General features: G+C 39.9%; 1 protein-coding gene and 1 long non-coding RNA gene across 3 annotated transcripts; one reads left to right on the top strand and one right to left on the bottom strand.

Annotated features, from left to right (window-relative positions):
• Positions 1 to 565: 565 nt before the first annotated feature.
• On the top strand, positions 566 to 17,532 carry LOC128124738 (uncharacterized). Of its 2 annotated transcripts, none has more exons than XR_008222952.1 (3): positions 566 to 1,009; positions 1,307 to 3,954; positions 7,365 to 17,532. It is a non-coding gene; the product is annotated as an uncharacterized LOC128124738 (long non-coding RNA). The 2 variants fall into 2 exon arrangements; XR_008222951.1 differs by having other exon boundaries at positions 7,362 to 17,532.
• A 1,716-nt stretch (positions 17,533 to 19,248) lies between these two features.
• Positions 19,249 to 110,360, bottom strand: Acer3 (alkaline ceramidase 3). The gene is made up of 11 exons (XM_052761349.1): positions 110,176 to 110,360; positions 75,262 to 75,372; positions 70,275 to 70,327; positions 68,300 to 68,352; positions 64,530 to 64,611; positions 57,193 to 57,228; positions 48,049 to 48,107; positions 30,053 to 30,154; positions 27,263 to 27,367; positions 20,367 to 20,412; positions 19,249 to 19,684 (listed from the first exon to the last, which is right to left on the bottom strand). Exons 1-11 carry the CDS (start codon positions 110,276 to 110,278, stop codon positions 19,631 to 19,633), a joined length of 804 nt encoding a protein of 267 aa, XP_052617309.1. The 5' UTR covers positions 110,279 to 110,360; the 3' UTR covers positions 19,249 to 19,630.
• Between the last annotated feature and the right edge of the window lie 11,536 nt (positions 110,361 to 121,896).

Genomic DNA, 121,896 nt, shown 5'->3' with positions numbered 1-121,896 from the left:
TGGGGAACTGAAAGAGCCTGGCTCTGGCTTTCACACTCATAACAAGTGGAGTCTTGAAGAAGTGCTTGCAGTCTTGCCCGCTATGGGTGAAGATACCTCTCCTATGAGGAGACGCTGGGCAATTTATCCCAGTGACCAGTTGTGGGGGTACTGAAATGAACATTCAAAAACCTCCTCTAAAAGCCCACAGGCATGCTGCTCTGTTCTAAATCTGACTTTGATGCTACAGAATCTGAGTCTTACGAATTTAATAACCTTGTCACAAAGGATGCGCCTCTGTGCTTATATGTATTTTATGCAGAATAATAATCAACTGAACAGTACAAAAATAAAGTGGTATGAAATAAATGCATTCTTTAGAAGTGGTCCCTCTGCCGGGCGGTGGTGGCACACGCCTTTAATCCCAGCACTCGGGAGGCAGAGCCAGGCGGATCTCTGTGAGTTCGAGGCCAGCCTGGACTACCAAGTGAGTTCCAGGAAAGGCGCAAAGCTACACAGAGAAACCCTGTCTTGAAAAACCAAAAAAAAAAAAAAAAAAAAAAAAGAAGTGGTCCCTCATGTCAGGTGCAAGTAAATATAGTCAGAAATCAAAATTTTAAAGCAAAATACAGTTTCCCAAATTGCTTTGGAACTCTTTAGCTTTATTCCCTTCTAAGAGAGGAAGGGGACTAAGGCATAGAAAGACACATGATAAAACCAATGGTAGAGGAAGAGGGGAAACCCTTCCAACTATAGGCTACACATAACAAAACAGCATGTACAAAAAAGCCCTGTGGCCTCCTATTGCCAGAGAAGGTAAAAGCTTTGTGAATGTCCCACAAAGGACTGGACCTCGGACTTTCCCCAGTTCCCAAGGAGGGGGCACACTCCTATTCTGGGAACTTATCTTTCTTTTAATAAAAGGTTTCTATTTCTACTAACTATGTGTCCTTGGTGCAATTCCAGGACAGAGAACCTGGAAATCCCATGGGTGCCATCTGGACTCTGATTTATGCTTATAACACTTTTGGTAAGCACCAGCTAGGAATACAAATACACGCATACACACATATGTATTCTCTTAAGAACTTTAACTCAGGGGCTGGAGAGATGACTCAGCAGTGAATGCTTGCTGCTCTTCCCGAACCCAGCAGTTCCCAGCACCAACAGCCTGTAACTCCAGCTCCAGGAGATCCAATGCCCTCTTCTGGCCTTTGTGGGGACCCACCCCTATACACATGGCATACTCCCCCATAAAAACTAAACAAACAAAACTTTAAGTTAAAGAAGCACAAAATGCTTTCCAACTTCTTTTTTCCTTACCAAGCTTCATCCTGGAATCTATTCCTGTCTTCCATTCCTCCTGCTTTCGCTCTCCCCGGTGTCCCGGCCAGCGGGATCTTCAGCAGAGACCCTAGAAGCGGGAATGGCGAATGAAAGGGACAAGAGACACAAAGAATTGACAGCAAGACAGTATTCTGATCAAGCTGCAAAATTTTATTTTTCTCAGGTGGGTTTTATAGTAAGCAGACCAGGAAACTTTCTTTGGGAAAAGATCAGGGGACTGTTGAGTTGCCAAGCAACCCAACCAAGCAACCTAACCACAAAACATTGTTACTAATGGCCAGTGTAGCAGAAAGATAAGGAAATGTTAAGTTATTTTCTAATAACTCAAGACTTGTCCAGGCATGTCAAAAGTTTCTGGTTAGTGGCTAAATACTGGACAACAGAAACTTAACTCAGGCAGGCAATATGGCATGGCTCTTAAAATTGTCCTCGGCATCTCCTCCCTTTATTTTATTTTGTGAGGGAGTGTGCCCACCTGAACGGTGGTGGACCTTAACTGGCTGGGGGAGACATTGACCTGACTCCTCCTAGAGCCACTGCGGGCTTGAGGAAAAGGGTACCTTTTGGGGAGGAGAGGGCTTAGGCATTTTGGTGCCTCTAGATACCAACCTCTACACAAGTCAGGTTTGTCTCTCAGGGAATCTGAACCAAGGGCTATTAAATCAGCCTTCCCCTGCAGGGCTTGGCCTTGCACCCAGCGGCGTCCATACCGGCTGATGCCAATAAGCAGAGGTTCGGACTTTATGCTGCTCCTAAAGGAGAAGAGGACTGAGAAATATCATGGGGATCACATCCTCAATCCAGCATTTCAAGTCGATGGTAATGAACCTGTATAGGTTTTGATGCCAGGGAGTCTATTTGTTTTTTGATGAATTGAATTAGCCTGCCAATTATAAAGGGACCCAAAGTTACAAATAGCAAAAGGCTAACTAATGGTCCTGCAAGAGGCATTAAAAGGGAGAACATGGATGATCTCCACCAATCATCTGCCGCAGCAGAGAATTACTGCTTATGTAGCTCTAGGCTAAGTTTATGTAGCTTGTTTATCTGGGTTTCTACCATTCCAGACTCATTAATATAATAACATTCTTCCCTCAGAAAAAGGCATATCCCACCCTTTTCTGCTGTCAGCAGGTCCAAGGCTTGTTGATTTTGTAGGGCAACCTGTGCAAGAGAGGTTAACTGCCTCTGGAGGGAGGATAAGGATGCTGAAGAAGCCTCAATTGCTACCTGAAGTTGCTTGGATAGGTGAGCTGTTGTTATGAAGGAATGACCCAGAACTCCTCCTGCCAAGCCTGCAGAGACCAGAGAGGTGGCAAGGGAAATTCCGGTCACAAGGGGCAAGAAGACAGCTCTTTTTTGCTTGGGCTGGGGGGTGTCCCATCCCAAGAACTCCGCAGGGATCCTGAGCATAAGTTGTGGGACCAGAGTGACAGGTAAGCAGAGCATGTCCTGTGGGATAGGGATGGTCAAATTTTTTGATTGAGTGCCACTGCACCAAAAGAAACATCCAGGGAGGGAAAAGGATGATTGGGTAATACGGTCTGGTTGCAAAAGGGAAGGGAAACACTAGAAAAGCAAAAATCAAACTTAGAGCGGCCTGGGTCAAGAAACAAGGGTACTTCAGGGATGAGGTGGAAGTCATGGGAATTATCAGTGGTGGTGATAAGGACCTGAGGCAGGGGTACTGCTATCAGGGGAGTAAGTCCTAAGGCTCCACATAGGAAGCATGATGAGAGATTCCCAATGCCAGTGTCATTAAATTTTTTTCTTGTATAAGGATATTATGATGGACCGTAGATTGTACTTGTACATAAGAGCGCCAAATGTAAAGTTAGGCCATGTGGCCGTTCAGGCCATGTACATGGCTCCTTCTACTGGACTAGTCCATTGTAAGTCCCACAGTCCCAAACCACTAGGGAATATCTTGTAGATGTCTTATAAAATTTAGGGCCGTTCCATTCTCTCCCAATTACCTGTCCCTTAGCAGGAGGAATGGCATCATGAATTTTGCAGTAAGAATAGGGACATCCTACACTTTTCTTCTTCAAATAAGTTTTGCAATTGTGAACAGTTTGATAAAAAAAAAAAAAAAAAACAGATAGCAGGAGCCACCTTGCCGGGGGAATTATGGAAATCAGTAAAGTTGAGTAAAATGGGATTCTGACATCCTTGCAAGGGGCAATCAGTGGTAGCCAATAGGTGACCAAAGGTCTGTGTTTTAGCATAATTAGTATAATTTTCAGTCAAATAAAAGCGCCATGCAAATGAGGATGTGTCGACCGGTCTCTGGTCTTGATAAGAAGGTACAGGCAGCAGCAAGATCCAGAATATCCAGGGAAATTCTCCCAGTTTTTTCTTCATCAGCATCTGTAAAGAAGGAGAAGGGAAGGGAAACAATCTCAGGGGCTATCCTTTTCCCTGGGTGATTGGTTAGAGCTGACTTGTTTAACTAATCTCTCGGGGAGCCAATGAGGGCCTCCCTCTGTTTGGTCATAGATGCATGCTGACCCTCGACCCCAGATCCACTGTGCAGTTAAGGGGTCTCACCACATGACCAGTGCTTGGTGGCTTTGAGTTTGTGGAGGCCAAAAGCGATCCGCTGCAGACCTTTCATTCTTGTCCAAGGTAAGGAAATTAAGGACAAAAAGTGCATGATGTAAAAGATTTCGGGGGTTGCCTCGTGTATCATACAGGCTTTCCTTCTTTAATTTATGAAGCATGGATTTTAGAGTCTGATGAGCACATTCAACGATGCCCTGGCCCTGGGGGTTGTAAGGAATACCAGTGACATTCTTAATCTGAAGTTGTTGGCAAAAAGATTGAAAATTTTTTCCAGTATATCCTGGGCCATTATCAGTTTTTATAACTTTAGGCTTTCCTAGGATGGAAAAGCATTGTAAAATATGGGAAATAACATTTTTGGAGGCCTCTCCGGCCTGGTGAGAGGCAAATACAAAACTGCTAAAGGTATCAACTGTAACATGTATGTATTTAAGTTTGTCAAATTCAATTAAATGAGTAACATCCATTTGCCAGATTTCATTGGGAACCAAGCCCCGGGGGTTAACTGCCAGATGTTGAACCGGGAGGGAGACAGCACAGTCAGTGCAATTTTTAACAATTTCTCGGACCTGTTCTTGGGTAAGCTTAAACAACAAACGAAGGGAATGAGCATTTAAATGGTGAAGAGAGTGTGCTTGGGCAGCCTGAGAAAGGGATCTTGCAAGAACAGGAAAAACTAATTGTGTGGTGGCATCAGCCAATGCATTTCCTTCAGATAGAGGACGAGGCAATTTTAAATGGGCCCGTAGATGGCCAATGAAAAAGGGGCACTGTCTAGCCATAATCAAGGAGCACAGCTGAAGAAAAAGTGGAGCTGCATTGGTAGAGGGTTTAATAAAGGGAACAGTTTCCAATAAGGGAACAGAATCGGCAACATAAGCACTACCAGTATACAAATTCAAGGGCTGAGAATGAAATAATTGAAAAACTTGAATGACTGCATAAAGTTCAACAAGCTGTGCTGAGGAATATGGGGAGAGGCAGAAGGTAGCCTTTCTATCCACAACATAGGCGGCAATCCCATTGGCTGAGCCATCTGTAAATATCAGGGGAGCCTCCCTTATAGGTTGTGAGGCAGTTAATTTAGGGAAAACAAAGGGATGGATTCTGGCAAACTGTAACAAGAGGATCACTAAGATAATGGTTACAATAGTACCAAGGAAGGACGAGCAGGCGATGGGCCATTCATCATTTGTTTGAAGCAGCCAATCTAATCGTTCTCACGTATAGGGGACAACTATGGAGTCAGGAGCTTTTCCAAAGTATTGGCGACTTGTTTCTCTGCCCTTAATAATTAGCTTGGCCATTAAAGATGGATAAGTGGCCAGGACCTTTGAGCGAGAGATGGGTAGGTAGACCCAGAGTAGGGGATTCCCTCTTTTTTCTTCTCTGATGGTTATTTGTTTCCAGAAGACTAGACATGGGGGGTTCAGGAATATTAATACTGACAGAATGACAGAAAGAAGGTGGACAAGGAGGACTCTTTTAGGGCTTTTTCTCCCTCCTTAATTAATTTTTGAACATCAGGGGGATGATTATAAGTTTTTTAAGACATCATTAATTAAATTCCAGTAGGAAAAGTTTTGAACGGGGACCTTTTCAGGACCAAAGGTCTGGTAAAAATCATTTAAACAGTCACCAACCTGTCTCCAGCGCTTCTCATCTATGGTTCCTTCTTGGGGAAACCAAGGACAGACATCTCCAATATAGTCAAGAATTTTTTTTAAGTCTTTCTTTTTAACCCTAGTTCTTCATGTCTTGAGAGACTGTTTCAGTCCCAAAATAAACAAATCCTGTTTACTAAATGCTTGTCCCATGGTAAACTTATCTTGCATCGTCACGTTACAATTCCTTCGGATCTGTCTCACGGCCGGGAATTTCTGCGCGCGATCACTGGAGCAGTCTTCCACGGTGGTCCAACTCTTAGGCAGGCTTGCCCTGGTGTGTGATGACGTTCATCACTCCTCCACATCCTAGAGCCTCACGCTGGGCGCCAGTTGTCCCGGCCAGCGGGATCTTCAGCAGAGACCCTAGAAGGGGGAATGGCAAATGAAAGGGACAAGAGACACAAAGAATTGACAGCAAGACAGTATTCTGATCAAGCTGCAAAATTTTATTTTTCTCAGGTGGGTTTTATAGTAAGCAGACCAGGAAACTTTCTTTGGGAAAAGATCAGGGGACTGTTGAGTTGCCAAGCAACCCAACCAAGCAACCTAACCACAAAACATTGTTACTAATGGCCAGTGTAGCAGAAAGATAAGGAAATGTTAAGTTATTTTCTAATAACTCAAGACTTGTCCAGGCATGTCAAAAGTTTCTGGTTAGTGGCTCAATACTGGACAACAGAAACTTAACTCAGGCAGGCAATATGGCATGGCTCTTCAAACTGTCCTCCGCACAACTGTCCTCCCGGAGCGGTTGGATGGGATGGGCAAGCTCCCAACCAGAAGGCACCAGCTCCAATTTATCCCTTTCCCCTTCTTCCCTGTAGGTGGCTTATGACGGCTGTGGTGGTTCCCACCCCCACCCCCTCCCACCCCCCCACCCCCTTCACATATTTGAATGCTTAGTCGTCCCGGAGTGGCACTAATTGAAAGTATTAAGAAGTGAGGCCTCGCAGAGGAAGTGTGTCATTGGGGATGGGCTTGGAGGTTCCAAAAGCCCAAGCCAGACCCAGCGGCTCTCTGGTCCTGCTGCCTTTGGATCTGGATGTAAAACTCCATCATTAGGATAATGGGCTAAACCTCTGAAACTGTAAAAAAGCTTTAATTAAATGCTCAATTTTTTTTTAAAAGATTTATTTATTTATTATGTATACAGTATTCTGCCTGCATGTGTCCCTGCAGGCCAGAAGAGGGCACCAGATCTCATCGCAAGTGGTGGTGAGCCACCATGTGGTTGCTGGGAATTGAACTCAGGACCTCTGGAAGAGCAGTTGGTGCTCTTAACCACTGAGCCATCTCTCCAGCCCATAAATGCTCAATTTTTTAAAAGTTAATTAAACTTATTGATTTTACATCCTAACCATAGTTTTCCCTGCCTTCTTTCCTCCCATTCCCTCTCCCAAACTCCCCTCTGTCCCCTACCCACAATCCTTTCCCCCTCCATTTCTGTTCAGAAAGGGGTAAGCCTCCCATGGATATCAACAAAACATGACATATCAAGTTGCAGTTGGATGAAGCACCTCTCCTTGTATTAAGGCTGGACAAAGCAATCCAGTATGAAGAATAGGTTCCCAAAAGCCAGCCAAAGTGTTAGGGACAGGCCCTGCTCCCACTGAGTCCTACAAGTAGACAAAGCTACACAACTGTCACATATGTGTAGAGGGTCTAGGTCAGTCCCATGCAGGCTCCCTGGTTGTCAATTCAGACTCTGTGAGCTTCTATGAGCCCAGGTTAGTTGGTTCTGTGGGTTTTCTTGTGATGTCCTTGACCCTTATGGTTCATATAATCCTTCCTCCCTCTCTTCAGCAGGACTCCCCGAGCTTGACCTAATGTTTGGCTATGGGTCTGCATCTGTTTCCATCAGTTACTGGATGAAGCCTCTCTGATGACAATTGGGGTAGGCACCAATTTATGAATATAGCAGAATATCATTAGGCATCATTACATTGATATTTTTTCCCCTCTAATCATGTTTGGTTCTCTCATAGGTCTTTGGGCCATCCAGACTCTGGGTCCTGGCACCCAGGCTGTGTCAGGGATGGACTCACTCTTGTGGCATGGGTCTCAGGCTGGACCAGTCATTGGTTGGCCACTCCTACAATCTTTGTGCCACCCTTTCCCCAGCACATTCCATAGGCAGGACAGACTGTAGGTCCAAGGTTATGCGGCTGGGTTGGTGTTTCAATCCTTCCACTGGAAGTCTTGCTTAGTCACAGGAGATGGCCAGTTCAGGCTGTGTATCTGCTATTGCTAGGAGTCTTAGCTGGGGTCCTCCTTGTAGATTCCCGGGAGTTTCCCTTGCACCAGGGTTCTACCTGCCCTGGAAATGCTCCCCCGAACCGTCTCTTTCAGTACTCCCCCTCCATCCACTGCTCAACCTGACCCCTCATGTTCCCATCCCCGGCTGCCCCCAGTCCACCCACAAGATCTCTTCTATTTCCCCTTCTCAAGGAGATCCGTGGATCCCCCCCTTGAGCCCTCCTTGTTACCTAGACTCTGTGTCTGTGGATTGTAGCATAATTCTCCTTTATTTTATAGCTAATATTCACTTATGAGTGAGTACATACCATGTTTGTCTTTCTGGGTCTGGGTTACCTCACTCAGGATGATTTTTTTCTAGTTCCATCCATTTGCCTGCAAATTTCATGACATCAATGTTTTTAACAGCTGAATAATACTCTATTGTGTAAATGTACCACATTTTCTTTATCCATTCTTCAGTTGAGGGACATCTAGGTTATTTCCAGGTTCTGGGTATTATGAATAATAAAGCTGCTATGAACATAGTTGAGCAAGTGTCCTTGTGGTAAAAATCAGTAGCCCTCTTATATACAAAAAATAAATGGGCTGCTGAGAAAGAAACCAGGGAAAAAAGGCCTTTCACAATAGCCAGAGAAAATAGAAAATATCTTGGGGTAACTCTAACCAAGCAAGTGAAAGACCTGTATGACAAGTCTTTGAAGAAAGAAATTGGAGAAGATATCAGAAGATGGAAAGATGTCTTAGTTATGGTTTCTATTGTTGTGAAGAGACACCATGATCACAGCAATCCTTATAAAGGAAAAAAACATTTGCAGAGGTTTAGTCCATTATCATCATGGTGTGACATGGTGGTGTGCAGGTAGACATGATGCTGGAGAAGTGTCCTACATCTTGGCTTGCAGGCAACAGGAAGTGGTCTAAGACACTGGGTGGTATCTGGAGCATATATGAGACCTCAAAGCCTGACTCCACAGTGATACACTTCCTTCAATAAGATCACATTACTCCAACAGGCCATACCTCCTAATAGTGCCACTCCTTTTGGGGTCATTTTCTTTCAAACAACCACATTCTACTCCCTGGCTCCCAAAGGTGTATAGCCATATCATAATGCAAAAATGTATTCAGTTCAACTTCAAAAGTGCCCATAGTCTGTAACAGTCTCAAACTTATTTCAAAGTCTAAAGTTCAAAGTCTCTTCTAAGATCCATGCAATCACTTAACTGAAATCCCCTGTTGCAAGTCGCAGGAAAATGTAATGGAATTCAGCTACTATCCCAAAAGCTACTACTTGGAAAGGTCAAGGACTTTTCCGAAGGTCAAGCCATGGCTTAAGAAGTCTTGGTGATATTTTAGCTTGTATATATATGCTAAACATATATATAAGCTAAACATATATGCATATATATATATGTTAGCTGATTCTTGCAATGATTTCTTTGTATGCTATGTATGCTTCCAAGAACTCATAACAGTGTATTTTATCTGAAATACCTATCAAGCATCCCAGGCCAAATGATCTCCTGAATAAAGGCAAATTAAGCTCGGACCCTCCTTTCTGATACAGCCTTAGTGGTATTTATACTAACATTATAGACTCCTAACATTTACCTAACCACCTCTAGGAATGTAGTTTGAGCACATAAAATCCCTTTTTCTGATATATTAACTGATTTTAGCTCTTAGTTGACCTCCTCCTTTACCACTCCCCTTTTGGGTTGTAAAAGAAAGCCTGACATCACTGCCTGAGGAAAACTCTTGTCTGCCTTTATGACCCTGTAAGAATTCAAGCCTGGGACTGGAGATATGGCTCAGCGATTAAGGGCACTGGCTGCTCTTCCCAAGGTCCTGAGTTCAATTCCTAGCAACCACATGGTGGCTCACAGCCATCTGTAATGAGATCTGGCACCCACTTCTGGCCAGCAGGCATACATGCAGACAGAACACTGTATACATAATAAATAAATAAATCTTTAAAAACAAAAAAAGAATTCAAGCCTGGTGATCTTGCTTGAGCTAGAGCACTGCTATTGCATGGGTATTTAACTGTAAACCTCAGAGACTGAGGGAGGATTTTGACTGGAGAACTAGATGGAGAACTAGAAGAATGAGATGGAAGATGAAGAAGAGCCAGATGGGTAAGAATGAGATGGGTAAAAATGAGATGGGTAAGAATGAGATGGGGCAGAACTAAGATGAGAGAATTAAGATAGAACTTAGAGGGAACAGCAGATAAATGTAGAGAGAAATTAGGCAAGAAAGGAGCTAGGAATGATAACAGAACTGAAGTTGTGTTGATAGGATTTTATGCCAGAGGAATAAAGTAGATGGACTAAGAGCTCGGTGTACTTAGATTCTTTTCCTGAAAATAATTCACGCCATTTGTAACTTCTCTTCTGGGCCCCTGGGAAGAAAACTATTAAGGTTGGTCCTTAACAATATTTGAGACCTAGTGGCTGTAGCTGAGGATATACCCTGTCAGGACCCTAAGGGAAGGCCAATATAGATGCCTAAATGCTAACAACTAGTATGGCCCATTAAGCAGTACTTAAAACATTCCACTGCTTTCCTAACCCAAAGTACCAAAATCCAAATTCCTCCAAACAAAAGCATGGCCAGGCCTATCACACAATACCACAGTGCCTGATATCAACTTCTGTTTTAGTTAGGGTTTCTATTGCTGTGAAGAGACACCATGACCACAGTAAACCTTATAAGGGAAAAAGTTAACTGGGGTGGCTCACATTTACAAAGGTTTAGTCCATTATCGTTATGGTGCAACATGGTGATATGCAGGCAGACATGTTGCTGGAGAAATAGCTGAATGTCCTATATCTTGACTTACAGGCAGCAGGAAGTGGTCTAAGACACTGGGTGGTGTCTTGAGCATATATGAGACCTCAAAGCCCACTTCCACAATGACACACTTCCTTCAATGAGACCATACCTACTCCAACAAGGACACACCTCCTAATAGTGCCACTCCCTTTGGGGGTCATTTTCTTTCAACTCACCACAAAAGATCTTCCATGCTCATGGATAGGTAGAATTAACATATTAAAAATGGCCATGTTGCCAAAAGCAATATACATATTTAATGCAATCCTCATTAAAATCCCAACACAATTCTTTACAGACCGGGAAATTCTTTACAGAACAATACTCAACTTCATATGGAGAAACAAAAAACTCAGAATAGTTAAAACAATCCTGTACAATGAAAGAACTTCCGGAGGTATCACCATCCCTGATTTCAAGTTGTACTGCAGTGTTATGGTAATAAAAACAGCATGGTATTGGCATAAAAAGAGAGAGGTGAATCAATGGAATCCAACTGAAGATCCAAATGTAAAGCCACACACCTATAGACGCCTGATTTTTTACAAAGAAGCCAAAATTATATGATGGAAAAAAGAAAGCATCTTGAACAATGGTGCTGGCATAACGAGATGTTGGCATGTAGGAGATTACAAATAGATCTATATCTATCACTCTGCACAAAACTCAAGTCCAAGAGGATAAAAGACCTCAACATAAAAACAGTTACATTAAACCTGATAGAAGAGAAAGTGGGAAATAACCTTGAACACATTGGTATTGGAGACAACTTCCTGAATAGAACACCAGTAGCACAGACACTAAGATAGACAATAAATGCAAACTCATGAAACTGAAAAGCTTCTGTAAGGCCTTTAAAGGATACTGTCAATAGGACAAAATGGCAGCCTACAGAATAGGAAAAAAAAAATCTTCACCAACCCCACATCCAACAGAGGGCTGATTTCTAAAATATATAAAGAACTCAAGAAACTAGACATCAAAACAAAGAAACAAATAATCCAATTAAAAATGGGGTACACATCTAAATAGAAGAATCTCAATTGACAGGGAAACACTTAAAGAAATGTTCAACATCCTTAGCCACCAGGGAAATGCAAATCAAAATGACTCTGAGAGTCTATCTTACACCTGTCAGAATGGCTAAAACACAAATGACAGCTCATGCTGGAAAGGATGTGGAGTAAGGGGAACAATCCTCTATTGCTGGTGGAAGTGCAAATTTGTACAGCCACTTTGGAAATCAATATGGCAGCTTCTCAGAAAATTGGGAATTGATCTACCTCAAGACCCAGCTGTACCACTCTTGGGCATGTACCCAATGTGCTCAATCATAAATGCTTCATTTTTCTAAGAGTTGCCAGGTTATGGTGTCTCTTCACAGCAATAGAACACTGACTAAGACAGTGCCCTACGTCCACAGACCAAGGAGCTCACACTAGAGGCTGCCAAGGGAATCCTATATGTAAGACTGGGAAAGTTGGGGAGCTGCCTGCTGCCCACAAGCACAAAGAGGATGGCTATATGGGACAAGGACTTGTTATGTGGACTAACCAGGGTAGCACTGGCCACATAGAACTATTATAAAAACAGGAAAGGTTCACTCAGTACCCACAAAAGACTTGACCTAGTGGTGTGCATCCCTCCTAGGCTAACAGTCATGTGGGCTCCAGGTGAACAGGGCCTGGGGCAGATGGGAGGCCATCCCTCAGCAGAGCCTAGCTGTGATCAGGTACATTTCCATGGCAATGAGTCACAACTGATTTCAGGAAAGGCCCATGGGAAAAGTGATTGGGTGGGGTGTTCTGCCTTGGGCTCTGACAGCGTAGACATTTATCTACCCAACATTAACTACTCCCCTATCCTCAAAGTTGAACTTGCCAAATCCTGGGCCAGAGGAGCAGAGACCTCCTCCTGTGCTCTTTTGGCAACCTGCACTTCCGTCTTGGGGATCCCCTTGCTGTGGTTCCACAATGACATTCCCCGGTGGGCCAAGCCACCTCTCCTATGGCATAGCCATTCTCAAATGCCAACACCTCATCCCCTGCTCATAGGATGGACTGAAAGCAGAAAGAACTGTTGCCACTGTACCTGGGCATACAGGGCTGCTGGGCCCAAGTCATGGGGTACGGATAGAAGATGAAGAGGTTACTTTGAAATCTATTATGGCATGTTTGATCATGTTGAGATTTATTGTAGTGGTATTTGCTCCACCCATGACTTTGGGCTATAGGGTCCGAAGGAGGCAGTGCATCTTATACGTGACCTCTTAAAAAGAAAAGGGTCATGAGCCCCTTCTCCCTGCTGCCTGCTGCCTGATGTGATCTAACTGCCAGGTGGATTCGCTCCCAGTCAGATCAGAAGACTTCAGCTGTCTACTCCGTTCTATATTCCTGAGTGTATTTCCTCAATTTACCTTAAAAAATTTCCCCAATACTTAACCAGACTCCCATAGATTTGTTGCATTATCTAAGAAGAGAGATGGCTCAGTGGTTAAGAGCACTAATGTCCCAGAGAACCCAAGTTCAATACCCAGGCCATCTGGTGTCTGATCCTACCAGGATTTAAAAAAAAAAAAAAAAAAAGACCCACGTGACCATGCCTCCTTCCAGCCTTATAGCCCCAGGTAATGGGGAGAGTAAATACCACTACAATTTGTGTTTAAGTTTAAACTTGGTCATCTTTCCCAATATGCCAGTTAAAGACTTCAATAGTGAGGAGTATTTTTTTAACCTTTTATTTAGTGTGTATGTGTATGTTATGACACAAGTGGAGGTCTGAGAACAACTTGCAGGAGTCGGTTCTCTCCACTACACGGGTCCCAAGGATCAAACTCAGGTCATCAGGCTTAGCAACATGTGCCTTAACATGCTATGTCATCTCACAAGCCCAAAACAAGAGATTTAAACATGGTCAGGCTGGGAAAAATGAATGGTCCCCAAAGAACCTTTTGCATACTGGCATGAGCTTTAAACTTAAATAAAAGTGAAGAGATAACATTATCTGACTGGTTGTTTTCTCAATTATGGTTCTACAAGATGGTTCAAGAAGTTCCTGTTGCTTGAGGAGATGGATCTCTGTAACACATCTGGCAAGCCACCAGCCAGGAGGCGAGAATATCAGATTCCCTGAAACTGGAGTTACAGCAGTTGGAGCTGCCTGGTGTGGGTGCTGGGAAGGAAACCTGGGTCCTCTGCAAGAACAAGCGCTCTTAACTATCAAACCCTCTCTAGCCCCATGATACAAGATTTTCTTTGTTGTTACTATAAAAACTTTATGAAATTTACCAAGGGAATACAGCATTTGGAGCAATCTGAATCTGTTCCTAGGCCATTGCCACTCGTTTGGATCCATGTTTGAGGTCAGATCTGTGTTGTTGCTATGTGTGTGAGTTGCTGGGAACTGAACTTAGGGCTTCATACATGCATGATGGGTAAGCACTCTACCCACTGAACTGTTTTCTCAGCCCCGTCAACAACTTTTGGCACCTAAACATGATGCTCTAAGGATGAACCCCTTTCACCAGAAGAGAAGCCTGGACAGGTGTCAGGTACCAGAATGTGCCCACTATGCTCAACCACTTAGTGTCACCTCCTCAGGTAGATGCTGGCAAGCTTTTTCAGGGACTTGGACTTGCTTGGTTTGGGCCACAGTCCACTGATTTCTTCTGAGCTGGTGAACAGTCAGCAGTATGGTGTCCACTGTGTTTTTTTCAGTGCGTGTGGCTTCAGAACATTTGGTTTAATTTGTTTTTAGAATGTTTGGTTGCTAATTTGTTAGCATTCAGCCTCTTGTCTCTTTGCCACCACTTTAGTGTCTAATTTATGGAAGAATATTTGAATAGTTGTCATTTGGTTCCCTAGATGGTTTTGTTTGGTAACTGTATAAATTCAAGTTATAAATATTTTAAAACTGGATAAATATAACTAGAGATAATTTGATTTTATGCTTCTTAAAATGGGGAATATTTGATTTCACACACCCCCCCAAATTTGAAGACATGGACAACGATTAAAGATTACAAATGGACAGCATACTTTAATTGAAATTTTATTTTATTTTTGGGTTTTCAAGACAGGGTTTCCTCTGTGTAGCCTTGGCTGTCCTGGAATTCACTCTGTAGACCAGGCTGGTCTCGAACTTACAGAGATCCACCTGCCTCTGCCTCTTGAGAGCTGGGATTAAAGGCATGTGCCACCACTACCAGGTCTAACTGAAAATTTAAAACATCTAAAGAAAAAACTGAAATTTTAATATATAATTAATAAGAGTTTTAAAACTACATCTAAGATAAAGAAATGTTTAAATGAGTAAGAAATTAATAAAAGGTTTAATAAAGATAAACTCTAAAAAAAAGGCTTTGTTTTCTGCACTGACTTTTTTCTCCTCTTTACCTTCAAACAGAACAAAATTTTCTAGCAAAGAAAAGAACTGTTAGTCTATTTTAGGATAAAACCTAAAGAGAAAAGAGATCCCATTCTAAAAATCCCCTGTTGTGAAGGTGACCCTCTGTTAATTAACTCTTAAACAAGTAAGGAAAATAAACTAATCCTACCTAACAGCTTTACTTTGGAACTTTCTCCTCTCGTTAAACCCTTCTTACATCTCAAAGAGGTAGAGTTTTAATTCTGTATGAGTTCTTCTTGCTGGGTGTAACCTATTCTAATTGTGTCATGTCTGTTCATGGTAATTGTTTTCATGTCATCTTTGTCATTTTGCATTCTGAGAAAGAACTTAGTGATGAAAGTCTGTGACCATTTCATTTATACATACAAAAACTTTGTTGTGTGCTTCTCTTAGCATGCCTAATTTTGCTTTTAAGATTTATGTGTACAAGTGTTTTGTCTGTATGTACGTATGTATGTGCCACACATGTATGCCTCAGAGGTCAGAAGAGGGCATTGGATCCCATGGACCTAGAGTTATGAATGGTCATGTGCTACTTTTGGGTGCCGGAAATTGAACTCAGGTTTTCTGCAAGTGCAACAAGTCCTCTTAATTGCTAAGCTATCACTCCAGCCTCATTACCATTACATTAAAACATGTAAGAAAACATGAATGTGTGAGAGATATATTAAAAGGCCTGATAAATACATACTGCCTTATAATAAATGTAGGTATTCTTAACTCTCTGAAACTTAATGGTATTTTTTTTGCCTATCAAATGTTTTATGAAACCTTAAACTGCTACTTGTGTATATAAAATGAACAGCATTCATTGGCATCACAACATGAAAGCTCCACTAAGCCATTAAATTTTACACTGGATACATAGATTTTTAATAAGGATTTTCTTCTGAAACCGGTTCTGGAAAAGATTAAAATTTTATTTCATTTTTTTTAAAGTCAAGGGTAACAAAAATAAAACAGCATCCAAATGATTTATGTTGATCCCATTCTCCGGATGCTGTGTTAAGAATTCTTCTGTTGGGCTGATCCCTTTTATAAGACTGCTCTTAGTGTACAAGTGATGGACGTAAGATTTCTGGAACGGTTGAGATACATCTAGAATGATGGATATGTTTGCCGAAGATCTTTAAGTTGAACTTCCTTTCCATAGTGAAAATTATAGGAGTTACAATACCATCAAGCAGTAACATTAGACTGGGTATACTTACTCTGTATGTAATAAAAAGGACATATTAAGTCTTACCAAAAAAGGAAAGTCTCCCTTATTTTGGTGACAACTCTGCATTGCTAAAATTGTATTTCTCTGGAGATCCTGGACAGAGATAATATACTGTATCTGACAGGGTATTAAAGCTGGTTAAAGAAGGGCACTAGATGTTTGGAGACAAGATACAGCCTGTAGAGGTCATTGTAAGGGAGTGGCACCCGTGTCCATAAGACCCAAGTCTCTGCAGCTTCAAGAACACAAGGACCCTACACCTATAAGCTATTAAAAGGCTGAAGGACTTAAAGATCTCTTCAGACAACAAACAGGATGCTTTAACTTCTTAAAGGCAAAGATAAACTCTACTATAAATCTGTCAGTAATTATAACCTTGTTTTGGTTTTTTTCATTCTTTTTCTTTTGGCACTGTTGGTACTCAATGGTTACAACTCTATACTATCTTCCCCTTAACATGTTCTACTACTGGATTTTTTCCTTAAAATTGTTCTGTTGTATTTTGCCATGATCTTAATGCATAACCATCGGTTGGGATTTTTTTGTTTGTATATATGGTTTTATTTGTTTGTTTGTTAATTTGTTTTAGCAGTCTAAAGGACCATATCCAGAACAATTGCACAGCTTTTGGTTTTCTTGACTCTGGTCCTTTATGGGGCCACTGGTTGGCATAATCATATTATTCTTGCATTGACAACTTGTTTAAGATTTATTTAAGTGTATGGATGTTTTGCTTGCAGATATGGATGTGTATCACATGTGTGTCTGGTGCATACAGATGCCAAAAGAGGTCGTTAAATCCTTAGGAACTGCAATTATGGATGGTTGTGAGCTGCCATGTGGGTGCTGAGAATCAGACCCAGGTCCCCTGCAAGAGCAATTAGTGCTCTTAACTGCTAAACCATTTCTCCAGTCCAAATTCTTGCATTTTTTTTTTGATCCTGTAAAATCTGTGTCTTCTAGGATATGACAGTTTCAAACTTAACTCATTATGATATAGGGATTCAAGTCAACTCCCACAACAAAAACTCCAAAGCCTCCTCTCCAACCAATAGATACAACAGGAAGAGAGCTTTGTAGTCTCTCTTTGGCAAGGACTACACTCCTCATCAGCAAGGAAATTGTACAAAATAGATTATCATCCTCAGAAAGATTTTTTTTTTTTTTTTTGGTTTTTCGAGACAGGGTTTCTCTGTGTAGATTTGCACCTTTCCTGGATCTCGCTCTGTAGACCAGGCTGGCCTCGAACTCACAGAGATCCGCCTGGCTCTGCCTCCCAAGTGCTGGGATTAAAGGCGTACGCCACCACCGCCCGGCCTCAGGAAGATTTTTAAGAGCACAGCTCTGAGAATGGAGTAAAGTGAGGTAGGCGAATAGGAAGTTCTAGAGGCAAACAAATAAAAAACAATCCCAAAGGAATACTGGAAACCCCTCCAACTGAGGTCTATGCATAACAAAACAGCATGCTTTTAAAAAAAAGCCCTACCTTCTCTAATTGCCAGAAAAGATGGAGGCTATGTAAATGTGCTATAAAAGATAGAGACTCTCTTGGCCAAGGGCCTTTTGGTCTTAGAACTTTCTTTGCCAGTCTTTGGGCCCACTCCCATTCTGGGGAATATTTATCTTTTTTCCTAGTAAAAGATCTCTATTTCCATCACTACCCATGTGTCTCTGGTCCAACTCTTGTTCTAGAACACAGGAACCTGGGCATCTTAGTAGGGTGCACTCTGGACTCTGACCCATGCCAACAGTGAAAGTACAACTGAGGTTCTCTTAGATTTATGTTTTGGCATGTCTTGCTTTTATAAAAGGTGTGTTTGTTTAATGGCCATCTGGGAAACATTTTTGGTTCTAAAAATGTAGCAAGACTACCTAATGAACCAAACACTGTTTTGTTTTTGTTTTTGAGACACAGTTTCACTATGTATCCCTGTTTGGCCTGGAACTATGTAGACCAGGCTGGCCTTAAATGCACAGAGCTCTGCCTACCTCTGCCTTTTGAATGCTGGGATTAAAGGTGTGCATTATCACTCTGCCAGGCTAAGGTTAGTTAATGAATATTGAAAAAATGGGAAAGTTGTTTGTTTTTAATCAGTTTTGCATGAGAAAAAACCCCCTACTTTTCTTTTGAAGCCACATCTCAGGATGCAATCAACAGATATATGATCCTTCATTTACTGTTTGTGACAATCAATTCAATTTCTTATACACTCAAATCCAAATTAGAACTATCTGCCTCACAATGAGATTTTACTGCTATTACTTAGTTTTCTAAGTTCTAGATGCTGTAAAAGTTACAAGTCAGTACTGTTTCAACACTTGTATTTCTTCTCCTCAAAAAATTAAGGAGCAAATATTTTAATAAGCCTTATGCAAAACAGTTCTGACCATTTTACTGGTAGTTAACCTGACATATGTGTCTGGGTACAGCCATGACTTCTCTGAGAACTGGAAAATACTATATAATGCAAAAAGTAAAAAATGTACAACTTTCCCAAATAACTTCACTTAAACTATGCTGGCATACAGAATATGGGTAGGCCAGACCACCAGTTAAATTTGCTAGACACAAAAATAATAATAACTTGAAGATTAAAGAAAGCAAAACAGACTTTAACTGGTGAAAGGGACTACATTGCACATGTGCTTCTGGAAGAGCTTCTGGAGGGATGATAGATGGCCCACCCCTTTGACTGGCTGTGGCCCACAGAGTCCGAGACAAATTATTGGAGGTGACAACAGAGCCCAGTCACTGGTAGGTCAGGGTTTGCTTACAGCACTCCAGCTAGCACCAAGGCAGATAGTAAGGAGCTACCTAGAATCCCACGGCCAGGTCTTTTTTTTTTCTTTTTAAATAATGGAAAACCATCTGTGAGGTTAACATAATAATATAAATCAAAGCTGACACAGCTAAGTGCTGGCTCAGAGTCAACCATCTGGATATGGGATTGTGCTAGTCCTTAATGACTTTGTTCAATATTTAATCAAAAATTAAGAAAGGTATAATTAACATGCAACTCTTGTAAAAAAAAAAAGAAAATAAAAAATATTAATTTTTCCATGGATGACCAGCACAAACTGTTAATCTGTTAAGAAAAGCCCAACTTTCCCACCATTCCAGAATATAAATATACACCCCATCTGTTTCTCTGTAAGCATCTTAGGTCGAGGACAAATGAGATAAAGCCAGGAGCTGACCACCCAACAGACTGATTGCTCATTCTCTGTGTGGCTGAGTCACTCATTTCTTGTGATGGGCATGGCATCTTTGAATGTGCAAGTCTTTGGGACCTTCTTGACCATCTTGGCAGAACGACAATGGGTGCTTTTTGTTTTCTTGCTGGAATCAGTGTTTCCTCTGAGGTTCAAACATGACCACTGGCCAGATCCCAAAGAGAAACTGTGGAAACAAGTGAGGACAAAATGAGAGAAAAGATTATTCTATGCCTGAAAAGAAAGGAGATTTACAATCCCTGGGGGTCTGGACTGTAACCTGTGTTAGGTTTGTTAGTATGAGCGGCCTGAGCATAGCAAGGGCCTTGCATCCGATCTCAAAAACAACCTTTACTTAATTTATTTAAATATATTAAGTATCTACTTTGTCAACGTGGAAGTAGGCGTTTAATCTGTTAACTCCTAAAGACATCTTTTGGGGGGATTTGTGCGCACATGCACATATGCGAATGCAGTGCTTGTGGAAGTCGGAGAGGGCACTGGATCCCTTAGAGCTGGAATCAGAGGTGGCTGTGAGGCTCCTGACGTGGGTGCTGGGAATGGAACTTGGGTCCTTTGAAAGAACAGGACATGCTTTTAACTGCTGAGCCATCTCCCTAGCCCCTTAATCTTCAATTCTTCCAATAATGCTGTAATGTTGCTATTAACAGCTCCATTCTGTTGAAGTAACTCAGGTTTAAAGAAGAGATTTGTCTAAGCTCACATATAGTGGATGGATAATGAACACTTCAGAATTCATGTCTGTTGTTCCAAAGTCTGTGCTGCTCCTCATAGCTCCCTGTTGTCTTTTACATCCATGTGATCTTCTCAAGACCACCACCACCCTGCCCTTTACAACACAGACTTACCTTCACTTTTGGCCTGCATTTCAGGTAAAGTGTTCTTGTATATAAACTGAAAGGAAAGTAGAAAAATAAATTTCTTAGACAAATCAACTCATAGACTGTAATTTCAGGATGTTTGTAGTTTAGGACCAAGCATCATCACATGATGTCCCATGTGGTTGGTATCATAACTCTATCTTTGCAAATGCAGCTCTATCATTAATTAAATAAACCTATGAGAAACCCAGAGAGGTAACAGTTTCTTTGGTGTCTGTCTTTAAAGTGAGTCACTGCTGGAAGTGAGATTAGATCAGTAAAGCAGTACATATAGCAAACATTGCTGAATTTTTCCCTGAAAGTCATGAGGTTGTCTATAATACACAACATAGTGTTATGTACACTACACTATTTAAATGTATTTGAATAGTAACAAATATATCATGACAACATATACAAAACCTAATTTTCTAGTATTTCAAACAAGAATGTAAAGGTCAAAAGAACCTCATTAAGTTTATAAAATTTAATATGGCTATGCTATATTTTCCTGTACTAAAGCTGGAACTGCAGGGAATGGCAGTTCAGAAGTTACCTGGACATTTGCTAGCTGTAAGACTTTGAATTTGTTAATTGCTGATTGTGGTGATGTATTGTGTCTCCCACTATATTGTGCACCATAATAAAGTTTATCTGAGGATCGGAGGAAAAAGCCAGTATAGTAAACATAGAGGTCAGGCAATGTTAGCACACGCCTTTAATCCTATCACTCTGAGAAACAGAGATCCATCTGGATCTCTGTGAGTTCAAGTCCACACGGGGAACAGAGCCAGGTGTGGTGGCACATGCCTTAAATTCCAACACTAGTTAACCATAAAGGTCTGGAGGTCTGTACAGACAGACAGGAAGTACCTGGGCAGACAGAGGAAGTGAGATGCAGAACAGAAAGGCATATAAGCGTGGGCATACAGGAAGTAGCTCTCTTTGGCTGAGGATCTCCAAGTGGTAAGATCGTGGCTGGCTTCTTTCTGCTTTTCTGATCTCTTGTTTTTAACCCCAATATCTGGCTCTGGTTTTTTGTTTGTTTGTTTGTTTTTTATTAGTAAGACTGTTTAGCACTTTGTCTTACAGCTGATATTTTTAAGTATTTCTCCAACAAAAAAACCTAAACAACTGCTTTTAGTGGAAAGTTTATTAGCACAATTTAGGCTGACAATAATGCAAAAGTAGTTTTTCACTGGACGCAGTGGCACTTGCTTGTAATCCTAGTACTCAGTAGAGAAAAGCAGGAGGGTCTTGAGTTTGAGGCCAACCTAGGCTACTTAGTAAATTTCAGGCCATCCTAATCTACAAGGTGAGAATACCTGGGGTGGGGAGGGAACAAGTCATATTCAACTTAATTATTTCAACAATCTATTAAGTATTTAACAGAAGAGGAAATTGAGGCTTGGGGCCAAATAAGCAATTTGGCTTTGTCTTCTAGGTAAAACGGCAGACTAGCAGTTGCTTCCGTGTGACCTGGTTAAGAGGAAAAGTCAGTATAAGAAATACACCTTATTCCAAAGAGAGAAAAGCTTTGGAAATTCATACAGGTAGTGATAGATCAGCTGAAAAGTATAGAGAGAAAGAAAGGTAATGTATCAGCCAAGCCAAGAAAATGGAGAATCAATCCCCCCCGCCCAAGCTAACCTGCAACAACCCAAGTGTAGGCCTCATTAACTGAGAATAACCCTGGAGTCTGACTGCTCTGAGCCTGAGGTCAGCAGGTAGGGCAACCTCTGGAACTATCTATTTGCTGTTCACTTGGCATCCACTGCTGAATTCCTCCAGCAGGATGATCAATACTTAGTGTTTGTAAAGTATGAAGTCAGGTCTTCTGCCCATACAGATTTTTGTGCTTTGGTTGCTTCCTTACTCCCCACACACTTGGGAAATCCTCTCTAGCTAGAACATTAGCTACCTCAGAGGTATAATACTGGGAGTCTCCAGAGTACCTGCCCAATTCATGGATTGACTACAAAGCTAAGTGTGGTCAGCTAAGACTCTTGGTTCACAAAGAGGCCACTAAAGTTAAGACAACTCTAGTGAACTTTGGACAGTTGTCCAATATAGGCTCCTCACCAGCAAAAAGCACAGCAAAGATGAGTGTCTACAACTTAGTAGGCCTTGTGTCTGTTATTGACCATCTCCAAGTTTCGAGGGCACAGAAAGAAGCTGTTCCAAGGCTTGCTCTATTTCTCTTTCCTGTTTTTTTTGCCTCTGTGCATCCTCCTTTTTCTTTTCACTTCTCTTTTAGTAGTATTTCTATTTTATTATACATATTTTTAAGAAGCAAGACTTCTATGTTTTTACTCTCTACCCCCTTTTCTTGTTATTTTGAGGCAAGGGCATATGTAGTTCAGGCTGGCCTCCAATTCACTATGTAGATGAAGATGACTTTGAACTCCTGATCCTCCTGCCTCTATCTCCTGGTGCCATCATGCCCAGTTTTATGTGGTGCTGGGGATGGACCCCAAGGCTTTGTGCATGCTAAGCAAGTATCCACCAGGTGAGCTACATTCCTAGATCCTTTTCTTTTCTTTTTTTTTTTTTGCCTGTGTTTCCCTTTTCCATCCTTCCTACTATATTACATATTTTTACTTTACCTTATTTATTTTTTTGCCTTTTTGAGACAGAGTTTCTCTGTGTAAACCTGGAATTTGCTCTGTAGACTAGGCTGGGCTTGAACTCACAGAGATCCGCTTGCCTCTGCCTCCCAAGTGCTGAGATTAAAGGCTTGGATTACTACTGCCTGGTTCACTTTATTTATTTATTTTTTTAAGATTTACATCTTTATTTTTAATCTCCTTTCTTACATTATCTAATTTTGTTTTCAAACTTTGAATAATGGGAACTCTCTTGTTGCTGTTGTTTTGAGATAGTTATTCTCAAACTCACTATGTATAGCTGAGACTGACCTCTGAACTCTTAAAATCCTGCCTCTACTTCTCAAGGACTGGGATTACAGCCATGTGCCACTGTGCTCAGCTTGCTTTTTCTTTTTCTGATCTCTTAATCTTTTTCCATTTTTAAATTTAAAAAAATGCATGGGGGGTATTATGTATATGTGTATACATCTGTGTGTGCCATATGTATGTGGGTGCCTGCAGAGGTCAGAAAAGGGTGTTAGGTTCCTTGGAGTTAAGATAACAGGCAATTGTGAGCTGTCCAATGTGGGTAGATTCTGGGAACCAAACTCAGGTCCTTTGGTAAAGCAGCAAGTGCTCTTAACTGTTGAGCCATCTTTCCAGGCTGTCTAGATCCTTTTTCTTTCCCTTTATAATATTCTTCTCTACTCTTTTTCCTGTTCTTTTATTTAACCATGCTTCTCTTTTATTTCTTTCTGTCTCCTTCCTTTATCTCATTCAGTATTATTTTCATATTTATCCTAAGAAATTTTAATTTTTATTAATTCTTTGAGAATTTTACACAATATTTTGAACATATTCATCATCTCCATTCCATCCTTTGCAATTGTTTAACTTTGTAGCACACTACATTAATTTTACCACTTTCAGTTTTTTTTGGGGGGGGGCGGGGTTTCAAGACAGGATTTCTCTGTGTAGCTTTGGTACCTGTCCTGGATCTCGCTCTGTAGACCAGGCTGGCCTCAAACTCACAGAGATCCTCCTGGCTCTGCCTCCTGAGTGCTGGGATTAAAGGGTTGCACCAACACCCCCACCCCCACCTCCGGCCTGCCACTTTCTGTTTTATGGTCAGTGATATTGTATTGGGCTTTAATCAGTGCTCACTGTATTTAGAGATTTTTTTTCTGGTTTAATACTTTTGCAATTACAGCAGTCTGATTACTCTGTTCTCAGTGCTACTAGGGAACTGAGCCCTCAAGAGCAAGCTGACCAATCAGAATAAAATCAGGCTCATCTTGGTTTAACACATCCTCTTTGGGAGTGTGGGAGTAGTGGTTCGAGACAGGGTCTCTCTGTGCAGACCTGGCTGTCCTGGAACTCACAGAGATCTGCCTGGCTCTGCCTCCTGAGTGCTGGGATTAAAGGCCTGTACCACCACCGGGCCTTGTGCCACACATCTTTAATTCCAGCACTCAGATCTCTGTGAAGCCAGAGGCCAGGAGGTCTACATGGTGAGTTCCGAGCCAATATGCACTACATAGTGAGAATCTGTTTCAACAACAACAATCCCCACCCTCACAAAAAAACAAAATGAAACAAACAACAACAAAACAAACTGGAAAGATATCTAAATAGTCTATCAAATCACAACATAGAAACACAAGAAACATGAAAAAGCAAGACAATGTGATTCCTTCAAAATATAGTTCCCTACCCTCTAAACTTAAAGATGATGGGTAAAATTCTGGATAATTTGCCTTAAGATTGTTACAAATCTTGAAGTGATGAAGCTGTAGTAGGGACTTCAAAGGTGAAAGTACTGACTTTTCATTCTGCTTACAGATGTCCAATGACACCCTAAAGCTAAATAAAAACCTGGCACTCAAAACAGTGGTGGCGCACGCCTTTAATCCCAGCACTCCGAAGGCAGAGCAGGCGGATCTCTGAGTTTGAGGCCAGCCTGGTCTACAGAATGAGTTCCAGGACAGCCAGAAACCTGAAACCTTGTCTCAAAAAACCAAAACAAAAAACCAACAACAAAACCACCCCCTGGCACTTGGCCTTCATTTTGCAAAAACTGTCTCCTTTGCTACCTTAAATTTTGGATCAGATTTTAGCTCAGATATGCTTCGGACATCTCAGTTATTTAAGGATATTCATTTAAAGCTGGTAATGCCACACTGTGAAAGGCTGAAAGAACCAAGGTAAGAGAAACTAAGATATTGCCAAGATTTGCAGACATCACGATCAGTACATTATCAATGGCCATCTTTTTATGACACCCTGTTCCAGACAACCAGACAAGTACCTAGAAGTCTTCAGTCACTTGCCTGAAACCTGAAGGCTTAACTAATTTCATCTGGTCTTTCTGACTTTCTTTTCTCTTAGTCATTCTCTCCAGGATCCCAGAAACAACAGTTGCAATCAATAGGCCTCATCTATAAATAACTTGAATCATCATTTAAAACTAGACAGTTCTGCACAGCCATCTGCAGTTAATGATCAGTAAGACCAAGACTGCTCACCTATGCATATTTTGTGATCCTATTCCCACTTCCGTTCTTTCCCAGTTAAAACCAGAAGCTCTTCAGTACCTCAATGATAGAATTGAAGACATTTGGTTCTGTGGTACTTTCTGGTTTAGATACACTTAATATAGACTATCGCGTCTTTACAAAGATGCTCTATCACACCTGAGTATTCCAATGTACATCCAAAGAGTACTCCACAAAACTAAGGTACCCTCCTAATCCACCATAATACAACACTTCTAAGCAGGTATTAACATTACATTCAAGCTACTGGTTTCCACTTTAACTGTCCCAAGGATTTTCTTTTCTTTGGGCACTAGGTTCTTACCCAGGCACACACATACCAACAGGCTACACCTTAAGAACACATGGTTTTCATTCTGCAGAATGACCTTCAACCTTCACCAACTGTCCCTCAAGACCCAAGTCATGAACTTTTGGTTCAAAGGAAATTTTCTTTTTTCTTTCCTTTTGTTTGTTTCTTTTTTTAATTTGGTTTTGTTTTTTGAGACAGGACAATTCTGGCTGTCCTGGAACTCACTCTGTAGACCACGCTAGCCTTGAACTCAGAGACCTGCCTACCTCTGCCTCCTGAGTGCTGGGAATAAAGCGTGTGCTACCACTGCCTGGCTTCTTTTTTCTATAAATATTCTAGCTTGTTCCCAAGAAGAATCTGAGACTAAATGTGCCACTGGTGAAGAGATCAGCATGCACACATTCACTCATTAAAGAACATTATATCCTGGGGTTGGGAATTTAGCTCAGTGGTAGAGTGCTTGCCTAGCAAGCACAAGGCCCTGGGTTCGGTCCTCAGCTCTGGAAAAGAACAAAAACAAAAACAAAAACAAGAACATTATATCCTGGGTGCTGACTCCATGCCAAGTGTTATTCTGCACATCTGAAAGGTGGCAGTGAATAGGTAAGTCTCTGCTTGGATGAACTCATACTAGTCTGGAGAGGAAAACAAGTAAATACAAACATAACTTATCATAAACACTTTGAAGGGGCTGGAGAGATAGTTCAGGAGTTAAGAGCACCAGTGGCTCAGAATCATCTGTAGCTCCAGTTCCAGAGGACCTGATGGTCTCTTCTGGACTTTGCAGGCACCCAGCACACATATATGGCACACAGAAATATGTGCCGGCAAAACAAAAAAATAAAATAAATACAAAAAATACATGCAGGCAAAGCAAAATAAAAATAAATAAATTAAAAAAAATCAATCAATAAAAAAACCAAATAAATAAATGATTTGAAGAAAGATAAGGCCTAATAAGTGGGAAAAGGATGCTATGGAGGTATGAATGGGTGGGGTGACCAGTGAGAACTTAAGTCCATTTTCGCCAAAAGTGTCTAATCCTGAACAGTCTCAAAGGGAACAAAGTGATAACCAACTTATTTCTGGAAAAAGGGCCTCCTACCCGGAGAAGGTCAGGATTGAAAACTCTAAGATCATACACCACCACACCCTCTTGTTACTCATCAAGACTTTGGTGTAACTGGGCCTCTTGGATACTAGTCAGCTTTGATCCATCTGCTTTTGGAATACACATGATAGAATCCCCAACTACCAGCTGCTTCATGACCCCATGGACACATGACATAAATGTGGGAAGGGCTTTCTTATGATCACCCAGTAGCAAGGGCATTGCTGGAACCCTGACTCTGTTTCCAACATTTTATATTTACACCTTCTTTCTTGAAGTATAAAGTCAAAAAAAGCAAAACTCTTCCAATACTAGGTTAAAAAGCCTTTATTTCCTACCTGAAAAGGATGTGAAGATAAGAACCCAGGCCAGTTAAAATATGCCACCATGCATGAAACTGTGTTGTAACACCTAGGATAGGGGGCGCTCTCTTTCGAAAGTTCCTGTGTGGAGAAGGGGGAAACCACTGTTACAATTGAAGATATACTAGTGCTGACAATGTCACATTTTGAAACATTCTAAAATATGGAAAGGAAATTATTTAATTTCCTTACATTCACTGTATTGTTTTCTAAAAACATGTTGTAGAATAAACAAAATTTCCATAAGTTTCATGAAGAAATGATTCAAACTAATGTAGAAAACAATTATTGACCTCTTACTAATTTTAATGCATATTAATTCATTAAAGGCTTTGAATAGTCTTACCACAGAATCTATCATTTTGTTCCAGGTAGTCACTAATCCATGGAAATTCTTTTTTAGGTAGTACTTGATTAATACTCTGGAACAACTATTTTCTGGAACACACTTTGAGAAACACTAGTCCAGGTAGCTATCTGCTCAGGAAAGAATACACATGCATTTTTTTTCATCTCAGTATACCACTATACAGTCTATAAATTCTCTTAATATCTATGATTTCACATCTACGTGCTTCTTTGAGGAAGCAGTTATTAGCAAAGCTATAAATGGCCTGAACTTAAAATTTGTAGATTAATTTAGCAACCCAAGTCAATCACCTAGGAGTTCAGATGGGTCTCAAATTCTTTTGGTTACAAAGTATATATCATATTAATATTTATTAGAGAAGAATACCAAAGTGGAATGCCAACTTGAGGCCATATGGTAGGTTAGTGGATCACAAAGCTTCACTCTCCTAGGCGTTCTGCTGGATATTTCTAATTCAGAACCATGAATCTAGATCTTAGTTTCTTACTTTCTTCTTTCTACCCTGGCCCTCCAGGGTTTCATGTAGTCTAGACTAGCTTTCGTATCTTAAACCTCCTGCCTAGAGTGCTGGGATTATGGATATACACCACCATATCCAGCTAGATCTTAGTGTGTAAGCAAGGAATGTATTTACTTGTCTACATTTATACAACTTTTTACTATAGGGATCTAAGTAAAGTATATACTGACTTATCTACATTTAAAGTTCTACATTTACATATGCAACCTTTTTTTTTTTTTTTTTTTTTTTTGGTTTTTCGAGACAGGGTTTCTCTGTGTAGCTTTGCGCCTTTCCTGGATCTCGCGCTGTAGACCAGGCTGGCCTCGAACTCACAGAGATCCGCCTGCCTCTGCCTCCCGAGTGCTGGGATTAAAGGCGTGCGCCACCACCGCCCGGCCATATGCAACTTTTTAATACAGGGAATTATAATAGAAAATTTCAAACACATGCAAAGGCATATGCTTGTAATTCTAGCATTTGGGAGATGGAGACAGAAGGATAAAGAATTCAAGATCATTTTTGGTTACTTAGTGATCTCAAGGCCAACCTAGGCTATGTGAGACCCTGTCTCAAAAAAACCAACCCTCTTCAAAAGTAAGCAAAATAATAAATCTAATACCAAACTTCAATAATTATTAAATTATGCTAAATCTGTGTCATCTGAACCTTCATCTATGTCTTTCTCCCACATTACTTTGAGGAAAATTCTAGATATATTTTATCACTAGATATTTCAGTATATGTCACTAGAAAAAACTTCTTTAAAACATAGCTACAATACTGTTTTCACATCTAAAATATTAGTAATAACTCTTTAGTATAAAATTTAATTATTAATCAGGTTTTATTATTATTTATTATATAATGTGTATATAAAATATAATAATATATAATTATTAATCAACATTTCTGTTTATGTCTTCACAGCGAACCAAGATCACAAAAGGCTAATAACATTGTTAACCAATCCTTCCTTACACTCATTGGTTCCTGTGTTTGATGTTGGTGATCCGGTCCAGGGTCTCGTGCATACCAGACAAGTACTCAGCCACCTAGGCTGTACCCTTAGCTTCCATAATACATCTCTTAAGTCTTTTAATATTAGGTTATACCTCCCTCCTTCTCCCCCCTGTAATAAATCTGCTGCAGAGACCAGGCCACTTCTAAGTTTCTAATAGTCTAAACCTTGCTGATTGACACCTTCCTTAGAAAGTTTTACATACATTTCAAATGCTTATTAAAAATCATTCTTGAGGCCGGGCAGTGGTGGCGCACGCCTTTAATCCCAGCACTCGGGAGGCAGAGGCAGGCGGATCTCTGTGAGTTCGAGGCCAGCCTGGGCTACCAAGTGAGTCCCAGGAAAGGCGCAAAGCTACACAGAGAAACCCTGTCTCGAAAAACCAAAAAAAAAAAAAAAAAAAAAAAAAAAATCATTCTTGTTTACTCGATGAAGCAGATTAGGTGATTTTCTCTTCTTTTTTGTTTTTTTTAGAGACATGGTTTCCCTGTGCAATAGTCCTGGCTCTCCTGGAACTCACTTTGTAACCAAGCTGGCCTTGAACTCACAGGGGTCTGACTGCCTCTACCTCCCAGTTGCTGGAATTGAAGGCATGTGTCACCACACCAGCTTAATTAGTTTTCAAAGGCACAGTATATCTGTGATCAACTGTATAGTTTTATGATGCACACATACAAAATAATCCAAAATTATAAAATATTCTGAGGTTTAAACTTTCAGGCAATTTAAATAGGTATTTCCAGAGTTTAATTTTACTCTGCAATACAGTGTCAATATTGGTAAAAATTCATTTCAGGACACTAAAAGGACCTACAAAATTCTCTGCTTAATATAATGCTTCCAAAATTATTTTCTAGGAATGAAAATATATCTTACCTTAGTGAATCACAAAAGATGTTATCTACATTCCACAATAAAAATCCCAATAAAAAGATAGTCAAGGATGTATAACCTAGTCCTCTAAGCCATGGATAAACCCTGTGGAGAAAAGAAAAGTAAAGCAAAAATAACAAATCTTCAAGTCACATCATGATCAGAGGTGAGAACTGGAAGTCATCATATTTAGGAGAAAGAAAAGTCCTCAAGAGAAAGCTGGGCAGTGGTGGCACATTCCTTTAATCCCAGCACTTGGGAGGCAGAGGCAATGGATCTCTGTGAGTCGTTTGAGGCCAGCCTGGTTTACAGCTAGTTCCAAGACAGCTAGGGCTGTTACACAGAGAAACGCTGCCTCAAAAAAACCAAAAAACCAACCAACCAACCAACCAACCAAACAAACAAACAAAAAACCAGTCCTCAGGAGACTAAGAGCAAACCCATTTATTAATTTAATGCCTTTGCCAGTCATGCATTACATACTTTAAAAAGATTTCTTGAGGTGGGTCTTGTTATGTTGTTACTCAGGCTGGTCTCAAATTTCTGAACTCCCACAGTTTTCTTGCTTCAACCTCCCAGGAGCTGGGACTTATAGTAGTTCACCACTATGCCTAGACATCTGCCGAACATTTAGCTATTTAAAGATACTGAGAGAGATAGCCGGGCGGTGGTGGCGCACGCCTTTAATCCCAGCACTCGGGAGGCAGAGGCAGGCGGATCTCTGTGAGTTCGAGGCCAGCCTGGACTACCAAAGTGAGTCCTAGGAAAGGCGCAAAGCTACACAGAGAAACCCTGTCTCGAAAAACCAAAAAAAAAAAAAAAAAAAGATACTGAGAGAATACACTTGCCCAACAATTTTTCAGTGGCATGTAAGAGATGGGAGAACCCATTAACATGGGTTGAATCACATTCTCTGCCAGGCACTGCACACACACACACACACACACACACACACATACACACACACACCCCTAAATCACACAATATACTAAGTTCTTAATGTGTCAGGCACAGTCACACACACACACACACACACACACACACACACCCCTAAATCACATAATATACTAAGTTCTTAATGTGTCAGGCATAGTCTCTCTCTCTCTCTCTCTCTCTCTCTCTCTCACACACACACACACACACACACACACACACACACACACACACACACACACTGCCACCTAACTAAATCACAGAATATACTAAGTTCTTAATGTGTCAGGCATATTTTAAACACTTCAGCAGGAGGCAGTTAACAAGACAAAGCCCTTCTCTCAGGGAACTTATAGTATGGTTGGGGCAGGAAGTGAAAACACTATTAGCTACAGATGTTTTGAAGAAAAGTAAAGTAATTTGGAGGAGATATGGAGGTGTCTGCTTGGGTGGGTAATACCTCGGTCAAATCTGCAAATACACCTATGAGGCAGGTACTCTTTTTATTTCACTGCTCAGGAAGTTGAAGGGTGGTGAATTGCTTAAAATGTAGTAACAGCAGACTATTCACTCTTTATAGATTTAATAAAGTAGACTTTTTTTTGAGACAGGGTCTGATGAGGTAGCCTTGGCTGGCCTCCAGCTAGGTCGGATCAGGCTGACCTTGAACTTTTAATTACCCTCCTGTCTCTGCCTCCAACGTACTAGGACTATAAGCATACACTACCATACTTGGCTTAGAACATACATATTTAAAAAGCACATGCAGGGGCCACAGAGAAGGCTCAATGTTAAAAGCACATACTGGGTTTTGTTCCCAGTACCCATGTTAGGTAGCTCACAACTGCCTGGAATTCTAACATCAGGGGTTCCAACTCCCTCTTCTAGCCTCTGAAGGTATGTCACTCCCATTCACTTTCTTGCACATACTCACATACACACAATTAAGAATAAAATACATTTCAAAAAATGTACATATGAATCCAGGCTTAATGGCTCAGATCTCTAATCTCAGACTTGGGAGGCTGAGTCAGAAAGATGCCATGGTGAGAGGCCACCCTGGGCTATGGAGAGAGAATGTGTCTCAAGAAGACAAAAACAAATGAACAGAAGGCACATCTCTTGAGTCTACCTGTGTATACCACGCAACTACCAGTGTGGTCAAAAACAACATATCCATCACCTCAGAAAGTGAGCCGGGGAGGAGGAGAGAGAGGGAGACTGAGCTGGAGACTGAAAATGGAATCATACTATGTGTTCCCCTTATTTTATGGCTTCTTTCATTTGGTATTAGATTCATCCATTCTGTCATGTATATGAATACATCATTTCTTTTGTTACTAATAGTCCATGGCATGGATACAGAACACTTTGTTTGGCTATCCAAATGTTGATAGACATTTTTGTTTCCTATTTTGACCACTACAAATAAAGCATCTATGAACATTCCTAATTAAGACTGTGTGTTGACTGTGTAAAATTAAGACTGTAAAAAGGAATGGCTTGTTTGTATGAGATGAACGCTTAGCTTTTTAAGACACTGTTCGAGTGTTATCCTTCTCCCCCTTCCCATCTCTTACCCTTCCTTTCCCTTTCTTTCTTGGTCCCGGAATGAAACTAGGAACCCTGACATGTTAGGCAAGTTTGCTAGAATCCCTCAGGCATTGGAGGTAAGCAACGGTACTAACTTAAACTTCTACCATGTATACGTGGTTCTAGTTGTTCTGAATCCAGGCACACCCAGTGTGTCAGTCCCTTTCACTTTAGTCCTCTAGAGTGTAGTGGTATCTCATATTTTTTAATGTGCATTTCCCTCAAAATTAATAAGGAGCATTGTTGTGTATACTTATCTGTCATCCATATATCTTCCTCAGTGTGGTATTTATTGCTTGCATTGTAAGAGTTCCTTATAGATTCTGAATGTAAGTTCTCTGTTGGATATATATGTTGGAGATATTTCCTCCAAGTCTGTGATTTGCCTTTTGTTTTCTGAACACAGTCTCTAGGAACCAAGTTTGTACTTTTTTTCAAGCCAAGTTCTTGCTAAGGTTGTCTAGGATGGCCTTAGCTCAGGGGCTCAAGTTAGCCTCCCACTTCGTTTCTGGCTCATGCCACTGGGTCTGGCAAAAGTTGGTTAATTTTAATTAACTTCATACTTTAATTTATTTTTTCTTTATAGTTTGTGTTCTAATAAATCTTTGCCTAAATTAAAGTTTGCTAAGACTTCTACTAGAAGCTTAAAAATTTTAGTTTTTACATTTAGAGATATGACTCACCTCTGCTGTGTTTTTAGAATGGGCTGAGAATACAGCTCAGGGGTAGAACATTCCCATAGCAGGCACAGAAGGGTGTGTGGCTGATGGCTGTCTTTAACTATAGGACTAGGCATGCTGGCTCACACCTGCAACCCCTGCACCTGGGAGGCTAAGGCAGAAGGGTCATAATTTGAGGTCAGTCTGGGCTAGACACCAAGAGAGACTAATTCAAAAAAGAATTAGTCCAAGGGGTTGAAAAGATGGTCTTTTCACTGGACGGTGGTGGTGCATGCCTTTGAGCCCAGCACTTGGGAGGCAGGGACAGGTGGATGTCTGTGAGTTCGAGGCCAGTCTGGTCTATAGAGCGAGATCCAGGCAGACTCAAAAGCTACAGAGATACCCTGTCTTGGGGGGGGGGGGAATCTTTTCTATTAAGTTACCTTCACATATTTTTATTAACGATCAGGCCAGTATGATGTGTTAGTTTAGTTTATATGTTCTATACACCACCCTTACCAGCTATTGTACAACACCAACTTGACTATAATAGTAGACTAAATCAAGCACTTTAAGTTCTCCTCTGTATCTCTCTTTTTGGTGCTGAACACAGGCCTTTGTGCATGCTAAGCACATACTCTGCCACACCCAGTCCTCTAATAATGCTCTTCTCTTTAAAAACTGTTTCATCTATTCTTGGTCTTTTGTGTCCTGTGTAAATGTCAGAATCAAGTTCTACATTTTTAAATATTTTTTTTATTATTTTAAGTTTATGGGTGTTTTTACTTAATGTATGCATGTGCACCATGTATGTGCCTGGTGCCAGCAGAGTCCAGAAAAAGACACTGGATCCCCTGGAACTGGAGTTACAGAGAGTTGTGAGCCATATATGGACAGTGGGACTTAAACCCAGGTCCTTTGGAAGAGCATCCAGTGCTCTTAACCTCTGTGTCTGGCCCTATTTGTTTGTTTTAAGACAAAGTCTCATAATGCAGTCCCAACTGGTCTGGAATTATCTATTTCCCTCCTTCCTTCCTTCCTTCTTTCCTTCTTTCCTTCCTTTTTTTTTGAGACAGGGTTTCTTTGTGTAGCCTTGACTGTCCTAGAACTAGCTCTGTAGACCAGGCTGGTCTTTCACTCACAAAGATCTGCCTGCCTCTCCCTCCTGAAGGCTGGGAGCACCTGGAATGCTCTATGTGGACCTCACTGGGCCGCTTCCCCAGTGCTGTGATTAAAGGTATTTACCACTATGTCCAGCAAATATCACATTTTTTGCCAATAGCCTGAAAAGATTTTGATTGTGATTATATTTAACCTGCAGACAAACTTGGAAAAATTGACACCTTAATGATTACTGACTTTTCGAACACATAAGGGAGTATATCTATTTATTTAGTTTAGTTTCTCAGCAAAAAGCTGTTGTTTTCAATGCACAGATCTGGCATATGTTGGAACACTGTCCAAAAATGGAGTTGTGTGAGAAGAATTCTGAGTATTTCTGAGGAAACTCCAAGAAAACAAAACAAGGGTCTTAAGACCTCAGTTTCTTCAAAAACACATTGTTCTTGGAATGTGTTTTCGTACCCCTCCCTGGTAGCGGATAGGAGTTGTTTCAGATTATTCATTACAACTGGTTATTGCTATTTGTTTACATGCCTCTATGTAACAACATGTTTTTGCCATGGGTGGCTTGTCCTTGTGATTGGACACTTTACTCTGTGACTCTTCTTAACCCTCAGAGTATAAATTGTCTGATTCTCTGAATAAAGTCAGCTATTGCATGAGACTTTAGTCTGCCTTATTTATCGGTTCCATTCTCCCAGGTCCCACCACCTCTAGTAGAATGGTAAACAGGCACACATTTGTTACTTTTACCCTAAGCATTTGATGTTGTTGTAAACTGTACATTAAAAAATTTTCACTTTCCATTCATTCACCATTAATGCATAAAAATGATTCCCTGCCCCAACCCCTAGGCTAGAAAGATGGCTCAGTAGTCAAGAGCACCTGCTGTTCTTCCAGATGACCCAATTAATTTCCAGCACCCATATCAGGTGGCTAAAAACCACCTTCAACTCTAGTTCCAGGGGAATCCAATACCCTTCTCTGGCCTCCAAGGGCACCTGAACTAATATGCACATACACACGTGTACATATAAATACAAATAAAATAAATCTTAAAAAAGAAATGAATTTTCTTCTGAATTCTGACTAGACTCCTATAATTGATAATTTTCACCCACTTCTACTAGGTCTTTGGGTACATGTTCTGTAATTTCTTTGTACATACTTGTATTATCCTCAAACACCATGTTAAACAGGACTTCCATCAGCACAATTGTGAGTAAAATGGTGATACTATAATAACCTTATTTTTAGATACTACAGGGATTAAAAAAAACACATCTTTGGTGTGTTATATGCTACAGAATTTATAAGCTAAGAAAATTCCTTTTTACTACTAATTAGTAAGGTCTTTTGTTTTTAGATTGTGAACATGTGTTAAATATTATAGGATACTTCTGTAAATCTACAGGTATATAGTTTTTATCTTTTTTTAAAAATATGGTAAATAGTAAGAAGAGATTATTCTAAAAGATTTTGTTGTCTTAGCTGTAAATATTTGCATGTAAATAGTGATTTATTTTTATGTATTTATCTATGTTTTGAGTTTTTTTGAGGCAGGGGCAGCCATGTAACTAAGGGTAGCCCTGGAACTCACAGTAGATGATCTTAAACTCGTGATCCTCCTGTCTTTGCCTACCAAGTGCTGGGATTACAGTTATATGCTGCCATCCCTAGCTCAATGGTGATTTGCTGGACTTAGCAAGGCCAATCTACAGCTCTCAGGAGTACTGCAAAGCAAAATTCTTCAGTGGGGTGAAATGAAAGTCTTTGTTATCCAGGTAGCAGGGCAGGAAGGAGAGAGTAAGAACTTTCATCAACACGTGGTCCATGAATGCTCAATACAGACAAGATTCTGGAGATATACCTATATAGCTCAGGGTACTAGAATACAAAAAGTTCTCAAAATATCTGCGTCTGATGTCATATGGCTTTACATTCAGCCTGCCTGCCTTGTGTAAAGCTATCGTTTAAGAAGATTTTTCTCTTCCCTTTCCCTTGGGAACTGCCTTCAACTCTCTCCTGAGTTAATCCCTATCTTGAATCCCATGCCTTCTTCCTTTTTGTACTGTGAAACAAATTTTCTAATATGAGGGTGTTCCTAACCAACAGTTTATTGAATTTAAATTTCTTCTGAAAACTTTAATATATGAAAACATACTTTTCTCCACATTTTGTTGATAGTTTGGTTTACTATAGAATTCTAGGTTAGAAATTTTCCTTTAGAAATTCAATGGCACTGGTCTACTATCTTCAAATTTCTAATGTGGCCTTTGGACATTCAAAACCCTCTGATTTCTAGTCATGTCTCACAAATATTTCCTAGACTGCTTGTTCCTGTTATTGCCTGATACTTGAATTCATTCTGTCATGCAAGGTGAAGTTCTTGGCTTAGGATGTGGCTTTCCAGGTCAATTTAATGGAGTTAGTAGGAATCTACTTACCTTCTAGTTTTGAAGATTTTACTGAATCTTTTCCTTGTGGCTTTATGCTTTTTTTTTTTTTTTCCAAGACAGGGTTTCTCTGTGTAGCTTTGCACCTTTTCTGGAACTCGCTTTGTAGACCAGGCTGGCCTCAAACTCACAGAAAACCGCCTGCCTCTGCCTACGGAGTGCTGGGATTAAAGGCATGTGCCACCACCGCCCGGCGGCTTTATGCTTTTAAAATAAAGTTTTTTGTTGTAGTTTCAAGGCCAGATGGAAGCAAAATTGATGGTACTTTTAATACTGTATGCTTTAGTATTTCTATCATTCATTTTTCTTCAGGTTTACTCTATCTGATTTCTAATTTGTTGTTGTTTTGAGACAGGGTCTCAGGTGCCCCAGGCTGGCTATGAACTTGCTATGGAGCCAAGGATAACCCTTGACTCCTGATTCACCTCCCAAGTGCAGGGGTTACAGGCAAGTACCACCACATCTGGCCTTTGTTTTCTAATTCTTGAAGTTGAAAGGTTAGTCCATTACTTCTTTTAACTGCCCCCAGCCTATCCTTTCTGAGCTGGCTTCTCACTATGTAGCTTTAGCTGGCCAGGGAACTGCTCCCTGCTGCCTCTGCCTCCCAAGAACATGCATATGCAACCAAGCCTGGCTTCCCTTCTTTTTCCTTTTTGGGAGAGGGTATTGTTAGGTAGCCCAAGATAGATTCAAATTTGTGATCTTCTTGCCTCAGTAGGAAGTATACTTTTGATGGGGGAATGTCTTTTTGTATGCTGTGAAAATATGTTGCTCTGATTGGTTGATAAATAATGCTGATTGGCCAGTAGCCAGGCAGGAAGTATAGGTGGGACAAACAGATAAGGAGTATTCTGGGAAGAGGAAGACTGAGTCAGGAGATGCTAGCCTGCCATCCAGGGAGCAGCACGTAATGGCACACAGGTAAAGGCACAGAACACTTGGCAACATATAGATTAACAAAAATGGGCTGAGTTTAAGTGTAAGAGGTAGTGAGTAGTAAGCCTGAGCTAATGGCTGAGCAGTTTTAAATAATATAAGCCTCTGTGTGTTTACTTGGGTCTGAGTGGTTGCGGGACCAGGAGGGACACAGGAAAACTGCAGTGACAAATGGCGCCCAATGGTTCGAGTTTCCACCTGAAACCTGAGAATACTTAATAAGCAATTCTAAACAGAGCGAAAAACAGGTTCCTGGTTCATGTCTCATGTGCATGGTGAGGCCGCAACATGTGGGCTTGAGCTACTCTATGGCAGGTTCATGGCGTGTGGGCCTGACTTGCAGCATGGCATATTCCAAGCCACGCAGTACGCTGTGTGATGGATATAGCTTTTGCTAGTACAGAAAAAAAAAAAAAAAAAAAAAAAGGTTTCTGGGCTACACGCTGCTTTCATAAAGGCATAGACCCACTGCTTCCCAGAGTCCAATGGTGAGCATGGTTCCCCCAAAGCTGCTGGTAAACGTAGTTCCACCATGTTGGAAAGCTGAGGTGGGCAGAGTCAGCAGCCACAGCTGCCATTTCAGTCCTAGTAATGCTTCAGTTTAAAGCAATAGATTCACAATAAGACAGATTCAGATGGAATAGTTTACAATGTGTGTAAAAATGTACGTAGGCTTGGAATAGAGAGAAAAAGGAATATATGCAGTTATATAAAGAAATAGATAGTTTTAAGAAATAAAGTCTTTAAAGAGACAGTAAAGGTAATATAAAAAATAAGCCATGTAAAGATGGATATTATATAGAGAGTCTGGATTGTGTTGTCTTTGGGATTTTTAACTGCAGAAAGACATTTGATTGTAAAGGCTGCTCAGTTAAACCAATATGTATATTTTAAAGGTATCTTGACTTCACAATTTGGATCTAAGGATATGTTGCTTTGGAAAGGAGGCTCTGCTTTTATTTCCACAGGAAGCAAAAGGCTATGGATTTGTTCCAGGTTAAGATACATCAGGTTTGACCAGCCAAGACCACCTGAAAGGTCTCCGATGACACCATGGCCCAGATTATCCAACATCAAGAATGGTTTCAAGGCAACTGGCTCAGACAATGCAGCCTCACAGACTATTTCAGTCAGGACTTGACCATAATTCTTAATTTTCTCAGGATCCCCATAAGAATACAGTGCCCTTTATCAGCAGGAAATAGCCTAGAAAACTACGCCCACATTCCCAAAAAATAGATCATGGGTGTTTGTCTTTGTTTAGGTTGTTGGTTACAAATTGTTATTGATTATAAATGCAATCTCTTTCTAAAGAAGAAAAGGGGATAGTATAGATATGATAGGAAGAAAAGGTAGATTATTGAACCTACTTTTAAAGAGCAACAACTTGTTTAAAATGTTTTACATTGGTATAGATTTTAGTTTATTGATACAAATTTAAAGTTGACTTTGTTATACTGTATGTATATTTCTACTCTCGTTTAAGATATTATGTTTATGTAACTCATTTAAATTGTAATGGATAATTAAGAAGTACAGATTAATAATTAGTCTTCTATGATAGTCAAACTTATAGTCATGTTAAGTTTTCTAGGTATACATAGGTATAATTCAATCAGGTAGGTAATCTTCAAATACTTCAAAGACCTACAGAACATGGCATTTAAAATGTTTTAAAAACTTAGACTTTCTGGATAATGAGACACATCTGCTCCTGGCAGCACCAGTTACTTAAAAAAAGATGATGGGTATCAAGGACAGTCCATATGGAGTTTATCTTCTTTTTGGCAAAATAGTCATTTGGGCAAGAAACTGTTCTTGCCTGGCCTGCTTGACAAAATGTTGTATCGACTGGATACGCAGGACCCATAGGAAGGTGACCACTGAACTTTGCAAGGCAAAATGGTCCTTCAGATTCCTGCTTTGCAGAGGAGACTGCCAGATATTCTACAGGACACATGGAGAAGTGATTAAAAAACTCAAAGCCTATAGGCTGAAGACAGATGCCCCAACATTGCAGAAGAACTTTGGGTGACTGTCCAGACAGCCAGCTGTCTCTGCCATTCTAGATTTTTGGAAGTTGCTTACAATACTCTTCCTGTTTACTTAGGTAATATAACCTTCTGAGGTCTTTGGTGTAGTTGAAGAATAGATAGTTTTAGTTTTCCTTGGTTATGATAAAAGATAAATTAGATATGAAACTTTAGACTTATATAGGACAGATAAAATATTTTCTTTAATTTTACAAAATACAAATAGACTAGATATTGTAACTGTAATTCTTGCTTGATATATGTAATTTTAATAGGTTAAAGTAAAATTTAGTTTGTTTAGAAAGAAAAGGGGAAGTGATGGGGGAATGTCTTTTTGTATGCTGTGAAAATGTCACTCTGATTGGTTGATAAATAAAGCTGTTTGGCCAATGGTGAGGCAGAATAGTGTTAGGCAGGACATTCTAACTAGAGAGGAGGAAGTTGAAAGGCAGAACAGAGAGGACGCTGCTAGCCACCAATGTGAGAAGCAAGATGTAAAGATACCAGTAAGCCATGAGCCACATGGCAAATTATAGATTTATAAAAATGGGTTAATTTAAGATTAAGATCTAGCTAGCAAGAAGCCTGAGCCAATAGGTCACACAGTTCATAATTAATATAAGCCTCTGTGTGTTCATTTGGGTCTGAGTAGTTGTGAGCCGTGAGGACACAGGAGCTGGGTAGGCACAGGAAAACTTTCAGTTACATACTTTTGCTGGGAGTATATGTGTGTACAACTTCTGCCAGTAGAGAAGAATTTTAGAATTTCATCTCAAGAGTGAGTCTGATCAGCTCCTTTAATACATGCCCTTCATTGTGTAAGTAACCACAGCACACTGAAAGAGATTTGACTACATACTGAAAGAGATTTGATTGAGGTACCATTTCCCAGGAAACTTCTGATGCCATGTACTGGGACTGAGGAAACTACAGACCTTGTTTCCTGAGGCACTTTAAAAAAAAAAAAGATTTATTTATTTATCATATATACAGTGTTCTGCCTGCATGTATCCCAGCAGGCCAGAAGAAGGCACCAGATCTTATTATAGATGGTTGTGAGTTACCATGTGGTGGCTGGGAATTGAACTCGGGACCTCTGGAAGAGCAGCTAGTGCTCTTACCCTCTGAGCGATCTCTCCAGCCCCTCCTGAGGCACTTCTACCTCCACTCTATTCTCTGTCTTTTCTTCCATATTTTGTTGAGGAGGGGAAGGCAGTTCTTGAAAAATCACTTAAATTTCTATCTTCCAAATTGCAGTTAAGTAGATATTCCAGAAAGATGAACAGTAAGTATCCTCTTGTAAATTATCTGCACAGAATTGGGATAGTGGGTACTCCACTTGGTAATGTAGTAATTGGAGTAAATGTGAACTACTAGTATCTTGGACTCTGCCAGCAGGGCACATTTCTTCATAGATTCTCAAAGGAGTTATGTGTATGTGAGTGTGTGCATATATAAAACCTAAAACTTGAGACTGAAAGTTACCATCTTCTTTTACTGGAGGGCAATTGTTTTCAGGATCTAATCTTTCACTAACTATGTATCTTTCTAGTTCTAGTACATGTGACATGGTGATTGTGGACCCCATTACGGTTTCCTAGTGAGATCTGAGCTAGCTTTACCCAGCAGGGCTACATTAGAGGATTGCCTGACCATGGGTGTGGTTACCAGGTGATTGGAAGGGTCTGCACTTGGCTGTGCTAAGGGGGAAGTCTTTTGCTCCACCCCTTGGCATTTCTATAAAAGGCCCTTTATAAAACACAGGAAGGGCCAGTGGATATTGATACCCTGTGTTTCTATTTTTCTCTCCTCTATCTTTCGATCTAAATATTTCTCCCTTCTCCCTCCTCAAGAGTAGCCTGGGGAAAAAATGGGAGCAGGCCTCCCACAGGTGATGTGAAAACAGTTCAAATTATCCGTTTAAAAAATTATTTTATATGTATTTGTGTGTGCATGCATACAGGTGAGTATGATGGAATACATGTGGAGGTCAGAGGCCAACTCACAGGATTTGGTTTTCCTTTTCCACCTTGTTAATCATAAGATTGAACTCAGGTCATCAAGTTTGGCAGCAAGCACCTTTATTCACTGAGCAATCTTTCAAACCCTAAACTAAAAACCGTTTTCTGTTTATTCTGAGGCTCTTGAAACTAAAGATGTTAGTGTGCTAGCATCTTCCAGTGCCTTCAAGCTAACTATTATATAAACACTCGTTTATCTCTGCAGCTTCTTCTTTGGATTTGATGCTTTGGAGTTTTTCTTATGCCCTTTTAAGCTAGCTAGCATTTAAAGTATTGTGTTTTATTCAGAATTTCTCATGTTTTGTTACAGAAGGAATTTTAAGATCTCAGTCATGCTTAAAGACAAAATTTGAGAATTTCTATTTGATATTAAGAACCTTTATACAGAAGCATATTCCTGGGTTCTAGGGATTATCAAGTTAACTACATCTTAAGAAGTTCACAACGGGGACTGGAGAGATGGCTCAGCAGTTAATAGCACTGGTTGCTCTTCCAGAGGTCCTGAGTTCAACTCCCAGCAACCACATGGTGGTTCACAACCATGTATAATGGGATCTGATACCCTCTTCTGGCTTGCACACATACATGCACATGGAGCACTCATACACATAGAATAAATAAATCTTAAAAAAAAAAATAAGAAGCTTACAATGAGCTGGGAGGTGGTGGTGTACTCCTTTAATGCCTTTAATCCCAGCACTCGGGAGCCAGAGGCAGATGATCATTGAGTTCAAGGTCAGCCTGGTCTACAGAGTGAGTTCTAGGATAGCCAAGGCTGTTTGTTACACAGAGAAACCTGTCTTAAAAAAACAAACAACAACCTACAACAACAACAACAACAAAAACTCTCACAATGTAGTCAGGGAAAGTTAAGGGAAATAATGACAATACTAAATGAAATGATCCTAAACAGAAATACAAAAAAGAAGGTATTGCAAAGCAGATAAAAGATGATATTATTTCATAAAAAATTGTTACTAGTAATTATTTAAAAAAATCTTTTCAGCCGGGCGGTGGTGGCGCACGCCTTTAATCCCAGCACTCGGGAGGCAGAGCCAGGTGGATCTCTGTGAGTTCGAGGCCAGCCTGGGCTACCAAGCGAGTCCCAGGAAAGGCGCAAAGCTACACAGAGAAACCCTGTCTCGAAAAACCAAAAAAAAAAAAAAAAAAAAAAAAAAATCTTTTCATTATATGAGGGAGTGGGCAACTGTGTGTGTGTGTGTGTGTGTTGTTGGTACCTTGGCATGTTACTTTTGGAGGTTGGTTCATTCCTTTTAATTGTTGAAAGTTAAAATGTAACATGTGGATTCTGGGGACTGAACTTAGATCATCAGGCTTGGCAGGAAGTGCCTTTACCTGCTTATGAGCCATCTCACCAGCCCATGGGTAAGCCCTTTTTTCAAAGGCATTCGTGTTTCTCAGCATACCTCTATCCTATCAGACTGAAGTTAAACTGAGGAATGTGTTTTATAATTCTTTACATTTCCCTAAGGTGCTCAGTTTACAAACAGAATAAAGTGGGAACTTGTGCTTCTGGAAAGATGGAGTAAACCGAGTTTTTCCTATTCTTTCCACTAAATTCCACAAAATCTTGCATATTAAATGTAATATTAAACAGACATTAGAAGACTTTGGAAGGTAGAGAGAAGAAAGTAGACTAGGCAGGGACTCTGAGACCTGAAAAATGATAGTAGTAAGTTTCCTGTGTTTTCTTTTAAAAATTAGTATTTTAAAAAATTAATATTTTAATTGACACATTACAACAAATTATGATTATATATACTTATGGGATAGATAAATGTTCATGTTCTATGTATACAATGTAGGATGATTAAATCAAGCTAATTAACATCTCTCTCATTTGTTATTTGTGAGTATATATATATATATATATATATATTTATATATGGTAACATATTTGAAATTTACTCTCTTAGCTGTTTTGAAATGCACATTACTAACCATAGTAAACTGTTGCACAACAGACCTGAAAAACTTATTCCTCCTGTCTGACACTGTACCCTTCTACTAACACTTCCCCATTGCCTCACTGTCCCACCCCCAGCCTCTGATAACCACCATTTACTCTAAGAGGTCAGCATTTTCAGTTTCTACATGTAAGAAAGACTGTGTACTATATTTGGTATTTTTTTTAAAACTGATTTTTAAAAATTACATTTATTTATTTATTTATTTATTTATTTATTTATTTATTTATTTATTTAATTTATTTATTAGTGTGGTATGTGTACACAGGTACCATGGGGCCCACATGAAGGGCAACTCACAGGAGTCAGTTCTCTCCTCCCACTATGTGGGTCCCAGGGATGGAACTCAGATTGTCAGTCCTGGTGGCATTCACCGTTACCTGCTAAGCCATCTCACCAGCTCAAGTAGTATTTCTACTTAAACCTGGCTTATTTTACTTAGCAGAATACTCTTTAGGTTCATTCTTTCTTTGTTTGTTTGGTCTTTTGAGACAGGGTTTCTTTGTGTAGCCCTGGATGTCCAGGGCTCTGTAGACCAGGCTGGCCTCGAAGTCACAGAGATCCACCTGCTTCTGTTTCCCAAATGCTGGGATTAGAAGTGTAGACAACTACTGTGTGGCATCAGATGCATTCTTTTGGGCCAGTACACTCTGGACTTGGAAGGGAATTAGCCAGGAGATGAAGTCTAGGCACAGACAGAAAATGTCCCAACAAAACCTACTTTCTCCAGCCAATGAATCATGAAAAGGGCCAGCCTCGAAAGTCAGAACACTTAAAATAATAATCACTTACTATAGTCAGATATCACACACACACACACACACACACACACACACACACACACACACACACACACACACACACAAAAAAAAAACATACACACACAATGTAGTTCCTTCCCCAGGCCATTCAGCAAATTGGGAGTCCAGACTTCCATCCTTATTAGACACCCAGGAAGAAGAGGCAGAAGGATCACAGCCTGGGCAATACAACCAGACTGTCTTGTCTCAATCAACAAAACCAGAAAATACATTTCCCTTTTCTTGAGTTTTTAAAGAAAATGTACAATTGAGGCAAAAATCATAAAGTTATCTGATGTGGTTCTAAACAAGATACATGTTGAATTATTCTCTTCTCCACCCTCAAAATACATTGAATTACTAACCCTAGTACTTCAGAATGTGACTTTATTTTTAACTAGGGTCACTGCTGATATTTCCAATGAGGTTATATTGGAACAGGTCCATATTTCAAGAAGACTGGTGTCCTTACAAGAACATGGCCACATGAAGACACAAGGAGAAGACCACATGACAGCAAAGGCAGAAACTACAAATTAAATAAGGCCAGAATTGCCAGCAAAGCACCAGAAGACAGGCAGCAGTGGAATGGCAAGAAGACCCCTGCAGCTGTACTCACAGCTTCTAGACCTGAGAGGCTATAAATCCCAAAGGTTTTAGGTCACATAGCTCGAAGCACTTTGTTACGACAGTCCCAGAAAGCTAACACAGGCACAAAAAGGGAATAAGGTTTCTAAACTGCACCAGACACTGACATTAGACCTGAGCGGGTTGTATAAACACACTGAGAGCAGACACAGCACCAACACCACAGATATGCTGGAATGGAACTCTAAAAAGTGGCCAGGCTGGGTGGTGGCACACAACTTTAATTCCAGCACTTGGGAGACAGTGGCAGGTAGATCTCTGTGAGTTTGAGACTAGCCTGATCTACATACTGAGTTCCGGACCAGCCAAGGCTATATAGTAAGAGTCCATCTCAAAACAAACAAATAACAACAAAAAAGAAATCTGAAAATCTGACATCAAAATTAAGAACTTTCACTTACTAAAAAGATTCTGGCCGGTGGTGGTGGTGGTACATGCCTTTAATCCTAGTACTCGGGAGGCAGAGATAGGTGGATCTCTGTGAGTTTGAGGCCAGCCTGGTCTACAGAGCAAGATCCAGGACAGGTTCCAAAGCTACACAGAGAAACCAAGTCTCAGGGGGAAAAAAAAGATTCTGGGGGCTGGAAAGATGGCTCAGTGGTTAAGAGCACTGGCTACTCTTCCAGAGGATCAGGTTAAATCCCCAGCACCCAAGTGGTAGCTCATACCTATCTGTAACTCCAGTTCCAGGGCTTCTGCCACCCTCACACAGATGTATATGCAGGCAAAATGCCAATGAACATAAAATAAAAAAATTATATATTTAAAAAAGGTTCTGAAAAGAATATGTAAGACAAAGTCAGATTGTGGGAAAATATTTATAAACTACATGTTTGACAAAAAAATTAGAGTCTTAAAACTTATAAAAGCAAGAAAATTTCCTTGTTAATTCTTGTAAATCCAAGAGAAAATGAGCAAAAGCATGATAGACATTTCACTAAAGAGAACATACTAATGGCAAAAGAAAAAACTTATGAAAATACATTCAACATCATTAACCATTAGGGAAATGCAAATTAAAAGTATAAGAATTAGTATGTACCTTCATACCTTCATGAAATAAAAATTGCTAGTGATGATGCAGAGAAACTGAATCATTCATACATTATGGGCAAAAATATAAAAATGGTAGAACCACTGTGGAAAACATTTCTGCAGTTTTAAGAAAAACTAAACATACAATTACCATACATCCCAGCAATTCCAGTCTGGGGCTTTATTCCAGAGAAAAGAAAACATGTGTTTTCGCAAAAACCTGTACATAGATGTTCACAGCTTTATGACAGCCTCAATCTGAAAGTTACTCAACTGTGGTACATCTATACCATGGAATACTACTCAGCAAGAGAAGTCTACACTATCCAGAGGATTATATTGTGATTCAAAAGAAATCTCTAAGGCTATATGGTTTTACTTATAAAACTTTCCTGAGATGACAAAACTATAAACATAAAAAAGACTATTAATTGCCAGGGATTAAGGAGTAGGAGTTGGAGGCAGGAAGTAGATGAGGTGATAAAGGGACCACACAGGGATCCTTCTGGTGATGTGCCTTGTATCTCAATTATGTCAGTGTCAACTCCTGGCTGTGACACTATATTATACAAGCATTTCTATATTATCTCAAAATAAAAGGTTCATTTTAAAAACAAAAATGGGCAAACCACATGGATTGTACCACTTACTGAGTTGAGCATCCACTGTATGGTTAGGACCTATTTAAAGTAATCTCATTTAATTTTCATAAATTCTGTTTTTGTTTTTTGTTTGTTTGGGTTTTTTTTTTTTTGAGACAGGGTTTCTCTGTGTTGCCTTGGCTGTCTTGGAACTCACTCTGTAGACCAAGCTGGCCTTGAACTCAGAGATCCACTTGCCTCTGCCTCTGAGTGCTAGGATTAAAAATGTGTGCCAGCACTGTCCAATATAAATTTTTATTAAAGACTATGTGTAATTCTTAAATGATCTTTTGTGAAATACCTGGTGGGAGGAGGGGCACAGGATGGAACTGGCCTTATGCCTGCTAGCTAAGTGTTCTAGCTAAGTGTTCTGCTGTTGAACTGCTTTCCTAGCTTGTGAAACATTTAATGATATGACAGCCTTCCTTGAGGTGTTACTTAACCTAGTTAGGCAAGTCTGAGAAACAAAAACATTTTTTATCTTTTTAATTTTAATTTTTGTTTTTGTTTTTGTTTTTTTTTCAAGACAGGGTTTCTCTGTGTAGTTTTGGTGCCTGTCCTGGATCTTGCTCTGTAGCCCAGGCTGGCCTTAAACTTACAGAGATCCACCTGGCTCTGCCTCACGAGTGTTGGGATTAAAGAATGAATTTTATGTATACAAGTCCTCTATCTGCATGTACACCTGCATGCCAGAGAAGGCATCAGATCCCATTATAGAAAGTTGTGAGCCACCATGTGATTGTTGAGAATTTAACTGAGGACCTCTGGAAGAACAGCCAGTACTCTTTAACTGTTGAGCCATCTCTCCAGTCCTACAAAAACATTTTTTGAATGTAGTACTTTTCAAAGTCTTTAACATCCTAATCAATGCTATACATATTCAAGCAGATGTCTCATAAATAGTTTTCTTCAAATTTCTTTAATTTTACAACGCTTCTTTTTATATGATGCACATTAATAAGTCACCTGAAGAACAAGTCTTCCAGACAGCACAAATAAATGCTGGGTTATAGTTTTCTAGCACTATTCTTCTGGAGTTAGGTTTTATTTTATTCCAATTTAGGCTATAGATTTACTGTTATAAGCTTGAGTATATTTTTATCAGAATGTTGATGGCAGACCCAAACTACTTACCATGTGACAATATAAATAGAACGAAGCACTAATGTAAAGACCAACATTCCATACATGACCTGAGTAGGAAAGAAAAAGAAAGTGGTCAATACAACTCTTCCTTCCTATCTCCCCATCCATTCCATCCATCATCTGTCTATCCATCATCCGTCCATCTGTCCACCCATCATCCACCCATCATCCATCCATCCATCTGTCATCCATCCATCCGTCCGTCTGTCTGTCCGTCCGTCCATCCATCCATCCATCCATCCATCCATCCAACCATCTATCCATCCAACCATCCATCTATCTATCTTGTGGTGACAAGGATTGAACCAGAGCCTCATACATACTAGGGAAGTGTTCTGCCACTGAACTACTATATCCTTAACTCCCATTTCTTTTTTTCTTTTTCTTTTATTCCACACAAAGTCTTACCATGTAGACTAGACTGGCCTGGAATTCTGGATCCTCCTGCCTTAGTCTCACATGTGCTAGGACTATAGCTGCGTGCTACTATGTCCGATTTAAAGTCAGCTTTTAAAAAGATGGAAGGCCGGGCGGTGGTGGCGCACGCCTTTAATCCCAGCACTCGGGAGGCAGAGGCAGGCGGATCTCTGTGAGTTCGAGGCCAGCCTGGTCTACAGAGCGAGATCCAGGAAAGGCGCAAAGCTACACAGAGAAACCCTGTCTCGAAAAACCAAAAATAAATAAATAAATAAATAAATAAATAAATAAATAAATAAATAAATAAATAAATAAATAAAAAGATGGAAGAGTCAGGTCAGTGGCACATACTTTCATTACTGAGTATTTCCATTACTCAGGAGGCTAAGGCAGGAGGATCATTAGTTTGAGGGCAGCCTGGACTTATTGCTAGACCCTATCTCAAAGCCAGTCAACCAACACATAACACTGATCTTTCTCATAAGATTCCAAAGTAACTGGACACAAGAGTATCATATAATAATATAGGCTATGAAATAAAAAAATAAAAAATTGTTTTTTTTCTAGCTTTGCCACTAACTAGATGGGATAAAGCAGACCAATCATTTATCCTTTCAAACTCTTGCTCATTTCATTTATAAAGAAAGATGATATTTTAGTATGATACTGGTTAATTCAACTTATATAATATGCATGAACAGACCGACATATTGCATGTGTATATTTATATACAATATGGCATATAGCAGACCAAAATTACTAGTTATCTTTTTCCAAATGTGCTTATCATATCAGCTAACTTACTTAATTAGTAATAAAATGTACAAAAAAGTGTAAAAGAAAAAATTTAACTCAAACTGCTTAGTCTTGTTTTTTCACATTGTTTACACAGTGTGTTTTTACAAAACCTGAGGGTCATGTGAGAAAAGACAAGTCCTGATGTACCACATCTGGGAACCAATCTTTAGTGGACATCTACTCTGTCAGGAAAACTAAGTAACAGGGCTCCTTGAGACAGCAGATGGTCTCTCTGAGATATCAATCACTGATTTGTCAATTTGCTGCTAAAAAGGCTTCACTGGCTTCTTAGGCATTCTTTTTTATCTACTCTTATACATGCTTTTCTTTTTGTTCCTTTGCTTTAAGATATACTGGTGTATGTATTCAATGTGGCAGTTATGTAATTAGGGTATTATCTTATTTTGAAAGACCATCAAATTTGGGCTCCCATTTAGAGATTTCTGGATCACCTTGGACTTAATAGTAAAGGAGAATTGTTATCAGTACTTTCCCTCCTCAGGAAATTAAATCTGTCTAGTCAATACCTTTGGTCTTTATTAACCCTTTCCTTTTAGTTTTATAGCATTACTTATCTCTAGACCTAAGTCAAATATCTTTTAGAAGCTTTTCACCATTTATCATGGGCAGGAATTTACATGTTATTTGACATCTTAATATATAATTTTTAAAATATTCATCTATTTTTATGACTATGCATGGTTGACCTGAATGAACGTGTATTATGTGCATGCCTGGTGTCTGCACAGCTAGAAAAGGGCATCAGATGGCCTGGAACTGGAGTCACAGATAGCTGTGAGCTGCCTTGCGGGTGCTGGGAACTGCCCCCAGTTCTCTGTAAGAGCATCAAGTGTTCTTGACCACTGAACTATCTCTCTAGCCCTACGTAGATTTAGTATCAAATTGTACTATTAAGTTTAATGAATACAACTATTAATGAAAACAACTATATTGTTTTCATATGATACTTATAAAATGATACATTTCCTTGTTTTCAACACTTTAAAATGCTTTTAATTTATTGTAATTGGGTGTGTTTGTGTATGAGAGATGCAGGTGAGTAGGGGTGTCCTTCTATCATAAGACCCAGGACTGAATTCAGTAGTCAAGCTTGCATGACAAGAGTTTTTACCTGCTGAGCCATTTTATAAATCAAGAAATTAAAAGATTAAAGACAGGAAGAAATTTCTGTATGGCTTATCAAGTGTCAAGAAATCGAGACTCTAAGTTTTCAAGCTAGTGAGTTTTTTTAGACAAGATTGCTTTCTCCTTCTTTTTCGGATAATGGATAGTTGTGTCACTCTCAAGAGACCAGACAACTCATTTGTTCCGTTTGTTTCTTCATGGTGCTGGGGATTAAACCCAAGGCCTTGAGCTGCTAGGCAGATATTCTACCACTGAACTCCTACTCGAGCCCCACTAACCATTACTATTAAATTAAGAAACCAGATTCAACAAACGCTGCCATTAGAAGAATGAAAACAGGCTGGGTGTGGTGGCACACATCATAATCCCTACATATGGAAAGCTGAGACAGAAGTATCACATGTTTGAAGACAACTTGAGCTATATAGTGAGACATTCTCTAAAAGACCAAAAGCCAAAAAAGAAAGAGTGAAAACATATGCTACAGAGTAGAATACCTACTTAGTATAGCTGTCACCCAGATTCTGCATATATTTAACATTTTACCACATTATCTCTCTCTGTCTCTCCCTCCTTTCCTCCCTCCCTATTTATTTACAACTAAACATTTAGGTGTATGTTTATCCTAAAAGAGGATATTTTATTATATATCCAAAGTATAAACACAGGGAAGTATAGTAACAGTGGTATGATACTAAATGGCCTTATTTAAAACTTACAGTTGTCTTAATATTTGTAATACGCAAAACTCAAAAAACAAGTAAGCTAGGCATGGTTGTTGATGCCTTTAGTCCCAGCACTCAGGAGGTACAGGCCAGCCTGGTCTACATAGTAAGTTACAGGCCAGCTAGCACTGCATAGTAAGACCCTGTCTCAAACAAAACAAACAAAACATTACACAGGACATGAAAGTTACATTCAGTTACCACACCTCTCAATTGTGCTGGTTTGTTTTTTGTCAACTTGACACAAGCTGGAGTCATCTGGGAAGAGAGAACCTCAAGTGAGAAAATGCCTCTGTCAGATTGGCCTGTAGGCAAATCTGGAGGGCATTTTCTTGATTAAAGATTGATGGGAGAGCCCAGCCTACTGTGGGTGGTGCAACCCTTGGGCAAATGGTCCTGAGTTATATTAAAAAGCAAACTGAGGTTTTCTGTAATGGTCTCCATCTGTTACAAAGAGAAGGTTCCTTGATGAGGGGTGAAGACTACACTTACCTGTGAGTATAAGAACAAATGTTTACAGACTGTTGTTAGGGATTATTCTGTTTTAGTAAAGTAGTGGTTGTTGATTCTCCACCAATAACCACAACCAATCAAAAGGCAGAGCTGTGGAGCCCAGTCCCAATGGGTACATCTACAAAACAATTCCCACAACTAAGGCTCAGGGGATACTGCAGAAGAAGAGATGGAAAGATTGTAAGAGCCAGAAAGTCAGGGAGTTTGCTGTGAGACTGTCTCTCGTAGTAATACCAGAAGCTACACCATAAAGTCTCACCAAATGACTGTCCAAATATGAGCCAAACAGGATGGCACCAATGGGCATGCCAAACTGGATGAAGAAAAGCCCATGAGGCCTCAACCTTATACAAAGAACTATAGGCAACTGAGGGAAGTTGGGAATGAGAGAAGTGGCCTTCCCAAGGAAGAGCATACCAATTGGTTATCCAGTGTCAAATGATCTTGAAAACATATACACAGTTAGCATTATATGGACTGAATAGGTTATATTTAGGAACATATTTATTTACACATATATGCATGCAATAACAATTACTATTTTTTTTAAAGGAGGCCATAAATTTCAAGGAGAGTGGGAGGAGTATATGAAGGGTTTGGAGGGAAGAAAGGATAATTAAATTATAATCTCTCTCTCTTTTTTAATTATCTTTTATTTTTTGAGACAGGGTTTCTCCATGTAGCCCTGGCTGTCTTAGAACTCATTCTCTAGACCAGGCTGGCCCCGAACTCAGAGATCTGCCTGCCTCTGCCTCCTGAGTGCTGGGATTAAAGGTGTGCGCCACCAGTGCCTGCCTTAAATTATAATCTCTTAGGAAAAAAAAAAAAGCAAGCTGAGCAATCCATGAGGAGGAAGCCAAAGAAGTCTTCCACGGTCAGCTTAAGTTCCTACTTCCAGGTTCCTGCTTGAGATCCTGCCTTGACTTCTCTCTACCTGATGGACTGTAAACTGTAGGATGAAATAAATCCTTTCTTTCTCAAGTTTCTTTTGGTCATGTTATTTACTGCAGTAACAGAAGCAAGCTAGGATATTCTCTGAAGTCATTTTATTCCAGACTAGTTCCTCACTCTTTACTTGAGTTTGATGAATTTAGCTTTTGTGGCCCACAGAATCTTGTTACATGGCCTGGGCTGGCTTGACTTTACAATCCTCTTGCCTTAGCCTTCAGAGTTCTGGGATTACAGGCATGTACTCTCTGGCTTATGACTGATATACTTAAAGGTTACAGTCAAGTTACTTGCGGGAATTTCCTTAAGTTTGGGTTTGTTTTATATCTCTTCATGATTTACTAAAATGATGCTGTGTCCTCAGTGAATTATATCAGGAGAAACATGATACCCATTTGATACTTATTACTGGTGAGTCTAAAAATCATTGTAGATTTTTCTAAATATGGCATCTAAACCATGAGTTCATATTAATATTGAGCTCAAATTCTTTTTTAAAATTATTATTGCTCCAAAGTTCTTTCTTTTTTAAAAATTAACTTTATTTATTTATTTATTTAACATCCTGACTGCAGTTTCCCCTCTTCCCCAGGCCCCAAATCCACTCCTTCTGTTTCTGTTCAGAAAGGGGCAGACCTCCCATGGCTATCAACAAAGCATGGCATATCAAACTGCAGTAGGACTAAGCACCTCCCATTGTATTGAGGCTGGCAAGGCAACCCAGTAAGAGGAATATGACCTCGAATTCTTTTTTTTTTTTTTTTTGAATTTATTTTAATTTATTTTGCAATACAATTCAGTTCTACATATCGGTCACGGATTCCCTTGTTCTCCCCCCTCCCGTCCCCCTCACCTTCCCCCCAATGCCCCCCCCCCATTCCCATCTCCTCCAGGGCAAAGCCTTCCCCACAGACTGAGGTCAACCTGGTAGACTCAGTCCAGGTAGGTCTAGTCCCCTCTTCCCAGGCCGAGCCAAACAATCCTGCATAGGCCCCAGGTTTCAAACAGCCAACTCATGCAATGAGCACAAGATCTGGTCCCACTGCCTGGATGCCTCCCAAACAGATCAAGCCAATCAACTGTCTCACCCATTCGGAGGGCCTGATCCAGTGTGGACCCCTCAGCCATTGGTTCATAGTTCATGTGTTTCCATTCATTTGGCTATTTGTCCCTGTGCTTTATCCAACCTTGGTCTCAACAATTCTCACTCATATAAACCCTCCTCATTCTCGTTAATTGGACTCCCAGAGATCCACCCAGGGCCTAGTCATGGATCTCTGCATCCAGATCCCTCAGTAGTTGGATGAGGTTTCTAGCACAACAATTAGGGTGTTTGGCCATCCCATCACCAGAGTAGGTCAGTTCGGGCTGTCTCTCGACCATTGCCGGCAGTCTGTTGTGTGGGTATCTTTGTGGATTTCTGTGGGCCTCTCTAGCACTTTGCTTCTTCCTGTTCTCATGTGGTGACCTCGAATTCTTAAACCTCCTCTTGCCCCAGACTCCTGAGTGCTAGGATTAGAGGTGTGCAGCACCAAATCCAACTATCTCTTTCTATATTTGTAACTTACTCCAACAGTGAGAAATAGCTTATTTGTTCAATTGTTTGAATGTTTATTATAAAGAATAGTGCAAAGGATGCAGATGAGTAATAGAAGGTATGGCTGAAGGCACACAAAATTTCCATGCCCACTCTGAGTATGCTATTGTTCCACTTTCTAGAAGCATTTTTCTTGTGTGTGTGTGTGTGTGTGTGTGTGTGTGTGTGTGTGTGTGTGTGCGCGCACGCATGCGTGCATGTGATTGTGTGGGCACATACTGAGGACACTGAGCTAGCTATCCTGATTTTTAATCTCTGGGCCTAGGGTATACATCACAATGGACATGGATTATTGCTATATGTAGAGAAGACAATATCTCTTACTGGAAAACACATAGCTGTTGCAGTATGGGTAGGTTACATTGATAGTTTGTTAATTTTATTATATAGAACAGATTTGAATAAGCCTTAAAAACACAAAATGGAAAACTGATGGTCATAAAATTATAAATCTTTTTAAATAAAATGGCAATTATATAATGATATCACTGCAAATTACAATAAATAAGAAAGTGATGATGCCCTTTACTGTAGTGTCAATGAGTGTATACGCTTCCAAATGGCCTGAAGAAAAAAGCAAGGCCCCATAAAGAAGTTACAGATTTTATTTCAATAAACAGATTCCAGTTAGATGATTACTGAATTACATTTTAAAAGCTAAAGGAATATTTATTTTCTATATAAGAATTTAAAAGTATATGGAGTCTGACATTCCTAAGATGTCTGCATGTATGTATGTTTGTATGCATATATGTATGCATGTGTGTACATATGTATCTTAACTAGTTTGTTAAAAGAATGGTAGCAGGAGTCATGTATTAGTTACTTTTCTATTGCTGTAGGAAACATTATGACCAAGAAAACTCATAGAAGAAAGGATTTATTTGGGCTTCTGGTTCCAGAGAGTTAGAGTCCATGACGCAGAGTGGAGGCAGCAGGCTTTAAGAATGGTGGCTGGACTACAAGCTGAGGGCTCACATCTCTAACCACAAGCAGAATTCAAAATGGCAACCAAGTCTTTAAACTCTGAAAGCCCATCAGCAATAACATACTTCATCCAACAAGAGAATACTACCTAAACCTCCCAAACAGCACCCTCATCTGGGGACCAAGTATTCAAACATCTGAGCCTGTGGGGAATATTCTCATTCAAACCATAAGTCATATAAATCTAGGTTATGATCCTAGCTCTGCCTCTTAAACACTGTATTTGCTGTCTAGAGGCAACTAATTTCATATCTGAGCTCGTTTCCCTTAAGATATTCATACTAAGCTCATGAACTCTGGACCAATATGCTAGGGAACCTGCATGGGACCAACCTAGGCTCTCCACATATGGATGACAGTTGTGGAACTTGGGTTGTTTGTGGGGTCCCTAGCAGTAGGATCAGAACCTGTACCTGGTGCATGAGCTGGCTTTTTGGAACCTATTCTCCATGCAGGGACACCTCACTCAGCCTTGATGCAGGGGGAGGAGGTTGGTCCTTCCTCAAAGTGATATGACATGCTTTGTTGACTCCCATGGGAAGCCTGCCCCTTTCTGAAAGGAGGAGTGGATGGGGGCGGGGAGGGGAGATAGCCGGGAGGTGGGGGGAGGGAACAGAAAGAGGGGAGGGAGGGGAAACTGTGGTTGGTAAGTAAAATAAATAGAAAAATTAACAAAAAAAAGATATTTATACTAATCCCTAATTTGCAGGGCTGTCAACTGAGAATCAAAGTTTGAAGTTTGTATGGTATCAGGCACAGTACTCCATCAATAACATCCACCTCAAAAAATCCATGAAACATATTAAGGATAAAATATTTGAGGAATTTGCAGTTTAGTCTTTTCTAGATCATAATATTATAAAAACTTTTTCGGACAGAGGATCTAACATAGCCTAACTTGGCCTCAAACTCACTATGGAGGTGAGGCTGGCCTTCAACTCCTGATCCTCCTTCCTCCATCTCCCAAGTACTGACATTACAAGTGTGTGGTACTACATTAGGCTTCATAAAAAGATTTTATGTGTTGAACTCCAGGGTCCCTTGAGCTTCTAAGAATGATACTGTACCTGTATTACTAAATACCAACACCCAGCTAGAGCTGTGCACTGCCTGTCCCAGGTATATTCCTATTACAATGCCTAGCTCCTGTCTACAGCTATGTTTCAAAGTGATCTTTGAATTCAAAGTGATCACAGCACTCAGGCAAGCAGCAGAGGTAGATGGATCTCTATGAGTTGAAGGTCAGCTTGGCCTACACAGAGGTCCAGACCAGCCAGGGCTGTATCCAGCACAGTCATAAAGCCCACTCTAGCCCTGAATTCACTTGTAGCTGAGGATGACCTTGAAGTCCTCCTGCTAAGATCTCTTAAGTATTAGAATGTGTCACCATTCTAGGCCAGTGGTTCTCAACCTGTGGGTTATGATCCCTTTGGGAGTTGAACAACCTTGTCACAGGGGTGGCATATCAGATATCCTGCTTATCAGATATTTACATTACAATTGATAACAGCACTAAAATTACAGTTATGAAGTAGTAATGAAAGAATTGTATGGTTGGTGGTCACCACAGCAGGAAGAACTGTATTAAAGGGTTGCAGCATTAGGAAGGTTGAGAACTAAAGTTCTAGGCTAATAGTAGATTCTTGACATTTTACCATTTTATTTTCAAAAGTTGTATCAGCATATAATTTCCTACAGAAGGGAAACACAGACAACAGGCATGTATTGTTAAACAATTAAATGTTTCATAACTAAAAAAATTTATCAGGCTGGAGAGATGGCTCAGCAGTTAAGGGCACTTCTTGCTCTTGCAGAGGACCCAGGTTTGATTCCAAGAACCCACATGGCAGCCCCAAACCATCGATAACTTCAGTTCCAGGGGATCTGACATTCTCTTCTGACCTTCACAGGCTCCAAGCATGCACATAGTACACAGACATACATACAAGCAAAACACTCATATAAATAACATAAAATAAATAAATCTTAAAAAAAAGTTACCTGATGGAATATAGGCTCTTTTACTTTTAGGTAAATCTGAAAAATATTATTAGAAACATAAGTGAAAGAAGGGATATAAAAACCTATTCCAATTATTCTTCAAATCCCAAACCTTTCTTTCCCCCATGTTATTCCAACCAGATTCCAGTCACATAAAACCAATCAGATAAGGTGGTATGGCACAGGAGGGCTAGCACCTACAGGTAACTTTTTCCCATGCTAGCCCAGCCATGGCAAATGAAATAATTAAATATTTCAATCAGTGGTAGACTATTTCAGCATTGGTCTTTGTGTCACCATCAAGGATGTCAAGAATACAAGGTTATTCAAGAAGGGTCAATAAATTCTGCTGACAGCCCCTATAACAGTAGAAAGAATACTATACTTAGAACCAAATTTCTAGCTCTTCCACTTAATTGCTACAGGCTTTCACCAAGTGTCATTTAACTTAAAAGAATCGATCCTTATCTGAAGAATGGAGAACAGCAGCATGGAGAATTCTAAGCTAAAGTACATGAAAGGATCTAGACATACTAGATTATCAGTAAGTGAAACCATTTAAACAAATTATTTGTATCCATTTCTGCTTCCAAACTATTCACTACCTAGATACACCTCCAGTTACACAAACCCAAGTTTTAGGCTCCAGTGTCTTGTGGCTGTTAAGTTCAATGCCTTTGTAAGATTTAATATGCACATATTGTCTATAGGAGCACAACTTTTAATGACACAGTACACAGGAATCAAAATTCAAATCAACCCTTCAATGACTCTTACACTACCACAAGGAAGTTCAGGTTTCTTAACTTGACATTCAAAGCCTCCCACAGCTCCTGTCTTCCTGCCTGGCCTCACTGCTGTCTTCTCAATCTAATCTCCAAAGAGCACTGTACTTTGAATGCATCACTTTCATGCTTCTGCATCTGAAAATACGTTATTCTTTACTTTGCTCAGAAATCCTCCTCAGGGGCTGGAGAGATGGCTCAGAGGTTAAGAGCACTGCTTGTTCTTCTAAAGGTCCTGAGTTCAATTCCCAGCAACCACATGGTGGCTCACAACCATCTGTAATGAGATCTGGTGCCCTCTTCTGGCCTGCAGGGATATCTGCAGACAGAACACTGTATACATAATAAATAAATAAATAAATCTTAAAAAAAAGAAATCCTCCTCAACTCACAAATACTTTTGAAAATTCAACACAAATTATTCATCCTTGAAGTCTTTTATGATCTCTTTCATTTCCAAGAGAAGCAACTATTCACCATCTACCTATAAGCTGTATGGCAGTGACCTTTCTAATGCTGTGACCCTCTAATACAGCTCCTCATGTTGTGGTGACCTCCAACCATAAAATTCTTTAGTTGCTACTTCATAACTGTAATTTTGCTACTGTTATGAATTGTAATGTAAATATCTAATATGCAGTTTATCAGATAAGTGACCCCTGTGGGAGTCACAACCCACAGGTTGAGAACTGCTACTTTATGGCATTCTACTGGTTTGTTGTGTTCCCCTATAACCTAATCATCTCTTTGCTATCTAGAACTGGGTTTAGACATCTTTATGTCTTCATTTAATATAGTAATCTAATAAAACTTCACATAGTTTTAAAACTTACTTAAAATTTATTTCTGAAATAAGTTTCTTACTATAAAAAGACCACAATTATTTCCTTTAAGTAGTCAAAGGGCTTTGACTGAAAAATTACCTGTAACTCTAAGTTTAATAAGGAGAATGTGTCTTTATTTGTTGTTGTTACTGTTTTTTGTTTTTTTGAGACAGGGTTTCTCTGTGTAGTTTTTGGTGCCTGTCCTGGATCTCGGTCTGTAGCCCAGGCTGGCCTCGAACTCACACAGATCCGTCTGGCTCTGCCTCCTGAGTGCTGGGATTAAAGGCATGCGCCACCACCGTCCTTCAGAGAATGTGTCTTATCTGTGTCTTTATTTCAAAATACTAACTGGAACTCACTATTAGCTTAGGCTGGCTTTGAACTCACAATCCTCCTGCCTCTATGTCCTGAGTGCAGGGATTATAGGTGTGTACCAACAGCACAGGCTTAACAGTATGTCTCTTCAATACTGTTTCCTAGGCCAATAATTATGGAGTCCTTATTATTAATATTATAGTTAGTATAAAAATGTTCTATTTTGCCGGGCGGTGGTGGTGCACACCTTTAATCCCAGCACTCAGGAGGCAGAACTAGGCGGATCTCTGTGAATTCAAGGCCATCCTGGTCTACAGAGGGAAATTCAGGACAGGCACCAAAACTACACAGAGAAACCCTGTCTTGAAAAAAAAAAGTTCTATTTTATATTCATTTTATGGTAAGAAAAACTAAAGCTAAGAGAGAACTATGTAAAAATATTAGATCCAAACTCACATCCAACTAATTCAAAAGCTTGATTTGTTTCTAATTATAACATCTCTTAACTTACAAATGGGTCTAGCCTTGATTTTGATGCCAACTTTCTAGATAACCTTAGTTGGCCAGGCAAGTCACTGACACTCTTGATTTTATTCCCTCCGTTAAAATAATAGCATGACTTCTTTTTACTTCTGAAGTTGCAGGATTCTTTCATTATGAACTCATACAGAGTTTAGGCAAAGGAGTACAGGAACTCAGGAAAATAGTGAATATCCTATTCATCATCTTAACCAGGTGACATCTTCCTTCAGCAGGCTGTTAATCTTAATTTTTCTTAACTATTCAGAGACAACTAATAGTTGTTTTTTGACTTGTATTTATTTATTCATTGTATGCATGTGATAGCATGAGAGTGAAGGTCAGAAGACAACTAACAAGGGTAAATTCTTTCCTTCTATCATGTGGGTTCTGGGAGTTGAACTCAAATTGTTAGGTTTGAAGGCAAGCACCTTTACCTGCTAAGCCATCTTGCCGTTCCTGTTCACTTTTCACTTCTAAAATTTTTGTACTCTGTGACATGAGGCTTTCTTGTCTTTCCTGTATCTCTGATTACTGTTTTAATCTCCTTTGCTGGTTATAGTTTTACATGGTCCTCAAAGGTCTGCATTCCATAGGTTGTATCTTTTTAGTCTTAATGGTATGTTTTACTTTGGCACCAGTTCACCTATCTCCATATTTCTGATACAACCTACACTTCAACCAACTTCCCAAAATTATATCTTTAGTCCAGCCTACCTGTTAAGCCTCCAGTATCATTAATACTGGATACTTCCAAACTCAACTTATCATAAACCAAATTTATTTATTCCTACATCACAGCATAAGCTTACTAATTATCTTTCCTGAAAAAGATGCTCAGAGTTCAATTATTTAATTTCAATTAAAAAGTTTCCTTTTTATTACATAAGAGTGTGTGTGTGTGTGTGTGTGTGTGTGTGTGTGTGTGTGTGTGTGTACATGCACTCATGCCATGGCATGCAGGTGTAAATCAGAGGACACTTTGTAGGAGTCAGCTCTTTTTCTACCATTTAGGTTCCAATTATCAAACTTAGGTTGTTAGGCTTAGCAACGGGACCTTTATCCACTGAACCATTTTGCTGGTCCAGTTTATTATTATTATTTTTAAAGACATAGCCCAGGCTGGTCTTAAACTGATTATAATGTTAAAGATGACCTCAAACTTCTGATCCTCCTGCCTCAACCTTCCTAACTTAGGTTTTGGGAATGCAGACATATACCAACACATTTGGTTTTATTCAGTGCTGAGGATGTAATCTAGGGCTTTCTGTACACCAGGCAAGCACTTTACCAACTGAACTATAACCACAGTCTTATTATTTTATATGTATTTTTATTTTTAATTTTAACTTAATTTTGTTTTGTTTTTCGAGACAGGGTTTCTCTGTGTAGCCCTGGCCATCCTGGAACTCACTCTGTAGACCAGGCTGGCTTCAAACTCAGAGATTTGCCTGTCTCTGTCTCCTGAGTGCTGGGATTAAAGGTTTGTACCACCACTACCCAGCAATTTAATTTTTATATTTTAAGACTCATGTAGTCTGGCCCTGAATTTGCTATGTAGAAAAAATGGCCTTTAACTCATGATCCTTTGGCCTTTGCCTCCTGAGTGCTGGGATTACAGGCGTGTCCCAACATGCTGGCTCCATGTTTTAATTTTAATAGAAGGTCTTGCTGTGTAGTATGTGCTACCCTCAAACTGAGATGTCATGCCTTGGCCTGTGAAGTGCTGGGACTACAGGCATGCACCACCACTTACATGGTTAATAGGCTAACAACCAGGCCCTAAGAAGAAAAGCCATTCCGTACCATTCTGTCTTTGTTCTTCTTCTACCCTCTCTAATCAGTGGGTCATATGTCCCACAGGTTGTATATGTCTGCTGCTTTTCATACCCACAGCTACACTACTTCAATCTTGGTCCCTATTTTACAAAGTATGAAAAATCCCTGTATTTAATCTTCAGACTCTATCTTCTGTAACAGGTAATTTTTCTAAAACTTGTCTGATTATATTTTTTTCTAGTTTATGGATCAATACTAAGAACAAATTTAAACTCTTTTTTTGTTGTTGTTGATTTTTTTTATTCTTTTTTTTTATTTTGCAATACAATTCAGTTCTATATATCAGCCATGGATTCCCTTGTTCTCCCCCCTCCCGCCCCCCCTCACATTCCCCTCAGCCCACCCCCCCCATTCCCACCTCCTCCAGGGCAAAGCCTCCCCCAAGGACTGAGATCAACCTGGTAGACTCAGTCTAGGCAGGTCCAGTCCCCTCCTCCCAGGCCAAGCCAAGCGACCCTGCATAGGCCCCAGGTTTCAAACAGCCAACTCATGCACTGAGCACAGGACCCGGTCCCACTGCCTGGATGCCTCCCAAACAGATCAAGCCAATCAACTGTCTCACCCATTCAGAGGGCCTGATCCAGTTGGTGACCCCTCAGCCATTGGTTCATAGTTCATGTGTTTCCATTCGTTTGGCTATTTGTCCCTGTGCTTTATCCAACCTTGGTCTCAACAATTCTCACTCATATAAACCCTCCTCATTCTCGCTAATTGGACTCCCAGAGCTCCACCCGGGGCCTAGCCATGGATCTCTGCATCCAGATCCCTCAGTCGTTGGATGGGGTTTCTAGCACAACAATTAGGGTGTTTGGCCATCCCATCACCAGAGTAGGTCAGTTCGGGCTGTCTCTCGACCATTGCCAGCAGTCTGTTGTGTGGATATCTTTGTGGATTTCTGTGGGCCTCTCTAGCACTTTGCTTCTTCCTATTCTCATGTGGTCTTCATTTACCATGGTCTCCTATTCCTTGTTCTCCCTCTCTGTTGTTGATCCAGCTGGGATCTCCCGCTCCCCCAAGCTCTCTTTCCCTCGCCCCTCGCCCTTCATTACCCCCACTCCCTCATGAAATTTAAACTCTTAAACATAGCACACATAGGACTTTATCACCTGATATTTTGTTTAACTCACTAGACTCATTTACTACTTTCTCCTACCATAAGCAATCACCTATATAAAATCTCTCTCAATTTTGTACCCATGATAACTTAATTGAACAATCAAGACAAACTATTCAGTAAACATCTGGCACATAGTAAGTAGTTTCTAAAAAACAACAATTCACTATGCTAGTCCGTGTGTATGGGAATACAAAAGACTAAAAATGCTTTACTACACTGTTGCCCAGAGGCCTGAAAAACTCCTGTTCATCAGTTAAAATCTAACCCAAGAGAATCTTCTCTGAAGCTTGCCCTGACCTACTCACATAGTATTTTTTTTGTTCTGCTTTTGCTTCCTCAGACAGTGTTTTGATGTAGCCCAGGACAGCCTCAAGCCATCATGCCTGGTTCAAGCAGTAATCTTTGTTTTTGTTTTCTAAGTTCTAGGCTTAGACCAAAACATTATGTAGCCCAGGCTGGCCTCAAGCCCATGTGTGATCCTCATTAAGCAGTATTTTTTTTTTAATTAAAATTAGGAAGGAAGTAGGGGCATGCTGAGACAAAGTCATACAGCTGAACCTGGCCTAGAATATACTATGTAGCTCAGGATGGTCTCAAACTTCTTATCCTCTTGTTTTAGCCTCCAGGTGTTGGGATAACAAGCACATACCATCATCTTGGCTTCAAGAGTAAATTAAGCCTGGTGGTGGTGGTGGCGCATGTCTTTAATCCCAGCATTTGGGAGGCAGAGCCAGGCAGATCTCTGTGAGTTTGAGGCCAGCCCGGTCTACAGAGTGAGATCCAGGGCAGGCACCAAAACTACACAGAGAAACCCTGTCTCGAAAAAAAAACCAAAAAAAAAAAAAAAGAGTAAATTAAATTTTAAAGCAATTTATTTTTATTATGTTTCAATTATTTGTGTGCATGTGCACACACATGAACATGCCTGTACATGAGTGCAAGTGCTTGAAGGCAACAGATCCCTCTAAAGTTAGAGTAACAGGGGTTTGTAAGTCACCTGATATGGGAACCAAATTGGAGTCTTTTCTAAGACAGGTATGTACTTTAACTACTGAGCCATCCCTCCAGTCCCAAAATTATTTAGTTTTTAAAAATGGTTCATAAAGACAAAAATTACACATATACATGATGTGCTAAATGCACTCACATGGTCTTAATTAATCCTCTTTTTCTCACATCACTATATTACAGGTTTTTACCTTTATTCTTGTAGTCATTATCTTCTGCTACAAGTCTTTGTTCCCATTTAACTTCCCTAGAAAAATGAGTTCCCTCATGGATACCAACTACTTCTTAGTCACTTTTGTATTTCTAGTACCTGACACAGGTTTCCAATTAATATTTTCTTAATTCAAGGTTAACAATGAAAACCCTCACAGTCGGGCCAACATGGAAAGCCTCACTTCTTGTTTTTAACAAATAAAAGGTAGTAAGTTCATCCATGAGAAAAGCAATTTTTCCTGTTGCTACTAACTAAATATTTACTTTTTGACCTTTTCTTCATCTTAAAAAAACACATTAAAGAGTTATTTTGGGGACTGAAGAGATAGCTCATTGTTTAAGAGCACTTGCTCTTCTTGCAGAGGACCCAGATTCAGTTCCCAGCACCTACATGATGGCTTACAACCATCTGAAACTCCAAGGGATCTAATATCTTCTGACCTCTCCAGGTATCAGTCACATAGATGGTACACATACATATAGACAAAACACTCAAACACACACAAAAAAAGTAGAATAAATCTAAAAACTAACTTTTTAAAAGTTTTTTTCAATTAAAAGTAGTTTTTGAAAAGGAAATAAAGGTGCAAAGTCTAAAAATAAGATATTCCAATTGCATAAAAAATTTTCAGTTTGAATAGCTTGACACAAACACTGGAAAATAACTGTTCCAATCTCCTATAAGGCATACCTTGCTGGAGATAAAGTATGACTTACCGTGGTTACTATTAAACTGAATAGAGCTAGGGTAAAAAGCAGATGGTAGTTTATTGAGCTCTTTGTCTTGAAACATTCAAACCTTTAAAATAAGAGAGAAAGAAATTTACTTTATAATGTATAACAGGAACAAACTGAATGCACTTACAACTTGCCCACATGCCTTTGTGATCCAGCACACCTCACTATTTCTACCTCTCACTCTTCGTGTTAGAAACACTGAACTGCACACTGATTACAAGAGGATCAGCAGTAGCCACATAACTTGAGCTGAGACAATGAAGTTCTCTCTCCAAGTATGAAGTTGGGGAGATAACTAAATCAATTAAGTAAAGGGAGTCAAAATATGGTATCAGATAGTCTAAGGCTGATATCTGGAGGCAGCCAAAGTGAATAAACAAGTAAACGAACAAGCAGAGAAATAACCTGAATGAAAAGAAAAATAAAGTAGATAGAAAGACTTGAAGCCATGTGGAGGAAGGACTGAAGAAAGACAGAGGCACAAAGACATTCCTTTGCAGTTCTAGTGAGGCAAGGTTGCACTCCTTTCTATTTGGTTTCCCGGTTTCCTCATGTCCTCACAAAAAGGAAGTTTCTTTAACTCTAGCAGCTTTGTGTATTTGTGTATCTTACAACTAATGATCTCTCTCTGAATGAAACTACTGAGATCACTGTACTGCTAGGCATGGTATCATGCTTTTTATCCAGTATTCAGGACGCTGGGATTGAAGGACAGCCCTGAGCTGCAGAGTGAGAGTCTGTTGAAGCAGGAGGAGGAGAAAAAGGCATTCTATTATAATTATTTTCCTAATGTGTCTCCCCAACTGGAGTGTGAATTCTTTGTGTACAATGATATAATCTTACTCATGGTGATATTTTATTTGTACTGAAATGTGATTTTATTTGTATATTAATAAATAAAGTTGCCTGGGGGTCAGAGCTAATAGCAAGCCTTAGCAGAAGCTGGGCGGTGGTGGGGCACGCCTTTAATCCCAGCTCTTGGGAGGCAGAGCTAAGCGGATCTCTGTGTGTTCAAGGATACAGCCAGCATGGAGACACATGCCTTTAATCTCAATACCAACCATAGAAGACCTGGAGGTCTGTACAGACAGGCAGTGACTAGGAGGTCATGTGGTTGGGTTTACAACCAATGAGAAGGCAGAACAGAAACACTATAAAAAGACAGACACACAGGAAGTAGGTCTCATTCGGAGAGGTAGGACAACAGCGACAGTGAAGGGTAAGGTTTTTAGCTCTTAGCTATTGCTCTGACCTCTTGGCTTTCATCTCTGTATTGGCTCTGTGTTTCTTATTTAATAAGACGGTTGGTTACATCTACACTTACTATTTTTTCAGATAATTACTAGGTTAGTGCCTGATGCACAGGAGATAGTATGGGGGACAGTTGGCCATCAGTAAACACCCAACCTTTGAGGACTAGGTTTTAGAATAGACAGCAGTGCATTCTCAATTACTAACTGCTCATAGAAACTGAACTGCACGCTTACCTCCTTCTCTGTAAAGAAAGGAGACTGGAATGGAAGGTTTCTAAGCTCTCTTTCACCTTTAAATTCTAGGTTTTATGACTCTGAAGATGATACAAATGTGAGGCAGGATCTTACTTTTAAATTATATGACTTTATAATTGGAAAGAAGTGTTAGGTAGTGCATTTATGAATTACAGTTTTCTTTTTGCTTTGTCTACAGTTGAGAAACTTATTTCAAGTGTTCTCAAAGGATATTGTTAAGCTCACAACTGTCTACAATTTCAGTTCCAGGGGATACAATGCCTTCTCTGTTCTCTCCAGGAATGCACATGATGCATATTCATACACACAGGCAAATCACCCATATGCACAAATGTTACCACAACAACTTTATTTTATTTTATACATCTACTTTTTTCTTATTTGTCCAAAATTTATTGGATTATTCCCACTCATTTTGAATCAGGGTGCTTTCCGATCTACTTCCTCCAAAAGGAGTATCCATACCTCTGTAGGCTTTGTTTTTCCCCCTGTAGGCTGACAGAGGACAGTGGAGTAGCAAACACACAGATTGTGCATAACTAAAGATCATAGTCATTTTATAGTATCCTAGGCATTTCACATCTGTGATGTAAGAATGGGGGCTCTGCACTAGGCAGTTTGTCATGTATTTCTTCTTTTCCTCTTCTGGAGACGGATGAAGGAGTTCCTTTACAAGAGGCATGTTCTTATAGGGAGGTTGACACCACTGGAAAGGCTATCACTACTTTCTTAATCTGGCCCTGTCCATAGAGGGTTAGTACCTTGACTCTTTTGCTTTCTACTTCCAAGTCTATCACAAAACTTGTCCAGTACATGCTTCACAGATGAAAGCATACAAAGGCAAGCAGGTTTAGAAACAGTTGGAGGTCTAGACTGCTTTGCATACTTAATATGGTCAAAGAACATCCTAAAACCAATTCAAAACAAAACAAAAAACCAATCAGGGTCAGAGAGATTCTGCCCCTTCTAGTTTTCTGGCATGAGCTATTTCTAGGGATATTTTAGTGTCCCTCAGAGATTATTAACCTGCATAATGTATGCCTGGCATGCTTATTAATGAAGCTCTGCTCACTGCCTTGAGCAAGCTGCTAAATTTCTCTGTGCTTTACTTTCTTGTGTATGAAACCAGCTCAGTACCTACTGTCCTCATTAGTTGAAATTTGGAAACAGTGCAGAGGTAAGCACAAAGCCCCATCCATAGCTGAGCAGCTACTGGCATTTGATAGCTGCTGGGAAAGAGACAGTCTGGTTTCTTTAATGATGTGACCACTGATACTTCAATTATACTCAAGAGAAAGCCCCACACCCAAGAGTGGTGAACAACACAAACTGGACTTGATAGGTAAAATAATAAAATAATAATAATAATAAATAAAACATGAAATTGGGTAGTTAGGGAGATAGGACTAGATCTGGAAAGAGTTCAGGGAGGGGGAAAGATGATCAAAATACATTGTATGAAATTCTCAAACAACTAATAACTATGAGTGTACTTCACTTTTCAGGTAAGCTTTTGTTAAGAGACAGTTCATGGTACAATGAGATGGTTTAGCAGGTAAAAGCAATTACAGTTTAAGCCTGAAGACTTAAGTTCAATCTCAGTATACCAGAGTGGAAGGAGAGAACCCACTTCTGAAAGTTGTCCTCTGGCCCCAACATGTACACTGTGGGACACACACACACACACACACACACACACACACACACACACACACAACAATGACAAAAGGAACTGGTGCTGGCTCAGCAGTTAAAAGAGTACTTGCTACTCTTGCAGAAAACCTGGATTCAGTTCCTAGCACATACATGGTAGCTCACAACCCTCTATAACTCCATTTCCAGAGGATCCAATATCCTCTTCTGAACTTCTCATACGAGGCATGCACATGGTACACAGATATACATGCAGGCAAAATGCTTACATACATAAAATAAAAATAAATAATATTTTTAAAAAGCAGTAATTAAAAAAAAAACCATTCATATTACAGTATAGAGAAACTATTCCAAAACTTTTATGGCACAATTTGGACACATTCTTCACTCAAGAAAAGGCAAAATATGTATTTAAGTCAAATTAAGATACTACCTAAACTGGCATTAGGGTTTTGAGATTACTGCAGCTTCCCCAAAACTAAACTCTTCACTAATGTCTCAATTTCTATCTTTTACATTACATATCTTCATAATGTAATTGTACCAAAAACCACATTGAATTGAATTTTAAATGTAAGTACTCACATGCAGTACACAAATATGCAGCAGCTGTAAATCATGGGGAGCTCATCCAATAGCTACATGAAGTAGAGAGACAAAGATGTGAATACTGTACAGCTATAACTATGGATGTCAAAATAAACTTCAGAATGGTTATGATTGTCATCTCTTAAGCTAGGGATGTGCCTCAGTGGTAGAATGCATTGCTTAGGATGCACAGGACCTGAGTTCAATTCCTAGCTTCTCTCCCCCAAAATATTAATTTTCATTTAATTTCTTTTACTAATTATTTAATATATTCATCACCATCTAACTTACTTGTACAATTGGTTGTTTTTTGACCCATCAAAGTTATCTATCCATCCCTTCTAAGACAGACATCTAAGTGGCACATCTGACTGACTCTTCCCAGAGAGCAGCCTTGTAATCAGAGTCCAGGCCAAGGAAATCGGAAATGTTTGTAAATGTGCACATTTGGGAAGTATTTAGGAAGTAAAATAAATAGAGATTTGTTATTAATTTTATAGAAAAGTGAGGAGAAAGAAACTATAAAGGATTTATCAAGTTTCTTGCTTAACAATTCAGGAGATAGTAGTACAGTTTAATGAAATGATGAAAACAGAGAAAATGACAAGAACAATTTTCAGCATTCTGAGTTTCAAGTACCTGACACAGATATGTAGAAATGTCTATCAGGTAATGAGAAGTACAGATGTGTAGTTCAGGATAAAGGTATGGACTCCAGATGTTTGTGGCTTATTTAAAAGGACTACATTTACAAAAATATAAATACGCATTCATTTGCTTGTGTGTGTGTGTGTGTGTGTGTGTGTGTGTGTGTGTGTGTGTGTGTGTGCGCACACTCGTGGAGGCAAGTAGTCAACAGTTAGTTGTTTTTCCTCAGGCACTCCCCATCTTGTTTTTTGAAATCAGTTTCTCACTGACCTGGAGCTTGTCAATTAGGGTAAACTGGCTAGCCATAAAGAATCTGCCCGTCTCTGCCTAGGATGACAAGCATATGCTACCACTCTTGGCACTTTTATGTGGATTCTGGGGATCAAACTCAGGTTCTCACACTTGCATGGCAAATACTTTACTGATTAAAATATCGTACCAGGCCCCATTTATTTTATTTATTTGTTTATTTTATTTATTTATTTATTTATTTAGCAGAGAGAGGGGTACTGTTGGGTATGCATGTACCCGCACGTATGTGCACTTAGAGGACAATCTTTGGAAGTTGGTTCTCTCCTTCCACCATGTGATCATGGGGATCAAACTCAGGTAGTTGGACTCAGCAAGTACCTTTCCTTGTTGTACTATCTCACTAGTCTTCATCTTATTGCTTATTAATTTTTTGTTTAGTTTTTAAAAAAGATTTATTTTATTTGTGTGTCTTGCCTTCATGTGCTTATATACAACCATGTGTGTGTTTAGAAAGGGTTGTTGGATCCCTAGAACTGGAGTTACAGATGGCTGTGAGCTGCCATGTGAATGATGGGAACCAAACCTGGCTCTGTAGTTGGCATATAAAATAATCAGTTTTGAATTTCAGGATAGCCAGGGCTACAAAGAGAAACCCTGTCTTGTTAGTGATGATAAAAAGTTCAAATGACTAGATATATAACGTCTTCGCAGCAAAGATAGAAACTAAGCAGGATCTATCCCACTCAAATGGATGCCACTGATACATGAAAAACTGTAGGCACGTAAGAATATAATGTTTTTGTGAACTGCTTACGACTTTTTAGGACACCTCCATGTAATAGTCTTCTTTAATGATGTTCTAAAATTATATATGTCTGCACAGAGTTGGCATACATACATAGAAAGCCATACTACTTCCTTATATGGTCAATTTGAGTCCTTTGACTTGAAGTGAAAAACTTCAATGATGACAAGTCCCCTCTTTTATTATCCTTTAGTTATGCATTCTTTTCTCAAATTGGAAGTGTCTCTAAATTGAGAGAAATAATCACTTACTTTTGCCATTACTCACCTGCATTTCATATTTCAGAGTCATGTGGAAACACCAGGATCCCATCCCTACCACTGAAATTAAGACAGACAAATAAAAGAATTAGCAAGAAATTCTTTGGGACCAGAATGATTTCAGAAGACAATAACACATTTCAAAGTATTAAGTTTGGAGGAAAACAAAGTTTATGTCTTGCGACAATATACAGATAATACTGAGTTAGTGCTATGATTGAGGATTTTGGCATAGAAGAAAAACAAGCACAGTATAATTTTTCTAAAATTCTCCCCACTAAGTAATTTACTAGATTAACAATACTCTATTATTTCTATAAAGTACTGGATGCTCAGGATAAGCTTTACTGTGCATAGTTGGTCAGCTTCCTTTAGCACTCTCTTGTACTCCTCTGATCCATAAAACCTAGTAGTGTAATTTAGAGAGCCACGATACCATATATACAAAACTACTGGAAAGACACCTAAATGCAATTCTTCTGAGAACTTTCTTGAGAAAGTGTACTGCAGTCTCTATGTGTAAATATTTAATAAACTAACTTTGCTTCTTTCTGACTCATTCTGTAATTCTTTCTGTGGTATATAGTTAAGAATCCAAGAGAGCATCTCAGACACTGGTGGCAGTGTGGGGCAGTCTCTTTGCCACAATAAATAGTTCTATGAATTGAAGTTTTATGCTGCCAAGTGTGGTGACCACTATATATGCTCTAGGTCCTTTCATCTTTACAGAACCATTATTGGTTACCATCTGGCCTTCATGTAATTCACTAACAATAAAGGTTTACACATGGCATACAGCTATTAAGTAATAACAAAGGGATTCTAACTCAGGCTCCTTTATAAAGTATTTTATATACAACTTATGTATCTAGGAAACAATTACAGTACAGAAAAGGCATAAAAGACATTTTCAATTTTCTGGCCCCAAAATGGGCTTTGTAGGCAAGGCTAAAATAATTTTGTAGCTAGGTAGGACTTTTATAATAAATATTGTATCAACAGTCCATACATTCCATTTCATGCTAATTGAAAGGAGAAAAAGAAAAAGCACCCTCCCCCTTTTGGTAGTACTAGGCATTAATGCTAGGGCTATGTTCCTGGTAGGCAAATGTTCTACTATGGAGCATCCCAAGCCAAAAGAAATTGTAGATTGAGACAGAGTCTAAGTTTTAAAGATTGACCTCACACTCACTATGTATCCAGGCAAGCCTCCCAAGTGGCTGAGATTACATGTGTGCCCCACTACACCTGGCCAGGTGTATAGTTCAATTTATTCATCCTTCCTTACATCTAGATTTCAATCACAGAAAATCTTTCCAAAATGCTGGACATAAATTCACACATTTTCTTTCAGCATTCATAATATTTTGGTTTTTATATTTATATTTCTGATTAATTTAGAAATTATTTTTGTGTACGATATAAGGTAATATTCAATTATTTTCTCTAGCATCAATTATGAAAATATTTTATCTCCTTTGCCCCAATGACTGGAGATGCCATTTTATCAATGTTTGGTAAGCTATGTGTGTCCAGGAATTTGTGTATTTCTATTTTATCTCATTTGTTGGCATATAACTATTCACAATTGTTCCTTATGGCCTGGCAGTAGTGGTGCATGCCTTAACCCCAGCACTTAGGAGGTAGAGGCAGGAGGATCTCGGAGTTCGAGGCCAGCCTGGTCTACAGATGGTGTTCCAGGACAGCCAGAGTCACACAGAGAAACCCTGTCTTAAAAAACAAAAACAAGCCGGGCGGTGGTGGCGCACGCCTTTAATCCCAGCACTCGGGAGGCAGAGGCAGGCGGATCTCTGTGAGTTTGAGGCCAGCCTGGTCTACAGAGTGAGTTCCAGGAAAGGCGCAAAGCAAGACAAAGAAACCCTGTCTCGAAAAAGCAAAAAAAAAACAAAACAAAAATCAAAAACAAACAAAAGTTCCTTGTGATTCTTTGTATTATTGTATCAGTTGTAATTCATCATCTTCATTTCACCGATCATATGTATTTGTCTCTATTTCATTTATTTCTGCTCTGGTCTTTATTATTTCCTTCCTTCTGTTACTTTTAGTGTCTATTGTTTTTTATTTCTTGAGATGTAATGTTAGGGTTACTTGCACTCTTCTTGATACAAACATCCTTTTTTGAACTGCTTTTGCTATCTCTCACAGCTTTTCATATGTTGTATTTCCATTTTATTTTTTTCATTAATTCACTATTTTTTTCAGGAGCATATATCTTAGTTTTTCCATATCTGTAGAGTTCCTAACGTTTTTCTTGTTATTTGTAGTTTTACACCATTCTTATCAGAAAGATATTTAAAATCATTCCAATCTTAAATTGTTCAAATTTGTTTTGTGAGCCAACATATGATCTGTCCTGGAGAATGTTCCATGTGCTGTTGAGGTACACATGTATTCTGTAGCTGTTGGGTGTAATATTCTGTAAACATCTTTTAGGTTTATTTGGTCTATAGTACAATTTAGATCTGCTGGGGTTTTTTGTTCATTTTGCCTGGATAGTCTTGAGTGCAAAAATTGTAAAAGGAAACAAAGATGGTCATTATATAATAATAAACGGGTCAATTCAACAACCATATATATATATACACCAATAGACCCTAATGCAGTAACAGAAGGAAGACTTCAACATCCTATTTTTAGCAATGGTTGCTAAAGACTGATCACAGGGTCTTATGAAAGTTAAGTGCTCTATCTCTAAGCTACATGCCCAGTCCTGCTATACATTTTTTTCTTTCTTTTTTTAGACAGTCTCATACACCCTAGGCTGGCCTCAAACTTGCTACGTAGCAAAGGTGATCCTGAAATTTTGATCCTCCTATCTGCTGAGATGACAGACATGAGCCACCATATCTGCTTTATGCAGTGCCTGGGATCAAAGCTAAACCTTGGGGCATGCTAGGCAAGCATTCCACAAACTGAGTTATAGCTCCACCCCTATAATTTCTTATCTTTTACTCCTTGTCTCCTTCTATTCTTTCATGAACTCAAATAACTCATATAAATGCTGTTTTGATGTTATTCTACAAATCCCTTAAACCTTTTTCATTCCTCTTTATTTTTTTCTCTCCTGACTATACATATTTAAATAACCTGTCTGATTCACATTCTTTCTCCTGCTTGGTTCACTGTTGGTGCTATCTACTGTAGTTTTTCATTTCATTCATTATATTTTTCAGCTCCATAATTTTTGTTTGATTTTTAAATTAGTATTTCCATCTTTCCTTTAAACTTTTCCAACAGATTTCTGAATTGTTTTACTAAGGTTTGCTGTGGGATGTTCTGTATGGCAAATGTGTTAATAAATAAAACACTGATTGGCCAGTAGCCAGACAGGAAGTATAGGCGGGACTAACAGAGAGGAGAATTGAGGGAACAGGAAGGGAAGGGGGAGACTGCCTGCAGCCGCCGCCAGGACAAGGAAGATGTAAGGTACCAGTAAGCCATGAGCCATGTGGCAAAGTATAGATTAATAGAAATGGGCTGAATATAAGAGTCAGAGCTAGACAATGATAGGCCTGAACTAATGGTGAAACAGTTTAAATAATATAAGCATCTGTATATTTATTTTATAAGTGGGCTAAGGGACTGCCGGGACTTGGTGGGACCCGGAGAGAAAACTCCAGCTACAAAGGTTAGTGAAGCTTCCTTTAAAAAATTGTTTAAGATATATTTATGTGTATGAGTGTTCTACCTGTATGTATGTCTGTGCACCACATACATGCCTAGTGTCTGCAGAGGTCAGAAGAGGGTGTCAGATCCTCTGAAACTGGGGCTATGGATAGTTGTGAGCTACCATGTGGGTGCTGGGAACTGAAACCAGGTCCTCGGCAAGAGCAACTAGTGCTCTATACCACTGAACCATCTCTCTAGCCCCTGAGTTAAGCTTCCTTAATCTAACTATTTTGAAATTTTTTGACAGAGTCTTCCTTTCTTCTGGGAACAATCACTGACAACTTATTTTGTCTATTTGGTGAGGTCATATTACACTGCTTGTTTTTGATGCTTTTAGGCATGAAATGTTGTCTTCTCATTGAAGAATTAGGTATTATTTCAGTCTCTGCCAGTATGGCTTTCTTTATGCCATCCTTCTTCATTTAACCTGTTCAGAAATTCTAAGCAGGCAGATTTGTATTTCCTAAGTCTGTGACCACTGTAGACATTTCAGTACTTAGGGGTGCTCTTAGACTGGGATGTTATGAATGTTATAAGGGCTCCAAGGTTGATGGGGGAGCCTAGCTATATAGATCTGCAGAAGATGCAGGGAGGTTACTCAGAATGTGTTGGGAAAGCATCAGAGGAACTCAAGAAACTTGTTGTGGTAGACCAAATAGAGTGCATGACTGATGCCTCTCCACAGACATGACAGTTCTCTGACTACAGCAAGAGGAGCTGAAGCTGACACTGGATCTCCTTACGATCTGTTGTGACACAGTAATGGGTGAACCTATGCTGGTGGCCCAGACATGCATGCACCTCCCAGCAGTTCCTCACAGAGTTTGGACAGTTCCCCAACTACAATGAGATACAGATCAGAGTTTTGAGCCAAGCAAAGGGTAAATTTCAGGTCCACTGTCAAGACCAATGTCAGAAGGCAGATAAACCTCTCTGCCACTGCTCTGGTATATGCAATTCCTTTTGAACATTTTGGCATATCAAACAGAGCTATACTCAAGCCTTTAGTGTAGCACTTGAACTCAGGAACACAAATGGGTGTGGGTGTACATTCTCAAAACAATCCTCTTAGGTCTCAGGTTCCACTATAGTTGCCCAACTTCTTACCGAATCCTGAGACTTTCAGAGAGACTCTTCTGTGGACAGATGTTATATGAGACCTCTTATTATACTTATGGACATTATGGATATTATCCCTCTTATGCTACAGCTTTTGGTGTTTTTGTTTATTTGAGACTGTTTACTTAAGTAAGGAAGATTATATTATAGCACACCATTGTTTTCAAATGAAGTATTCTACATACCTGTGAGTGCTAAATAAGCAGCAATATACCGTTTTTCCAGTCCATCTCTAATGCTCTGAATTGCACCAAAAATTGGAGGTATGATCATAATCAGGTTACTCACTGTATTCCCTACAGGAGAAAAATATAAGAAGATATTTAGATTAACCAGTAACACTTAAGAACACATTCATTTGGTTTTTAGCAATAGTTAAATAAGGAATTCCTTGGAAAGACTGTGATAATATATCTTTAAGATACTACAAAAAAAGTCTTTATTCAATAAAAATTTCTCAAAATAAACAAAAAAAAACAAAGATACTTCCTGAAAAATGAAACTAAGAATGTTTTAGAGTATACCCACTTAAGACAAAATTCTGAATTCTAAAAGCAAGCAAGGAAAGGATCCCAGAAAATCCTCAGAGATATAACAGTTAAGTTAGCTGAAGATGGAAGTCTATACTCAAAGTGTGGTTCTCTGTAAGTGAATGATAATATAAACACTGATATTATAACATAATATAAATAATATTTATTTTTGCTGTGGAACTGAAAAGTAATGAACTGAAAGTCTACATTTTATGTGTTTTTGCAATATTTCATTTTTGTTATAGTGTTCTTAGTTTCCAGGACATGAGACAATAGATTTTTAAAATTTAAGTGGATCTTATATGACTTTTGTTCTCATCTTTACAAAAACAAAGTTAGGAGGAACAGCAAAAAAGCTCAGTGGGCAAAGGTGTGTTACCAAGTCTGATGACCCCAATTAATTCCTGGGGTCTATATATATGGGAGAAGAATCAATTCCTTCACACTGTTTTCCAATTTCCACATGTGTTCTGGGATGCATATGTAAATAAATAAATAAAATGTGATAAAAATAAAAACAAAGTTCAAACATGAATAGCAAAAGAATAAAACCAAGTCCTAAAAGTTGTTAGTAAACAGGGAAAGAAATGATTAATCAATACAAATTTTATTATAGTCAGAGATGAGTAGCATATTTTCAATGTTTCAAGTGAATGATTTTCAAAATAGCTACTAATATCAAGATAAATTATCAATTAATTGACAATGTAGAATGGAGATATTTTCTCAAACAATCAAGAATTGAAAAAGTGTATTTGCAACACATCTTTTCTCTGGAACCAAGTAGGTAATATAATGAGCCAAAATAAGGACATTACTTCTGAGAAACGGGCTGCAACAGAGGAAAGGAAAGAATCAAGAGTAGTGCTGTCCAAATTATCACTGATGACACAGCTGAAAATAAAGCAGGAAAGTAAAAAACTGCGGGAAATTTCCAAAGGAAAATAGGTTCAGTCCTCAGTTCCAAGGGTGGGATGTGAGCGATGGAACAAAAGAAAATGAAAAAGTTGATTTAAAAAATGGACATAAAATTGCTCTTTAAATAACAAATTATATAAATTATAACCAATTTAGGTTTACTAAACAAATAATATACATGACTGCAGACTTAAAACTTTTTTTAAATTAAAAACTGCTATTAATCAGGTTCTAACCAGAATTGGTAAGCCATGGAGCAATTTGAGCAGGAAATATTTACAATAAAGAATTGCTGAAGGGGGTGAGATGTACCTCAGTTGGCAGAGTTCTTGCCTATCATGCAGGAGACACTAGATGCTAGGAACTGATTCTCAAATTCACACCAACCAGGTAGTGCATGCCTATAATTTCAGCACTCAGGAGCATGAAGATCACAAGTTTAAGGTTATCCTCAGCTATACAGAGAACTGAAGGCCAGCTTGGGCTACATGAGACTCAGTCTCAAAAATAAGGCATATTGGAGCCAGGTCACCTAGTATTATATACCTACAATCCCAATACTTGGGAGGCAGAGGTAGAAGGATCTCAAGTTCAAGTTCAGATTATTAATTAAAAGAAGGAAATAAAGAGTAGCTAGTTGGTAAGAAGCAATGAGAACTCTGCAGAACAAAGGAACAGTAGGTGCAAGGAGAGTAGACCTACTATCCCTACTTACTGTGGTAGAGCAGTAAAAGAAGATCGGGGCTGAGATGCAGACCAACACCCATAGTTCACTGAACAGTAGGGAAGCTGCTGTATGACATGCTACCAAACTTGCTGAAATCCACCTACTAAAACCTGCCAGAAGGTTGGCAGATATAGCTCCATTGATAAAGTGTTTGTCTAGCATGTACAAAGCCCTGAGCACAATCCCAGACACTGCATAATCTCAGTGTGGTAGCATATGTCTATAATCCTAGCACTCAGAAGTAGGAGAAACATCAGAAGTTGAAGGTCATCTTCCACTGAATAGAGAATTTGAGACCAGCCTGGGATACATGAGGCCCTGCACACACACACACACACATACACACACACACACACACACACACACACACACACACACACCCCTCACCCATCAGAAATCTGTCTTCTAAGGTGCCCGCAAAAGGTGACCACCCTGTGGGGGTGGGGAGAAGTTATTGGCTACTATGTGCTTTGGACTAACTCAGAACCTGGATATTAGAGAAACTTCCTGAACTTGTAGGAGCTATAAGGTACTAATTTCACCTGGACTTCAAGAATAGGCACCCAAGAAGTTGCCTGGCCAAAACACCAACACCAAGAAGGAAAAGTCCTTCCTCCTGTGATGTATCTTTAGTGCCCTCCAATGACAAAGTTTAACTCCTGCTAGTTGTAAAAAACAAAACAAAACAAAACAAAACAAAAAACCAGTTAAAGATAGTATAGAACTGAATACTGAATTTGGAGCAAAGAACAGGCAATAAATTGATTCTAGCAGTTAAACTTCTTTCATCAATTGTGTCTAAACCCAACTATGGCTAGTGAGAGTACCCTAATAACTACATAAAAATAGGAGTTTGAGGTGAAATAATGTTTTTCCTTCTCTTCCCCATATATTTTAATGTGGCTGCAGTGTTTTGTAATTTAAGGTATTAAGATGAATGATAGAAAAATAAAGGCTAAATTAATTCTGCGAAGAATTTATTGGATTTGGAGTTAATTTCTAGAAAATTATATTTAAAACAGCTCATTTTCTGGAAATAAAAACATTCATCATACACTGCACAACAGTTGCTAAGTATTTATTAAATAAAAAATTCTGCTTGGATATATATTTAAATGAATTAAATAATCTTTTCTAAAAGGGCTAGAGAGATGGCTCAGTAAGTAAAGTGTTTCCTCTGTAAGCATGCGGACCTGAGTCCAGATCCCCATAAACCATGTAAAAGCTGAGTGTGGTAGCATGCACCTACTAGCTTCTAGGGGATGGAGTTGAGACTGGCAGATTCCAGGGGCTCACTAGCTAGCCAGTCTAGCAGAAATGATGAGTTCCAGTTTCAGTGAGAGATCCTGTTTCAAAACAGAAAAGTGGGGCACTGGAGAGATGGCTCAACAGTTGAGAGCACTGGCTGTTCTCCCAGAGGACCTGGGTTCAATTCCCAGCACCCACATGGCAGCTCACAGCTGTCTGTAACTCTAGTTCCAGGGGATCTGACACATTCATGCCAAAGCACATAAAATAAAAATAAATAAAATTTAAAAACCCAGTAAGGTGGAAAATTAATGAGGAAGACACCTAATGTTAACCTCTGGCTTCCACACCCACATACATAGGTGAAAAAACCCCCTCTACATACATACACACATACACACATACACACACACAAAAATTTTTAAAAATCTGAAAAGTTTAAGCAGTCTCTTTATATAATAATTTGTAGGCCAGGTTGGCAATATTCTAGTAATTTCAGAATTGCTTAATAAAGTCATTTTTTCAAGAAAGACTCATATATTAAAATATGGTTTTATGGCCGGGTGGTGGTGGTGGTGGTGGTGGTGGCGCACGCCTTTAATCCCAGCACTTGGGAGGCAGAGGCAAGCAGATCTCAGTGAGTTTGAGGCCAGCCTGGTCTACAGAGCAAGTTCCAGGACAACCAGGACTGATACACAGAGAAACCCTGTCTGGAAACCTCCCCCTCAAAATATAGTTTTATGATTTGAAGCCCTCCACTCATGATTTGACCACTTGTTCCCCCTGCTGGTGATACTACTTTGGAAGGCTCTGGAATGTGTAGGAGATGGGGCCTAGCTAGTGAAACAAGTCATTAAGGATAAGTCCTTGAAGGTTATGCCTAGCCCCTCGTTGTGTCATGAACTCTGCTTCTTGGTCCACAATGTGAACAGCCTCCACCACACTCAGGCTTCCATACCTACCCTACCAGGACGAGCTGAAACTAAGATAAATCTTCACATTACTTCTGTCATGTATTGTAGTCATAATGACCACAAAGCAGCTAATAATATACATGGGGAAAAAAGAAAGAAAGGAGGAAAGAACAGTAAGCAACGGTTACCTATAGAGGAGAACTCTGAACCAAGATATACAAGCAAGATGTTTTGTTTCAGCATGACAGTAGGTGGAGCTAGTGTGTTTAGCAGGCTAACTGCCCAGTATTCGGCAAAATACATAGGGCCCTGAGGTGACTAGATGCTGCAATTTGGAGTTAGCGAACATCTTAGTTTAACAATCTATAAATGAAAAATATTAAAACAATTACATATTTAAAAATATGATCAGATTAAAAAAAGGAATATGGTCAGATGATACATATGTGTATTCAGTCTCAGCATATCCAATATCTTCTAGGCCATGCATGGTGGTGCATACCTTTAATACCAACACTTCAGAGGCAGAAGTAGGTGGATCTCTGTGAGTTCAAGGCCAGCTTGGTCTATTATAGGACAGCCAGGGCTACGTAGAGAGATCCTGTCTCAAAACAAAACAAAACAAATGCCTTCTGGCCTCTAAGGGTACCTGCACTCACGCACATACCCACACAGGGACACAAACGAATACACAGTTAAAAATAAAAAAGTAAAACTAATAAATTATCCACCATGGCTCATGAAAAGTATTTTTCACAGTTTAAAGTTTTAAAGCCATACGCTATAAAAATGAAATATACATATTAAATCACAATGGAAGCAGAGTTTAGGCTTGTGAAGAAACACAAGTGAAGAGATAAGAGAGGAGCCAAAGCTCCTCATCAGTCATGGCACAGGAAAACCCTGCCCTCCTAAGATGGAGGTTAGAGAGGAGGGAAGAGACTCAGCAGAAAAGTACTATGGTCATCTAACTCTGCCTTAGAACGGTCCAAGGTGAACACTAAACATTGAAAAGAACTTTAAGTAGATCACATGAGTCAGAAGAACAAGAGAAGATGGTCATTAACTCACTGGAGAAATTTTTTGTTTTTGTTTTTGTTTTTCGAGACAGGGTTTCTCTGTGTAGTTTTGGTGCCTTTCCTGGAACTCGCTCTGTAGACCAGGCTGGCCTCAAACTCACAGAGATCCTCCTGCCTCTGCCTCCTGAGTGCTGGGATTAAAGGCATGTCCCACCACTGCCCGGCTTAATGGAGGAATATTTGTTGAATGAAAATATCAGATTTTGTCACAGGTCAAGAACAAAAGGTTTTCAAACATGTTAAGTAATGAAGAGGCACAACTGAAATGACAAAATCTGAAAATGTTTATCTTGATAATCCCAACTTCCTTTACATTTTAATTAAAACTTTCAGAGCCCAACTCAAATCTGCTGACATTGGGTTAAGTTTTCTCCAACCACCTTACAGAAAACTGACTCCTCTTCTAACAGCACATAACATTCTAACCTCTCACCTAGCACTCAGCTCGATTACCTTGCAGATTTCTTTTCACTGTATGTCTTATTATCCAAGGGCAGTGGCCTGACATTCATCCACTCACTCAAATGGTACAAGGCACAAAAAGTGATCAAGATGGCACAAAGGATAAAGGCACCTGCCCTGACTCTAAGCCTGATGACATGAGTCCAATTCCTGGGACCCACACAATGAAAGGAAAGAACAACTCCTACAAGTTGTCCTCTCCCTCCATGCATGTGTAGTGGTGAGTATGTAAACACAAGCTTACACACATATAACTTTAAAAAAAGATACTATAAAGCAGTGGTTCTCAACCTTCCTAATGCTGCAACCCTTTCCTACAGTGGTGACCCCAAGCTATAAAATCATTTCATTGCTACTTCATAACTGTAATATTGCTACTGTTAAGAATCACAGTCTAAATATCTGATATACAAAACCCAAAGGGGTCATGATCCACTGTTTGAGAACCACTGAAATAAAGGAACATAAAAACAAGATAGCCTACATGAAAATTAAACTAGCACCAAATCTATAAAATAGTTCAGATACTTAAAACCTAAGAGACATTGAGGTTGGAGAAATAATTCAGCGGTTAAGAGCACTTGCTGTTCTTCCAGAGGACCTGGGTTCAATTCTCAGCACCTACATAGTGGCTCAAAACTGGTCTGCAACACCAGCTCAAAGGGGATCCAATGCCCTCTTGCCTGTCCTCCAGGGGCACAAGGCGCACAAGTGGTGCACAGACATGCATATAGGCAAAACATCCATACCCATAAAATAATACAATAAAAACTAAAATTTAAAAAACCTAATAGACATTTTAAATTAAATGACATTGTTCAATTAAAATTAATTTATTTGATGTAGCAAGTTCAACTCTAACATCATCACAATTTTTCATTCACTCTTCATTTACTTATAATTGGAGTACATGTAAAAAGAAATCATGTAAGTCCAAGTCCTTAAGATGTATCTTAAGGGGCTGGGGAGCTGAATTAGTGGTGAAGAGCATTTATTGCTCTTCCAAAGGACCAGAATTTGGCTCCCAGCACCTACAATGGGAAGTTCATAACCAACTGTAACTCCACTCCAGAGGATCAGGTACTTTCTTCAGACTGCTCCTCTTTTGGATTCCTCAAGCACCCGTACTCACATCTGAATATGTATATAATATGTACATAAAATTCAAAATGAAAATAAATCTTTTTTAAAAGATGCAATTTAAGTTTAATTAATAAAATGGAACTATTTAATACTGCTAAAATTTCACCAAGGACACCATTTATACTTTTCTTTTTAAATGTGCACTGGTGTGAGATTCATTGGAACTGGAGTTACAGACAGTTGTGAGCTGCCATATGGGTGCTGGGAATTGAACCTGGGTCCTCTGGAAAGACAGCCAGTGCTCTTAACCATTGAGTCATCTTTCCAACCCAACACCATTTATACTTTTATGATTTATTTTTATTAAAGCTTTTACATTGGCATAAATATTTCCTAAATTGCCTTTAAACATATAAAATAGTCTTTTTGTAATTTGTTACACTTACTTATTTGTGTAGGGGAATAGACAGGGCCTGAATGCCAAAGGCATATAGAATATTTGCAGGACTCAGTTCTCTCCTTCTACCATGTGGGTCCAAGATCAAACTCAGGTTGTCAGGCTTAGCAACAAGTGCTTTGACTCACCCTCTGAACCATCTTGCCAACTCAAAAAGTTTTAAATTTTCTTTTGTTCTTCAAGACTCTAAGGATTCCCAAAGATTAGTAATCTAGGTTCCATAACTTAAAAATAAAAGTATCACTGCTATCTGTTGGAATATTATTTTAAGGTGTGTTCCATTTGTTTATGCTGTGGAATATTTGTTTAGTGATGCAAAGATGTGTTGCATTCTTTTATGTTGCATTTGTTTAACTCTTGTGATGCTGTGTTACTTTGCCTGTCTAAAACACCTGATTGGTCTAATAAAGAGCTGAACAGCCAGTAGCTAGGTAGGAGAAAGGATAGGCAGGGCTGCCAGGCAGAGAATAAATAGAAGAAATCTGGGAAGAGGGAATCTAGGAGCAAGAGAAGGAGGAGGACACTAGGGGCCAGCCACACAGCCACGAAGTAAGAGTGAAAGTAAGATTTACAGAAGTAAGAGAAAGGTAAAAGCCCAGAGGCAAAGGGTAGATGGGATAATTTCAGAAAAGCTGGCTAGAAATAAGCCAAGCTAAGGCCGGGCATTCATAAGTAAGAATAAGTAAGAATAATCCTCCGTGTATTTATTTGGGAGCTGGGTAGCGGCCCCACAAAGAGCTAATAGAATCAAAGAGTTAAAAAAAATACCAACACCAGTTATCCTTAATATAGAGTAGTGATCTGCCACTACTCTTTAAAGATTTATTTTTAAATTATGTGCTGTGGGATGGTCTGTATGTCAAATCTGTTGCTCTGATTGGTCAATAAATAGAACACTGATTGGCCAGTGGCCAGGCAGGAAGTATAGGCGGGACTAACAGAGAGGAGAATTAAGGGAACACGAAGGGAAAGAGAGACACTGCCAGCTGCTGCCATGACAAGCAGCATGTGAAGATGCCGGTAAGCCACGAGCCACGTGGCAAGGTATAGATTTATAGAAATGGATTAATTTAAGATATAAGAACAGTTAGCAAGAAGCCTGCCACGGCCACACAGTCTGTAAGCAATATAATTCTCTGTGTGTTTACTTGATTGGGTCTGAGCGGCTATGGGACTGGCGGGAGACAGAGAATTGTCCTGACTGTGGGCCAGGCAGGAAAACTCTAGCTACAATTATGTGTATGTATATGGGTCTGCATGTGAGTATGTATTTATGGGTCTTGGTGCCTGTGGAAGTGTCTTAGTTAGGGTTTCTATCACTGTGAAGATACCATGACCACAGCAACTCTTATAAAGAAAAACATTTAATTGGGGTTACTGAACCATCTCTCTAGCACCCTACCACTGCTTTTAAAGTTTCACACTGTATGAGATATTACAGTTTGGGTAATTAATCCTTTATTGGCAGGCACAAACACACACACACACACACACACACACACACACACACACACTAATGTGCACACAAAATAAAATTATGTTAACAGCTTCTTATTTAAAGAAGTTCAAAAATACTGTAAACATGTCTTGTTTCCTTGGGCTGCCATAACAAACGACCATAGCCAGGGTGTCTTTATGAATTTATTGAGAAGGCTAGAAGTCTTAAATTAAGGTGTCAGCAGAGTTGTTTCCTTGTGGAGGCACTGAGGAAAAACTACCCCCTTGTTCCTCGGAGCTTTGGGTGAGTGCTGGCATTTCTTGGCACTCTTTGGTTTGTAAATGCATCATTCTAATCTTTGCCTCCATTTTCACCCGCTTTCTTCTCTCTCTGTCACTGTGATTTCTTCTTCGTATAAAGATACCAGTTATTGAATTTAGAACACCTTAGTTCCGGTATAATTTAATCTCAGGATTTTTAAAGACCCTATATTCAGATCAGGTATCAAATGGACATGAATTTCAGGTGAACATTATTTGCCAACACAATATCATAGAACATACTTTTTTTTCCCCTTGAGACAGGGTTTCTCTGTATCTTTGGAGCCTATCCTGGAACTCGCTCTGTAGCCCAAGCTGGCCTCAAACTCACAGAGATCTGCCTGTCTCTGGCTCCAAAGTGCTGGGATTAAAGGCACAGACCACCACCACCCAGCTCACTGAACATACTTTTAAAAGAAAACATAACATATATTAAGGCAGTAATTCTTTTTGCTTTTTGTTGGTTTTTCCAGACAGTGTTTCTCTATGTCACCATGGCTATCCTGGAACTCACTCTGTAGTCCAGACTGGACTCAAACTCAAGAAATCCATCTACTTCCTGCCTCCAGAGTGCTGGGATTAAAGCTGTATGTCACCACTGCCTGGCTAAATTAGCAATTCTTTATCAAACTAAAATTTTTTTAAACTAAGATCTAACATGCACATAGTTTACTAAAAAGTGAAACAAGCCAGGTGATGGTGGTGCACACCTTTAATCCCAGCACTTGGGAGGCAGAGGCAGGTGGATCTCTGTGAGTTCGAGGTCAGCCTGGTCTACAGAGTGAGTTCCAGGATAGGCTCCAAAGCTACAGAGAAACCCTGTCTCGAAAAACAACAACAACAAAAATTACCTTATATAATGAAGTAAAAATTTTAGAACATATTTTGAAATTTATTTTTTTTTATTTTATGTATATGAGTGTTTTGCCTATGTATATGAATGTTTTGCACAACTGAGTGTTTTGTGCACCACACACACATGCAGTGCCCAAAGAGGCCAGAAGAGGGAGCTATACTCCTGAAACAGGAGTTACACATGGTTGTGAGCTGCTATTTGGGCTCTGGGAACCAAACTCTGGTCCTTTGCAATAGCAGCAAGTGCTTTTAATTGCTGAGCCATCTCTCCAGTCCTCAGAACATTCTTCTTTATCTATGCATTTTATTATCTCATAGGCTGAATTCCTACGAATAGAATCTCCTCCTGGATACTACCTAGCATTTCTTTTTTTTAAGAGCTGGTTCCCCATATGGGATGGTTGCAAGCAATAAGAACTTCTAAATTCCTACACTCCCCTGGTCAATTCTCACACCAATCCAAGATTCTTTGTTGTGAGAATTAGAATCAGCTGCAACAAAAACAGCACTCTTTTGGACATTTATAGGAAGGTGGTATAGTTAATGCCTAGGCATCCATATTTAGACCAAATGTATAAAACTGTAAAATCAGAAAACTATCCTATGAAACACCGTATGATAACAGATTGAAGAAAGCATGCTTAGTAACCAAAAATGAACTGGCACTGGGAGTTCCTATCAGAAGTTCTGGTTTAGACTCTGGGTTTGGACTCCAAGAAGTCATAGATCAGCAAGATGGGTAGGGTGGCTAATAGGCAGGTTAGTGAGTAAACTGGTTTCAGGTAAACCCTTTTTAAAAAAAAAAAATTTTAAGAGTTGTACTCCTAACTCTTGAGTGTACATTTATTTTGTGCTTTGTCATGAAATTATCATGAAATAAAATTTACATAAAGAACTACTACATACTGAAGTATGTAGTCATCAGATTCACAAAGCTGTTCTCTAGGAAAAGCACTTGTAAGACTGTTTTAAGATGTGAGTTTAACTACCTGCTTTTTTCATGAGCACCATTTTAATTTGAAAGAACTGACAGGCAAATTATGAATTAGTTTTTCTTGGGAATATGGAAGATCTTCCTGGAAATAAGCAAAGTGAATGTTCCTTCAAGAAAAATAATTGTATGATTTTTTTTTCAAATGACAAAATTTTAGCTTTTCAATCAAAACTTAGTTTTGAAAATCTTTTAACTTCCACTGTGAAACTGACAGCTTATCAATAGTTCCAGGCTTATCTGGTGATGCCAAAGTGTTATATTACCAACTGTGATTTCTTAAAAATATTAAAGAAGTACCTTATATCTAAAAGACCTATATCAAGACTGAACCTTTTTTTCCAAGTGACTGAAGCATGATGCTTGTAAAATCATAGATTTGGTAAAAGATCATTCAAAATGGAAGAAAAATCAATGTATATTAATGTGACATAGTAAAGCAAGATCAATGATATAGTCAAGGGAGTGTATGCTTTAACTTATCATAAGACTACAACAACTTGTCAAGTTCAGTATACTATCAAAGAGCACCCACAATTATTGAGAAAGACTATCAAAATACTTTCTTTTTCCAACTACCTGTCTGTGTTAAAAGCCTAATATTTTTATGGACTTGACCCAAAACATTATTATAGATTAAATGCAAAGGAAAAAGGGAGAAGCCAACTGACTTTTTAACTAAGCCTAATGACAGAAACTTCTAAAAATGTAAAGAAACACCACTCTTATTACAAAATTAAATTATTATTGTGTGTGCACATGTGCCTGAAGTGTGTAGTAGGGCATCTGTGCCACAGTCTACATGTGGAGCTCAGAACTTCGTAAAGTCAGTCAATTCTTTTTTTTCACCTTACAGGTTCTAGATTCAACTTAGGTCATCAGATTCGCAAGGCAAGCACCTTAACCCACTGAGCCATTTCACCCTCTAAATAATTTTTAAGAGCAAGAAGAGATCTTCAAAGAACAGAATTTGAAAAGAACCAGATACAGCACTATAAACACATTTCCCACAGTCAGGCAGGTCTTTCAATGTTGGCCAAGGTTGAGAATGGGAGAGTCTCTTTTAGAAAAGTTCCCATAATGTACTTCTGACTAAAAGATTTCCACTGGCACTATAGGTCAGTAACAGAATTTTGCCCAGTATGGAGGGCATGGGTTCAATCTTTAGCATTTGAAAGAAAAAATTCAGATGGAATAGTAGCAGGAGATTCTATAATAATGATATATAATAATCACGATACAGGAGGTTTAAAAAAAAAGTCATGAAAATCCCTAGAGTAGCTCTGGAAGCTTGAGTTTTTAGATGACAATAGATGATACAAGTATAAAAAATATTCCAAGAATTCAAACACTTGAAAACAATCATCTCTTTGCAAAATCCCTTTCATTCTCTAGCAACAAAGAAGCTTTCTTATACTAACCACCAGAAATTTAAAGGAGCAGAACTAAAAATTAGTGGTAGAATTAAGGATTCACAAATAGTTCCAGATACAAGAAGTTTTTATATTATACAATTCCAGGGTTTCTTCTTATCTCAGTTGACTATGGTTGTTTAGTGGCATGAAAAAAATGCAAATATAAAGACAAACATGAGCCAAAGCCCTGATCATGTTTTCAATATTTACAATTTCATTTCATTTTATTGGCTATACAGTATTTTAGTATAAAGCTACATAATATTTTATTTATACAAATTTCTAGCAACCAATATTTAGCTCTTTTCCAGTTTTTGTTTTGTTTTTGAGACACGGTTTCTCTGTGTAGCTTTGGAGCCTATTCTGGAACTCACTCTGTATACCAGGCTGGCCTTGAGCTCACAGAGATCCACCTGCCTCTGCCTCCCAAGTGCTGGGATTAAAGGTGTGCGCCATCACCACCCAGCTCTTTTCCAATTTTTACTACAATGGTCAATGGTATAATCACTAAAGCATGTGTATGTGTATGTACACACAAAATCCTTTTATGAGTATTTAAAAAGTCTTATTTATGGAAGGCTGTGCACAGTTACAGCTTCAGACACGCACTTGTTTTCACTTTTCTCTACCTATATGAATGCTTCAACATAAAAATTAAAAATCAAAAAAAAGGAACATTAACCTAATTGATTTCCCTCTGTTACAAATGAGGAGATAGAGATTCCACATCAACTGGCTTTCCTACATTTATAGAGGAAGCATAAAAGCCATCTCAAACTAATGTCCTTAGTAACTGTCCCTTTCCCTAGCCCTATTCTACTTTTTTTCCTGTTTTAACATATGTTTTGCAATAACAAAACACTAGAGACTGGACAACTTATTTACCTCAGTGTTCAGGAGACAAGGGCTTCATGAAGCATCATAACCTGGCGGACGAAGGGAGAGTAATGTACACAAGAATAAGGGAGATGTCAGACTCACTCTAAAGATAAATGATCTGTGCTCGGAGCACCCATGACCTAATTATTTCCAAAAAGTCTCAACTCATAATATTGTGACATTGGGAATTAAATGTCCACATGAGTTTTAGTGGTCATAAATCATATTTAAGCCATATCACTCTCATTTTCCCCTTCCTGGTTCCAAAAAGTATCTAATAAAATTATGTTCTCTCACTGTTAACCCTAAACAAAAGTACAAAGTCCATTTATCTATCGGCATTGTTTTTTGCTGGTGACAGGGAACATGGATATGGATACAGAAAGTAGAACCACAACTGAAGCAATTAGGAAGTTATATAAAACATTAGTTAAAACAGGGCGGCAGACATAGCTCAGTGGTAGAAGACTTACATGGCATACATCTAGTCCTAAGTTTGAGCCCAACATAAATGCACACACATGTGAGTGCACTCATGCACACATACAAATCATCAAAATAATATGATGCTGAAACAAGAGTTCACTAAGACAGATTGGAAAGTCCAGATACATACACAAGTACATTTAAGATGTAGCATGTAATAATGGTGGTTTTCGAATTTTTGGAAGAAGCATTTAACAAATGGTAAAAGGTGATTGAACTAAAATTCAATTTGAGAAAAATTAAGCTCTTCCAGAAGCCATAAGAATACACAGCATATGATAACTGATATTTATAAGGTCAACCCACCAGATGAATAATTCTCTGATGGTGGAACCTCGTCAAACAAGGCTTACAAGGACACGGATGCTGAATACTGTTTGCTTCTGTCTGTACTTTTCTTATGTGCTACCACAATTCTTCCTTAAAATAGTTATGAGATCTTCTCCCATAGCCTGGATTGGTAGTGTGTTCTCTCCTTGAATATATTGGGCACAATTATGTCTATGGATCGACAGAAAAATTATTTCTCCTTCTACTGTGTAATTTTGGTGAATAAAATATACTTTTGTAGCCAGGCCTTTGTTCTACAGCTTCAAGACAATAACATACAATTAGTTGATTTAAAACCTCAGAGCAAGTTCAAAGTAGACTACCCGTCCCTGCAAATGAATCATAAAATGAACCTTCACAGAAAATGCACAGGACAAATTCCCAGATGTCTGATTATTGAACCAAGATCACAGGCATAAAGCAACTTGAGTGCCAGTTCTTCTCTTGCTAAAGTCTGGCTAATAACATAAGACCTAACTCCCTGCACAAATTCCTCAGCAATTAACTCTGTACAAACTCCTAACTTTAGTCTTATGATACAAAACTCAAGGGTCAACCAACTAACTGTTTATGTTGGGTCCTGAAATTTGCATAGGTGACAGAATAGCAATTAACCAGAGTCCAGAGAGAAACTGCTTTCATCCAGCTAAACCATGGGAAAAGTTTTCACAACTAGCCAGGGCTACAGAGGATAATCTAACTTTACAGCCCTGAAATAAGAGTTCCAAGTTTCTGTCCTTGTGATCTGAGGTTGCATGCAGGATAAGAAAATATATCTTAAGATTTGGGATGATTTTCATGACACTATCCCTCAGGGAAGTGCCAAGCGTTGCCATGGTTACTCACTCCCAACTGCACAGGCTGCACTCCCCTAGCCAGCACAGCAATCCAAGCCCAAGAGAAATTGACACTTTTAAATGTTAATTTAGAATGTTTATCACACTTAGAAATACAGAATATAATGTATAATTTCTCTATTTTCTAAGCTCCCAAATAGTTTATCTTTTTACCCCCTTTATAGGCTATATCCTTGGCAAGACAGTGAAACAGCTGAATCCTCCTTCACAGCTGCAGCTGTGCCACTAATCAGGAAGCTGATAGATTTATTTTGTGTGGTTATCAGGATGCTCTGCTTCTTATCATTTACTCAAGAAATGTAATGTGGCCCTCAAATGTCACTCTTATATTGTCTAAAGCTTTCTGTTGGGAATATATAACTGGGAAAAGACAAAGAGGAAGATTTTCAACATGGAGTAATAAAGAAAGTTGCCATCAGAAAGGGTGTGTTCCTTTCCTACCCATCAGAAAGTTTAATTCTCACCAACATCGTGGATTTTTCTACAAACCCTGGGTGTGGTCTTGGAGCTGCTTCTCTGAGATTTCAATAAAGCTCAATCTTTTTCCCATATCTTATATATTAGGTAAATCAAATTTTATTTTGAATATGTAGGAGTAAAGTATTAAGAGAACTAGAACAGAAATTTAAAAAGATCATTACATACTATTTGAGTAGCAACACAATACAGCCCACTGGGAATTTCAACCTTGAGCTCTCTGGAAACCTAAATTTATAACCCAGATCCCAGTGATTCAACTCAGAGATAAGCAAACCAGTGCACAAGTTAAGATCCTCTGATATCTTCCATAGCTTCAATGTCTGCCTTACCTTTCTCTTGTTATACCCTCTTGTGCTCCTTTAAATAAAACTTTATGGTGAACATGGTTTATGAAGATGGATGAGTCCTTTAAGATACCCAACCTTGTGCAATCTTTATAATAATATTTTCTATAATTTGCACAAATGCAAAAGTAGACCATGTAGCCAGTTCATATTCTTATAAAACAAAAAGTGTCTACATCTTATACTTTTCTTATACTTTTCCTAGCTTATAATAAATACATTCACATCTACAGATATTCACTTCCCAAAGCAATCCTCTAAGTGGATAAATATAGAAGAATACTCATTTACTAAAGGCATTGAGGCTCAAAAGAGAAAATGATTTGTCCATAGTTCTTCAACTGAGAATGCAGTAGGTTCAAACTTAGGACTAAGCTTATGAATTGTACTATACTGCCTCCAAAATATGAAACAATTACATATCTATGGTATCTCCACAATAACTCTGTGGGTTTAAGGTCACACCTCTTATGCTGATGAGCCTATCTATATTTACCAATGAAGAGATAGATAGTTTTGGGTTTTGTTTTGTTTTGTTTTTTGTTTGTTTTGTTTTTCAAGACAGGGTTTCTCTGTGTAGTTTTGGTGCCTGTCCTGGATCTCGCTCTGTAGACCAGGCTGGCCTCGAACTCACAGAGATCCACTTGTCTCTGCCTCCTGAATGCGGGGATTAAAGGTGTGTGCCACCACCACCTGGCTATGGTAGTTAGTTTTTTATAGCAATTTATAATGTTTATGCTAAGAGACTAAACATCTTCATCCCCTCATTCTATTTATGAGCACCTATTAGAGGGTTAAGGCATTGCGCTGAGTACAACTTTTAGTAAAACAGACATTTTTGAGAAGAAAATAAATAACTTTTCAGTTCATATGCAAAAAGGAAGATAATTTGAATGTGAAAGACAGTGAAGACTTTTTTTTTAGACAGGGTCTCACTATGTAGAGCAGAGGATAGTATAGAACTCACAAAGATCTACTTGCCTTTGCCTCCAGAGTGCACAACCACATCCTGAATTTATAGCAAAGCTTTAAACCCTTAACCAACATTTATATGCTACTTTCAGGTTTATGGAAGTCATTTTCCTCATCTAAACCATAAGATATTAGTAATCCAATATGACAGCTAAAGAAAAATTAAGCAATTTGTCTTATATAAAATATCTCAGCTGGGCAGTGACGGCACATGCCTTTAATCCCAGCACAGGGAGGCAGAAGCAGGTGGCTCTCTGAGTTCAAGGCCAGCTTGGTCTACAGAGTGAGTTCCAAGCTACACAGAAAAACCCTGTCTTAAAAAGCAAATAATGGCCGGGCGGTGGTGGCGCACGCCTTTAATCCCAGCACTCGGGAGGCAGAGCCAGGCGGATCTCTGTGAGTTCGAGGCCAGCCTGGGCTACCAAGTGAGTTCCAGGAGAGGCGCAAAGCTACACAGAGAAACCCTGTCTCGAAAAACAAAACAAAACAAAACAAAAAAAGCAAATAACAACAAACAAACAAACAAACAAACAAACAAAACCCTCAAGGAAAAGTCAGGATTCACATACAAGGATACTGATTGTAAAATTTCTATTCTCGGGACTGGAGATGGCTCAGTGGTTAATCAGTGGTTAAGAGACTGTACTGCTCTTTCAAAGGACCTGAATTTGACTCCCAATACTGTGTCAGGTGGCTAACAACCACTTGTAACTTCAACTCCAGGGGACCCAATGTCCTCTTCTGACCTCTGGCAGGTACTGCACAAATAAATTCAGATTCACACATATAGATAATTTTTAAAAAAATCTTAAAATGTCTATTCTAATTCCACTTTGTGAACTTTTTCATGTTCTGGATTGTGTGTGTTCGTGTGCATGCACGTGTGTGTAGTTATAGTTCAGAAAATAAAATACTCAGTAAGCTTTTACTTATTTTATAAAAAACACTATTAATTTCACATTTTAAAGTAAAATAAGTTACTTAAATGTTTTAGTAAAGATTGTATTCTCTTCATAATTGATGGTTATACATTTTTAATTATAAATTTATCCAATTACATATCACTACCCTCCTAGTATTATTCAAACATATTTTCAAGTTATATAACAAATGAAATAATTCTATTTAGTAAGCTTCTCTGTAAATATGAATAATAAAAACAAATAATTACATTTAGATATAGTTATACAGAAAATAAGCTGTGGAATTCCTTTGAAAATGTGTAAGTGGTTGTTTAAGTGTTCCAATGTTTCCGTCTTCAACTCTATGAGCAGCTAAGTATTAATTTTAAAAGAATATTAGGTAAAAATAATAGGATTATGAATTTACTAAGTTCTTTCAGAGTGTTTATTTTGAATCTGATTCCTAAGTAGTAGGGAAAAAACTTAAAAATTATAATTTTTTTTTAAATTCTCAAACCTCTCAAATGTACTAAGCTACTCCTATCAGAATTTCTGGACCAAGTTTCACTGGAACAAGATATTTTTCTCTAAGGTATTCATTCACTGCCCAAGTGTCAGCTTAAGGTCTGGGGGAAAACAAAAACGACAACTGCTTTAAAGAAAACAGAACAGGTCAGCCAAGTAGAGTGAGCCATGGTACCAAACAGAAGTTTCTCTGTGATCCAGCTAACGCAACAGCATTATCAAATACACACATAATACGTATTTCCATAGTCTTTCATTAAGTTACAATCTAAATACTTAATTTCACATTTTACTTGAAATAATAGAGTTAAAGTGGAAAAAGCAAGTTAGATAAGAGCAAAAGAAACAAACAGTTTTTATATTCTTGGAATCACGATAGTAAATATATTTATACGACATCCTTTGATATAAAATGCCATCTGTGGGTTGGGTATTATTATCCTTATTTTACTTATCAGAGAACTTGATCCCCAGAGAAAGTACATAAGTTGCTCCATGTTATATAGCTGTTAGAACAGAATATCTGGACTTAACTTCATGTCAAATCTCTTTGATAACAAGCTATGTTCCTCCTATCACACCAGACTGAAAAAAAAAGGGAAACAATATAGAAAATACAAAATGACAAGTGTTAATCTCTGCTCATAATTCTAAAGGGCAAGCAAACATATTATATATACATAAGCTGGAACTTATCTAAACTTCTAAAATGTATTTATTTGTATGCCTTATAATTAAAGAAATGCTACTGTTAAAGAATCCTTCACTACTATAAAGAATCATTTATTGGGGCTGGAGAGATGGCTTAGTGGTTAAGAGCACTTGTTGCTCTTGCAGAGGACCCTGGTTTGGTTCCCAGCACCTACATGAAGGTTCACAACCATTTATAACTTCAGTTCCAAGAGATCTGATGCTTTCTTTTGACCTCCACAGTCTCCAAGCATACACATGGTGCACAGACATACAAGCAGGCAAAACATTCACACACAAAATAAAATTATATGTTTACCAAAATAATTTCAGAAACAAAGACAAAAGAATCATTTATCTTTTTTGTTATTTACTTTTTCACTTTTTATTAATTCTGTGCATTTCACATCATGCATCCCAATCCCATTCACCTCCCTGTCCCTTCCATCTGCCCTCTGCCCCTGCAAACTCCCCCACAAAACAAAATAAAGTAAAATTGAAAAGGAAAAAAAAATCTCATCATGGAAGTTGTACTGTGACACAGAGTGTCACACAGTGTACCCTTTAGTCCATACATCTTTATTTGCAAGATGTATGGACTAAAAAGAGTCACTGGTCTGATTCAAGGCCTCTGACTTCTGCTGGACCCTCACTGGGATTCCTCTTGAATATCTTGCTGTTGCCCTGTGTCATGGACATCCTGCAGCTTTGGATCTGCAGGACTGGCCCCTTCATGCACTCCAGATCATGGATGGAGTGGATGCTAGGGTGAGCCAACTCATAGTCCTAGTTCTGGGCATGGTTGGTTGCTAGATTGGTCAGCCCACCAGCTCTACCTCATCCTCATCACTGGCATGAGCTCTTCAGCATCACTCAGGCGAGCTCACCCTATGCAGCAAGCAGTAAGGGGCAGGATGGGTTTTCCTGCTTTCACACCCTCACTTGCACCTACATCACCAGGGCCATCTCTATTGTGTTGCCCAGTCGAGGTACAGAGGCCACTCTCCCCAGTCTACAGCTGGTGAGGGGCAGGGTAAGTTCTCCCACTCCCATGCCCCTGAGACCAGCTCTGTCATTTGCCACAGGTGCCAAGGGGCAAGAGGGGGAGGGCCTCTTTCCCTTGCTCTTGCTAGCACATGGGATACAAGGGGGGCGGGACCAGCTCTCCCACTTCCATGCTCTCAGGGCCAGCTCACCTGTGCTCCTCACCAAAGGATCAGCTCTACTGTCCTGCCCAGGTGAGATGCAGGGCCTGCTCTCCCCAGTGCTGTAGCTGGTGACGGACAAGGTGTGAGGGCAAAGGGCATCACAGGTGGTGAGGGGCATCCCTCGCTTAAGTCACCTTATGGCAGATGAGAGGAGGGGCCATGTCTCCCCTGCTCACTTCATGCCCTGCTCACCCCAGCTATTTACCTTTTTTACATTTTTTTAAGTTTATGTCTCAGTGGGAAAAAAAAATCTATTGTATAACATTGCAAAGCAATATATATAAACTAAGCATAAGAATCAGTAAAATGGGCTGGAGAGATGGCTCAGCTGTTAAGAACACTGGCTGCTCTTGCAGAGGACCTAATTTTGATTTCTATCACCCACATTGGGTAGCTCATAACTGCCTCTAACTCCAGCTCCAGGGTGTACAACATCTTCTGAACTCCACAGGCACCAGCACTCATGTGCCATACATTCACATTAACACACTGCTACACAAACACACACACGTGCAAGCATGTGTGTGAAAAAAATCTTAGAAAATAGGCATTAGCAAATCAATAAATGAATCACAAAAAGATGAAAAAATTCAAAATATGAGTATTTTATAATGTTTAAAGAAATAAAAAGTAACAACAAAAGGCAAGCACAAAAGAAAAAGATTATGACCAACATTGAGACAGATTTAGAAAAAAATCCTCTAGAAATGAAAACTTAAAGAAAACCTAAAATAAGTTGTAAATTTAGAAGAAAAATCAAAATAAGGCTGAATTAATCAAGTAGAGGGGGGTGGGCAGGATAGGGAGGACAAATACATGAAACAATGAAGCTGTGCTGAGTTTCAGAACATAACAGCAGTATCACGTAAAGCACAAGCGTACAAAGCTGAGGTCACATTAGAAGGAAGCAAAGGCAGGTTATGAAAGCCTGCCTATGCTAGACTCTCAATACTACATTCCTGGTATGCCGATACTACTTAGATGATTATTTTGTCAGCTCAAGAACAATTTCATCAAGGTTTAAAAGAAAAGTCTGCAGAGCTGGGCAGCGGTGGTGCACGCCTTTAATCCCAGCACTTGGGAGGCAGAGACAGGCGGATCTCTGTGAGTTCAAGGCCAGCCTGGTCTACAGAGCAAGATCCAGGACAGGCACCAAAACTACATGGAGAAACCCTGTCTCAAAAAAAACAACAACAACAACAAAAAAAAAAAAAAAAAAAAAAAGGAAGAAAAGCCTGCAGAGCAGGCAACCTGTAAATCTCAGAGGCTGCCTGGAGGGAGGAGAAGATTGAAGGGGACAAGGAAAATAAAACCAGGGAGGTCAGACACATGACAGAAAGAACAGCTTTATAGAGAATAACGAAGCCAAAAATGCTGGGGAAGGCCAAAGTGTTAGGGAAATCATGCTTAGAAAAGAAAGACTAAAAGAAAAACATGCTTTTCTGAATCATTTAGAAAACTGGTCAGACTTACAAAGCCTATGGCTGGGACCCAGTAAATTACTATCTAGATGAGTTTCTTATCTCATATATCTATCCACATGCCTACATACAACTGCTAGTTTTAAAATACATAAATCCTTGGTTAAGAGAAAATAAATATCTATCTAGCAATATGCAAACAGCCTTGCACTACAAATACATAGACATGTTGGAAATTTTCAATAAATATATTCTTTGTTTTGTTTTTGTTTCCAAGACAGGGTATCACTATTTAGCTCTGTCTAACCTGGAATTCCTTACGTAGACCAGGCTGGCCTCAAACTCAGAGATCCACCTGCTTCTGCCTCCCCAAGCTGGGATAAAGGTATGTGCCACCACTCGGCTTAATAAACATATTCTTAAACACACAGTTAACTCTAACAGTAGTAAAACTCAAGATACATCTGAGGAATGTGGCACAAAAAGAAATTAAAAAAACCAATATGATAACTAGGTTATGACTGCCCCAAGAGAGTAAGGGGAAGGGCATCAGTGCCTGTTTTAGTACCACAGGAGGGTGAGATTCAACGCTCACACTGGAATAAGACTGAGGCCTTGGAACATTTAAGTAATGGGCACTAGGGCTGAGACTGCCTGGTATGCTTAAAAGGCAACCGACTCACAGCTACATGAAATAAAGAAGTAACTATTCACTAGCATTGAAAAACAAAAGAACTGATGCATATTGGCCTTGTTAGAGGTAAAATAAATAAATAAAAACACAATAGAAACAATAATTATTCCACCTGAGAATATAAAAACAATGTGTGTAGCAGGGCCTGAGGTGCAGACTTGTAAGCTCAACTACTTGGGCAGCTAAGATAGGAGGGTAGAAAATTCAAGACCTGCCTAGGTGACAAAGTGAATTCAAGCCTGGCAATTAGTGAGTGTGTATGTTAAGAAATAAAAAGAAATCTGGGTGTAGCTCAGTGGTAGAGAATTTGCCTAGCTTGTACTTCAGGGCAGCTATGAACTCAGCCCAACAACAACAACAAATCATAAACTCACCTAAAGCATTATGAAGGTTTTAAAATTATTTATTATCGTGTGTGTGTGTGTGTGTGTGTGTGTGTGTGTGTGTGTGTGTGTGTGTGTGTGTATGATGGAGGAAGGGGTGTGTAGGGGTTTGTGTGTGTGTATGTGTATCATGGAGGAAGGAGGATATGTGAATGTCATAACACATGTGTAGAGGTCAGAGGACAACTCTGTGGAGTCAGGAGATTGTACTCAGGTTGCCAGGCTTGTACAATAAGCACATCTACCTGATGAGCCATCTTACAAGTCCCTTACAAAGGGTTTTTGGTTTTTTAGATTTTGTCTTAGTTAGGGTTTCTATTGCTGTAAAGAGGCACCATCACCATGGCAACTCTTATAAAGGAAAACATTTAACTGAGGATGGCTTACAGTTTCAGAGGTTTACTCTATTATCATCATGGTAGGCAGTATGCAGGCAAACATGATGTTGGAGAAGGAGCTGAGAATTCTTTATCTTGATACGCAGGTAGCAGAAGCAACTGTGTACCCTACTGAGCATAGGTTGAGGGCATAGCTTGAGCAAATATGAGACCTCAAAGCCTGCCCCCACAGTGACATATTTCCTCCAACAAGGCCACACCTACTCCAACAAGGGCATACGTCATAATAGTGTCATTCCTTATGGACCAAGCACTCAAACACATGAGTCTATAAGGGACATACCTATTAAACAACCATAGGTTTGGGGAATGTTAGGGTTTTTTTGGATTTTTAAAAATTCTTTTTTTTTTTTTTTGGTAACTCAACAGTGTAAACTTTTTAGATGCCACATCTTGTAATAATGTCAAAAGGCTGAATACTGCCTGTGAGAGCAACCTCTAAAGGAATAAAAAAGAGAGATATCAATCAGTGAAGCTACTGGAACAGCTAAAATACCAGATGTATAAACATATAGCTAAATTAATAAAAAAGACAAGAAAAGGATAAAAAAAAAACCAAGAACACATGCAAGACAGTAAAAAAAATGATAACCAAACCATACAAATAATTATATTACTTATAAACATATGCCAATGAAAAGGCAGAGATTTAAACCAGGTGTGGTGGCTCATGCTTATAATCACAGTACACAAGAGGCTAAGACAAGAGAATTCTGAGTTCAAAGCCATCCTGGCCTATAAAGTAAGAAGTCACATCAAAAACTAAAAGTAAAAAATAAGGAGAAATTGTTAAAATGACTGTGGTGGTTTGAATAGGTATGGCCTATTGCAGGATATTTGTTTACACTGCATGAAGATGTGAATCTATGTTTTTGCCTCACCTGCCTGAGGCATCTGATCAATTTAATAAAGAGATGAATGACCAATAGATAGGCAGGAGAGGATAGGCAGGACTTCCAGAAAGAGAGAGAAACTGGGATGAATCCAGGCATGCTGGAGACACCAGTGAGACACGGAGGGAGTTGGAGACATGGAGGGAGTCGGACATACAGAATGGAGGAAAGGTTAAAAAGTCATGTGGCAGAATGTAAATTAATAGAAGGTTAATTTAAGTTATAAGAGCTAGTTGGGAAGGAGCCTAAGCTAAGGCCAAGCTTCCAATAAAAAGATAGGAAAGAGCCGGGCGGTGGTGGCGCACGCCTTTAATCCCAGCACTTGGGAGGCAGAGGCAGGCGGATCTTTGTGAGTTCGAGGCCAGCCTGGTCTCCAAAGCGAGTTCCAGGAAAGGCGCAAAGCTACACAGAGAAACCCTGTCTCGAAAAACCAAAAAAAAAAAAAAAGATAGGAAAGAAGAGCCATCCATACCAACATGAACTACACAAAATCTGGGTGATTACACTAGCATCAAAGAAAGCAGACTTCAGGATTTAGTTATTACTAGAGAAAATAGATGACATGTCATAGAGGTAAAGGGTCAATAGATCAAGCTTAACAATATGTATACAGCCAAAACTAATAAGAAAATTTTACTATGTACAGAGTTCTGTTTTGCTCTTCTAACTCTACCCAGTCATTACTGTTAAAAGCAGTCTGTTGTAAGAAATTAGAGAACATATCTAAGAGCTAAGAGTGCACATCTAGGATGAGTTAACAATTATTCCCAGTTCCACAAACAAATTATTTCAATTTTGAGCTACACTTTCATTGGGTGAAATATCTCTTTTGATTATTATGCATACATTAGAGGGATCAATAAAAGGATGCTTATAAAATTCTAGGAAGATAAAACAGATTTCAAAAGTACTAAACTTAGTTCTTATTTTTTTAAGTCTCCTCTTCTAAGACTTAAAGTATGGTATAATTTAGCATACCAAGCTTATATAATAGGAAATCAAAACTCAACCTCAAACACTGTTTTCAGTTACCTATTGCTGAAAAACCAATCCAAACTTCAAAATTTCAAAAGACAATTTATTATGTCTCATAGAACAATATGAACAATGAAAGGGGCATGGGTGCATAATGCATATGTGAATAGCCAGGCTTGAAAAGAGTAGTGTGCACAGGGGGAGGGGGAATGGAAAAAGACTGACTACCTAAGAATAAACAAACTAGATATCATGACATGTGAGTATATATTCACCAGAATGGTTAAAATGAAAATAACTAAAGCAAAATACTGACAAGAATATGGACCTGATGCTGTATGTGTAAGTCAGGCATGGTAGCACATGGCTTTATTCACAGTAGTCAGGAGGGCCAGTGTGGGCTACATAAAAAGTTCAAGGCTAGTCTGTGCTACATAGCCAGACCTTGTCTCAAAACAAAAACAAAAAACTATCACTGTAAAAATGGAGAAAAATCCTAGTAGGTTGTTTTTGTTTTTGTTTTTGTTTTTTTTTTGGTTTTTTTTTTTTGTTTGGTTTTTTTTTGGTTTTTCAAGACAGGGTTTCTCTGTGTAGCTTTGCGCCTTTCCTGGAACTCACTTGGTAGCCCAGGCTGGCCTCGAACTCACAGAGATCCGCCTGGCTCTGCCTCCCGAGTGCTGGGATTAAAGGCGTGCGCCACCACCACCCGGCACCTAGTAGTTTCTAATGCAACAAAACATACATTCACTCTATGTCCCAAATATTCCAACTGTAGGGGTTTACCTACAAAAAATAAAAAGCTGGATCTTATAGGCAGGTGTAGTGACACAAGCCTATAACTCAGCACTTATGAGGCTAAGGCAGAAAGACTGCCACAATTTCAAGGTCAGTGAGTACTAAACAGCAAGTCGGCCAGGGCTACATAGCAAGACCATGACAAAATAATAAACAAACAAACAAATAGAAAATAACAAAAATGCATATATCCACAAAAAGACTTGTTCAAGAATGTGCATAGCAGTTCTATTGATAATCATCAAAATCCAAAAACAGTCAGATAGCCACCTCAGCAGGAAAATGTGTTCTGTGTTTCATTTATAGTAAACTACCACTACATAGCAACACAGATGAATCTCAAAAACATTCTGCTGAGCAAAAGAAACCTTACATCAAACAGTAAATACTAGATGATTCATTCCACTTACATGCAGTTCCAGAACAGGCAAATCTACTTTATGGGAGGAGGAAAAAAATCTGAACAATGGTTGTACTGGACAGGAAGGAGGAGGTGACTATTAACCCAGAAGGGGCATGAGGTTCATAGAAAAGCTCCCTATCTTTCTCTCCCGCCTCTCTGACTTGCTGGAGAGAATATAAGGCTTCTAGGGCTTCAGGTATGCTAAGCATTCACTGTACCACAAAGCTACATTGCCAACTCAAAGCTAAATATCTAAATAAGGGTTCTGTTATACAGGTATATTTATTTTTCAGCAAATATAACTTTAATGTTTATGCATTCCATTGAATGAAGACTTTACACCAAAAGGAAAACACATAACAATTGAGTTTTATATAATGAAACAAATGTGGAAGTTTTTAGGGGAAGTGTACTTTGTCAAAAAAATAAAATGATAGGCAGAGAGAAGAATCAGTAAATGAATAGATAGGTGATAAAACGGGTAAAAAAAAATGTTAAAGTAGGAGTGTAGGCAGTGGGTAAATGAACATCCATTGCAGTATTCTTCCAAGTTTGTTGTATATTTGAAATTTTCACCTAAAAAAACATTAAGTTGGGAGGCTGGAGAGATGGCTCAGTTGTTAAGAGTATTGGTTGCTCTTCCAGAGGACACAAGTTCAACTCCCAGCTCCCAATAGAGGCTTATACATGTAAGATCCTCTAGTTGCAGAGGATCAATGTCCTCTTTGGCTGCGTTGCATATTAAGCATGCAAGTGGTGCACAGACATACATGCAGGCAAAGCACCCATACACATAAAATAAAAATAAACAAGATAAAACAATTAAGATACAAAGTGCAGTGGTGGCGCACACCTTTAATCCCAACACTCAGGAGGCAAAGGCAGGCAGATCTCTGTGAGTTCAAGGCCGGCCTGGTCTACAAAGTGAGTTCCAGGACAGCGAGGGCTACAAAGAGAAACCCTGTCTCGAAAAACAAAAACAAAAAAGGATATAAAGTGCTTATCTCACATGCCTGAGATCCTGCGTTCAAAAGGGGCATTTTATACAAAGTAAAATGATACAGAGAATAAATGATTTATCCAAAGTCACAAGCCTGCAGTGGAGCAAAGTTCCAGACTTTAGTATACTGGCCTTTCTATTATCCTGTTGCTTTTTCCATAGTAAAATGCCTAGGATTTTCATGTTACCGTAACTGCTCTTGCTGTCTCTTTCTGGCTCTGTCATTTTGTTGAGTTCTAAACATAAAATTGTAAACTTACTGAAAAATTGAGGGTTTTTTGGTTTTGCTATATATCTTTTTAGCTCAACTGTGTGTTTCTCAAGAATGAACTTTGTAGATGACAGCGCAGTATTGGTGTGTTGCAGTGTCAAATATTAGGTAACCTACAAGTCTTTATAAATCTGTTTTAGATTTTTATTAAGTATCCTATCATTCTGCTCTAATGTACCCATAAATATATCCACCACAACAACCAAAACCATTTACTTGCAGTCTCTGAGTTGGATATATTAAACCTAAATCTTTTTGTACACTGAATTTGATCTTTCATTTGTTCTTCCTTCTTCAGCTGACTTATGGTGTTTTTGCACTGTGAGTTGGATGCAGTTCTGCCTGTCTGCTTTTCCTTAAGAAAAGAATTCTCTTGGGACAAGTGAAATGGCTCAGTGGGTAAAGGCACCTGCCATCAAGTCTGAGGACCCAAGTTCAATCCTTACGAACCAGAAGGTAGAAAACGAACTGACTCTCAAAAGGTGTCCTCTGATGGCCACAAGCATACACACTAAATAAATAAATAAAATATAAATGTAATAAAAAAATTTAACAAAAGAACTATCTTCCTTAAGATAACAGGAATGTCACCTCTGCCAGCCCACAGAGATCCAGGACTAAAAGACTCCTAATGTGTACTCACTTATTTCAAGAAAAATGGAAGGAGCCTGAGAAAAGGAAAGAAAAAGAAAGGAAGCAAAAGTAAGAAACCAGATACCCCTAGTGACATATGTATGAAAGACAATTGGTTAAAGCCTTTTATCCTGAGCTACAGATAAAATTCTAAGTGAATCTTATAATAAAGCCATAAAGACTGAGGGCACTGAGGGCTGCCTACTTCCTTCTGCCTGGGTCCTATAGATAGGATTGAAGAGTGGCAACAAATCCATGAGGGGAAACAATACTTAGCTCATTCCAACTCCAAATAAAAGGTAGATGGTTACATGGTCATACTATGAGTGCTATTCACACTTTCCATCACTGAAGGTGTGGCCAATCATGTTACCTCCTCTAACTGGTGAAGGTCATAACTAAGAATTTTCAAATATTCTTTAGCTTTTTGATAGCAATCACAGCTATTCTGAAGGCTGAGGCAGTAAGTTCAAGGCCTGTCTGAACTACACATAGTGACTTCAACGCTACCTTGGACAAATTAATGAGATTCTGTCTTAAAATAAACAGAGTTAAGCTTAGCTCAGTGGTATGTATATACAGAGAGAGAGAGAGAGAGAGAGAGAGAGAGAGAGAGAGAGAGAGAGAGAGAGAGAGAGAGAAGAGATATGTAGACATATAGGTATAGTTAATGATACAAAGATATAGCTTTAGCACACATGCAGCCCTAGGTTCAATCTCTAATCTGGGGTGGGAGTGAGAAAGGAGGAGGAGTGTGCCTATTTATATCCTACTGGCCTTTCCAACTATCATGGACAGAGAGGCTGCCTATACATAAGAGTTTTGCAGTCTGACAAAGTTTTACAACTTTACAGTTTTACAACTGACAAAATAGCTCAATAAATATTTACTGAATAAATAAAATATCCTGAAAAAAATTTAAAGGCAGGGTCTCTTAATGCCTAGGGTAGACTCAAATTAACTCTGTAGCCAAGAATAGCCTTGAATTTCTGACTCACCTGTCTCTACCTCCCAAGTCCTGGAATTGTAAGCATGAGTTACCACACCCAGCTCCTTAAATAATTTTTAACTGAGTAATTTCTTCTCTAAGGCGATAATAAAAGCTTATAACTCTCTTCTTCCTTTAGGCACTAATTTCTTCCATTAAACTACTAGTACTTGAAATGCCACTTTCTGTAATCTGTGTACCATGGAAGAAAGTTGTCAGACCTAAGTTGAATACTATTTCTGCCACTATTAGTGGCATAGCTATATGCCATTGAGTAGGTAGCTTCTTTCAGACCAAGTTTCTCTTTTTTAAAATGGGGTAGCATCATCTACTTAACAGGAATGCTTTGAGGATTATTAACAGAGGCAATCTTCACTCAGCAGAGCTCCAATATGTATATATTTTAGTTTGCCAGAATTTAGTTAAATAATACTAATTCAAATAAATACACTACAAACTTCACTGCTAGATCTTCAACCAACATGTAATTACATAAATAAATTTTTTAGTGACCAACTAAGGCAATTCTTTCAAAGTTGGTTACTTTCAAAGTCATTAAATAGCTGCTATTCAGTCCATGTACAGACAGCAAAGCATATGATTGAGTTACATCTTTTTCTTCTGGTGACATCTTACAAAAATGAATATTAAGAGGGAACTGGCTAGGCAGGCGGTGGTGGCGCACGCCTTTAATCCCAGCACTCGGGAGGCAGAGCCAGGAGGATCTCTGTGAGTTTGAGGCCAGCCTGGTCTACAGAGTGAGATCCAGGACAGGCACCAAAACTACACAGAGAAACCCTGTCTGGAAAAACCAAAAACCAATAACCAAAAAAAAAAAAAAAAAAAAAAAGAGGGAACTGGCCAACAATGGAAATTCCAAACAAATGTAAACAGAGTTGTAAGAGAAACAGGAAACCATGGAAATGTGTTATGGGATATTTGTACACTGTGTGAAGGTGTATTGCTCTGACTGGTGTTTAAAAAAAAATTGAACAGTCAATAGCTAGTCAGGACTTCAAGGCAGAGAGAGGAAGTAGGAGGAGGAATCTAGGCACAGAAGAGAGATGCGAGGAGACACGGAAGAAGCAGAATAGGCAGTATGTGACAGAATGTAGATGAATAGAAATGGGCTAATTTAAGTTAAAACAGCTAGTTAAGAACAAGCCTAAGCTATAGGCTGAGCTTTCATAATTAATAAAAAATCTCCGTGTCCCACTGGCTAGCAGGACAGAAAAAGACGCATTACAGAAATGTTGATGCTGCTATCATTTAAGAGGCTAAAAATGTACTGCCTGAGGAACTTAGTTAAGGCAAACTTATCAACATAATGAACACAACAGTTGTGATGAAAAAAAAAAAAAAACTGAAGATAACCCAAAAGAATGATAGTGGCCAACAACAAACAAAACTAAGTCAATTCTAATTAAAGGAACTCTTGGAAATATTTCACAATAAGGAAAGCGCAAAGAATAAAATGCTAAAAGATTGTCCAAACTCAGAAAGGATTTGTCAATGCATAGGAAATACATTCATTCCAAGTTATGTGATGAGAAGGCAAGCACTGTTTAAGCTACACTTGATAATAAGTTATTTGACAAAGAAATAAAACACTCGTGTATGTGGTGGCAGGCAGGGGAGCATGTGGAAAGGTCAGAGGACTATTTGTGGGAGTCAATTCTCTTCTACCTTGTAGATTTAGGGAACTGAACTCGGGTCACAAGGCTGGCAGTATGCACTAGGTAAGCGAGCCATCTTCCCAGCCCTGTTTGACAACACCTTTTAAAGTTTATAAAACAACTATAACGTTTCTACTATTAATTATAAGACTGCTTTGCGGCCACCAGGCCTCATAAATTGAGTTTGGTCCCTGGAACCCATATGGTAGAAGGAAAGAACTGACTTCTGCAAGTCATCCTCTGACTTCCATACAATGTAGCATGTATACATCCCTTCTGCCACATAAACAAACAAAATATTATTAGCCAATTTTAGCTTGCATTGTTATTTGTACAGTTCCATACAAAATAGCGGGCGGGCGGTGGTGGCGCACGCCTTTAATCCCAGCACTCGGGAGGCATAGCCAGGCGGATCTCTGTGAGTTCGAGGCCAGCCTGGTCTACAGAGCAAGATCCAGGAAAGGCGCAAAGCTACACAGAGAAACCCTGTCTCAAAAAAAAACAAAACAAAAAAAAAAAAAAAAAAAATAGGAACCACTTATCCCCATAACTTTTAGCACAGCAAGGGGCTTATTATTTCTTACCTAAAAAGACTCTCTTCCTTTCCCCTGGTCTTTCTAATCTTTTCAAATTAAAAGAAGTTTGAATCAACATGGGCTGATAGCTTTTAGCTGGGCAATGGCTGTGAATGCCTTTGATCCCAGCACTTGGGAGGCAGAGGCAGGGAGATCCCTGAGTTCAAGGCCAGCCTAATCTACAGAGTGAGTTCCAAGACAGCCAAGGCTACACAGAGAAACCCTGTCTTAAAAAAAAAAAAAAAGCCGGGCGGTGGTGTCGCACACCTTTAATCCCAGCACTCGGGAGGCAGAGCCAGGCGGATCTTTGTGAGTTCGAGGCCAGCCTGGTTTACAAAGTGAGTTTCAGGAAAGGCGCAAAGCTATGCAGAGAAACCCTGTCTCGAAAAACCAAAGAGATTGCCAGATAGATAGATAGATAGATAGATAGATAGATATACAAATTTATTAAAAAAAGAAGACAGCCGGGCGGTGGTGGCGCATGCCTTTAATCCCAGCACTCGGGAGGCAGAGGCAGGCGGATTTCTGTGAGTTCGAGGCCAGCCTGGTCTCCAAAGCGAGTACCAGGAAAGGCGCAAAGCTACACAGAGAAACCCTGTCTCGAAAAACCAAAAAAAAAAAAAATAAATAAAAAAAAATAAAAAAAAATAAAAAAAGAAGACAGCTTTTCAGGACTGAACGTTATCACTGCCACATCTGTGGTTCCTCAAACTCAATTATTATCCAAAATATACACTGTAATGCTGAAAGATGGCTGAATAACTTGAACGGTCATTCAGTTTGTCTTTTGTGATAATATAGGATTTCATGTCTGTTCTTCTCCCTTGAATGCAAGGGCAAAACAGTAAGTGTAATAAAAGCAATGATGGAGAAGCAAAAGTGCATAATAGATTTAGAATACAACCTCAACCTGAATACTCTTTCAGTACAACTCATTGCAACTTGGGATAAATTATATCTTGGATTGGAGACATGGCTCAGCCATTAAAGGCTAGGCTCACAACCAAAAATACAAGAAATATACGCTCTTTCCAGGGATTTTGGCTCACTCCTGTGATCCTAGGACTTGGGATGCTAAGACAGGAAGAGTACCAAGAGTTTGAGGTCAGCCTGGCCTAAATACACATTAAACATCTGGAGTGTCTGAGCTACAGAAACCCTTTCACAAAACAAAACTAAACTACAAATTAAAAATAAATGAACATTTCAAGTTCTTAATCTGTGAAATGAGCATAATAACACCTTCAGAGAATTATTGTAAAACTCAAGAGGTAAAATGTATCAAAGGTTTAGCAAATTATGGTACATAGTGAGTACTTAGATAATAAATATTATTATCCTTGATAATACTACCATTAAAACTCACTAATGTAAATATTATAGAGCTGCACTCTTCAGGAGTATATATGTATTAATTATCTTTTGCTCTCTTGCTTATTTTGTTTTTGTTTTTGTTGTTTTGTTTTTGAGAAAGTGTTTCATGTAGAAGAGTCTGGACTTGAATTCCTGCTCTCACCTCCCTCGTGCTGGAATTATAGACATGTGCCAACACACTCAGTTTTTTAAATCTGTGTATTATTCAAAGGCCAAATCCTCACACTTTAAATTATGGTAGATATCTACCACTATGTTATATGGTCAGACAATGTGACTCAACCTCCTTTAGGTCATTTTCTCCCAAAATATGTACACAAAGAGTTGCCAACACATTCATTTACCCTCTTCACGCAACCCTTCTGATTGCTATGTCAACGGCTTCCTTCAGTCTACTCAGTTTCCTCTTCTGAGGACATGAAGAAGTAAAGCCATTTCCCATTTCTCAGAGCTATTTGCCAAAATACTAGTATCTTCCTCTCTCACAGTTCACATGACTCAACTGCCAGTTTTCTCTTTTGATTCTAATCTAAAACCTTAGTTCTGAACTAAAAGTCTTTATTACCTATGGAGATTAATAAAACTGAATAAGGCTAGTACCTTTACTACACAGTTCCTCTTCAAATAAATGACTTATGTGAGCAATGCCTATTTTAGCACTTTCAGTGACAAAAAGCTCTTGCTCCCTTTACCCCCAAGCCAATTTGTTCCAAGACAGAATCACTGGTTAGAAGGTTTTTCCTTGTGTTGAAGCAAAAAATCTTTCCCCTTACAGTTATTTTCTTCCACCCACTGCACTTGGTTCTACATTCTAGAGAAAGTGAGTGAACTTCAAGCCCATCCAATATCTAAAGACTCCTAAGAGGGAAAAACAAAAAGCCACACACTTCCAGTTCAGAGAACATGATTGTAAGTCTCCCTGGTGGTCATGAGCCTCTGATATTCTTGCCAAAGCTATCTAAAAACGAACTGGCAAAGTGCTTCCTTGGCCAATGTTTGGGTTGCCAAGTAATTACCCTATAAATGATTACTTTGTCTGTTTTCTCCTTTACTGTATAAAAACTATTCATTAAAACTAGTAGTTCAGAAAAAGTGATGCTCAATCTAAATCATGGTCTCAAGGGCATGGGACTAGCATCCTGAAAACTGCAAGACTTTCTGCCGGATTATCTGGCGTGAAACTCGCCCTGGAGAAGGACTCAAGAATGGGAATGTTAGCTAAGAAGAGTTTTGCCTCACGGCCTAGTAAAGTGGGCCCATTCAAAAGAAGGCAGTGGCAGTAGCAACCAAAGACTATTTATTCTCTGCTTCTTGCCAGAAACAAACAAACAAAAAGAATGATAAAACACTGTGCTCTCAAAAGCTGGCTAAACTGGATGGAAAAAGTGGCAGATTTCTTTCTAGCCTGGTAGGAATAATCATCTAGGAATCTCTTTCTCTCTCTCTCTCTCTCTCTCTCTCTCTCTCTCTCTCTCTCTCTCTCTCTCTCTCTCTCACACACACACACACACACACACACACACACACACACGAGAGAGAGAGAGAGAGAGAGAGAGAGAGAGAGAGAGAGAGAGAGACAGAGAGACAGAGAGAGACAGAGAGAGACAGAGAGAGACAGAGAGAGACAGAGAGAGACAGAGAGACAGAGACAGACAGAGAGACTGACAGAGACAGAGACTGACGGAGAAAGACAGAGACACAGAGAACAGCAGCCAATCGCGGATTCAGAAGGTGCATTCATGGAAAGAAGTGTCCTCAGATGACCATTAACCCCCAGCAAGTCTGACAAGCTAGATGAAGAGGGGAGCAAGGAGACTTAGTCTCTGGTGCTCTTGGGAGAGTGGCTGGAGCAGGAAGGTAGTGACTAGGTGCTCAGGCTTTCCACTTCTGGTGCAAGATGAACAGCGATCGCTGGCACTTGCAGACACCGGGGTAGGGGTGAGAGTGGGGGTGGGGGGTGGGCGGGGGGCTTCGGCTACGAGAAACGGTAACTGTTCCCTGGAGGTGAGCGAGGTCTAATGAGAACGGCGAGAGGAAGGGAAGGGCCCCGAAGAGTTTCCCAGACTGGGGGAGGATGAAGCCCGTAAGCGTCCCCTTCGTGCCCGGCTGGCCGGCTGAGGCGGGTAGCAGCAGTCGGGCTGGCGTCCCAGGGCCCGCGTGACAGAGACCTCCTCAGCCCCGACCTCAGGACGGGCAGCGCCCGGCCTGGCCGCAGCGGCTCAGGTAGGAACTCCCGTTCCCAGCCGCGCGCCTCACTCTCTCCTCGGAGGTCCAGGCGCGGCTCCCACGTCCCTTCCGTGCCCGACCTGGAGGCCCCCCGAAGCCAGCCCCGGCACAACGGGCGGCCTCGCCGGCTCCCCGGCTTCCCCCGGCCACGCACGCCCGGCTGCCGCTCCCGGGCCCGGCCTGGAGCCTCCCCTCGCGGCCAGGTTCGCCCTCCGCGTTCTCCACACGCCGCGTCGCCCCTCAGCGCGCGCCCTCGCTCCCCGCCTCAGGCCCCCACTCACAGAACTCAGCGATGAACAGGGTCACCGCATAGTTCTCCTCACACCAGTCCAAGGTGGAGGTCGTGGGGCCCCAGTAGCCTTCGCGGTCCCCAGCCGGAGCCATCGCGCCGCCGCCCCACACTCTGCTCGGCCGCTCCCCGGCCGGCTCAGGCAACGCGCGCTCTCCGGCGCCCTCCCCACCCGAACCAGAAGGGCGGGGGCGGGGCCAGAGGCGTCACTGAACCTGCCCAGCGACAGGCCCCGCCCACCGCGCCTCCGGACCGCCTCTCCCTTCTGCACAGCCCCGCCCACCGCGTCCAGGGCAGGCGCACAGGGCCTATCCTGATGGTTCGGGGGTGACCCGGTCGCTCCTGGGCCCCGGGGAGTAGTGATCAGCCGGAGGAGTTGGGAAAGCGGGGAGCCCGGCCGATCTTTACACGCCCGTGGCGCAAGGTTGGAGGCGTCTAGCACCCTCTTTCCGGTCTGGATGGGACCAAGCCTCTATTAGTGTGTGGGCGGTCTGGTTTAATTGGGGCGAGTGTGAGATGAAACCTTTCTCTGGCAAGCCCAGGACTAGATTAAACTTGCACAGTGAGGCACCTCGGCGTCTAACTCTGGCCGCAGGCCTCAAAGGAGGAGACTAAAAAGAGCACCCCTAGCCAGCTCCGGCGGTTCCCGGGAAGTCACTCTGAGTGTCCTGTGGAGACAAAAGAAAGGGGGCAACGACTCAGAATGGACAGACTAAAAAAATAGGTGTTGGCATCCTTTAAAAGTATACACTGGCCTGGCGGCGGAGGCGCACGCACTCGGGAGGCAGAACCAAGAGGATCTCTGTGAGTTCGAGGGCAGCCTGGTCTACGGAGCGAGATCCAGGACAGGCACCAGAACTACACGGAGAAAACCTGTTCCGAAAATTAATAAATAAATAAATAAATAAATAAATAAATAAATAAATAAATAAATAAATAAATAAATAAATAAATAAATAAATAAATAAATAAATAAATAAATAGATAGATAGATAGATAAATAGATAAATAGATAGATAAATAGATAAATAAATAATTGATTAATAAATAAATAATAAAATAAATAATAAAATAAAATATACACTGGATAAAGCACTAAAAGTATGTGACTTCCCTTTGGGTGTCTATGCATAACGTTTTCTGCCTTCTTAAGTGAGACTTACTCACTTGTCAACCACTAGCCTCCCACTGCTTACAACATCAGGACTGGAAGACACCTCAGTCTCCAGACTGGGCTGTTAAGAACGTAAACATAGGCTTGTGAGATGGCTCAATGGATTTGGCTAAAGACATTCCGCATGTGAAGCCGGCAGCCTGAGTCTTATCTCACTCAGGAACTTTGTAAAAATGCAAGGAGAAAACTGACTTCACAAAGTTGTCCTCTGACCTCCCTACAGGCAACACTCACTCACACACACACACACACACACACACACACACACACACACACTAATAATAATAATAATAAGGAAAAATTTAAAAATAATAGACACATCTTGTTGTCTTTTGTGCTCTCCAGGTTATGAAGATAGATGCTACTCAGCTTCCATAGTCCTTCCTTTGCTCCTGAATTAGGCCAACTCCCCACTGTTCCTTTAAAACCCAGCTCCCTGAAGACCTCCCTAACTCTCACACCCAAGAGCCCCTCTGTCCTTCATTCTTATCCTACAGTCATGCTGCTTGAATGGAGACCTTGCTTTCCATACTTTGTGATCCAGCCTGCAAGGTTTTACCTGGCCACACTATGTGAAACAAAGAGCACAGATCAAGGATTATACCATTGCTGTTTTCTAAGTGAGTCAGATAAGCCATGACCAAAAGGAAAAAGAAAAGGGAGAGATGCACATCTTTAGTCACAATGGGATGCCACTCAAATAGGTTTGTCAGAGGTGATCCACTGTAAGTCAAGGCACATCTGTATTTGCTTTTTAAAAAAGTATTAGTTAAGCCAGGTGGTGGTGGTGAACGCCTTTAATCCCAGCACTCGAGAGGTAGAGGCATGCAGATCTGTGAGTTTGAGGGCAGCCTGATCTACAGAGCTAGTTCCAGGACAGCCAGGGATACACAAAGAAACCCTGTCTCAAAAAGCCAAAAAAGAAAGAAAGAAAGAAAGAAAGAAAGAAAGAAAGAAAGAAAGAAAGAAAGAAAGAAAGAAAGAAAGAAAGAAAAGAAAGTAAGAAAGACATTCCATAGTCTATTTTTTTCTCCATATGAAATATGAATGACACCTGAAGTTTATCTTTGGCCTGCATACATACATTTATGCACACATACCAGCACATACACTCACACAAGATCATGTTACATGGGAACTGGCAAAAATGAATTGAACCTCTACTAGAAACCAGGACTTCAGCTCAGGATTGGGGATACAGAGTAGAATAGCAAAGCTCCTGTTTTTTAACCTGATACTAATTTAACTGCCAAAATAAAATGTGACAAGACACCCTGACCAAGTGAGCTAGCAAATTCATTTTGCAGTAAACGCTTAATAAACATGTGTCAAATAGTTTTGTAGACAATTGAAGAAGACAAAACAAATATACATACCCCCATGGGTCCAAATAACTGTAACAAGCATAGTACCTAATACTTACAAACATGCACTCTGCTCCTAGATAGTTTTGAAATGTAACAGTCCCACAAATCAAGTACTGCTTGTATTATCAAATACTTCCTTGATCCATATGGTGAAACTGACCTGGCGAATTAGAAATTTCTCCCTAGGGTACACAGATAACACGCATCTGACCTAAGGCTGGAACCTAGGCATTCTAGTGTGAGGGTCCTATTTGAATCTCCTATGCCTAGCTGATCTAGGAGCTCAGAGGAAGGGGCTATGATCTGAGCAGACAAGAGCAGTGTGGGCTCTCTAAGGGCCAGCACTGTGTTGGGTTTCACTATCCACCTTATATGGAGACTTGGCAGATCTGCAAGGACAATTCCATTTGGAGCCTAAAGGGTTTTAAGCAAGAGATTGGTGTAGATATATTTGATGAAGGGAAGGCAGATAACATTAATGTGGGTACATTTGCCAAAGGGAAGGCAGATAACATTGATGGGATACATTTGCCGAAGAGAGGGCAGATCAACCAGACAAGACCTGAAGCTCTTGAACTGGTGAACAGCACTGCTGATGAGGAAGGGGCACATTTTCCATATTATCAGCACACAGAAACCAACAGGACTTGTAAGGAACTTGAAGGAAGGATTAAGAGAGAGGAACAGACAGGGAGTTGGGCTCTAGCCATTCCCAGCTGCTGGAAAAAGCGGAAGATAAATCTGGCTGCTGTGAGTTGGGCAGTCTGTAAGAGAACGTGTAGAGAGACATTTCTGGGCAAGAAAACAGCCTGCAAGGGCTTGAAAGGGCAAGAGAAAGGCGAGCAGAATGAGGCGTTTCGAGTGGTGTGCTTGTGTGCGGAGGTGGGGGCAGGGCAAGAACAACTGTTCATCTGAGGATTGAAAGCTCTGGCCTAAGGTACTGTAATGAGACCCTTGCTGCATAACCTAGCAAGAACAGAAGCGGGAGGGGAAAAAGATAATAAAATGTCCAAATCTGTAGGCTAGGCAGAATAGGTTTCCAGGCTATAGTGGGGCAAGAAGGGAAGAAGAGAAGAATCCGGCAAGCCGAGGGGCTGTGGCAATGAACTTGACAAAGGCTGGCCCGGTCATGTTAAGTTGCAACACAGTCCTGGGCAATTCTTGCACCAGCATTCCAGGACAGACCTCCAGGGCTTGCTGATTTGTGAGAAAAAGAGAAGCACAGAGGAACAGAGGTTCCCAGATCAGCTCCTGAGCCGCAAATGTGCCACCCTGGGAGATAATCACTACACAGGACCAGAGCTTGCAAACCATTGGTTAGGCACCTTGAATGTGATAACAAAATAACATCTCAGGGGGTTGAGTCTTCACCAAACAACCCCAAATGGACTGTTTCATTTTGAATGGGATTATAGAAATGTCAACAATATGAAAACAATATAAGAATTCTTGCCCTATGAACAGGAACGCCTTCTCTCAACATCACCTAGGAGGCAGCCCTCTCAGTCTCTGAACTCATAAGGACCATTTACATGTGTGTACATATCGGTGCCTGTTCTTCACATGCACCTCAGAGCTGTCAGTTACTGCCTCGATGCTGGCTTGAATCTCAATCTCTAACCCACATCTGTCTCCAGGGCTTTAGCTCTTGAACCAATTAAGATCATGTTTTTGTTACAAATGACAAAAAAAAAAAAAAAAATAGTTCCAGCACCTTAACTAAAGAAAGGATTTTTTAACTGGGCCTGGTGGCGCACACCTTTAATCCCAGCACTCGGGAGGCAGAGGCAGGCAAATCTCTGCGAGTTCAAGACCAGCCAGGTCTACAGAGCGAGTTTCAGGACAGCTAGGGTGATTACACAGAGAAATCCAAAACAAAACAAAACAAAAAAATTTTTTTTCCTCGAATAGTAAACAGACCAAGTTCCTACCTCAACTGCCTAGTGCAGAGTGTCTTCTTGGTCTCAGGATAGGGCTTTCAGCCCCATGGTCATAAGATCACTACTGCTTGTCCAAGCATCTAACTGTGATGTGGCAAGAGGAAGGAAGGGCAAGCGTAGGGACAAAGGGCACATACCAGGCTGGGCCTGTTCTTTGTTATCAGGAAAACAATATCCTTTCCAAAACCTTCACCCGAGGATATCCATTTAGAACTATTTGGCCAGAAGCAACCGTGAGAGCTCAGAGACAATGACAGAGAGTCTGGGGAGACTGGCAGAAGTGTCTAGGAGAGAGTTTGAACTGAGCTGTCACCCCAAACAAAACCGACACCTACTAGGGAAGAGCTCATCCAGATGACCTTCTGAGCAGTTCCATTGATATTTCACAAGGCTCTCCAATTCAGTGTGCTTTAAAACTGACCTGCCATTCCCCTGCACACTGGCTTCTCCGCCAATGGTTTCTTTCCTATGGTGCTGAAATGCAGAGCCATCGACTCAGTTTGCTGAAGAAAGAAGGTATAATTGACAGCCAGTTCTCCCATCCTGTCACATCCAATCAGTGACTAGCTCCTGTGGATTCCCTCTCTGTCCATTTCCCTCCTCCCTCAGTGCAGGCCCCCATTGCCTGTGTGCTAACAACCCCGAAGAAAGCCTTGTCTTGCCCCATCTCACAATGTGATGGCTGCCAGAGGACCTGTTCTTAAACTCAAACTATCAACATCCTCCAAGTACTAACTGTGATTTTCCACCACCTACAGAATGAAGTCCAAACCTTCTGACAGGACCCGCAAGGCTTTGTCACCTGGTCCCTGCCGACCTCTAAGACCTTCTCATCACATTTCTAAAATATTCCTTCTCCCTTAGAAAAGGTCTCTTGGTCTCCTCTTACTCCTGGGCATGTGGGCATTGCCCCTTAACCTCCAATCTCCCCTTTGCTTTCTTCATTCCACACCTTCGTTGCTGACTTTTTCTGAGGTCTCCACTTAGACCTGGCTTCCTGAGGAGACTCCTGATTCCTCAGGAAATTCTCTCTCTGCACTGTGATCATCTGTCTCCTGTGTTCCTCACCAAAAGGATCACCTGCCCTCAAACTTCCCAGCAAACCTGAAGAAACAGACTGCCCATGGAGTGTGTGCCTTGAATAGCATGGGTCATTATGAGACATATGATCTCCAGAAACCCAGAACCAGGCTCCAGGTGGCCTCAGGACAAAAAAAAAAAAAAAAAGTGTCTTGGTCCTCAAGTGTTCCCAGTACCCAGCACAGTACTACTGCCAAGTTAACCACCTGTCTACCTCCAGACCTTTGGTCTTACTCTGCTCTGTGTTGTCTACAAAAAAACAGTGACAACTAGTTACAGGGTAGCACATTGATATCAGACTTACCAACTGATCAATCAGCCAGTCTCTTCCAATACTCGTTGTGATCCTCCTGCCTCTATAGCCCAAGTGCTGGGATTACAGCCAAGTGTTACTTGCCTCTTTTAATTCATCCTGGGGCTTGAACCCAGGGTCTTGTGCATGCTAGGCAAGCATTCTGTCAACTACACTACAGTCCCCAACAGTGCCTTTTATTATTGTTGAGATTCCCTCCAGCTCTATACTTTTTAGCTCCTTCACCTAAAATTGACAGATACTAGCAGCACCCTATTAAGAAGATTACTGTTAGGAGTAAGTATGATAATGAGTTTCAAGCACTAAGGAAAATGTTTTATCCAATAGCAAGAATTCAATATACAGTGACTCATATTATTATTTCTACTATTAAAACTATTGTTCATGGAATACTTGTTGAAGTCTAGCCAGGGATTTGAATGAACATATGTAGATGCATAATTTCATTTACTTCTCCAAGAAAATGTAAGTATCACCATCCTCATTTTTTTAAGATTTGTGTGTGTGTGTGTGTGTGTGTGTGTGTGTGTGTGTGTGTGTGTTTTGCACATGTGTGCAAATACCTGAAAAGGGCATCCCCTGGAGCTGGAGTTACAGGTGGTTGTGGGCCACCCTATATGGTTACTGGGAACTGATCTCAGGCCCTATGCTCTTTAGCCACTGAGTCACTCTTCATTTTACAAATAAGAAAATCAGGGCACAGAGAGGCAAAGTTTTTCCTATTGGGTTAACAGAGAGGAGCAGGTAGAAAAGACTGTGAGCAGCAGTGGGGTAGGGCCAGAGGTTACACCTCCACAAGGCTGCCTGAAGCATCTTTGGATTCTTTCCAGAGGCCTCCACTAGGTGAGGCTGCGATGCTTGACTTCACTGTAATAAATGATCTCAGGACAGTATGAGGCTGAGTTTGAGTTTAAATACTTACTAGGAAAGTATTTTAACACACAGTAAAGCACAATGGTTAGTAGAAAGATGCCCAGGAAAAGGACAAGACATACTTAAGGAAGAGCCCCAGTCAAGTGTCTTAGCAGCTTCAGTTTGGAGGATCTTGGAGGCCTGTGGAATGGTATTGTTCAAAGGGTTCCTAAGGGACCTTCTTTCTTTTCCTTTTTTGATAAATGAGATTATTGGCTGGCATTAGAGGTGCCTCAGATAGGATCACAATATGATATAGTTAAAAAAAAAAAGACATAAGGAGCTAAGGAGCTGGGCCATGGTGGCACATACCTTTAATCCCAGCACTCAGAAGGCAGAGGCAGGTGGATCTCTGTGAATTTGAGGCCAGCCTGGTCTACAGAGTGAGTTCCAGGACAGCCAGGGATTCACAGAGAAACCCTGTCTGGAAAAACCACAAAAACAAAAAATAGCGATGCTTTGGGGTCCAGAACTGCTCCAGCTTGAGCCATCCCTGCCTCCTGCTGCCTGTCACCACCTGCCTCTCTGCTGCCTGAGATTTACCCTTTTAGGGACTTTTGACGCGTACTGCCTTCTGGCTCAGAGTCTAGCAAGTTGGACATTTGCACAATCTGGTCTGCAACTGGACATTTGCACGATCTGGTCTGCAGTTCCTCTCACTCCCATAGTGGGTTCACCAGCTCCCAAGTGCAGCTGAGCCCCAACCTAGAGCCAAGTTAGTTCTGGATCCTTGCTGAGCAGAATCTGCACTTGAACTGCATTGCCCTGTCCAACTCTGGCTAGGGTGGAGCCTGAGCCATGGGAAGGCAGAGGTCAGCAGCCCACGTACCATCTTGCCAGCCAGGCCCTGCCAGCTCTCTCTGTCTACTTCAGAGCCATGTATGCCCTGTGGTGAGATGTGCAATCTCAGCCTAGCTATTGCAAACCTCAGCCAAAAACAAAGTGTTCACAGGACACCACAAATTCCTGTTTATAAAAGGGCAGGAGAGGTGGCTCTTCAGGTAAAGGTACTTGCCACCAAGCTGACAACCTAACCCCTGGGACCCACATAGCAGGAGAATCCCAACTTGTGTGCTGTTGTACATAAACACATGTAATAAAAAATGGGGGGCGGGCAGTTCAGGATAGGATTTCCCTGTGCAGTCCTGGTTGTTCTGAAACTCACTCTGTAAACCAGGCTGGCCTTGAACTCTGTCTCTGCCTCCAAATACTGGAATTAAAGGTGTGTGCCACCACTGGCCAGCCCAAAAAAAAAAAAAAACCAAAAATCCTCAAAAACTCATCTCAGCTTTTTTTTTTGTCTCATTGATGGCGATCAAACCAAGAGCCTTGTGAAATAAGGCATATGCACTGCCATGGCATGATACCCTCAGCACTTCCCTTTGTAGCATCAAGAGCTTGTCAATCACCTGAGTCCTATCACTACTATGAGATCTGCGTTCACTGACTTAAAAGATGTGTGTGATGTGGCATATAATTCTGATAAACTCGGAAGGTTGGTTACAAAGCTACGTAGAATGTAGTCACATCTTTAAACACACACACACACACACACACACACACAGAAAGAGAGACAGAGAGACAGAGACAGAGACAGAGACAGAGAGGTATTTATGGGAAATAGTGTTAGGGGTAATTTTCATTATTTAATGTATTTGATAAATAGTCCATTATATTTTAATTACTTTTTAGAGTTAGAATTTAAAAAATACACAGGTTTAAAAATTCACCAACTTCAAGCTAAATATGGTGGTTCATGCCTGGAATCCAGCACTGGGGAGGCTGAGGTGGGAAGATCACCCCATTCTAAGGCCAGCTTAAGCTTCATAGTAAGTTCCAGGTTATCCTGGGTTACAGGAGACCATGACTCAAAAAAAAATTGAAGAATAGGTTTTTCTTTTACTTTGTTCCTTGGCATTTTCTCAAAAGCTTCTGCTTGCTTGTTTTTGAGACAGGTTGTCTTGTCACCCAGACTATAAACTTAACCTGTAGTGACAGGTGTCTGATCCTCCTGCTCCTCCCTCCTGAGTTCTGGGGTTGTAGGTGTGGGCCACTGTGCCCAATTTATATGGCACTAGACTTGAACCCAGGACTCTCTGCATGCTAGGCAGGCACTTGACCAACCAGGTTCTATCCATGGGCCCACCGTCAGAGGCTTTCTGTAGGAACAAGAGGACACTTGTATTCTGATGCATAAGTTGGTAAAGTATTTGTTCCCATAGGAACTAGAGAGTCTTAGAGGCAAAGGAGAAGTCACCTTTAGAATCAGGTTAGATTGTCTGTGTGCGTGTATGTCTGTGTGCATGTGTATGTGCGTGCATGTGTTGTATATGTGTACGTGTATGTGTGATTGAAATTTTTATTGATTAATTCTGTTATTTGACACATGTACACATGCATGCATGAATACACACATAATGTATGCTGATTACTCCCTCTACATCTTCTCTCATTTTCCTCTCATCCCTTAAAGAAGCTCCCTACCCCTTGTTTCTACCTGTCCCGCTCCCAGAATCATGACTTTTGGTTTTGTTTGTGACACATTTAGTTTAACCAGGACCGTCTGTATGACCATTTGGTTGGAACTATCCATTGGAGCCTGGTCATTGGTGGGTGTGGTAGTTTGAATGCAATTGGCCCCCATAAGCTCATAGAGAGTGGCAGCATTAGGAGGTGTGACTTTGTTGGAGTAGGTATGGCCTTGTTGGAGGAAGTGTGTCACTGTGGAGGCAGACTTTGAGGTCTCATATATACTCAAGCCACACCCAGTGGTCAAACCACTTTCATTTGCTTTTGGATCAAGATGTATTAACTCTCAGCCCCTTCTTGAGCACCATGTCTGCCTGCATGCCTCCATGTCCCGCCATGATGATAATGCACTAGACCTCTGGAACTGTAAGCCACTCAATTAACTCCTTTATAAGAGTTGCTGTGGTCAGGGTGTCTCTTCACAGCAATAGAAACCCTAACTAAGACACTGGGTATACAATTGAAGACTATGACTTCCTTTTCCTTGAATCTGTCAGTAGCAAACTTGTAACCACAGCTCTGTCACTAGAGGTCCAAACCTTTCTCTTAGTTCTTTAAGATCCCAACATTTTATTATACTGGTTAAATGAGGTAATGAGTGTGATGTGCTATTGAGAACAACAGCAATAGTGGCTAGTACAGGCAGGTGGCACATGAACTGGCCTGAAGTCTTCAGAAATGTCTGCTCGATACCTGGATCAGAAGCCCATCTATTTGATAAGGAATGATTTCTGAGAAGAAACACAGGCATAAAATATCCCACCAGGCATGGTGGGACATACCACCCATCCCAGGACTTGGGAGGCCAAAGCACAGAGGATCAGGTGTTCATGGCCAGCCTAAACTAGATTGCAAGAATTGTGTCTTAAAAAAAAAAAATCAGGGGTCAGTGAGACGCTTCATCAGGTAAAGTCACCTGCCACCAAGCCTGATTACCTGAATTCAGTCTTCATGGTGGAAAGAGAGAACCAACTCCCTCAAGCTGTCCTCTGGATCTGATCATCACACCCCATGAATTAGGCAGGATGTCACATGCCTATCATCCAAGTACTTGGGTTTTAGACAAAAGGATAAGAAATTCAAGGTTATCTTTGGCTACATAGCAAGTTCTAGGTCAACCTAGTCTATAGAGAGCCCATCTCAAAAGCAAATTAACAAACAGCAACAAAAAACAGTTCCTTTGATTTGGACCTTAAAGAATCTACAAATCCCTTTGTAGATGGGTACGTGGGGTTGAAGTAAAGAGTTCAATATGAGAGAAGGGCTCAGATTATGCTCTATAGACAAAGCAAGTCCCACAGGGCTGTGGGTAAACCCTGACATATACACTCTGAGAAATCTCCAAAAAATACACCTCCAACCAACCAGAGGAAGATAGATAAAGAGCTATATCTAAGAGTATGGATGCTAATATGCTCTTATCCTTGCACTGAACTCAGTGTCCCTGTCTTAGATGGATGAGCCATCTCCTGCATGCATGCACTGCTGAGCACTTTGGTTTAAGGCACGAGCTAAGAACAGGTACAGGCTGTGTGGGATCAGGTAAAGGACTAGCATTTACTGAGTCCTGACTGTCTGAGACATTTGATAGACCCTTTTTATCATTGACTCTTATTTTTTAATTTTGTTTTATTTTATGTTTGCTACTAGGAATTTAATACAGGACCACAAACATGCTAGGTGAGTGACCTACCACTGAGCTAAATTCTCAGGGTTTTTGTTTGTCTATTTTCCTGTTGTTTATTTTGAGATAGTGTCTCACTAAATTGCCTCGACTGGCCTTGAACTCACTCTATAGCCTAGGTAGGACCTGGATTTGCTATTCTCCCACCTCTGCCTCCCAGTGGACGGGATTATAGGCCTGTACCACCAAGTCTAGCTGAATCCTTATGTTTTTAAGGTATTGCTACCCATTTGTATACAAGATGCTTAGCATTTGGGAAATTAGTAACTCAGTGAAGACCATCAGTTACTTAGTTAGGATGAAACTAGAACTCAAAGGCTGACTCACCAAACTGCTTGCCGACCCATTCCCCTGAATAAAGCTTCATGGAAGAGGTGGTTTAACGTAGTAGAAAGCAAGGCCTCTAAACAAGATACGTTAGATTTAGCTCTTTCAGGGTGTGTCTCTCATCACTGGGCCTTGGTTTCCTTTAAGTCAGAAGAGCGACACCAATAGCATTGGCTGGTCGGACAGCTCACATAGGTCTGAAAGTGCTGCTTAAACTCAAAGAGCCACATAAAAGGTGACACGGTGTTTGGGAAGCTAAGGAGACTGGGCCCAGCATGATACCAGATGTTGGACCGTGGAGAGATGAAACAGAGGGTAGGCTTGGCTCACTTGGAGTGGTATTTTAAAGCAAATCATTAAACTGGAATTAATCCAGGCACTGTATGG

Source organism: Peromyscus californicus, unplaced genomic scaffold (genome assembly GCF_007827085.1).
Source record: "Peromyscus californicus insignis strain IS unplaced genomic scaffold, ASM782708v3 Scaffold_4__1_contigs__length_199733344, whole genome shotgun sequence".
Classification (NCBI taxonomy): domain Eukaryota; kingdom Metazoa; phylum Chordata; class Mammalia; order Rodentia; family Cricetidae; genus Peromyscus; species Peromyscus californicus.
The sequence above is the reverse complement of the archived record's forward strand: the minus strand, read 5'-3'. Positions and strand labels throughout refer to the sequence as shown.

Excerpts from the sequence above, each read along its gene's own strand:
- Acer3 (XM_052761349.1), bottom strand. The coding sequence starts at position 110,278 with ATGGCTCCGGCTGGGGACCGCGAAGGCTACTGGGGCCCCACGACCTCC. Across the intron at positions 75,373-110,175 it reads CCTGTTCATCGCTGAGTTCT|GGAATACAGTGAGTAACCTG; the intron begins GTGAGTGGGGGC and ends TTTCTCCTGTAG. Across the intron at positions 68,353-70,274 it reads CTCTGAAATATGAAATGCAG|CTATTGGATGAGCTCCCCAT; the intron begins GTGAGTAATGGC and ends TACTTCATGTAG.